This window comes from Chlamydotis macqueenii, chromosome Z, assembly GCF_036417535.1.
Source record: "Chlamydotis macqueenii isolate bChlMac1 chromosome Z, bChlMac1.mat, whole genome shotgun sequence".
In the NCBI taxonomy this organism is placed as follows: domain Eukaryota; kingdom Metazoa; phylum Chordata; class Aves; order Otidiformes; family Otididae; genus Chlamydotis; species Chlamydotis macqueenii.
The window spans coordinates 18,488,864-18,610,759 of NC_141593.1; the positions used below are offsets into that span (position 1 = coordinate 18,488,864).

At 39.7% G+C, this 121,896-nt stretch overlaps 1 protein-coding gene across 2 annotated transcripts; it reads left to right on the plus strand.

The window, feature by feature from the left end:
* Nucleotides 1-60,328: 60,328 nt before the first annotated feature.
* Nucleotides 60,329-121,661, plus strand: MAP3K1 (mitogen-activated protein kinase kinase kinase 1). Of its 2 annotated transcripts, none has more exons than XM_086770651.1 (20): nt 60,329-60,613; nt 96,750-96,900; nt 99,303-99,509; nt 101,276-101,476; nt 102,339-102,455; nt 102,998-103,146; nt 105,520-105,641; nt 106,365-106,446; nt 106,575-106,752; nt 107,536-107,826; nt 108,271-108,392; nt 109,394-109,485; nt 109,732-109,921; nt 110,236-111,514; nt 112,441-112,593; nt 113,929-114,091; nt 116,201-116,332; nt 117,330-117,472; nt 117,930-118,061; nt 118,888-121,661. In XM_086770651.1, exons 2-20 carry the CDS (start codon nt 96,757-96,759, stop codon nt 119,035-119,037), a joined length of 4,047 nt encoding a protein of 1,348 aa, XP_086626777.1. In that variant the 5' UTR covers nt 60,329-60,613; nt 96,750-96,756; the 3' UTR covers nt 119,038-121,661. The 2 variants fall into 2 exon arrangements, with proteins under 2 accessions (XP_086626777.1, XP_086626776.1); XM_086770650.1 differs by lacking the exon at nt 60,329-60,613 and adding an exon at nt 61,341-61,804.
* Nucleotides 121,662-121,896: the final 235 nt, after the last annotated feature.

Sequence of the window (121,896 nt, forward strand, 5' to 3'; positions counted from 1 at the left end):
TTAAACTTTCTCTACCAAACTCAATGCATTCTGTATTTAACTTATCCTCTAAAACAGTTTGTGTTATAGGAATTTGAAAACTGCATATAACCATGGAAAAAGTCTGTACTTAATTAGCTACTGAGTCCAGCTTGATTTGAGCAAAATAACAACCATTTCTTTGTGCTAACTATTTTTAATGATATGCATTACATGCATCAGCCTGTCTTTACGCCAAGGCTATTTGAGCATCAACTCCTGCTTCACTATTCTAGTTTTTGGCAAAGAGAAGTACCAGAAAATGTCTGCATGGAGATGCTTTTTCATATCTACAAGGGCAAGAACATTTCTTTCTCAGGAACACAGCCAATTATCTTAGAATTGCAGTGGCATCAGGTACAATATGTTACAAACTCCCAGGTGCCTCCTGGGAAAGCAGCACAGGGAGCTGGAGGAAAGGCAAGAGCAGGCAGGAAAGGCTGCTGCCTGTATTCTTTTCAGACACTTTTCTAGGGACTTGTGCAGCGAATACCCCTTTTTCCCCACGGTAAAAATAAGCAGCGGAAAAAAAAACGTGTTAGGGACTTGTGTCAGTCATGCAAGAAGGAAAAGAAGAGCGGGCAGGACTTGAACCCCTGTGTGTGACAGCAAAACGTAGAAGGCAGCACTTGTGTGCAGCACCCAGGACGGAGCAAGGCTGGCTCTGGCTGCCGAGCATCTCCAGATGCAATGCTGCACATAGGGCTTTTTGGTGCCTTCCTCTGGGGGTGCTTACACTGATACCCTGGTTTTACAAAGTGTTTGAGCCACCTTGCTGAAGGAGCTTGAACTTTCTCAGGTGTTCAGAAAGAATATTGAAAAAATCATGCCTGCATACGAGTCTTGCTTGTGCACCTGACATTTCTCGTTACACTCAAAAAAATGGCAGCTTCAGATTTGGTGCTGGCCGAAAGAAGACAGAACTGAAGGTTTAGTCAGAGAGTAAGAATAGGAATTAGAGATAAATCAAACAAGTGCAAGACTGCTGCATTTGACAGCCTCTTCCTGTTCCATAAACTTTTCATAGTCTGAAGAGTGTCAGAGGCATACAGTGGAGACAGCTGAAAAGTACAATTCCCAGCACGGCCCTGAGTGATCTGCCTTGTTTTGTTTTCTTAGCTGAGGCCTTCAGAGCCAGTGGGAAAAGAAAAACAACAACAAAACTCTTAGAGTTGCTCACTCTTCTTTACTGGAAGTGAAAAGTGAAGAAGAATAAGCAATGTAGAGGGGGAGGAAGGTAGCAGGAGTAATTTATAGGTTGCCAAAGTGAGAAAAAATTCTCAGAAACAGTGAAACAGGACAGAGGCTTTTGGACAATGCTAAGAATGATGAAAAACTCAATTGAATGAAAAACTGGAGACTTCTTAGATTTTACCTTCTGCTCCTTTGTCTCATTCAGAAAGAGGAAAATTCAGAAAATTAGTGCAAGTTGAACAAAATAGGTTAAACTTGGAGAACAAAGCCATACAGACAAAAATATGGTAACAGATCTTGTTCTTGTTTATCCTGGGGTAAATCTTAAATAGTCTCATTGGGAGAACTTGGGTTTGCCTCAACACAACTGAAAGCAGAGTGTGGCCCTTGCACAATATGTCCAGATGTTCCTTTTTTCCTGTCATGAAAATGTGAGAAATTCAAAGAGATCTCTCAGACTGATGAAATTCACAGCCTCCACCCTCTCCCCATGTAGCTCTACATAATTCAGCTGAGTTACACCAGAGACAACTAGACATTGGCTCATGGAATATTTTTTTTCCCATGTTTTACATTGCAAATGCACAATACAGGTTTGTTGGTGCCTGTGATCTAGCAAATCAAAGGCATCATGGTGCTTTTATAAAGAAGGCTGACCCAAGGGAAACCTTTCTGCTGTCTAGGACAGCAACATTTTTCTTTGCTTCTTACCGTATCTGCAGTCTGCAGAGGCTACCAACAACCTGTAGAAGGAAATACTCCCCTTGTCCCTCTTGGGCATCATACCAGCAGCAGATAATCAGCAGGCAGAGAGGTAATTATTCATTGTTTGCTGCTGAACTGCCTGGTACAGGTGTATATCCTTTACTGCAGCTGTCTCTCACACTGTCTCTGGCTGAATGATCTCATTTTGCACAGATTCCCTGCACTTTGTAAAGAAGCCCAGAGATACAGAAGGGATCCATCATTTTGCACTCCCATGTCAAATTCTAGCACTGTATAAGTAGGTGCTCAGACATCCTAGAGATCCAGAAAATCAAGGTAATTACAAAACAAGATGGATAGTGGGTTTGACTCACTGCACTTCCACAGATGTGCTCATGCAGCAGTCAAACACTGCCCCAATGAAACAGTGCACAGGATCTGGGAAGAGCAAAGGGGGTGACGGAGTGTGGCACCCTATCATTTTCCTTTCCTCAGCTGCACATTGTGAGGCTGAGGGGGTGATGGGTAGGGAACAAAGGTGCCCTGTCCTGCCTGGCAGTGCGGGCAGCTACCTATACCTTCCTTTGCCTTTTCTGCCTTGCAGTTAAATGCCAGGGCCTGCCAGGCTCTGCCTGAGGCCAGCTGAACCTGCCCACAACTCAGAATTTGTCCACCGTGGTGGGGCTGGCTGGGCAGACTGCACAGTTCCAGTGGATCTGTAATATTCACAATCAGCCCTTATCTCCTTTCTCCAACAGCATCCCATTGACTGTCCGCAGCAGGTAAGTCAGATCTGACACACGAGTTGCAGTTTTGCCTGGGCAGCAGAGGATGCTTCATTGTCATCTTCAAAAGAAGATGAGCTATGGGTGCCCTGTCCCTCATGAGTCTAGCTGCAGAAAGAGAGGAGTCACTCAGTCTTGATGGCCAGGGAGCCATCTTCCCTCTGTCTCTACCTTTGCTCAGATTACACAATGGCTGGCATCATGTTGGTAGAGTCCCTTTTGCTCTCTCACCTCTTTTAGTCATGTAAACTTCTCTCTACTTGGTCATCTGCTATTGCAGCTGCAGGGCCTGATCCTGTCATATCTGGGGTCCTTTATGGCCGTCAAAATGCCTTTCCATTCAATAGGCAGCCCCAGGAGTGGTCTTACTACCCCAGGTTTGGGCAAGTGAAGACAAAACGCACAGATGGGTGTGCCATAAGGTTCAACCCAGCTCCCATGGAAATCCATAACAGACTCCTGTCATTCCACTGGGTGCCAGTGCAGGCTGCTTCCAATTCTCACCAAAAAAATGAAAGGGTATCTTCCACAGATAGATACCTTTACAGAGTTTTAACTGTAAGAGCATTTTTTAAACCAATAATAACTGGCAAAAAAATAAAGCATGGTAGTTCATCAGTGAAATTATTTACCTTTTTTTCTGCTGTTGAAACAAGAGTCCTTGCAGGTTGTCTGGTGGCTCCTTTCCTGGAGCAATGCAATGTCCTCTCCTGCAGCTGAGAGAGTGTCCCTTTGGTTTGCCATGGTGGACCTGGGCTGCAGCATGGTTGCTTTGCCATCCACAAGCTGGGCTGCCAAGAGGAGTCGGGCAGGCAGCAAGGCTCCCCTCAAGATTTCTCCCTCCTGCACCAAACTCCGCCAGGAGACAGAGGCATCACCAGCCTGGTAGGAGAAGGGAGCCACATAGAGCCTGAAGAGGGGCTTGGACTAGTGTCACAACTCACCTCTCATATATGTCCCTTGCTCATGGAGAACCTTCTCTCAGCTGATGAACTTGGGCACGGTAAGCTGTACATTAGACTGGACGCCCTGCTGAAAGCAGTATCTCTATATTTGTGGTCTCTGCCTAACCTCCCATCCCATCCTCCCATGGCAGTGGCCTTACAGCAGCCCAACATCACCCAGCAAACCTGATGCCATCTGGGACTGTCTTTCTGACGCTCACCCTTTGGGGTAAATTTGCTTAAATCACTACTCATCTGAGCACGCTTCAGCTCCTGTCTGTTTTGCCTCTGCAGAAGCAAGGATCCTCAGGGCAAGCACTCCTTCTGGTTGTGTGCTTCATAGTGCCCCCCATAATGGGACTGAGTCTACAGAGGTTTTCCTGCAGACTGGCACTGGGGCAGACCGACCAAAAGAGCTCCCTGGCGAGCACTCAGGCAGATTAAATAAATCCTCTGTGCCATTGCTACCCTCCTTTTTAGCTGCCTAATCAGGGCATAGCAGCAGCAAAGTCAGAAATGTTTAATACCTTTTGCCCAGCATGAAAGACACAGAGGAATACCCAGATACCCAGGGAGAAAGAAGTTGGCCTTGGGCACAGACTTCAGATACACAACAATGAGACATAGGAGGGGGGACGACACATGACATTGCCTCTGGCCAAAATCTATTTCTCAGGGAAGTGTTCAGCAAAACAACAGCCATCACCACCGCAGAGCTCTCTGGGTCGTCACAGGAGATGATTACACTGATTAGCCTTGAAGTTAAAATCAGGAAAAAAAATGTTTGGATCGATTCTTGCTAGCAACTGAAAAGAGAAACTCATACTGCCCTATATGGTAAAAGTGCAGCTCACATTCAGTGGGAAGATGTGGATTTTATTTTCTTCAGTTACAGTGTTTAATCCTGTCAGCTCATTTTAATAATGTTTTTTATAAACGCACTCTGATCCAGATGTGGTATGTTATTGTGTTCTTTTCAGGGATGCTGGGCATTTAGTCTTAATTTACAACACATTAATGATGCTCACATAAAAAGAAGGGATCCAAAAGTGATAGTCCAATAATTAAGTGTAACATTTTCCAGTATCTTTTTCAAAATGCCCAAATTTGCTTTATCTCTACAGGATAAGGCTTGCATACCAGGTTTGCAAAAAGATAAAAGATCCTGGCTTGACCTGAGGTTGACCTTTCTGTACACAAGCTCCGCTATTGTAGAGGAACCGAAAGCAGCAGTGCTTAGCAAAACCAAACCAAACAAGCCCTGAGAAGCAGGCGGGGTGGGTGGGGGCTGGAGCCGTCGCCCTGCAGAGGGGTGCAGCGGAGAGCGCCCCACCCGGGTGCCTGGGAGCCAAATCTCCATGCAGACCTCGAGGAGCATCTGCCAGCAGCCAACCCCAACGGGCCACGTTCCTCCCTAGCTTTGGAAAGCCTCGTGTCTAAAAGCAGATCCAAACAACTGTGGCATTTGCTTACATCTACTGTTCTGAAGAAAAGTACTTTTTTTTTTTTTAGTCAAATTTGCTGTAAGCCTCCTTGGTTTCATCATCCTGAGCAAGACACATTCAAAGCAGGCTGCAACTGCTCAGAAATTGCTGAGGAATTTGGACTTGCAGTTACTTGCAGGAATTTGGATTATTACTTATCCTTTAAATCTGAGACATTTTATACCCATGCAACTCCTAATTACAGAAGCCACATCAAATTTGTGATTCCCTGTAGATGTTTTTTAATGGGTCTTGTTATGTGATGTAAGGATTTTTCACACGGACATAGGAATATACTTTTGGCTTCCTGGCCTAGCTCCCACATCTGAACTATGGGTGTTTTGACTTCCCTGCGGGAAGCTGCTGACCATGCTCCTGTTCTGCAGATCTCTGCTGTGCTCTGCACATCTCTGCTGCTTAGCAGAACAAATCAGGAAGTGATATTTCCCTTAAGAGAAAATTTTCTCCAACAGAAAAACAAACCACTTTTAGAATTACATGGTCAAAAATTGGCCAGGTTTTTGCTCGAAAAATCTGGAAAGTGAGTCTCTGCATAAAAGCTTAGGGATGAGGGAATCACACATTAGGTGGGTATGCTGCGGTAAGAGCAGCTTCAGGAGACTTTGAGATGAGATTCATTTCCCTTCTTCTCCAAGCCACTGGTGAGGCTGGATGATGCCCTCTGGGATGCATGGGTACACCAGTGATTTGCAGTCCCCCCCCACCAAGCTACCACCCCACCTGGCTGGTTTGCCCAGGGGGGCTAAGACACCCCCTGCACAGCAGCAAGAAGACCAAGAGGGCATCTTGCTCCAGAGCACCATGGGTACTTCCCAGGACAGTGCAAGTGGCTGGACAGTCTCACTGACTTTAATGCTATCGCTTACATGGGTGACGTGATCAGGATCAGGCCAGATAAGCCTCACTCCTACTGTTGGCTGCTGGTGATCCCTGCACCAAAACCAGTTTTCCTTAAAGTATTCAGTGCTTCCTCTCCCAGCACTGGCCAGCCCCCCGCCTCCCAAGCTACCTACAGATTACACATGAAGAGGCTGAGATGAAAAACCTGAACTTCTCAGGGCTCACAAGAGCTGCAGATCAGCTTGCGCTTTGGAGGAAAGGGGTGGTCTTAGCCTATCAGAAATGGTGCAGCTGCCTCAGCCACTGAAATATTAACATGCTGCATCAATTTATGTACTTCCTGAATGAACTATATTTTACTTTTATCAGCCATCTGTTTTTCAGACTTGACATTGGCGGTTTCAGTTCTGCTGCTAAAAGGCACCTTACACTCAAGAAAATATTTCCTGTTCTCGTTCCTTCCCAGTGGCTTACAGAAACTGTGAGAGACCAAACAGCGATGGAAACTGTGACCACGTCCTCCTGCAGCTGCCTAGCAGCAGAAAAACAGATGCAGCTGGCTACTGTTGCTGAGAGGAGGCACACACAGTGAAACCACCACCTGCCCGGTCAGGGAGCCCATATGAGAGCCTGGCCTGCATGGAGGAAGGAGTGACACCTGTACCTGCGAGACTTTGAGAAAAAACATCTCCCTTACCCTCGAGGTTGCTCCTCTGCACCCTTTCTCTGAGCAGATCCACCATCCCACATCCAGCAGCAGGGCTGGCAGGAGTGCGTCTGCTGGGACCTGGGATGTTCCGGCATGTGCCCTGGCTGTGCCCCGACCTACCAGCACCATCCGTGGGGTCATCCTGCCCCAGGGCCCGGCACACTGCCCTAGCCCCCTGCCCTCCTCTGCTTCCCATCACCCCCTGAGCAAACCCAGCTTCTCCCAAGGCAGGGGCTGCAGCGCTTAGGAAGCGATGGGGTGTCCTGCGGCAGGAAGATGCCTGGATAAATGCAGACAGAAGCCTATTGAAAGCATGGAGACATTTCTCTTCACCTAAATAAATAAATCAAGCTGATTTAAGCAGTGTCAGGCAGATTTACACTTCAAACCAGGCTCTGATAAGACTGTCTCATTGTGATCAGGCTCTATGTAAACCGTGGGTGATTTCACACTTGTATTACAGTTCTTGCTAATATTTAGATCATGTGTGAAATTTCATAAATGAGTACAGAAAACAACAGTGTTGCGCATAAGGCACCAGTTACAAACCAGGAAAGGAGAAGTCTAAGAAGTCAGTGCACTTGGCGACAAGGCCACTAGTGGGTATGTGGTGAATCAAACACGGTCAGAAAAGTGCATCAGTGTGCACATGTGTGCACATGCACTGCTACAGTGCCAGTGGGACCAAAGTTAGTGAGACCAACATGCCAAGTGCTTTATTAAGGCTGAGTGAATAATGCAGAAAGAACCATCAATAATTTAACCAGTGATTTCCTGAAACACTGAGGGATTTAAATTATCAAACAAATGCTTTTTGACTAATTTATAGAGCTGGATCTATAACATGAAAAATTATTACTCAAACAATTTGAGTGATAAATTATTGATACTATTTGACCACAGTTAAACAGTACACAAATGCGTGACTTGTCTCTTACACATATTTATGCCCAGCACTGAAACTCTTCTGCTGTGAGCATGTTCACAGCCGTCAAGCACACATGCCTGCCCTGCACACCGCAGTAGGTGCACATGCCATCCCTACATGGCACGCCATCTCCTGCTGCCATAAGCACACTGAAAGTTGTCAAATCGCTCTAAATGGTGCTAATACTTATGCTTCTCTTTCCCTCCACATTATATTGATGCATGTTTATGCTAATTTCGTTATTAGCTGGTTGACACCAGTAAGAGGTGTGAACACAGCTGTGTGGCCATTCCAGAGTGTGTTTATCCTGAATAAGGCATTGGGGTTTAGTTGTCGCTCTCTGCTCCTACACTTCTGGAAAGGCAGGGTCCCGGGTTCAGACAAGTACTGCCAGATTGGTCAACAGCATACTGGATTGCCATCTTCTGTTACAGACATTTTTCCTAAAGCGTTGGGCATCTAATTGCAACTAGAAGACTGAATAAATTCTTCTTTGAAGTCTCTGCAATTATTTTGTCTGGACTGTAATGTGTGGTATTTTTTAATTTTGTCAAGCACAGTCTGCTTGTAATTGATACAGAGAGAAGGGAAGAGCGAGAAGAAGATAGAAGGAAGGAAAAATGGCATAACTAAGCTTTCAGATATGTGAAGAATATCCAGCAGGATGAAGCATTAATCTCTTCATATGACTTTCAGATATTTTTCCAGTGCAAATGCTGACAGCCACAACAAACTAACAATAATTTATTAAGGTAGTCGAGCTATTTCCTCCTTACTTATTTATAAAGTGCAACATAACTGTTTACACAGCACTCTGTAAACAACACAGATAGCAAGAACACTTTGAAAAGGCAGCACTTTCATGGCATTCACCTGGTTTGCTCTTGAACAGACAGTGTTCTTTACAAAACAGCAAACTGCGCAACACGAGAATCCACAAATTGTAGCAGACTCTTGCAAAAGACTTGATGCTTTATCTTAATGTACATCTGCAATTATAAATGTTGTGAGAAATCTGCAAAATAAACCACAACCCTGGAGAACCTGATTCTGCACACCTAACTGAGGGGAGCTGACAAAAACCTCTTTATATGAAATTCAGAAAGCATTGAAAATTTAAAAACAGATTCGCATGTTCTTTGTGTATCCAAGCCATTTCCCAGAAAGATTTTGAGTTTTACAGCTAGCTTTTGTACTGAAAAGAAAAGAAAGATAGTAACCTTTACAGTGAGTGACAGCCCTGTGAAAACATAATACTGTGAGAAAATATATTACATTACATATTGCATCATGAGGTAGTTTAATTAATTAGAGAATATTAGTTTCTGTTGACATCAAGTATTCTTACTTTACCAAGTCCAATCATAGACAGTTTCACAATCAGAACAACGTGTTTTTCACCAGAGGAGAAAATAGGTAATTATGTTTTAAGATTGTGGCCCCAGTTCTCAGGTTGTATTAATCTGCATTCTGTGAAAGATTCGTGGAATGGATTTTACCTTGAACCTCTACCAGCCAGGACTTCCTCTACATTCATAGAATTATGGTTTCTTCATATTACAAGAAAAAACAAGCTATGTCAGAGCTGCAAATTGGGTACTCCATGTTCATCAGCATAATTTGTTGAATAAATAATGTGGTCTGGCAGCTAGGGAAAGGCTTGGGAGACATGCCTCCTGGGTTATGTGCCCATTTTTGCTACCAGCGTACTTTATGAACACTCAGCAATCCTGTAACGTTCCTGTGCCTCTGCCTCCTGCTTTATGCATAAGGAAAATAATAACAGGCTTTGTAAGGAGTTTGGAGAGCAATGAGTAAAAGATGTTATTTTCATTCTATAGATTATCATTGTTATTACTAAATAAATATGGTTGCAAAAGATGCAGGAAGGGAACTCTAAATGAAAGGTTTAGTGGATCAGGTGTTCTGGATCACATGACAGAGGTTTTGCATAGTAACAGTTCAGCTGACGTAAAATAATTAAAAAGTGGAGCTGGGAAGTGCTTCAGTTACACTCCCATGCATATCAATCATAACCACAGCATCCCAGACAGTATTTGTACAGGGACAGGGACATAGAGATAGGGAAGACAGAGTTGCCACAATGATCCTAAGCAATCTATTCAGACACTAGCTACCTCTGTAGTTAGAAAGTTTTCCTCCTATCTATCTGTATTGACCTTTAATTTGCTTAATTACATCTTATCCCACTCTTGCTGCATTTGGCAAGCAATTTGTTCTTCTCTTTTGTTTTAGGTATAGCTCGTATGTCTGTTCTCAGTCCTCTTTTTTTTTTTTGATTCACAGTAAATACAGCTCCTCACAAGCTGCAATTCTCTCATTATCTCTGAGCTTCTTTGGACTTTCTCTTATTTGTTTACAACTTTAAGTGCTGAGTCCAAGTGTAGAAAATTCACTTCAGCTGAGAGGCTTCATCCAAACAAATACAGTAGAGTTGCCTCCCATGACTTTCACATGATGGTCCTGCTAATATTTAACGGCATGGCGTTCACCATTTATGCAACAGCCTTGCACCATTGGCTCCACTACAACCCTGTAGCAGGACCACTGCCTCTGCATTTTGCATTTTAAACCAACCTCTTCTTCGTAACTATAGTATAGCACATTTGCCTTTATTAAATGTCATTTACTCATTCTTAGTCCTTTTCCCAGTTTAGAAAGGCTTTCCTTTTTTTTATGTCCTATCCTTCAAAATCCAGGCAGTTTTTTCAGCCAATTTTGTAGGTGCACCCTTTATCCCCCGTCATGAAAATTCTAACTGAAAATACTGAACATCATAGAATACAATTTTTCTGGCTAATTGTGAATCAAACATAATGCACTTCATATATCCTTAATTTGTTCATCCTGAGGAAGAAAGTTATATTAGCATGAGAGAGAGAACACAGAATAATACTTTTTTAAATGAAAGCCTATTGCCATGTTGAAAATAAAAACTATTTTCATCATATTTTAAGCATAAAGAAGGACACACATAAACAGAGAATGGCAGAATATGACTCCTGCTTTGCACTGATTTAGCAACCGGTGGAGGCACTGGAGAATCAGAGTTTCCTCCAAAAATGTGCTATCTGACAACAGTACTGATGTTACAACCTTAATGTGGTAGGTACAGAGCAGCTTATAACATGCAAAGTGCAATCATCACGTTTCCATGCTGAGCTGCTAGCACTAGAAAAGCGATATTCAGTTCCCCAGTCCTTCCCTGGTAACAAAGGAGAAAGACACACCTAGAGAAAACAAGGGAGCAAGCTGGTTTTGGATACTACATTAAGGCTAAACGCCACCCTGCCTCTGCTGAAGACCTTCTGAATATTGCAGCTGAGTCAACAATGTCTTTTCAAATCAGCTTACTCTTTTGCAGGCAATTGCCCAAGCCAACGCTCGGAGCAATCAATCCCAGCCCGTGGAACCTGGTTTCTGCAGGCTGCTTGCTCTTAGCCACGAGGTGAACTGCAGCTCGCTCTGTGTCTGTGTAAAAAGTGAGTACCCTGCAGCAGACATGCTAGAGACTCCCCTTGGAAAGATAACTCTGGGATGGAGGACTGGCTGCTTTTCATGGTTGTCGTGTGGAACTGCTGAAATCCTCGTGGGCTGGAGCCTGAGCCTCCCTGCACCACAGGGGTCTCCTACGCTCACGCGGTACCTTGCTGCAAAATCTCTGCAGGTGCCTCACCTGGGATGCTGCTGCAGATCAAAGATCTCACAAGGATCAGGGGAACAGCAAAACAGTGTTTTCAAGTGGTTTCTTAATTGTGGATGCGCAAAACTTGCCTTTAGTACAAACACATCCCACAAGCAAGCCAACCAGCTGGCTGGGGAAGTACCAGTTGGTAGGTGCAAATATTTTGCCCTGTGTGAAACTCATTAGGCTGTTCTAAAATCTCCTCTTGAATGTCTTTTATCCTCTAGCCCTAATGCTGCAAAAAGCATCTTGTGGATTCCAATTGACCTCCATATGGCAGTTAAGCCTACAGTGAACAATTAATTTCACTCACTAAGAGGCACCTACAGGAACTGATGGGTCAATATGCCCCAGACACAGGTCGTGATAAGGATAACAAGCCTTTGGTTTTCCTGCTTGTGCTTCTTGTAAACCTGGTCTCCTCTTCAGATGTTTTTGTTATTATAGATCTTTAATCAAGGTAGAGGAAAATAAAAACACTTTGCCATAAATCACAGCTGGTGTAACACAGCTGTTTTAATCCACTGTTTTGGTCATCGGTGGAGAAGCTTGACCCTTTGAAAATGTTGAGACATCTCTGGCAGACAGAGAGAGCAGATGATTTCCTAGGCTCCTTCCAGGCTCATGGTTCTCCAATTCTGTGAATAATGAAGTACCATCCTAAAGGCAGTTGTGCTGCACGCACTTACAGATATGGTTAATTCATGAGGTTGTCCATTAATAATAAATCAGAACATTGCTATGGAAAGAATATTGTACTTATTACCAACAACTCTCCAGAGATCTGTGGGGTGCAGGATTCTGCGTCTCTTAATAAATAATATATAACTCTGTTATTTCTATAATATTATGTCGCTAAAGAAGATCTCATTTAACCAGCTCTACTCATCATCTTCACCTGCTGTATAGTTGTGGTTTGTTTAGAGAGGATTATTTATCTCCCGTGGCCTCCTCCATTAAACAAGGACAATCTTTTTTCTCTTGACTGCTGTAACACTCATTTTTCCAAGGGAACAACATTTATGTTGCACCTGATATATTATCTACTATCCAAATGAAAGGCTGAGCTTGGGCAAGTGCTTGGGCACTTCTCCACAGATCACTCATCATGCTCCTGAGTGCTTGTACATGTCCCTGCCAAAATGCACAGTTTAAGCTGCTTTGTATTAATACACTGCACTGTTTCACTTCTCCCATAAGAGAATTAGCAATGTTTAAGGAGGCAAATCAGAGCCATTGCCCTTTTCAGCTGCTCAAACTTGAATAGGTAGTAACATACAAAGATGGAATAAGGTAAAAACAAGAAGTTTCAGAAAGCTGAATTCTCTTCTGCTTTAACCCTGCACAGACTTTTTCAAATTGAGGTGAGTAAGGCAGAGGTATATGAGATATGTTCAGAGAATAATTTAGCCTATGCTGTACAGTGCAACCTGAGTCAGATCTGGATAACTGGGAATGCAAGACCACTATGTTTCTTTGCAAAAGTGGCAACTCTCACCTTCCGACACTTCTCTGACGCGAGTAGGACAGACACATCTCTGGAGTAGAAACCTGATAATTTGCTTCCCTGTAAAAGGAGTATTTCTTTAAACCACTGATATGCGCTGACACAGTGTCAGATTATATCAGGACATTTTCCATAAACCAGTTTAGCTTATATGTGAGATGCTGTCCGTGACAGGCTCACAACTGAACTAGATAAATATTTAAATTATTTAAATATTTAATTTATGAGTTGTTCACAAATATCAATTTCAATTCTCTCAGCTTTCCCAGGATAATCCAGTGTGTCTCCTCCTTTTCCCCATGACTAATTGTCTGCAGCCTAAATATATTGAGGTTGGTATTCTGCACGCTTAGCCTCAAGGGCCAGACAAATGAAAAAATATCCTCTGTTTGGTTTTCACCAATGTTGCTCAACACGAAGATAGATTACACTTTAAAATCATAGCCATGCTGTTATTTGCAAAGTGCTGTTAGAAAACCTAAACATAAAAAATGTGTTATCTCTCATCTAGGATCTGACCTCCATTCCCTTTCAGGCAGTGGAAAAAAAAATTCTGTTAGGATAAGTGGGGCAGAGTCAACACTTTTGGGAGAAATGTGGGTTTGTCTCCATCTCTAAGTTCAGTCGGCATGGCAAGGCTCTCCTTTTCTCCTGACTTTTGCTTAAGAGAAGAAGGGTTTCCTCTGAGTTTCAGCCAATGAGATTTTAAACATCCCTTGTAACTGAAACATGACTATTGGCTTCAAATTACCCCAAGAAAACCAGGGGAAAAAAATGATCTGAACAATATCCTCCATGGCATATAATTATGTCTTTAAAACAACTACACATCATGAAGTTAGAAGTAGATGTTGACAATCTCAGATATTTTACGGTGGGCTCCAGGAATCATGATGACTCGATAGATCAAGAATCAACTGTGGTCAAAAAAAGTCTCCATATAGGTAAAATAGCATGTCGTGCTAAAAATTCACAAGGTTTCCGAGATTTATTTAGCTCTGCCCTTGTGAAAAGTGATGAGCCCAACCTGGTCACAGCCAGCAACTGGACGAAGTGGCGTAAACTGTAACAGCAGCAATTGCTTTATGAATCTGCAGGTGGGGATGCGTGGTGAGCTCTTTCCTGCAAACGTGGCCACACTAGTGCAGAGAAGGGATGGACCAGGGACCAGAGGCTCAGTGCTGCTGCAAAACTTGCCATGGACATCTTGGGAAATTTCACTCACTGCCCATTTCTGCAGCATGCAGACCTGCTCTACCAATTCTATCACATCTTGCAAGGGATGAAACAAGAACCAGTTTAATGCTGCCATGGGAGAAAAGCTGCCATCACGGCAGGCCAGTGGGAAACACACTGCAAACAGGATTTCAAGCTAGATCTGAATGTGGACTGGTCAATCTGTTGAACAAAGATACCCCAAACAGACCCAAAATAGCACTGAGGAGTTTCAGTGCTGCATACACTGGGTTTAGGGTGCCTATATGCCAGGAAGCAATTTAAAAAAAAAAACCTGTCTAACCTGCTGAGGCACTTGAAATACCAAAAGCAGTTACAGTTTCTGGGGAAAACATCCCTAGGCAACAGTAGCTGTGCTATCTTGCATACCCAATAGCACTACTCTCTTGGCTGGTGTGGCTATCTAGGTACCTATCTCCTTGCCTATGGCTCTTTAGAAATTAAGTGCCCCTGTGCTTAAATCCCCTGAAGAGCATGATTTTTTTTATGCATACCAGAACACACCTAAGACAAACTGAGAGGCTACATCTATTCTGCTGAAGAAAATGGTTTCTCTAGCCCTCAGGGCAGCTAGCATGGCACAGCATGCACTCATACAGCCTCTCCTCACTTGCTTTCAGAGACAAGTGGCCGTGTTCAAGCTGTTCCCTGGGGAAGTGGCCAGCACTGGTTACCCCTGAGCTGCTCCTGCCCCTGCCCTGCTGCAGCCTGGGCTCTCAAGGGCCAAAACCCTGTCAGGGCTCTGCTGACTGCTCAGTATTATGGACAGTTGCAAGCTGCTGTTCAGGTCTGCGTCTGGCCCTGTTTAGTTTATTAGCACAGAGCCCCTGTCCTGAAGGATGTCCTTGAGGGTGATTCTGGCTTTGCTCCAGACTGTGGGATAGGGTATTTGCCTGGAAGCACCCTATAGGGGTGTGGAGAAATAGAATTTAATTTCAGATCCTGTTTCCCTGATCTCAAATATAAACAGAAAAAATTAATGGTCAGACTTCATATAGAAACTGAAGATTCATATTCTGAGTTTCGCAGTGCAGATGGAAGTGCATGGAGGACAGCACTTACGACAGGGAAACTGTCCATGCAGTTCTCTGACCAGCTGCCCATTGCCTCCTGCCAAGGCTACAACTCCTGCTTTGTGGTAATTTAATTTTGCTTTGGTTTTGGTTTTTCCACTCACAGACAGATTAGAACTACAGGAATATGCTGAAATGGGCTGTGCTCATTCCCCACAGGACAGAGCAAGGGTCCTTCCTCTCAAAGCTATTGCAAGCTACCAGCTCCTGTAGCCTCCAGAAGGCACATCTGTTTCCTAAGCTCAGGAAAGAAAAGTGTAAAATGGGATCCTGTCTAGAAAGGTTTTTGATTTCCTGATCTGCTCTGAAGAGGGAGGGCCTGCCCTGTAAGTCCTTGCCCTTCACATCAAACCTGGGAGGGCCTATGAGCACTGTGAACCCTGCAGAGATCCGCGCTTCTGGGACTGCTTGAATGGCAAACTGCTCACGGGTCCAGCCTGAAGGATGGGGAGGGGTTCATCATAACATCTTGTGGTGCTGCTGTGTTTCATGCTGTCTGTGTAGCACTTATGACAGAGAAAACTTCCCAGAGCTCCTTCAGCAACAGTCTGGATTAATGAATAATCTCAGTCTGGGCAGAGACATGGAAATCCACTCTTGTGAGCTCTGGTTTCAGCAATTTGAGTTGAGGAGCACAACAGCAATATTTTGGTTGGGAAGGGTTAAGGAGGGAGTACAAGAATAAGAAAAGAAGAGGATTGGAACAAGAAGGTGGGAAAGTAACTTCCTCATGAATAGGAATGATCGGTGATGAGATGAGAAGTGGGCTTGAAGACAGCCTCCTTTGTGGGAGTAGGGCATGCAAGACTGAGGAAAGCAGCAGAGCCAAGCAGGCTTGCACATTTGTGAAGAAAAAGCTTCTTTATGCAAATATTACTTTACTGTTTAATGGCATGTTCTGCAGCTAGAGTAGGCCACCCTTTGCCTTTTGCTGATGAAGTCCCATGCCTGGCTTGCAGCAAGAGTAGAGAGGCAACCTAGCCCTAAAGGATTCCTAAAGGATGCACTTGATCACCTGGTCTAAGAAAGAGAGAGCAAAATAAAAGTGTATTCTCAGAAGGACAGAATGAGTAAGGCAAGTCATCAGATGAATGGCAGAAACGAACCAAAGATTACGTGTCTGTGTTTTAAGATCCTGGACAGGAGATAAGGTCTAAAGGCAGATGGAAAAGAAAGGTGTTTGAGGATGCTTGAGGTGAAAAAAATAAAAAATCTGTCAAAGGTGAGAAGCAGAAGAGGTGGAAGTGAAGAGAGAAGCTAGAAATAGGAGAGGGAGCATGAATAATGCCCATGGGAAAGTCATTGCACTCCTGCTAGGCACTCATTAGAGTGATACCATCAGCAAGAGGGGATGGGGCTGAGGGTGAAGGGGGAGAAGCAGTGAGGGGTGAGCACAGCAAAATGGCTGAGCGTAGAGGCCCTGGGTACAAAAGAGAGGCCAGTGACCTCATACAAAGAAGAAAGCTGCATCGATGGGTGCAGAGGTAAAACGCGCTCCTGCATGCATGCCTGTGCATTAGGCTTGAGCTCCGACAGCTGCCTCTCTGTGCCAGCACCAATTATTCCTCATTTCAAGATAAAGCGAGTTGCGCAAGGTCAGTGTGGGCTGATCTCCATATAAGGGCCTGGGAAGGAGCTGGCACCGGCAGCCGGGGCGGTGAGGCTGCCCACAGTGCAGGTGCCGCTGCTGGCGGGCACGGCACAGGGGTGGCTGCCGCCTCTCCCCGGGCTTAGCAGTTAAGCAGGGAAAGACTGCCAAGTCTGAGGCCAAAATTGAAAGGAGGGTAGGTTGCCAAACCTAGCGCCGAAGTTGTTAGGGAAAAAAAAATTGTCAGCAGTTCTTAAATAAATATCTTTCATAAACACGATACCGTTTGAATTGTATACATGTGTGTTGCTGCCATTAGCTCATGTGTTTGCCTCTCAGACATTCAGGGAGATGTGTGCTACATGGGTCTGAACTTGAAAGATGGTAAGCACCAGGGGATCCTGGTTGGCAGCTCCAGTAGGTACAATGTTCTCCGCAGCATCGGGTTGCTGCTAGGGACTGGCCTCACAAGGGCTGGAGCCACACATTTCGGTAAGGATAAACAACACTTTCCCAAAAACCATGTGCCTATATGTCCGGTGAATGATGTGGAATCATTAAGAGTACTCACAAGTCACCATTTTGTTATACAGAGGCCTAAATTACAAAAGAGAACCCCAAAATTTTGGGTGAGTTGGGCCATGGAGTGGTCTGGCATTTCTAGAATATCGTGTCTCCATTCCCTCACATACGGAGTGCCTTACTGCCTCAAGACTTACATACCCTCAAATGAATATATCTAGAGATATATATGTAGATAGCAATATAGCCTTTGCTCTGAGATGGCCTTTGGAGCATGTAGTCACCCAACACACAATCTGCACTACTTTAGAAATTACTCTCCTTTGTCATCTAGCTCTATGCTTTATTGATGTGTCACATTATATATTAAACTGGAATGTAGTTAAGAGGGTTAATGGGTGCAATCTTTTTTCTTCCATCCTTTGGGACATTTCACTGTTAAAAACAGATTATCCCTGTTTGCCAGTCACCAAGTCCTCTGTACTGTGTGCTGCTGAGCCTCATTTCCCCTTGTCTTGGCTACAGCCAGGCACTCTAATTCAGTCTCATCACATCAGTGCTAACACAGGTCAGCTGAGGTACCAGTAGCTCTGCTCAGTGCAGCTCTCCATGCTGCGTTTCAGGGAGGCAGTGCTGCCCCAGAACACCAGGAGCCTCGCAGAGGCGGGAGATCTGAGTGCGTTGCTTAAGAGCTGTAGCTTCTACTGGTGAACTAAGGCTTTTCCTGGAGGTCTCCGTTGCGCAATGCGCAGTGATTAAGTCTTCCATGTTCTCAAAAGGAAATGAATATTTTGCAGGCTATGTAAGGCAGAATTTGGGCAAGAATACACAAACATTTAATTGGGTGAAAGATGAAACACTTCAAAAATTGCTTCGGATTTTGGAGAAAGAGAGGGGTGAAATCATTCCAGTTAATAGCAAATTCACTGAAAGTTGTAGTAGCAGGCAGAAACAATTTGCAAATTTTGGCTGGATTCATAAATCATCTTCATTTAGAAAACAGAAGGTGATTCTATAAAAAGTTGAGGTCTTTTGAAGATTTTGAATTGCCATGATTCATTCTGAGAAAGTCAAGTGCTGCTTTTTCAAGTCATGGAAGGTTTAGTTTTCCATTTTTTATTTGGTAAAGGCCCTTTTAAAGTAGACATAAGCACTAAGGAAAAGACCAAGGAAGAAGGATGTATCTTGAAACAAAATGAAACATTTTGGATTAAAAGAAGCAAATAATTTTGTGGAGATTATTTTTTTCAGAAAAAAAATAAACATTCCATTTCAGGTTGACTTGCCTTACATCTGTTCCTCTATGTTTATCAGTGTGATTTTCAAGGCAAAAATTCATAATACACATAGCTCTAATGAGTTACAGTGAGCTCCAACTCCTCCTCAGGAACAGCCTAAATAAAAGATAGATCTGTTTATTAAACCCTGTTACTACTGTGAAGTGCACTCAGTACCAAGGTATTTAGCATACCTTATTTTCCTTGGCAGCTCTAGTGCACGTTGTTGTGTCAATAGAGTTACTGAAAAGAAAGAGAAGGCAATGTGGCCAATTATTTGATAACCAAAACTAATTGCCAAGATTTGAGTCCAGTAATGTATGGGAAAGCTTCTCATAATTCTAACGCTTTAAAAAATGTTTATCTCATTGTTTGGGGTTTTTTAAACAAACTGTGCTTGAAATATAGCTTAATTTTGTAAGATTTTGAGAACACGTGCAATGCTTACAATTGTTCAACAGGTCATTTCTCACATGCCACCTTAAAAAGTGTCATGGTTTAGCCCAAGTCACCACACAGTTGCTCGCTCTCCCTCTCCCTCCCCAGTGGAATGAGGGAGAGAATACTCTCTTTGGCCAATTTGGGTCAATTATTCTGGCTATGTCCCTCCCAGTTTCCTGCACCTGCACATCAGTGACACTTGGAAAGCCAGACAGTGTCCTTGGTCTCATTAAAAACAACTCATATCACTGGTGTGTTTATCGACATTCTTCACATATGAAATACAAAACACACTGGCTACTGAGAGGAAAATTAACTCTATCCAAGCCAAAACCAGGAAAACCCACAAACTGTAAATCCTCTTCTTCGTGCTTTTATGCCCTTTTTAAAAGGTATACTGGTGTACTCCCAGTGGAATATAGGAATACATCACATTTAATTCAGACTGTGTAATTTCTGACTGTGCTGCAGAGGTTGTTGAGGTGCAGTAACAGCTCCCTTCTTAAAATAGTCCACAATACATTGGCTAGAAAGACCAAGGGGGAGGAGCTCAAGCATTTGCTTCAACTCCTTCATAATAAGTACCATTGTACTGCTCAAAGTTTAATGAGATTTAATAGTATCACTTGAAGGAAGGGTGTTTCCTCCCTCCACAGAAACTGCCTTGTGAATCTTTACAGAAGTGTCCTATTCTTCCTTCAGTGAACTAAGACTTTGGTTAAGATCAGTTTCAGTGGTGAATTTCAAGAAAGAAAAAAAAAAAACACCCACATTTTAATGCATCCTGAACACATTGGGAAAATTTTACTGAAAGATCTCCTTCTGTGATGATACTTCCGTAGCTGCACATTAAAATCTTATTAAAATATGTTCTATTTATTAACTCATGTTTTGAAATAGAGGAGATTTGGGATCAACAAACTCATTTAATAAATGATAGCAGGAGGGAGTACTTCATCTGAGATAAGCTCGTATTGCCTTTAATTTTTGTTATGTGGTAGATAGTGTAATCATGGGGGCAATATGCAAAATACAGTAAAAGGTACACTGAAACTGCATTTAAATAAATATCTAATTCATCAGAAATATTAGAGAGAACAGAGGCAGCATATTGAAAGCAAAAGAAATCTTCAAAAAGAAGTGGGAGTTCATGTGAGACATCTGAAAGATTGCAGATAGTTAATGTAAAGGCGAAAAACTTGAAATGTGTATAAATTGCCTGTTGACATTTCTTACAATAGAAGTCATACCTAAGAAATGGAAGGGCAACCAATTGTAATGTAGGAAAGAGAAATTGTCTTTTTCCTTAGTGTTACCCTGTGAAACTCACTGCTGGAAGATAGTATTGCAGTCAAGAGCTAACAGGAATTCAGTATTTCTTACTTATCTAGGGAAAACATAAGAAGGGAGGCAAACTACCGAGCTTCATGGTACAAATCATCAGCTAAGAACACAAGAGGTGGTTAGTTTGTAGACACATTTTTCATTTGCCAGGTTTCTTGCTCCTTCAGTACTTATCCCTAGCCTCTCTCAGAGGCAGTATACTGGACACGAAAGGACATCCAACTGACTCCCTGTCCTATTGCTCTCCCCCTTGGAAAGAGACAGTGGACACAGAGCACTTTTGAGTGGGAAAAAAGTGCCAAGATAACTTAGAAAATTTTGGCCTGCTGTAGATGTGAGATATAAATATCCCCCAGTCATGGCTGGGGGTTTGTGAGGCCTCAGACTGACTGGAGGCACCATGTTATCACATGCCAGCCTGTTGGAAAACAGCTGGGAAGTCACCACAGAACAAATTACTATTCACGAGGCAAAACCCTAAAACAAAGCCTGTCCTTCAATTCCTGGTGCCCCAGTAGAATGCAGCACGGTTTAGGACACTGGGGCATCAGCCGCACAGCCGGAGGACCTCGATGGCATATTGCCAAGAGCCTGACAGCTGTGTCTCATTTGCACACGCAGGGTCGGATTTTAAGCAGAGTTGGGTGCACACAGTCAGAGTCCTGTCAGTAAACACAGCACTTCTTCAAACCCATAGAAGGGAAGGGTGTGTGCAGTGGTTTGAGAAGCAGTGGAACAAGACCTACCGAACGAGAGACACAGCACCCACTCTCTGAAACCACAGCCAGCTTTATTTCTGACACAATGCATGGCGGTTTCAAAGTGTTTGTTGATTATGTTCCTTGGGCTTGTTCAGACCTGTGATAGGAAATGCCTGCTCACAAACATATCAGTATTTCCAAAGAGCCTTGTACAAATAGTAGGCCTCACATACAACCGTCACCAACCGGGCAGCTATACAAGTTCAACTTGGCAAATACTGGGCTACAGCACTATTATTTAATCAATTCTACTTCAGCTTTCATCTCACCTTCTTCTAGGGTCTTTCCAAGATGTGGATCCCTCTTTCCTTCCCAGGGTAGGAATGCCCTAACCAAGACATGCTCCAAGCTGTCCCACCCGCTCCTCCTGCAACTGGGATTGGACATGCTCAAACAGTCTGCTGAGCCAGGAAACCTTATGACTTCTAGTTGTTGATTTGGAGCCATGAGGGCTTTATTTATGCACAGAGTGCCTGAGCCTTCCTAGCCAGGGGCTAGCATGTCAGCGAAGCAAAATAAAAGGGACACTAGGCCTGCTGTTTCTGCTGGCAGCTCGTGTGCAAGGCTTAGTGAAGATGGCAACAGGCAGAGGAAGGCTAGTAGCGGGAATCTGGCTTACAGAGATAGGAGGGTGAGTCCCTGCTTGAGCATCCCCAGTTCTGCACGTGGACCAACTGAATTAAGGAGGTCCCTCCAGCAGATAGCTGCAAGTGCAGGCTCGGTGTTATTACACAGAGCACAGAGGACCTGTGCAAGGAAATGCGATGGACGCTAGGGAGGAAATTGTCATATGCCCATGGGAGGATTATAAAGACATGATGACAAGGGTCACACAGGGCCTTAAGGATGTTGTCTAGATTACCTTGGAGTCATTGGGTCAGAGATACTCCTAAGTGGGAGAAGAATTGGCAAACTGACTACAGGGGATAGAAGGAGTTAGCATGCACATAGCTGCAAAGGAGGATGCAATGGTTCTCATCAATAAATAAACATGCTAGGAATATTTAGACAAAGACATCTTAGGGTCAGATATAGTAGTGGAGGATCCTGAAGCAGGGATGGCTTTCTTCTGCTGTGCTGGGGAAGACTAGAAATTGAAGACACTGATGCTCTTGCAGTGAATGGGTTAAGGAAAAAAGAATTGGCTCTCTGTCACGCTCAGCTGCTGGAGCAAGGGCCTGAAGTGTGACAGTCCTTGCCTTGAGGTCTCATACAGTGTACACTTTTCTGATCTTATTTCTTATGCACTGTGGAAAAGATGAAGGAGCATGTTGGAATTGAACATCCCTTGCCTACTCACACTCTTGTCTTGCCCTTAGCCCTGGTGAGTCCAGGAGGGTTCATGTTCAGTGTTGTCCCTCAGTGAGATAAATCTACAAACTGTTTGGGAACCAGCAGCTTGTGAGCTAATTGCAGCCTCTGGTATGTCTTCTCCTTGTTTACCTTTACAAATCAGTGGGTCTGCAGAGAATTTGAACAGCTGAAAAATTGTCGTCTTAGAAGCTATTTCACTCTCAATCCTGAGGTTACAGATTGACTTAATGCAGCTATAGAACCAATTAAGCTGGTAGTATCAGAGTTGCTGCCAATATTCAGAATGCCAACGGAATGATTCTTCTCTCATGCATATCAAAATGCTGAGAGATGTAGTGTACTGGCTAAAACCTGATGATTAATGTAACTACATGGTTCTATCAGAAACTCACTTAAGGATCACATTCTCCTTTCTGTGCCTCCAAAGCTCAGTATTATTGTGGGACAGTTATGGGTTTGTTTCTCCAGCTGGGACACTTTCTGGCCTACAGCGACTGATGTTTTATTTCATCCAAACTCCAAACATGAAGCAATATGGTAATTTGCTATTGCTGCTTTTGGGTCTTAAAAAAAAACCAAAAACACGGAAGAGCTATCATTGCCTTGATTCTTATAGTTTCTCATTGCCATTGGTGGTTGATGCTATCTCCACTTAAAAAAAAACACAACAACATATTTTCTTCACTGAATTTAATTTGCGGCTTAGCTATGCTCATTTTAAGCTTGCTCGACCTCCTTCATGGCAGTGTCACCTACCATGACTGTCACATGCAGTTGCTTCTTTCCTGAATGAGCTGACTTGCAAGATTTTATGGAGCTTTTTTTTCCTACATAATTTAGAACTTTTGAAAAGTAAAAAAGATATAGGCTAAAAAAAGAACATGGAAAGCTCAGAGAGCATTCCAGTGCACAGAAAGCACTAGGGGAAGCTCCAAATACTGCAGCAGTACTATGGTTCATGCAGAAGCTTAATAACAGTCAGAGCTGTGTGGGAGTGGAGGAGACTCTGGGTCAGCTGGAAGACAACGGCAGCAGCCTGTGGAAGTGAGGCTGCAGTGCAGAAAGCCCTAAAAAAACAAGGAAACATTCTGAAAGAGCACTTAGGGAGAGCAGCTTCTGAAGGAGGATGGAGAAGGACAGACAGGAGACGCATTCTCCTATTCAGTGACCTGGACAGAAGTAATACCTTGGGTGTCTCCCTGCAGAGCATCCTCTCTAGTCCTTTGTTGCTCTCAGCACTCTTCTCTGAGCTACCCTCACAGCTTCAGCATCTCTTCGGGTGTACAGCAATCGACACACTCCAAGAAGTGATGTGTGTGTACCAAATACAGACACATGCACAGTCTGCCTAGTGACAGCAGATGACAGTTGGCACCTCCTCCCACAACCTCGTCCAACCCTCACAAGTGGCTTGTAGATAAGGTCTTCCTCTCTGCACAGCCAAGAGAGAACCATGTGCTGGAGGAGGACAGGGAGACCTCACTTGCCAGGGAGGTTGCAGATTTTGCTGTATCCCTACAGCCTTCGGCCTTAACTACAGAACTTGTCGGTCCTCTTGCCTTGTACCTGGTTGTCTACCACACTTTCCAGCTGCTTTATCCAGTGTTTGCTTTCCTGTCCTGTAAGCCTGGTTTGCATTTGTGCCCAGGAGCATGATCTTGCTGTTGGCTTTTCTGAAACGCATGTTGCCTCCCCATCGCCAGCCCCACAGAGCCCTCCAGAGCACTGTGTATCAGCAGTCCCTCTTCCACTTCTCAGTCTTTATGTCAATGGTAAATTCGGTTTGCGGTGGTATTACATTTGTTTCAAGCCACTGATCAAATTATAAAATGGCACAGGGCTGCAGAGAAACATTTAACTGCTAAATGCTCACATGAAATTACATTTGTGACATATTATGTAAAGTATTTAATCTATGTAATGCATTGATGTGCTATTGATGCTTAAATAAAAATATCATATAGAACCAAATAAAATGTCTTATTATGTCAACACTTCTACTAAGAGCACTAAAAATACAATCTCAAAAAAGCCAGAAGCTTACCTTGGGAGGATTCATCTGCCACAATTCTATTTATCTTAGCTGAAATTATTTTGCCAGCTCTCTTTTTTTTTTAATTGAAACCTATATCAATGTTATTTTTCTTAAGATCAAGACCAGGATGAGTCCTAGACTTATTTAGTTTTTTTCTCCTTTTAAGTTTTAGTTCAAAAGTAGCTGCCTCCTATTTCTCTGGAAACTCTCTAGGGCTCCAGAAAGTATTAAAAATAAGCAGTGTTGATCCACAGGCTTTTTTTAATGTTCAGCTATAAGATATCCTGATTTATTGATTTATTAATGACTTTTTAATAGCTTCAGTTTTGTATTATCCTTTAACATCTTTGCTATGAAAAGTCTTTCATTGTTATGTATATATATATTTTTTTAAATATGTACTGACCAGCTGTGACATTCCATCCTTGTTATTTACAGTTCCTCTATTTCAATCCACAGTTTTATGAGTTACTTTTGTTCCAGAATATGTGCTGCTACCTGCGTTGGATTCTCTCTTGTGTTCTTTTCCTTCCCCTATTGGTCCTTTACAGCATCTAGCTTCCTCTTCATATAGATTGTTATCAAACTTTCCTCTTTCTTTTTATTTTGCATTTTCTTTTTTCTTTCTTTCTTTTTTTTTTTTTTGGTCTTGCACTTTACTTTTGTAAAGCTGTTTGTAATCAATGTAAGTTTCTGTTCTGAGTATAGTATAAGCTACATATATTTGTAAATAAATCTTAGTTGTTAGTCACAATTTTATATTTATGTCTCCTCTGATTGATTTGACTTACAATTATTTTCAAGTTTGAGAAATAGTTCCTTGAAAAGGTCCTCCACATATAGATATTTATTTACATATGCAAAACATACCAAATACAGGCATATTTGTTTACACATAAAATGACAAAATCATGTGTCCTGATAATTTCTTTCTAAACAATTTTTATAAGCAATTTTTCCTTATCTGCTAATATGAGATGTAGAATTCCCTGTGTTGGATATAATGTGTTTTGGGGCATTCTTAAAATTCCAAGAACACTGAAACACTGACAGCATGAGACCACCAAAAAGTCAACAAGAGTTCACTGATCTCTACAACACAGACTGAATGAAGAATTTATCATTGTTGTTTTCCTTCTTTAGCGGAATTTGATAAATTCTGGGAAAAATCCTGCCTGGTAAAGCTATCAGGTATATATTTAAAGTTTAGCAGATGCTGAAGAACTTTACAGATTGAGACTGAATTTAAGGGCCTTTTAAAATGAGTGCCTGCTACCTCTAGCACCCATCTGAAAAAAAAAAAGTTATAAAAATACAGAAGGAGCAATTGCTGTGAGCAGGTATTATCCAAATGTTTAAAATTAAGGAGATGCCTAACATCACTGCCACACTGCAGCAGGTGTGTTACAGACTGTAACTTGTCATATGCTACCATGTAACATCCGTGGGTAATTAAGAGGTCAAATATAGCCATATCTCATCCAGTTCACATCTGTGAGCTTGCAGGTGGAATGCTTACAGTCTGCTCTTCAGAGCCTTGATCCACCAAAGTATTTGGAGATCTTTAAAAATGAGAGCAAGTAAATGGTCCCACTCTATTGTAGGGTTATTGCTATGTTTAAAGGCCTTACTTGTTTAGGGTGATAAATAACAGAGTAACACGACGAGTACCAGCCATCCAAATTTCCGTCATTAGAACCTGCCATCACTCTTTTTGAAGCAGCTCCTGTCAGAGCTCATCAGTGTCCTGGTCAGCACATCTGCAACTGCTTATCAGTCATGTATTGAAACAGTTATTTGAAGAAAATTCAGTTATTTCCTGAAAGCAAAAAGAGCAGCAGATCTGATCATCAATCAGCTACATCAATCCATGTTCCTCAGCTCCTGGAACAAGTTTCTGGAGAAGGAGCATGGCAGAGAGAGCGCTCGGACAAGCCCTGCAGCAGAATGGCAGTAGGCTGGTGCTCAGAGCTTCACTTCACCGGGAGAGGGAAAAGCCTACCACTGTGAGTGATTTAGTGCCCAGGGCAAAACTTCTCTTCCTAGTCCAATGAATATTTAATTACTTACACAGTCTGGATCAACAGCAGCAGGAAAAAGTGTCTCTTAAACAAATTCCCAGTATGAATCAGATGGAGCAAGGATCCAAACCTGTCTCTAAAACCCTCAAAGGGGGGCTTAACAAGCAAGTGAGATAGTAGGTCGTGTTGGCGGGGATCAGAGATAGATTTTGCCTCCCATTTCTGACTAAGGAAGGGAAAAAATTAAAAGGAGTGTTAAGATTAACATGTCAGAGTTAAAAAAGGTATATGCTGCAGCCCTTCTGTTGCAGCATTATAGGGCAGGAGTGCAAAAAAAAAAAAAAAAAAAAAGGCTCATATCTGTATGTATCTGACGTCTTGAAGAATGTGGAAGTAAAGAGCAGAAAGGAGAAGAGCTGCTTGCAAAGCAGCAGCAGGTATACCCCTGACCAAAGCAATGAAACTGTGAGTTTCAACCATACCAGAAGTGAGAGCAATTGCAGTACTACCTGTGCTTTGAGGGAAAGGGCTGAGGGGCTGAAACCCCGGATCTCCTTCTCCAGGGAAACTGGATCCAGGAGGAAAAAGTCAGGAATATTTTCTCTCTTCTCTTTTGTTCCTTGGCTTGCTTTATCAGTCAAAACCTGTGGAAGGAGTGGTGAAATGCTTCTGTTCCAGCTGGACCTGCTAAGCCTCAGAAAGCAAAATGAAAGCATTGATCATCGAATCCATGAAGCATGAAGTTTAATGGAATGAGGGGCTGGGGCCCGCCTTCCAGCCAGCCGCTGTGCAGCGTTGGTGTCTCCCTTGCAGCTAGATCTGCTATAATAAGCCCTACAAGCCCTGCCTCTTTGGAGGATGCTCTGTATTTTTAAATCACTCAGTATTTCAGTATAATTTGAGGAATGTTCAATGATAACAATTAACTAGCTCCAAAAACGTGTGAGGTACAAACATATGGTGAGCCAAGCTGCTTATGCAGAAAATAGCAAAGCCCTAAATAACATTTAAAAGCAAGCCTGAGTGAAACCATTTTGGAGTTTCTCTCCTTACAAAATGTAGACAGTAAAGACCAGTTATGCAAGAATTAACCAGTATATACTGTTGATTGTGGAACGACAAAGGTAAAAAATTTATTTGCACTGGCCTGTTGAAAACACCTAGCAGTACTGCTGGACACCCTGAGGTAGCACTGCTTTGCTTTTAAGCCAGCTGGCCCCCTTCAAGCAGGGCTACTCTCCCAAACCGTGAGCCAGGGAGCATTCGATGGGCAAGGCACTACCAGCTCAGGAATGCTGCGCTCCTGCCATTCTGTTTTCCCAGTTGTCAGCTGTGTTTATAAATTGTCCACTTATAGCAAATCCAGCACCTGTTATGGACACCTCAAGCTGCCAAGTGCTTGAATGCGTCTCAAAAGGAGCCATTACATGATTTAGCCTGTTATGATCAACTCTTTGGTTAAAGCAGCTTCCCAAGATTTCTGAGGGCAAGTTTAGGCTGTTGTGAACAAACCTCTACAATGTACAGTGTTCCCTTTGAGAATGAAATAGTAGGTTCTCTGGGCTTTGAACATATCACCTTCTGTAAGTGCAGTATATTTACCCTTTACACAGCACTTAAAGATGATTTCAGAATGGTAATTCAGAAAAATCAAAATAATTTTAAAAAAACCTTACTGAATCTTTTATTGTTTAGCTCAACTGCTTTGCTATTTTGATATTACTGGAATATGATGATTATTCATTAATAACTCCCAGGTGGAAAATATCAGATGCCTGGATTTGTTCAGACTTGTTCACCTCTTCCTTTGACCAACCTCCCTCACCCTAAAGGTGCTCAAGCAGCAAGGAGAAAATGTTTAGTTACATGCAACAGAAAAGGCAAAAGGGATATGTCAGCCCCATTGCTTGACTGACCCAAGCACAGCCCAAAACACAGCACAACCCAACTTCTGATGCAAAAGCAAAGCCACCTCCAGGAAAACTCTAGCTGCCAACCCGTGAAGATGGAGATCCTAGAATTACTGATAACCAGCTGAGGGGCAGCTGGGGCTGGTGCGTCTTCAGTTGAAGGAAGACTTTGGGAGGCTGCACAGCACAAGGACTCTTGGGTTTTGGAATTCACTCCCCCTTCCCTGTGGCCAGAAATAGGTCCAAATTCTTGACCTTCAGGCACAGTATAATCAGCCCATTTATTAGTCTGAGTTTCTGAGGAGGCTTCAGATGTACAGAGGGTGATGGGGTGTAGAGATTAATGATTTTTTAAGAGGTGATTGCTTTTCACTGGTGTTAGTGCTTTGCTTCTGCTTTTCTCGCATTTTATGGGGCATGACTGGAGTAACTTGAGTTACCAGAGTATGACATCGGCTTTCCTCGTGTAACCAAGTCAGAATTCATACAGAGGTGAAAGAAATGTGACCTCAAATGCCTTGAATGTTACAGATTTCTGATTCTCTCTGGACTGTTCGTCTTGTTTGCTCCAGAGCAAAGTTGGCCGAAAATGTTACTGAATAAACATTCTCCAACACTAACAGCCATTCACCCAGGTCAGGCTGATTGCACAACTGACTAGTGACTCTGGCCTACAAGCCCAGTGGTGTTGCCTTGCACTTGGACCATGCTCACTGAGGAAGGGTCTTCATACCATGAACAAGGTGGTCCTTGTGATCTGTCATCAGGGAAGCTGGCACCCTGAAGAGCAACAGTCTAGAAATACTTCATTACTCTGTGAAGCTCATTGCCCCAAGATAAAACAAGGTCAAGTGCTCAAGAGGACTCCAAATGGATTAGCTTTTGTACTACTCCTGCAAACTTCTAATTGTGCTTGACATTCACAGACAACAGCAGAGAATCCTTCACATCACAAGGCATTATCGAAGCTTTCCTGGAGTTAAGGAAAAAAAAAGGAAAAAAAAAAAACATTGTCCAAACAATTTCTCAAGAGCATCTGACAAGGTCTAGTAAAAGAGAAACAGTCCACTAGAGAGACACCACTCCCAAATGCCCTCCATGTCCCCCCTGACTTGTCAAGGGGTAAGCACAGGGGCAGCAAGCACCACTGCAGCTAAAGAGCAGGTCCTCATCACTGCTTGGTTGGCCCAGGAGATGATGACTGTGGAAATGATCAGCAAAATGTGGAAGCAGATGTTTGGTGGGATGAGGCTTATTGCTGTAGGGATGTGGTAGGCTGGCATGACAAGCCACCAGTAACTCTGACCGCTTGCACCTCATGGGAGTAGTGGCAGCTTCCCGGGCCCTTTCCAATGGAAGGCAGGGAGCCAGGAGATGCCTCCTGACTCAGTACACACCCACAATCAGATCCCTGCCCACAGTCCCAGGCTCAGACACATACCTCAGAGGGGTCTCTGAATTTCTTCCAGAGAAATGATCTGAAATACATTGGTGTGGACTGTGTTATTACTGGCTTGTTTTTCCTCTCTAAAATCAAATGGACTTGTGTATACTACGAGGACAATATGGAAAGAAAAAAAATATTTGTCAAGTTTCCCATATATTGCTTAAAACTGAAATAATACTGTTTTAAGTATATGACCCAGACCTTAACACACCATTTTAAAATATGCTTCTTTCCTCCAAATTTATTATGCAGAAGAGATATAAAAAGAAATTCAGACACTCAACATATACTTTAGACTTGTGATGCTCTAAGTTGACCAGTGTCTAATTTTGTGCCAGTTAATCTGAAAAACTTTAAGTTGAACACTTTGTCTCCAATTTTAATGTTACTCAATTTTGTGGTTCTGTTTTCAAACCAAGGTACTGTAAGAATAAAATACAAGGTATTGTAAGAATACAAGCTCACTGGCAGACCAGTATTTCACACCACAAATCTGTTTTTCAGACTTCAAAAATCATTTCTAAGCACTTAGAGATGTCTAAAAGTGCGTACTTTTTCTGAATATCAATTTATAGTCAAGAGAGATTGTGCAGAATTAATTTCACCTTCTGCTACCAAACACAGGAAAAGGGAACCTTTGAAGCCTAGGAGCAGCTAAGAGTAATTGTCAGTAAAAAGATGGAGTCACACAGATAGGAAGCAATACTCATGTTGCAGCTTCAGATGGATTAAACCGAAATAGGAAGCCAGAAAGTTTTCACGTCATCAGCAATGCTTAGGTTTACTACCTTACTCACAGCACTGCTATGCCTGTGGATCATTTTAGATTAACTGCTTTCCTTTCTTTTGTTTTAGCACTGAAGATTAAAATTCCTTTCCCAAGAAAATCCTGAAATACTAAATATAGACATACAAAGGTATTAAATCCTAGTGATCAGTGAAGTAGTTCATAAAATGCCCATTGAGGTGTACTGATACAGGTAAAAATGCTTACAAAGCTTAGAAACCACAACTAAACCTATTTTCAAACTAGATTAGCTCTCAAATGCACATTAGCATTTGCTCCCAGATCTTCAGGACAGCTCAGAAAGTTGTGTGTCAGGAATTTTTTGGAATGTGGCCATCAGCTCCACTGTGAGAGTGGTAAGGTGTTGAGTGAGTGCTTCTGGAAGTGCTTTCCAGTCACGTCTGAAGGCTGAGTGTGGAAAAGCATGACCTACTTTAAAAATTTGGCCCACTTCATGGGGAGAAGAGAAAACATGACTTTCAGAGTGCATGTAAACGTCAAGCAATACATCTTTACATAGAGTACTGTAAAAATTCACTGCCCTGGAAGTCATTATATTGGAATGGGTTCTTTACGGAAATACTTTGAGGAAATCATTATATCTACCTGGATGTTGGTGAATCATGTCCAACAGGCATCCCGTGACAGAGAACAAATAACTGTTGCAGACTTGAGGACATTCACATTTTTGAGGGTAAGCTCTTTCAGTGTGTTTAGATATTTGAGAGGACACAGTTCTACTTGTCACATTGTACTGACATGACAAATACCTGTACTCATGCCACACAGCTTGTACAGGCATGTAGTCCTTAAAAGAAGCTGCAGCTTTTGGCTCAAATCAATAGTACGTGCATTTTGACACAATACTTTTGTTTAGAATCTTGGCTAAAAGCCCAGCCTTTGGGTCACTGAGTCAATACTGCACAGAAGATATTTTCCTGTATTTGGCAACACCAATTATTCTTACAAACATGTCCATTGTGCTAAGTGCATATTTCATTTTCATGTTCTGTACTTTCATATGTACATCTCAGTGGATGGTATCATATATTACCTATGTATGCTGACTTGCAATGGCTCCACTGACCTCTAATATTTCTTCACCACCATGTAGAAGGAACTTGCTGATGAAAATCTGGCCCCTCATATGCACCTTCATTCAGCAGAGAAGTTTCTGTGCAATTGGTCATGCTCCGTTGCCGAGCACGTTTGAGATCATGGTTTGGAACAGGTAGTCCCACTCCTCAAATCTCCTCTGGATTTTGCCTGACACATTTTTATCTGTAAGAATTAGTATCCTCATTGCCATAACTTTGGCATCCTTTACTCTTACTACAACCTAGTTCCATGCTGTGTGATATTTCCTCCAGAACTTTCTTAACTTCAACTTTCCCTGAAAGCAATGACGAAAGAATCAGGCCTGTGTTGCCCATACAGAACAGAGATAGCCAAAATGTGAGCAGTGTACTACGAGTGATATGCAACACACCTCAAAACACTGCATAAATGGTTCCCATGCAGCTAAATGCCTCTTTTTAAGAAACAGGAGAATTAACATTGCAATACACATACAAGGCAGAACTCTTCAGCAGCTTCCCTTCATCGCAGTGGTCAGCTTGAAGACTGAAAGAAACATCACAAGAATATCACTAGAACCAGCTCTGGTCCCGCTGTCTGAGATCAGGGATCTCACAGGCTTCTAAGATCAAGTATTTAGTGGCAGGCTAAATCCTGCCATGTTAATTCACCTTTCACACAGTCTGCTGATGAGATGCAACTCAAGAAACCTAAGCTTTCTTCACAGCTAGCTTGGCCAGGAGCTGGCTGGGTCGCCTCACACAAAGCGCTTTACCTCTTCAGACTTCAATATCACTTTCACCATTTGTGAAACAGGGCTAGCAACCTTTCCTTGTGGTGCTTGAAGATCAGCTGCTGAGAAGAGGTATTTTACTATTATTTAGGTAAAAACATGTACGACTTTGTGGGAGCTCTGCACAAATAAAGAGGAGATGAGTACTTTCCCTGAAGTGCCCATCACAGGACACAAATCTCTGAGTTACAGAAATACTACTGTCTCCCTACAATAGGCAGGGAACCAAGCACAGGCTACCACTGCTGCTTTGCATCCCCCTCTACCTCTCACCACCTCCACACAGACACACAGACCCGAACCTCTCTGGGCACCTCACCTCCCACCAGTGCCCTGCTGTGAAGCATGCTGACCTTCACAGGTTTCATTTTGGGTGATGGCTTGTCCCTTGGGAAGAGCCTGGGCCAACTCTGGAGCAGTGAGGGCATTACATTATTCATACACCAAAATCACTTACAACAGCTGAGAGTTGCTTGCAAATCTGGCCTCTGGTTAGCTTGGATACTTTTTACCATGACGTTGCACGGTACTTCCCTGGATTTCCTGGTGCACCTCAGCAACGTATGCACAGGAAGTCTATGAAAATGGAAGATATAAAAAGAATGTGGGGTTTTTTTTCAAATTCTTCAGCTTTCTGGCTATTCACAAGTAGCCAAAGTGCCCTGTCCTAAGGGTGGTAGGACTAGACTGGAACTTAACTATACAGGTACTATAGTTAAGTCTTCCACACAACTATAAAAATGCTATAGCTGTGAAGTGGCTCTTAGTGAGTCCTAGTTACTTGTGGGAAAAGCAAAACAGTGTTATGTCCCACAGCACAGTAAGCAAAACATATTTCATTTTAGAGTAGACTACTATAAAAGCAAATACTAAAAATTGCTGTATGAAAACCTCAAGGTATTCACCAAAACATTTTCAGATCTTTTTTTTTTAGTACAAACAGTTGTGTTTTTCTTCCTTTTATATATATAGAGGACACTTGTTTCCCAGGATGCCTTCCTAGGGGTAAGTTTTTGGGATGGGTGCAGAATTTAAAATTAGACTTATTTATTTATTTATTCAGGCTAGATATATGACTGGCACTTGGTTGCATTGTTTCCTCTCATAGTAAGTAATCAACGTTTTTCTTTCTCATACAGCATTTCAATCTTCATTTGGCAGTAGTTGAAAGGTATCTGTACTAGCAAACTTAAGCATACCCTGAAATAAACATGTTGCAGTGCAAGATGCCTCCTGGCCTGCTTTTAATTCCAAGTAAAGGTTTAGTAGAAACTCTCCTAGAAGGAAACATAACCTCAAGCAAACTATTTTAATGCTATAAGGACAAACAAACTCTCAGGCAAAGCTAAACACAGCTCACTGTAAATTACAGGGCAGCCTTTCCCAGAGTATGAAAGGACATAAGCAGACTAAATTGATATTCTTCACTCTCACAAATGAGGAAAAATACATGGCAGAGAGACAAGTTATTTGTCTAATCCTGAAATAAAGACCCAAGGTAATATTATTATTATTACAGTTGCGGACATTCTTGATAAGTACTGCTGTGCTTCATGCCCATCCTTGCAGACAGATCACAGATGTGCAAGCAAAGGGAACAGAAAGCTCCCTTATAAATAGATCTGCCATAAAAGACTAGAAAATATGAAAAAATGTAGGAGTGGGGAAAAGCCTGCTCGTAACTTGTCTAAGAGTAGGCAGAGATGTGATAGACCTGTAGCCTGATTAAGGTCAAATCTACGAGAGAAAGCAGACCCTGCAGGGCCATTGCTCTGTGTTGTATATAAACTGTTGTATATAAACTCCTGTGTCTTGACCTCCAGGTCCAATAAGATATTCTTGTTCAAGGTCAGAAGCAAAACAGAAGAAGTGAATAGAGTCTAGCAGTTTTTGAAGGAGAAATGGCTTAATTACATGGAGACAGACAGATTGCCTGCCTGTGGAAAGCTAACTCTGCTAGCTAGGCTTCATGTAAACTGGCCACTCCTGATGAGCTTTTCCATTTAGTATTCACGTATAAGATAACTAACCAAAGTGAAATCCCCTAATAGACATTGTTACTAAAACAAAAATGATTTCCTGGATTCTTTTAAATAAAGCTACCAAAAATAGACTCATGCCACTGCCAAAAAGCTAATGCAGTCCAAATTCCCATGGAAAGCATCAGTGTGTGGTATTTTTTGCTGCTCAAATGAAATGCCACATACCTCACCTGGAGTCCAGGAGTCACTGCCATCGTCCGTAAAAAGGAGGCTGTGTAGCATGCTATTCCTTTCTTCATATGGCATTGAAAAGAGAATGCTTATAATAATGTGTTACTTGAGGCAGTGTTGTACTACTAGGGTTATTAAATAGATAAAGTAGAAAATACACTCTGTTCTAAAAAAAAAAAATTATTTGGCAATGGCTATATACTAAGACTAATAAGGTTAACAGGAGTATATATAGAAATCTGGAGTCTGAGGGCCAAATCTTACGAGATGCTGAGTGGTCTCTTCTTGCTCAGAGTATCAAGCATTGTTTAGTCTTTGTAACTAGCCCCAGTGACTCAACAGAATAGCTCACATTACCACATCAGAAAGACTGATATTGATTCTCCTTAGCCCTTCACTAGAAAGGAAAAGAAAAAAAAAATCATCGTTCTTATGTATTTTTAACTGACCCAGGCCCTTAGTTTACAGCTATGGGACACTGCTCCTTTAACTAAGAACATCCCTTCCCATTTGATTTTCAGTATAAGTCATCTTGGGGTGCTCTGTATTAACCCACATGGCTCTTAAGAGCTGTTTTAAAAATCAGCAGTGGTGGCTAAGCTTGTACATTATGACATGTCTGGTAACCACAGCAGTTTGGTAGTGTGATGGGCTGTGCTGTTAGCATTTCATTTCAGTATCATTTATGAGCCTTGTGTGAGGCTCTGATCTGGGCATGCCTTTGAAATAAGACAGGATCAATATTGTCTCAATTGTTATTTGATTCCTTGCCCATGTAAGAAATGTAAGAAATTCTCATCCTTTAAAGTATTTCCTTGCAACACAAGACTGCTCATTGTGACAGGGAACAGGAAACACTATGGAAATTGGGGATGCTTAAAGTCAGAAGAATGTTAATTATGTAGTGGAAAATTAGAATTAGCTGGAGAAATTATTTTCAACCTCTTTCTGTTTGTAAGGCCCTAAAATCTGCAAGTGAGTGCAAAGCACTTTTCAGAAAAAAAAAAAAAATTACTTGCTAATGTACTTGTGTTTGGGTTGTCTTTTACAAAACCTTTAGAAGAGTAACTGCTAAGCTGTGATACTGGTATAGAGGTTCCTTCTTCAGAAGCTGGGAAATGCCACAGGTTCTTTACGATGTCTTGTGGTGAGAACCTCAGTTACTAGGATTTTAACCACTGAAAATATATTTCTTTCAGTAATAGCATGCTCAAGCACCCTACTTGTTTGAGCTGTTACAAATAAAAGCCATATTGGTATCTTCTGACAGTTATTTAGATTTTTCTTGGCTAATTGCTATACAGCTTCCTGTGATCATGGATTGAGATGATGTATTTCTGACAGAGTCATTCTTAATTCTCAGTATTAGCTATCATGAGTTCCAATGTTCAGTGGTTACATAGCTAGGACCTCGCTGAATGGTGTTGTATAATCTGACCATACTTACTGATGAATGTGTATCTTAGAATATATATTTGTTAATTTTTAAAATATAAGGGGAAGTCATGTCAGCTTCTATCTCTTTTTTTTCCCTCCAACTTTATCTTGTAAAGGTCCTATCTACATTTTATCCCTCTGCATATCTGAAAAAAAAGATGTAAGTTCTCTCAGAGATATATGGCATAGATGATTATAAAAGTATCACCTGTTTACAATCATTCCCTACTTAAGTAAGAGCCTTGATCTGTTTGCGTCTCTGCTCCTTTGTATTTAGAGGACTAGACTTCCAGGATCATTATCTCATATTTTGAAAGGATTTTAGACTCCAATGCTATTTCTTATTCAAGCACAGGAAGCATCTACATTGTAGGCATTCTTTCTTTCATAAATATTCAGTAAAAATTTATTTCTTTCACACAAATGTCCTGCTTCTCTGAGCTTTGCAAAGTTGTGATTCCTTCCCAGGGTGAATCATAAAAAAAAATAAGATTCTTGCTAGATTGAATTTCCACAGAAGATCCTCTAGCCTTCAGCATTAGTAATCAAGCTTGGTTACTAAAATGTTTGGTTATTTTTGGTTAATGAGAACTTTTGAAATTATACTGGAAAGTAGTTTTCCCCTTTCCCTGTATCTCCATGTTCTTAGCATTTTTCATTAGCAATTGTGTCAACATTGCTTAGAGAAATTGAAAGGAAACAAGTTTAAAGGCTTTTAGCATACAGTCACTTTGTTGTATAAAGATACTTAAATGGATCATTTAAAAAATTGTAAACCCATGATGTGGCTAAGAGACACATGAATAATTTCTGATGGTCCAAAATCTGCATCTATTAAGCAACAGTTGGGCTCTGCTTGGATAAAGAATTTCATTATTTACTGTCATTTTCAACAGAAAACAGTATTTCCTATTTAGCTTCTTTAGATAGCCTTAAAATTGTGATTTTATTCTTTTTGTGTGTAAGATAGGTAAGGAACTGTCATCCTTAAAAGTATTTCCCTGCAACACAACACTGTTTGTGGAAATTGGATATTTGTGTGAAGAAATGAGAAGAGAGGAAACAAATTGGCATCATAGATTGGCAATTTCAAAAGAAATGTTGCAACATAAAAATGATTTTATGCTCTATAACATAGCCACAGGTTTAAAGGTGACTACACAGACCATCCATCTCTGTGCTGGAACCAAGCTGTTACAGAAACTGTCCCAGAATTTCTCCCTACAGCTTGGGCCCTCATCAGGGCTACAGGAAGAGATCCCCAAGCGTTCTTCTGCTTTTGAGCACACACATAAGCATGTACCTTGGTAGCTTTAAATTTAATCCAGAAAGATGCATTGTTACTTGCAGTCACTGTGCAGTTTGGATTTCTAGCATAATTTTAGTAGGATGATAACGTGCAATAGTGAGCTCCAAGGCAAAAGGGCAGTGGGCTGGGTTATTTAGTGTAAAATAAAGTGTTCTTATGTGAGCCTGGCTTGTGAGAGGACGGGTTTTGTTCTGACAACTGCTAGAAGGCTTCTCTTGATTCATTATGTAGAGACTTCAGTGTCACATGGAAATGATCTGGGATATGTACTGAGTAGATATGTGCAAAGTGTAGTAGGAGGTCTCTTTTCACATGGCAACAACCTCATTTAAACAGGTGGCTTGAGACAAATTAATTTAAAATGTGAACTTCTCTGGAGAAGTAACTAACCGACAAAACAGCTGGTGAGCTCGATGAGTCATCTGGAGATTTAAGATAATGAAAGGTGTGTAATTTCCTAGAGGAAGAGAAGATCAGAGACATTTCATATTTTAGGAAATAAATAGTCTTCAGAAAGTTGGTGAGAAAGAAAGGATCTGAAACTCTTTTATCATAGAGATCCTGATCTCAAAAGTACTGACCCCAAATTTGTGAAAATGTGAAAGAAGTTGTTGTTGGATTTACATATTTCTTGAGCCACTTAATGTGCTGTGTGAGTCAGCTATTGTTTGCCTGGAGAGAGACAGCAGTGAACTGAAGGACTGGCTTGGTCAGACTCCTACAAAGCCTGAGCTGCAGATGTGAAGCAGATGTGGGCAGCCAGGCCGCAGAGTCGTGTTAATCAGCTGGACAGCCAACAACACCTGGGATAACTCAGCTCACCACCTCGTGATGTGAGGAGCCAAGGTTTTAGCAGGAGGAGCACAGACCACCCCAGTCCTTGTACCTTGGCAATTTGAGATTGAAAACTCTATGGGGCAGGGATTGCCTCACTGTTTCTGGTAGTACAGTGGGAGTCACATCTCAGCTGGAGCCCTTGAGCACCACAATAAATCAAATAAGGACCGTCGTCTCCCATAAAGCTACTGAATCCCTGACTCTATTTCAAGGAAGGCACCAGGATTATTAGTTCCTTGCTGGGTAACGAGTATAAACTCTCATCACTTATTTTGCTCTGTAATTTTTTAAGCTTATTTTTTCAGTTAGCACAAATAAAGTGCATTTAATAGATAGCTTTTATGCGGTTAAATACACAGAGTGGAGCTTTTATTAAGAGTGAATTAGCTAATTCTGTCCTTATCTCTCTTTTGAAAGTACTTGGTCAGAAAGGGCAGCTATAAATAATGTAACCTTCCACTTCCTCTCTGTAGGACAGAGAGGAATAACAGTCTAGTTGTACATGCCTGAGCGAGGACTGGAACTGAGCACACTAGCCCATATTAACATTTTAAGGTATTTGAATCAAAGTGGTATTATAGGCTTAAATCTAACTAAAGGTTGTCACAGATTTTAATGTTACACATAATCCCATCTAGCTCTTTAATAACGAGGAAAACACTTGGAAAATAACCTACAGAAACTTTTGTAACAGAGTTACAAGGGCTACTAACTGTGAGTAATACAAAGATGAAATTAATTCATTTCTAAAAATCAGAAGTCGGGCTACTTATTTAATTGCTACATATAGAATTAGGTGCGTTAATATACACACATATTTGAAAATCCTAAGTCATAACAGCCTTTTCAGGTACGGGTCAAGTGGTGATCGGGCAGCCATATGCCTCAATTACCTTCAGGAAAGGCTGCAGCAGCACACTGGACCCTAAATAAGGGCTCAAACGGTCCAATGTATGCATGGGGAGGGAGGACAGATACTGCATTGGCCTTCATGCCTTGCCTTGTAGCCTTGTTCTCTGGCTCTGACCTGGTCATAACGCTACCAGTAGTTCAGTACCTGCATATGCTGTAAAACATCTGTGGAGCCAGTGGTTTGACAGTCAAAAACATTGTAAGAGCTGATAATGTCTGAAAAATATGGCTGAATGTCTCCCACTGAGCACCAGAGAGCCAACAGCAGGTCTCACCTGGAATTTACCTGTGTTTCCATAGGGTACAAAGTCTTCAATCCCATTTTCTGTGCCTTGGAACTATTCCATGTATGTACAAAACCAGGCCCCCTCAAATTGCTTTTGAGGGGACTACAGGGTACTGTTTTTACCTAATTACAAGAATGACTCATAAATCATCATGAGGACTTTTTCACTTCCTAGCAGCTCATTTGTTCAGCTGTACTGATGAAGTACCAGGGCTGGTCCCCTGAGAGGTCCATCTTAATCTCCAATATCAGGTAAAATAAGAGACATTTGAGTTTGTTTTTTTTTTCAGCAAATTACAGATTTGCAGTTTCGTTCTGATTCATTTTCATGCCATCCCTCATTCCCCAGGATATAGCAGCGAATGAGCACTCCGGGAGCCAGTTGTCTGCAATCAGAGAGTTGCAAAAGCAGTTTTTCTCAAATCATAAATCAAAAAGAAACAGACGTCAGGCTGTTGGGTTCCTCTTATTGACAATTTCCAATTGTCAGAACATTTTCTAGCTGTTTTCTGACAAAGAGCTGTTAACTAAAAGGCAAATATGACTCCTTTCTGAACTAATTTAAAAGTTTCAATTTTTTTTTTAATGGGTGGGGAATTGAAAATTATGTTTTGAAAGCTAAACAAATGTCTCTATTTTTCATCCTGTAAAGGCTGGAATGTTGCTTTTTTGAAGTATACAAAATAGTAACACATGGTGATATTATAGCAACATGTCATTTCTATTACTGGTCATGCAGTAATGGTCATATTAATTTATCCTGTTTGCTTTTGAACCACTTGATTTAGGTATTGACACCCAGGATGAGTGTGAACCTTGTTTCATGTTTCATAACACACAAATAATCTCAAAGAGGAGAAACACAAGGCTGTCTCCATTTTCTAGAGCTGGTCAGCTTGCAGATCTTTATAACAGGCTGCAAGTTGTATTTCTGTTAATACAACATTACTACTGTAGGTCTCATAACATCAGTCATCTCTAAGTTAATGTAAAGATGTAGAGGACAGGTCTGAAGAAACCCAAGTGTGTGGCTAATGTTTCCATAGCCAGTCACTCAGATTAGAGGTAATTCCTGCCTGAGATACTCAGACTATAAAATATCCTGCTGTAAGACCTAAGTAGATCATTCTTGTCAAAGAAGCTGGTATTAAGTGAAAAGTTCAAATATATAAGCCTTTCATGTTTCAACATCCTCAGTAGATTATGTGTTTTCTCATATAATAAAACACTTACATACAAATTGTTCACAACATGTTTTGTAGTGCTTATGGCTTTTACTACTGGAGCTCATGTAACAAAAGTTTCTGACAGCACTTATTTACATTTTTTAAAGGCTTTCTGTGTGTTCTTACCACAGTTTTAAAATAATACATGATGATCAATCCTTCTGCTAAATTCTGGAAGAGAAAATATTTAACACTTTTAAGATGTTTAACACTTTTTTGGTCCCTGATCAATCAAAGGAAAGTAGTAAATATACAATAGGTGTGAATAAGATACATTTTTGTATCTTCTTCATCACTTTTTTATTAGTATTCAAATGTGTTTCCCAAAGTGTGGGCAAACAACACCTTGAGTTTTGTAAACATATGTTTAAAAAACACAGCACATGGTTTCAAACCATGCAAAAATAATACATGTTCAATTATAAAATATAAAGACTCAGACCTTTAGTCTGCCTGCTTTTTGTTTCCAGTCATGTATTTTTGCTTTTCTGTCTTGGCATTTTATCACAACAAAGTTGCCTTTATCTGTGTTGCATTTTCTCCTCATTTTCTTCCTCCCTCAAGTACTGATTTGGGCCTGGGTGGCTTAGGGCATTGAAGGCCCTGAGGTAACTTCTTGTTTAAGGACAGAGTAAGACGAACTGCAGAACACAGCATAGGTGCGCGATCCTATAGCTCTGTGTAAACCTTTGGCTTTTAGGGCTAGCCCACCTTCTCTGTGATCAGCAGACAATGTCCTATTAAATGTGTATGATGCCCTTGGTACAGCTTCGCATCTACAGCAGCGCACAAGTGTATAATCGTGCACATCTTGAATCAAATTTTCCAGCGTTTGGGCCCACAAGCCTGCAAGAACACAATCTGAAGTGTAACTTTGTAATGGATATACTCAAATGTGCTTCCAGATATTTTTGTATTTTTGCATATAGTGAAATGCAAATGCATAGGGTTTTACTCCAAGTCAGCTAAAGGATTAATGGTGCTTAATCACACATGTGCATCAGGTAAGTTAAAGTCTAGGAGAGCAGTTCTGTTCCCCTTGGCTCACACCTGCAAGGGTCATGCTATGCCCGGGCGCATCTGATGTCCTCAGCAGTGCTTTCAGAGAGCAGGTTCAACCTGCTGAGAGTGATGAGTTTCCTGAAAGATAAAATAGTCTGTTGCACTAAAATTCCAGCTAACCAGAGAGCCTTCAAATCAGGTTAAAGAAATCCAGATACAACGTGCGCTGTAATCCTTCAGGACCTGAAGTTCTAAGTCCCATAACTGGCTCACAGACAATCCTAAAGGTTTTTCATGGTTATGTTAAACTCTGCATGTGCAGCTTATGCAGTAAATACCTCCTAAGACACCACAATATAAAAACTTTCATGGCCAGTTAGTAGCCTGTACAATGTTCCCCAAACGATGGGACATCAGGAGGCATTCCAGCACAGGTATTACCGTGAGCACCAGCTAATTCAGTTCATTCCAACAACATTAGGCATCAATAGATCTTTTTGTAAGCCATCTTTAGTATTTTGCGAAATACATCTTGGCAAATGGAAGATTCTGAACTTTATATTCTCTTTTTGAGTCCAGGAAAGTATGTTTCACCTTGAACAATCACATTGATACAAAGAAGACTTCTATTTAGATTAAACACTGCTGCCTTCTCCCTTGTCTATATCCATGTGTTACTTTATGTTTTTAAAGGAAACTTAATCTTCTTCTACCTTTAATGCAAGTGCTATAGGAATACATTTTCACATTCATTCCAATGCAAATTTTATTCCACACTGTAATGAAGTCAGATATTCCCTAATCTGTCCCTCTGCCCCTAACAGTATCTGGTATACTATAGAGGAGTAGGGTTGAAGCCAGTATGCTCTAACAACAGAGTTCAGACAAGGCACCACATGCTGTGTAGCAGCAATGTGCTGTAAGAACAGTCTGATCTTATATAAATTGTAAATTCCTTTCCCTGAACATAATGCTTTTTTTTTGTGTATCAAACTGCCTCAAAAAGAAAGTGCTTTCAAGTGTTTTGCTGAAGAGGGAAAAAAATCCCTTGATTATTTTGTCTTTTTTCTAGATGTGAAGATAGTTATTCCCCCAATTTTCCATTGGCATAATTGGTACAATGAGAAACAAGTTTAGAAGAGAGGTGCATCAAGCCTGAAATTTTCCCTGCTATTCCAAAAAACCATATATGGTTTGACAGAAAATAAACAACTTATATTAGGCTCCAAATCTCTTTTTGATACAGTGATTTCATGTATTTCAGTACTTTAATAAAAGTACTATGTTATTGTGACTGGAGCAACTGTGAAGCTCTCTTATTGAAGCAGTACATCACGGGTTATACGACAATACTAGCAATTTCTGAATACAGCGTTACTGCTGCAATCCTTTCCTGCCCTGGAAGTCTCCTGACCTCTCATTTAGAAAGGTGGTCTCTTCTCATGAGCATTCCTTAGCCTCAGACTGTCAGCTAAATAGCAGTAGAGGTGAGGATATGTAGCCCTTAAGGAATGGAAGATTGGCATTTTAGAAATCATACGGTAGTCTTTTTTAGTTACTACTATGATCCACCCCAGAGCTGAACTGGGCATTATTCTAACCGATCTAATTATTCCAACCCAATTTAGTCACAACCTGTGAAATCACCAATACCTTTTACTTTTTATTTTCAGACATGGTCAGCCATCACTGACTTCTGTCTAATGCTTTACTTAATTGACTACCTCTGTATAAAGCTATAAAAGAAGAAAACAAATAGTAATTCAAATCCATGCATGGATTGTTTTATTTTTTTTTCCTCTTCTTCTTATTAGAAGTGTTAGAGGGCATATTTCTATGGACTTTCTGAATATGTCATAAAAATTACAGAGCTTTTAATGATAAAAATAAGTGAAATCGGAAGAAAACTTACCACTCTCTTGTCACTAATCTTCCATTTTCTTTCAGAAGAGTATGATGCTAGAGACATGTTTCAAACTTCATTTTTCTGAGTAGGTAGTCTTGAGTGATTCATGTCAGTAAAGGATATATTGTCAACCCCCTTGTTAATTTCTTAGATACCATGAAGAAAGTACGATATGTAGACACAGCTTCTTTCTTGTGTATTTTTAAAAGCATGTTTTGCCTTCATCATACACTTCTGGAAGAGAGATAGCACCCAGCCGGTGAGTGTTCGTACAGATCATATAGACCTTAGTAGACTTTAAAACTGGCTTAATTTTCAGTAGCGTAGACCCAGAGCCTGCATACCTTTAAACCAGTTTAATCCTTGTTGAAATATTTTCAGCTCGTCTAAACACAGAATGCTTCCTTTGCACATTACTAACAGGATAATGATTGCTCTCAGGGACTCCATAATGCACATTCTCTTTCTGATCTTTGAATTTTGATCTCCAAATGGCCTTGGTAGAACTGTTATTATGTTGCAGGTTGTTAAAATATGTGAATGTGTTGTAACTGAAAGAATAACGAAATAATGAAATTTTGCATGGCTATTCTATATTTACAAAATACCCAGCTTTCAGTGCTAAGTACATGCAGCACTGATCCATATGATCATGATTCATCTTCACTGTCTTTCTCAGCTGCTAATGACCTGCCAAGTTTTACTGCTGGCAGCTTCGTATAGTACAAAGACTTGAAATCAGTATGTGGCTTGCAATAATGGCAGAAATAAGTTAAAAGATCTCAGTTATTTATTTTTAAAGTGTCTGGGCTATTTTCTTTCTCAAGTCAGTAGCACAAATTGCCTCGCTTGTTTGTTGGGCTATGCTCCTTTCAGTTGCTGTTTCACAACATTAGTTTCACAATGCTGAGGCAACAGACAAACTAGTCTGCCTTGGCGACAAGCATTGCTATCAGTTTACATTTCCTTTTAAATATTGCTGGAAATGAGGGAGGAGGGAGGTTGCTGCAATTATACATTTTAATATCATTAGCATAGAGTTAGATTTGAAACTACTGCTTATCTCTGACTATAACTGCAAGAACTCAGTAGGAGGCATAATTGATAAGTCTTGATGCGACTTCAAATGTCTCAAGCTTTTTCTCAGCAACTGCACAAGATTGCTTGTGTTTTGCCATATTGCGGGAGGCAGCTGGGATAGCTCAGGTGATGAGCATGGGCTTAGGTGACTGGGACCACATCACTAAGTCAAAACCCCAAAGAAGGTGAAGTGCTGCTGGAACACAGATATTCTCTGGCTGTTGTTACTGGCCTGCGAAGTGGCTGCATTTGTCTCACAGCTTCCCAGAGCAAAAGACAGTGTGTTGTGCTTTGCTGCTGGTGCCGGTGCAGTGGGTCATGTTTGTAGCTATCAGTACATTGATAACAAGGACCTATTCATCCTCTGCAGTGAGCTGTGCTGGCCCTTAGCATCCTGCCACTGCCATGGGCAGAAGATTTCCTGTCACTCCAAAGCACACAGGTACAGTGATTTCTTTGTCTGCAGACATAAAATGGGATCATTTTCTCATTCTTTTTGTTTACATAAGGGAACATTAGAAGTCACAAATATGAACAGTGCTATGATGACACTTATCTGTTTTGCCTTCTTCAAGGTCTTTGATGTTCCAGTCCCAGATAAATGAATTTATTTTGTGCATCTTGTCTTCAAGTCAGTAAGACTTTGATCTACGTTTAAATGCATGTAGTCATGGCCTTTATTTTCATAGTTCAGAGCTAGGGAAGAAATTATGCTTCCAATTTTGAAAGCTCTGCTATTGGATTACTAAAACTCTGTACATATGGTTCTTATGTGTCTGTCTCATAAAGTGCAGGTAGACTCTCTGTTTCTTACCTCTGTTTACTGGTAACTGTGGTTGAGTTTAGAAGTGGTTTGGACAGAAATGAGGGTGATGTCTCACTCTCCAGCTGCTCTGTTGCAGGGCAGGCTGGGCTGTGTCCAGCCTTTTATTCCAGCCTGTGTTGGCTCATTTCTCTTCAGAGGGAAGGGACCTGGCTACTTAACATGCTCCGTGCCAGCACACCCTGTTCTCTGTTGCTTTCAAACTCTGCCCATCAGAATTTCCCTAGTGTGGTGGCCAGCCATGGTGGACAGAGCTGTGTATCAATGTGCGGGGGGACAGTTCCTCCATGCACAGCATTTCAAGGTAGGGTGGGCAAGCCTATGAAGAGCTTCAGAAAATTCCCAGGTCTCCCAAGCCTCATATCATCACCTTCTCCACTGAACTCTGCTGGGGCATGGTCATGCTAGGATCTCCTGCAGCTGTCACGCTTTGCACAGATGTGCCATGGGCACCAATGAAGTTTGCATTGTGAGGAACTATCGCAGAGGATGAGAATGCTCATAGGGCCCATCTGATGGAAGGTGATATTATCAGGGTGGGGATAGCAGGGCATATCTCCCTGTAGATAAGAACGACTCCAAATGTATATTTGCAATAAGTGGACTGAGTTGTCATATGAGATCAGGGCTGTGGCTGTACATCAGGACTCTGTCACGACAGAACATGTTTTTCAAGGTTATCAGCCACGGCCCCATGCTTCTGCCTCCTGGGATAGAAGCTGCTATCTCCTCTGTTGTGCCAGTAGCTGTTCCTGTGGCTGCTCTTTACATCGGATGTTCTTATGATCTGACTCAAAAAAGAGCAAACAAACAAAAGAGTGGCCTCTAGAAAAGGTTCTAATTCACTAAAGGGGAAAGCATACCTTGACATAGGCCGTTATTGGCAATTTCATTTGCCACACCCCAGTTGCAGGTACGGCTGAGAGGTACACAAACAAGCTGCTGAACTAGCACAGTTTACAGCAAAATCTGAAAGTATTACAAGTTCAGTGTTTCAGCAGCTGATCTATGAGAAGCTCAGCTGTCTGAGCACAGAGATCAGTGTCCTGAGTTGCCAGCCTCACCCATGCTGCATCTGCTCAGGAGCCAGTGCTCTTGGCAGAGGTTGTCAGGTTTTTAAGCAGGGTCATTGCACAACTTTGGTTTAGACAAGCCATATAAGAAACAGAAAAGAGACAACTGTGGGGATAGAAACTTTTGGGATGCTTAGACCAAGCCGCTGGGCTCAGAAGTTTGGTAATGTCTTGAACAGACAACAGATTAGTCATGTGTAATGGGAATCCCATCTGTATGCAGAGATAACCCAGATCAGAGTGCAAGATTTGAGGGTGACACAGCTTGTGATTCAGAAAGCTATAAAAGGGGAATATATGTATTCTCCAGTGCCAACATTTGGAGGTTTATACTCCCAAAACTTTCAGGTTTTATGTGGTAAAAAAAAAAAATCACTGTGTACGGAAAAAAAAAAAGCCAACCTAAACTAAAAAAGACTAATAAAAACCATAAGTTTATTTAATTTAAAATGAAGCAATGAAAGAGCTTTCTTCATACACAAACACTTTAGGAAATCTTACATGTGAACAGTTAGAAAACCATGGCATATTCCTGCAAATTTTTATTTGCACCAAGTTCTTCCACACGTATATCCTGTACTGTATTCTTCTTAAATACACATGGTCACAAAGCTTGCACATCATCTTCCCTTCTGAAAGTCTAAAAGAACTGTATTTCAGAATTTCCAACAAAAATAAGATTATTGAACTTGAAACTTCACTTAATCTATTGTATATCCATTTTTCTTGATGTATCAAGTCATGTCAGATGCATGAGCAGACAGTTTGTCAGCTGTTTTTCATCTCTGAGCTGTTACATAAAAGGATGACATATAATTTTTGTAGCAACAAATGTCATCAGGACCCTTGATTTAACATCTTAAAATCTTAACATCTTAAAAAATGCATTATATCTGTCTGTTGCTGTGTACATAATTTTATTTTTCAGCACAAAAAAAAAAAAAAAGCATTGGGGAAAAAAACCAAGACTTTGAATATATCTTCTTAGCATCTTGCTGCTTTTCTGTATCTGAAGTGATGATTTCTAGAGTTCTAAAATAACCACAATGCTTAACAAGAATTCCAATGTATTCATGTTAACATCTGCTTCTGATTTTGTCTTGATTTATACATATTCTTCTAGTAAGGTACTATTCTGTGAATGAGCTTAGCAGGAGACACTGAACGAATACCATTAACTTTCACCTTAAGCAAAATAACCTTCATAGGTTTAATAAATGTCCATCCTAATTCTGCTTTACTCTTGCTCCAGCAACTGTTCATCATCGACTGCTCTGGGAAAACTCAGCAGTATACAAAGACTGTTCACAGTTATACAGCAATATACAGAAATCATTGAAATTCAATATATTTTAGGTGTCCCCGAAGAAAGGCCTTGAACACAAGCACCTCATGTGTTTAAAAAATTATACTTCTACCCAAAGGTTACCATTGTAGTCAGAGTAAGAACTCCCACTTACTTAAAGGAAGCAAAGATTTCATTTGTCCGTAAGAGCTCTCCAGAATCTTGCAAATGTGACTAGTATCAGACCTGAGCACAGGAATCCTTTGGCAGGAGGATTTCTTCATTTCAAAATCTGACCTTTGAATTCAAAATTAACACTCTAAGTGAAAAATCTGAGCAAAGTAAATCAGCTGAAATCAATGCAAACATTTTGTTCTGGTAAGACATTTCGTTACAGGTCCAACTGCTAGATGACCAATTTATATACTAAAATAAATAACTTAAAATGCACAGGAAAAAATATATAACAGCAGAAATGGACATTTAGGCATTACCAGTATCCTTAATGGGCTTTTTTATCCAAACAATACTTAGCCAAATAACTATAGGCCAAATAATGTTTGAGATATGATTACACTTCTAAGTAGAAAACGGTTCCCTTAACTCTTCCTGCCTGGCTCTAAATAGCAGTAATGCATAGTGTACATGTGAAAATGGTAACTTCAGATTAGCTATGCCCTACATAGCATATAACATGGAAGTTTGCACTTCTCTTGCTTTGGCTGTTTCCCTGCACCAAAAGCAGTGTGTCTTCTCGGTTCTAATAAAGCATTGATAATAAAATGAGACTGTGGTACGTTTCCCATCATCAGATCCTCGTTGTAAGTTAGTAGACTTCAGAAGTACTGGGCAAAAAGTTAAGACAAAGAAAAAGGTTACAGATCACAATGTTTATGCTGATCTGCAATTGTCTCTCTTTTATTGCAAAGGGAAAGACAAATACAGAATCCAGACTCCAGAAAAGAGCTAAGTATCATTCATAACTGGAACTCACCTTCTTATTCATCTGTAAAACTGAGTTAATGACTGTGACCTATTAATCAACTGCTTCAGCATCTCCTTATGCATAATACAAGACTTAGCTAATATAAAACCTGATTAATTCCTCTTCCACCTAACAGACAGCATACCATAGTAAATCAAGTGCTTCCGTTTTTCTGAGATGAAGAATTTTACTAACTCAGCAATTCTGCAAGAGCTCATCCATTCTTGTGCTTTTTTTCTGACACTACAGGCCAATCCAAATGTAAGATCCACTGCATTCACATCAACTTTAAAAGTGTAGAACTGTTGAAATGTTATTTGGAAGGGCTCTCACGAGAGTATCTATCCACTCTCCTGCTCAAAGCAAGACTGTTGCCAGCATTAGATCAGGTCAGCGGTGGTGTTGTCTAACCAAGCCTTGCAAACCTCCAAGGATGGAGACGTCACTACATCCCTCAGGTTCCAGTGACAGGGAAATAACATTTAATACAAAAAATATCCACCAGCATCCCACTACCTGACAGCTCAATGTTAGGACAGCCTTACTGAAAATGTAAGCTAAGCTTATCTCTGCGTCCTGAAGGCTAGATGGAAAATGAGGTGGTGTTTCAATACAATCATTTTTATTGCTTCTTCCTCCTTGTTAAATTAGTTGTATGCTCACACTTTGGCTGATTTATATTCTGCTATAGCACAGTATTTTGGTTGTTAGATGGTTTATTTATCATCTGAACATAAGTTTGGAGTGAATTTTCTGTGGCCTGACTTTGATGGAGGGTGAGAGGCTCTAGATATTTTACAGACGCTTCCAATATTTTTTGCATCACAAAAACTAAGTTCTAAGAGTTGGAGGATCTGTTAGGAGCTAACATTGCATATAAAATACTTTAAAGTACACTAAATAAGACCTATTAATGTGTATTTTTTCAAGCTGCTTATGATTGCCATGAAATAACTGGTATATCATCACAAGGTTAGCAGAAATATGATCCTCAAAGCACATTCAAGGCAGGAAAACCTGGAAATCCCATGTGGCTTTGTGGCTGAAACATTGAATTGGGCAGACACAGATTTTTATTCCCAGCTTTCTACTTGCCCACAGTAGGCAAATCACTTCATCCGTTCCCCATCTGCAAAACAGAGTAAATGGCAGTGACCTACTTTATAAAGTGCTTTGAGATCTATTGATGAAGAAAACTAAATGAGAGAGTTTGCTGATACTAAATAAAAGGTCTGATCTCTGGGAACTACACAGGAGGGCTCCAAGTCTTCATACAGAAAGATTGCTCTGATTTAAATATGTTCCTCTAGAAACTGATTCAGTTAAATCATTGCAACTTCTGTGGTACAGACAAGACGAAAGGAAAAAGCCTGAAGCAGTAAGTACAGTGGAAAGGGAATGTATTTGTAGGTCAAGCAGTGCAGAGCAAAATTCTCTGAAGCAAGCACTTCAGTGACAACCAGTTCTCACTGGCTGTCACCTCCCCCTGTTTTAACCTGGGATCACGCTATACAGATGAATGCAATAGCAAACGAGACCCAGCCCTTCTACCTGAAGTTCAACCACACATTTTGTCCTGCAATATAAACTGTACTTGCAACTTTCAGTAGATCATGCAGCCACAGAGGACAATTAAAAAAAAACTAAGGAACAACCTATGCCAGACAAGGATTTCCTAGTATATTTTAAAGTAGAGATGATTCATTTTGGCAGCAGTCCAAAACCCAGGGAGGTGGGGACTTAGCCTGAAGGATAGATGGTGTTGTCACTGTTGTCCTTCCTCGTAGTTTTGTCTGGAACAGCTTAAGAGCCTTTTCAGCAGAGCATGCTGAATCAACTCATTCTTGGCCAGCTCAGTTTGCTTTTTGCTGAGCCCAGTGCAGGCAAAGAGGAGGGCGTGACCACCACAGCCTCTTTATTCTGCAGACTTCCTAGCCCCTTTGTCATGGTTTCTGCTACCTAGACCTACTGAAAATTGAACAGTGTCCATTGACCAATGTGTCTTGTGATAGCAGTTGTAATTTTTGTGTGTGCTCTTGAATTGCAAAAAAAAAAAGCTGTGTGATTCACAGCTTGAATGTTATCAAAAGTAATAACTCGTGTTATCAAAATATTAGAATGCAATGGCCTAGATGAATTAATTCAATCCTGGATGCCTTTCTATTAATTTGTGGGAGAAGTACATGTGTTTGCAGCAAAGAGAGTTAAACATATCCTGCTTTAGATGAGTCTGTAAGGATTCCGGTACGAGTATTTTGATACTTGAATCCAAGAGAAATAGTATCTAGCCAACCTACTCCTTAACTGCAATCAGCAACATTTAGACTAAGAAGCACTGAACAGAGCACTAGATTTCCCTCTTCAAAACATCCACTGGTGAGGCAAAGAAGAAGCCCAAGCCATGACATGGGAGCCCCATAAGTCCTTTCTCTATTCACAAGGAGATGTGTTTATACCTAGTGACCAGAGCAAATGATCTCATCCAATTTCACTTCCAGCTCAGGCCATGAGTTTTCTGTGTAATGGTAAATCATTCCACTTCTCTGTGCTTTAGGAATTCCTGTTACACAAATAAAGTCTGGATATTAAGAGAATTACGGTATTAAAGGTGTGGGAGAACCTTAACACTTTATCTTGCAAAGAATGTTTTGCTTAAGGAGATCTTCATGTCAATATTAATACAATGTGCCACATACTTTTCATTAGCCACATGGGAGGATGACACACAATATTTTGATTTATCTTTGCCTGATTTGGATAAAAATACTTTTCATTTTTTAAGAGGGTCATCTAAACTTGAACTTTTCACAAGGACAAGATTCAGAACACTTGAAGTTGTGCTTTGGGCAAGAAAGGACTTCATGCAGGTGTTGCCTTTGCTGGGCCCAGGGACAGTAGCAAGAATGGTAGCAGCATCCTTCCCTCATCACTGGAGTTGAACCATCTGGGCAGTGACTGGTGGTCTACAAAAACTTAGCCGAGAATGCAGAAGAGATGTGGACAGATTTTATCTCTTCTCTGTAATTTTGGAGCCTCCTTATATCCTCTTCTAGACCAATTAATGCTCAAATATTCAGAAAACCATATGGTAAGCTTGCGCTTACTAGTAAAATGTTCATTCATACTTTCCCATCTTCTGCAGCAAGACTAGAATGCAAGACATCACTGGAATTCAAACCTACGACCTTCCGAATATTCACAATGAGCCTGCTTTGAAAGCAGCATACACTTAAACCTCAGGACAGCTTTTGTTGTCCTTGGTGTTGTACAATTACTAAAATAAGATGGTTGGAATGCCTTTCTGTGTACCAACACAGACTACAAACACCCTCACATAGTTCTGTAACGTGCATCTGACATCAAATCTACTTTTGCTTATGGTTTTAAACAAATTAATTCACAGGCTTATAAAGCTACTCTAAGTCTCATATACATATCTTTACTATTCTAAATAGTAGCTATTTATCTCATGCTTTGTTGGGGGCAGAGGAAATAGAAATGTTTTCTTTTTATAGCTACAACTTTGGCCTTCATGACATCATCAAAATGCATTGGAATTTAGCTTCTCTTCTTTCAGTACTTTAAAAAAATGAGGGAAAGAGACAGGAGTTTATGTTACATATCTTTCTAATGTGCTGTCATTAGTAGAAGTTTTAGAATGAAAAATAAGAACTAAAGAGAATTTTAAGAGAAAAAAATAGGTACAAAGAATTTTGCATTTACTGACTGATTAACACACATGTTCAGGAGCTAGAGAAATAGTCCTGTTTTATTTCATACGTAAATAAATTGCTTTATACCACTTGTGGATATTTGTCTTTCTGCAAGCATTTGCAATTGGCCACATCCTTCATAATTTTCTCAATACTTTTTCTGCTGTTCAGCTTCCTTCAAATATTGGATAAATTAGAACGGTGAGAAGATGAGCTGTGATGTTCTTTCATGCCTAGACTCTCTTATAGTAGTTTACACACTACCCCAAATCCTTCAAACTCTGAGAGAGAAGCTTCTCTCTTCATGGTGGACATGTATAGTGCTGTGCAGAAGTATATATCTGATCATTGTGTGGAGACTGAAGATTCCCCAGAAGAAAGTTGAGTTTTAAAAGTCTGGAGGGATTTTCGGAAATGTAGAAAAGAACGGTCTCTACTAGTCAGAAAGAGAGCTATGCACTGATTAATGGTGCAGTGAATGTCAATCCACTCTTTTAAAATTTAAGTGGCAGGATAAAAGAGTAAAGGATTAACCTGAACTCTGATGCTGTTTTAGTATATGAAAAGTACCTTTTGTTAGGGTTTAACGAGTTTAATGTCTGCCTGTAGGTTAACTGCTACAGAGAGCTGGGCTTTCCTCATACTTAAAATGAAACATTGCTGCAATTATGTGTAAGCTCTTCTCCTAAACTAAACCCAAGCAGATCTGAGAAGAAGAAAGAATATGTATTGTCACAATTCATACTATATATGGGCAGTTAGAATATACAAAGGAATTTGGGAATAACTCTGAAATTTTGGGCTTAGGGACTTAAAAATAAGAGAAGGTGTTATTTTCTTTATTCAGCTTCTTCACCCCACATTTTTTAAATATTTGATATCCCTCCATACTTAACATATACAGGGGTACAATCCAGAGGGTGAAAGAGTTTATTAGAAAAAGGCCTGCAGTAGTTCTTACTGCAAACTGAAAGGTATGTTACCACTGTGAGAAGGATCCTTTGTTCTGGTTAAACAGAGCAAACAAATAGTTACAATCTCAATACTTCTGTGCCTAATACATAAATGTGTTGATGTACATTCTTATCTTGGATAAAAGCTAAAAGTAAGATTGTTCTTTCCAATATAAAGAATACGGTTCATGCAGTTTTGTGATTAAGATGTTAGAGACTACCTAATGAAGTTAATATAATTAAATTGGTGTTAACATTTGTAAATAAAATCACCTACAAATCTTGTGTCTAGAGGATGGGAAACCAAGAGCAGCAGCTCAGTGGTGTTCATTTCTTAATGACATTAAAAAGAAAATAGTGATATGTATTTTTGAAGTGATCTGACCTGCACTGTTAGTATCATGCACAATAAACTTGATTAAGGTACCATTCTTGAAAAACAGTCACGCAACTCACTGGAAAGTGGTTTATGTGGTTAATATCTTCAACAGTAAGTGGTCAGTTATGCTCTTGAGATTTGCAAGGCTTTGTTCAAAATCTGAAAAGTTTTGGCTTAAACCACAAAGAAAAAGAAGATAGGCAATCTGTCAAAATAAATTATGTATCCTACCTTGGCAAGCATTAAATTAATGCCGTCCCTCAAATTCACACAAACATCATTTGTCAAGGCCATTCTTTGCTTCTCAAGGCCTTTTACAGTGAAAACGCATAGAGTGTGTGAAGTCAGCTCAGTTTTGTACTCTGACAATGTTTTTAGGATACATCAGCAAAATGAAATGAAATCATCAAACTTAAAATTGCAAAATATAAACCCACTCTATTAAAGAAGGAGGATATATATGTTATACATATGTTTATGGTATATTCATGTGTTTATATCACATGCAAATTAACTTTGCAAATGTCAAAGATTATCAACTAACACAATATCTATTTTCTGTGATTTCAGTATCTAAGAGAAGGAAGGTAAGTATGCAGAAAGCAGAGGATTTATCTACTGATTGATAGGTGAGATTCATTAGTCTACAAACATCATTAAAAATGTAAATGAACTGGGTGTGGCAAAGGAAGCTATGACATAGAGCAGCAAGAGCACTATGAATGATAAATAAACCCCAGGAACAGCAACCAAATTCAAGAAGTAGGTTTATACTGTGGAATAGATATTTTTTGAAATATGTTTTTATCAGTAAATCAGATCTCAAGAAAGGTAAGAAATTAGTTTTGTGAAGATATATTTTATTTAACTGTATTTCTTTCGGAGCCAGCTGCTCATGCAATATAAAGGTAAGATGTTTCATTTGAAAACCAACCAAATAGTAAGACTGAAAATTTACTTTCCTCAGAACTCTCCAGTGCAATAGTTCTTTTTCCAGAAACCACCTGGGAAATGTTCTTATGACTCCTGGGCTCTTATTTACTTACGTATGCACAGAAGAGAAGACTGTTGAAGCAACACAAGGTTGAAAACATTTTGTGTCAGGATAGGCAAATGCCTACTACTCATGTCCAGACCATCTGGCTTTGAAGGATGTTTAGTCTAGAAGATAGCTTGGGACACTGTGATTAAGTGGCTTTGGAAACACCATTGTCAGAGACTGTGACCGGCAAACAAGCAATAAAGTAGTGTTGCACCTACTATAATTGCTGGAGGGAATAACTTAAATTTAAGAGCTTGGGAAAAAAAAATTATGCAGCCCTTTTTAAAAAAGGTAAGTGTGGTAAGGATCTGTGTGTTTGGACATAAAAGATCCTATAACTATTTTTGAGATCTGCGGACTCCCTGCCATCATTACAGCAAAAAGCTATTTGATTCACTTCTGCCATGGTGCAAGAAAATTGACAGGCTTGTCATAAAGAGATGACATGATGAACTAGGCATTGATGTAACTGCAGAGTTTTCTTACTCCCTCTGACAGCTGTGAGGGCCTTGGCAGGGTCTGCCTGCTGGATTTGGGAAGAGGAACAGCACTGCCACCACTGCTAGCCATCATGAATGAAAGCATACACACAGTATTACTAGAGAGGCAGGGTAGGATGAACAGAAATAAAAAGGAGAGAGAGAATCTATCAGGCTGGATGCCATTACTGCACCCAGAAATGATTATTCAGATATGCACTGGCTCTGGAGAAAGCAAGTAGGGTGCTCTGTGGAGGGTGTTCTTGCCTATCTGGTGATTACTTAGGGAGGCAGTTATCCAGAGGTAGCTGTCAAACTGCGTTGCTCTTGTCTGCTCCTCTTCTACAGGATCCTCATACAGCCTGTGTGCTATGCGCTGGGTATACTGACCACGCGAGACTATTGGTTTGCAGCCCACAGCCATGCTGAGACACATCAACAAGACTTGGCCTCATTTTTATGTTTGATGATGGTTGAATGTTTATGCTGTTGTCATGTTACTGTCCTCTAGTAACTGCAGTGTATTGTTGGTACTGCATGATTCTGCTGTTGGCAGAAGGATGAGAGAGCAGCAGGCAAAGGAAAAGCATAACTGCTGAGTCCTTTTTCGTGGGAGTATGGAAGTGGTCCTTCTTCCATCCTGACCCTTCACACCCTCTTTCAGCAGGTTGCTATATTGTCCTTAGAGGCAAAAATAAGAGTGAAACTCTTGCATCTATTCCCTTGTAATTTGGAAATCTATAGCATCCAGTGGAGAAAAGCTTCCACAGTTTATTAACTGCTGTGCTTATGCCCTCTGCCTTTGTCTCACAGAATGGAATGAATAATAAGTGCCTCAGCTGAAAGAAATGTAACAGCCAGTGGTAGCAGTAGGGTAAAGGAAAGCTAAGCTATTGCTTCTTTCCTGAGACTGAAATGGCACAGTTGCTTTCCCCTGGAAAGGGAACAGATAGTGGTGCTTACAATGCATGTAACTGCTGATCTGAGTGAGAGCTGTGTCGTTAAATAGTCTGGAAGAATGTAAGAAAAGAGCTGAGGGCTGCAATAATTTTGCTAGTTCTTCACAAGTGATGTATGAGAAGAGGTTTAACAGGTCTTGCTTACTTCATTACTACACTTTCTTTGAGCAAGGGTTCACCTGGAAACTCCATAATACTAAATCCCTCAGTTTTGTGTCAGGCCTGAGGGAGGTAAATAGATTTGATACCCAGTTACGGTAGAGGAAAATTGAGTCATGAAAGGATGGTGACTTATTCAAGGTCAGAGAAACCCTTTGTAGCAGAGCCAGGAAGAGTATCCAAATTAGACATCAAAGTATTGATATTTTGAAGACTACCTGAGGTCACAAATTGAACTGATTTTAGTAGTTCATGCAAGATGTACAACTAGTGACCAAAAAAGCAAGGCAGCAGACAGACTTCCACTGTACAAGAATTGCAATCTAGCTTGCTGATTGCTCCATTCCTTGTTTGTCTTTCATACTTAAGCTGCAATCTCTTTGGGAACAGATCACCTTTTTGCTTTGAATCACATGCTGCATAGACCAAAAGTTTCCCCAGTTCATGAGCAGATGCTACAGGAAGAAAATTGATAAGTGTGATCAATGTAACTAGACAGTACAGGGCTGTTGGAAGAAACATCAGCATTGTTAGTTCTTAAAATGAAACAGAGTGCTGTTATTACATGTCTCGCCATAAAAAGCAGGTTTAAGTATAAGATATCTATATATCTTATATATATATATACTTAAGTATAAGATATATATATATCTTTTCTTATATAATGTATCTGACACCTAGGTGAAGATGTAATCTTAAGTTTTGTGGATGCAAAATACATTTTAAATAGGAATTCAGTTCTGTGTGAACTGAAACGCAAAAGAAGAAATCTTTAAATACATTTTCCATGGAAATCAATGCTGAAATTAATAGATAAACCGGTAAGAAAAATACTTAAATAACAGTGAGACTAGACTTTCCCAGTGTCTGAACTAAACCCATGGAATCCCCTGTAACAGACTCTGATTTTACTTGGCTTTTTCTCTCCTAAAAAGTGACAGTGCATCCTGATTTTCCAAGGTGGAATTGTAAAAGGCACACCTCTTATGCTATGAGCATCAGCAAGATGGCAAAATATTTCTACAGGCAACAGAGACACCAGTAGATTTTCAGCAGGTCCTAGGAAAGAAGAACAAAAAGTGCCTCAGACTCTATGTCCTCATTTAGTTGCTTGACTTCTCCACTACACAGAGGTGTAAACAGGAAAGGATTCTGGCTTAGGAGCAGGCTTATTTTCCCTTTCTTACAACGGAAAGAATGAATAGAAGATCAAGGTGGGGATAAGAAGACAGAAGAACAAGACAGGGAGAATCTAGTTTGTATACAGTATTAAAGCACTTTTTACATGTTTAGTCAAGACCAGAAGCTATGGACTGTGTTATATCTCATATTTATTCTGTTTGTGGATTATGGTGCCTCGGTTATGTATTCAGGGGCATGGCAGATTCCTATCTCTAGCATGTCGAAAACTGTTGGTTATTCATGACACTGTTACAGGTTTTGTGCAACAAGGAAACTCCTTGGCTTGCAAAAACTTCCCAAACAGAAGTTTCTTTGTGTACAACAGCTGATGTTCCAAATGTTGCATGATGCTAATTTGAGGCCAAAGGCTTCTGTTTCATAACAAACCCCGGGTGCCACTACTTATGACTTAGGGGAAAAAGGCCCAGTGAAAGTTGCTAAAAGTCTCATGTTACCCTCCAAAGCTGTATTTTAGATAGACTGAGAAATAATCTGTGCAAGAGGCAACTGAGTATCTTTCTGAGCTCTTCAGTAAGTTTTATGCTTTTTACGATCAGGTCAACTCACTCTGAATAAGTACAAAAGGATTTTTAAAAACGCGTCACAAGAAAACACAGACATCAGTCAGCATGTTCAATTACTGATTTCAGAATTTAGTACTTCTAGTAGAGTAGAGCCTCTATACTGTGCATAAATCTATGTTGCACACAGGCATGGCATTACCTAGAGCTCTCAAGTGAGGCATGGCAGGTGTTTTCTTGTTTCCCTCTATGCTGCCCCGGTCAATGCAGAGGGGAGAAATATCCATTTGAAACAATAAGATGAATATAAGAATCATAGGAAAAACATAATTCATTAGAGTTGGATTTCAGCCAACAACCAGGGGATAAATAGCCCTTATAAGGCATGCCATGTACTCTTTAATGACTAGTGAGGTTTTTCCACTTTCCATCTTATCCAAAAGTAACTCAATACCTTGAAAGCGCTGGCCTTACTCAAAAGGCAAAGTCATGCCTTAACAGAGATGGTGACAGCACTTGTCTGCACTTAATTATTTATTACAGTGGTGCCTCCCACTGTCCCTGGATTTCACGTTTTGCCCCATTCTTAGCTGCTTTCCAGAAAGCATTTCACCTCAGTGCACACGTACACTCCTCAGGACCCCATTGCCACCCTGACATTTTGCCTTGAATTTCCCAACTTTCCTTCTCTTTTAAGCCTTTTTGGAGGCTTGTCATTCTGGGACAGTTGTTCCCTAGGACCCTGTCAGACTGAAAGGATGTATACACACTCTTATCTCCTAGATTTAGCTTTGTTAGAGATTTGCTTTTTCTTCTCTGTATCCTTTTCTAATCAATTGTTATTCAAAGCTGTATTCCTCCTCCACGTCACAAGTGTTTAGTAAATTCCTAAAGCTGGCAGTGGTTTTTTTTTCTGTTTAGAATACTTTAAAAGTATAGGGTTTCTTTCTTTTTTTTTTTTCCTGTGAATGTGATTTTATGGCAGAGAGGAATATTTGAAAAGATATAACAGTGCACTGTTTGTTGGGGGGTTTTTTTGTGTTGAAGACTAGAGGATGTGTACATGCAGGTTACACTGCCAGCAACTGGTAATAATTTGAGTTCATTTCAACCATCTGCTTCAGAATTTGCATGCATAATCTCACGCTGCTTCTACAAAGCACATACTTTTTTTCTGTTCTTCCCTGCATTTAGTAACATACTCACTTTGAAAATAAGGCTTGGTTTAGGAATCTTCCAGAAAATTGTCCGATTTATAGTAGAGGTCATCCCTGAGTTGTACATTACAGGAGGCCATTTAGATGACCTGCTTATTCCAAAAGTACTCTACCTACAAGATGACAACGAACATAACTGACTTTCTCACAGCATCCTTCACTGAAAAACTTTCATAAGCATTGTTACAGTATGGCATCTTGACAGACCACCTAAAAGATTCACTTAGTGTGACCCTGAGGCCATGTGCATACTGATACCACTCTGCAATTATACAAACAGTCTGCTTGGGCTTTTGCTCTTTTAAGTCCAGAGGGAAAGACCTCTTCTAATCTGCTCATCGTATCCTTCAGTAAAGACTCTACATTTAGATCAGCACCTGATCACACATGCAAGACAAGAAAGAATCTGCTTCTGTTAGGAGGTACTTCTCACTCAGCTAGCACTTCAGATCAAAGCAGCAGTCCCAGTCCCATCCAAGCGACCATACTAATACTCATGTCAAGATACTGAGTGTTACATTTGGGGGCATACATAGCAAATTCTGAGAAATAAGCCTAATACACTCAGCAGTGCTTTGAACTGTGTGACTTCTACTGTATCCAAGATCACACCATCCTGAAAACAACCTGGTATGCACAGCAACATTTAATTTTCCTTTCCTCATCTCTGATTAAATCTTTCCTTGTCTCTGATTAAATCAGTATTCAAATACGTAGGCTTGTTCAACAAAACAGCACCTTCCTGACAACAACATTCGCCCTTCTGTTCTTGCAGAATTTTACATCCCGTTGCCGCAGCTCCGGAGGTTGAAAGCGAAACCACCCAATTAGTAGCCGAGAGGAAATCTAGACCGAGAGTAAATTTTACTTGGACCTCCCCAAGGTTCTGGTCATGTGATAACTCCTGCCTTTCTCGTCTCTCCCAGTCTCTTGGGAAGCAGCGGCAGGTAGATGTGGCAGGCTGTCACCGACGCTGGATGCGCGCACATGGAAACGGCTCTGCTCCGAGGAGACATTAACGCCTCTGGGTAGTTGCAGAGATGGAAAATTATCCGAGGACGGGCGAAGCGGCGCCTGCCAAGTGAGGCCAGCCCGGCGAAGGAGGGGGGAAGGCTGCGAGCAGGGATGTGCATTGCATTTCGTACTCATCCCGGAGAGGACTGAGCAGGTAAGCTCGGGCACGGCAGCGAATTCCCGGCGGCTGGCCGCAGCGCGGCAAGGCACCGCCGGCGTCTTACTCCCTCCCCGGCCGGCTCCCGTGGAGGACAGCGCCCGGGGAGGTTTTGGGGGTGCGGGGGAGGGTGCCGCCCGGAGCCGGCCCGAGTTTCGGGAAGGGCTTCCCCGCGCCTCAGCCCCTCGCAGGGCGGCGGCGGCGGCTGACCCGCGCCGCGGCCCCCCAGCCCGTCCCCGGGGCCACCGGAGCCCCCGCCGCTCTCCCACATGTGGGAAGGGCCGCGGGCGGGCGGGCGGGCGGGCGGGGACGCCCTCCCCGCCCGGCGCCTCCGCCGGGTCCCGAGAGCAGCCCAGCCTAGCCCGGCCCGTCGGTTCGCGGGCGGCCGGGCCCAAGCCAGGCCCTGCCCCTGACGAAAAGGCGCGCCGCGCGCCGGCAGCCACCGCTGCCTCCGACCGCCAACACCTGCGCGGGGGCGGGCGGGGAGGGGCAGAGCGCCGTGAGGCACCGCCCCCATGCACCTACCGGCCGCCCCGCCCCACCCCGCGCCGCCCGCCGCCACCAATCCGCATCCGCCTCCCGCCCCCTCCCTACGCCGTTTGCGCAGGCAGCGCCGTTTCCGCAGCGGGTCGCAGCGCTGGCTCTCCCCCCTCCCCTTTCCGCCCCCTCCCCCCCCGCCCCTCCGCCCGGATCCTCGGGAGCCCGATGTGACCCGCCAGAGAAAATGGCGGCGGCGGCGGGGAATCGCACCTCGTCGTCGGGATTATCCTCCTGCAGCGGCGCGGAGGCGGCCGCCGCCGCCGCCGCCTGCGGGAGCCTGAAGGGCGGCGCGGTCGCGGGGAACGTCGCCGGGAGCGACGGGGGGCTCCTGCGGGAGGCGGGCAGCGGCTGCCGGGAGCAGCGCTCTGACTGGAGACGGAAGCAGCTGCGTAAAGTGCGGAGCGTGGAGCTGGACCGGCTGCCCGAGGCGCCCCTCTTCCTCGCCGCCGCCCCGGCCGCCTCCTCCTCCTCTTCCTCCTCCCCGGAGCCCCCCGAGACGCTGCTGCTCCACTACCTGCCCGGGCCGCCGCGCTCCAGCCCCGCCAGCCCAGCTGCCTCCCCCGGCCGCTGCGCCGAGCTCCTGGAGCCGCTGCCGGCGGGGACCGACCCCGCGGCGGAGCGGAGGATGGAGCCGTCCCCCCCCGCGAGGTGAGGGGGGCGCCGGGGGGCGAGGGACGACGGGTGACAGCGGCGGCGACGGGGCTGCTTCCGCGGGGAGGGCTCGGAGTGGACTCCGGCCCCCCATTCCCCCCCCCCACACTCCTCCTCCGCGCCGCCGCCTGGCCGCGGGCCGGCAGCGGATGCGGAGGCGGCGGCGGGAGCTGCCCTGGGGAGCGCAGGGTTGGGGCAGCCCGCGCCCGCCGCCTTCCCCCCAGTCCAGGGCGCGGGGGCACCGGCGCGGGTGGGTGAGTGAGTGAGGGACGGAGGGTGGGGCGGCCGTCGGGCCGGGCTGCCCCGCCGGCCGCCCGCAGCTGTCAGCGTTGCGGGGCTGCGCGGGGCCCGGCTGCCGGAGGAGTGGGGTCGGGCAGGGTGGGCGGTGGGGTGGTGTGTGTGTTTGCGGGGGGTGCCTTTGTGTGTTTTGACTTCTGCCGGCGTGCCGAAGGGCTCTGAAAGTGTTGGGTCCGGGGCGGTGGCGGGGCCGGATGTGCCAGCCGTTGGCTCTCGGGGCGAGCGGAGCCCGCTGGCTCTGCCCGGGCAGGCGGCGGCCGTGCTCCGGCCTCGGCTGCCCCCCGAGCACCTGGCCGTTTCCGAGCAATTTGTTGCGCAGAACGGAGTGGTTTGTTTTTTTTTTTTCTTTTTACGTGGACTTCTCCGAAGTCTTAACTCCAGTTTGCAGCACGGAGATACTGCAGAACTGATTTCTTTAATTCTTACTACGGGGGGCGGAAAGGCTTTCAAACTTAAATGTCCTCTTTCTTTTCCCAAGAGAAAGTAATTTTATGGTGGTTTAGTCTAAGTGATTCATTTCAGTGGCCTCGTGTTTGTAGCCCATATTTGCCTTCCGTATGTCTTATTTGGGAAGTCTGCTTTCTTGAGTTTTTACAGAACTGCCCAAATTCTGCCTGTTTGACATGTACAAGCATTCAGGATGAAAGCAAGCTCACGTCCATGGTGAAGCAGTTTAAGTACTTCAGAAAACGTTTCAGCTTTAGTGTGCACTTGCAAGGTCTAACTGGCGTGTTATGTGGGAAGGCACCGCCGTAGCAATGGTGTAGTTTTGATGTGAAGCTGACAATTTCCTACGGATTTCTTGTAAGGTTTTATATGATGTGAACTGTGTAGGTTTAGGAGATAGTATTAACATCTAAGGACAGGTTTTAATGCAGCCTTACAGTTTATCTGGCTAATTATTTAAACCTCAAAAGAAACCTAGTTCCAGTTTGGACACATGATTTGTGTATTCTTTTCACTTGTGTCTCATGTCAGTTAAACCTCAAGGATATTTTTTAAAGGTTGACTTTTCTTGGGACTACTGTAATAAGAACTGTTTTCTAGGCCAATGTCCTGTTTGTATGAACTCTCAGCAATCAGATGGATTTTGATCTATTTCTAGAGCAGTGTAAAAATACTTGGTACGGTGTGGTCGTAACAGATAAGAAATGCCTCTGTACTTACAGAAGGATTAGTGGGAAATCATAAGTGTTTTGGGGTGGGGAAAAGAATGTATCCATTTTAGCGAGTAACTTGTATTTTTATGACTCTTAGCACTATCTTTGTCTCTGTCAAGTAATGAAATTATAATGTTCTTTATCTCATAATATGATAGTAACCCATTTATTGGTTTTCAATGAAAATAAAGTATAAGTGTCGGAACACGTTTAAAGCAACTCAGTCTCAGGGTGATAGCAAGTGGGGGTTAGGCTTGGTATTGGAGGTTCAGGGTGGTCAATATATGTCGCATCGATGCTGAAACACTGAGTCCATCCTCAGTGTCCCATGGCAGTAAGGACAGAGCAGCTGTGGAATTTTTTCCTTTCACGTGGAAGATTTTGCTTACTTTCAAGTACCTGCATTTGGACAAGTCAGTGTTTTAAGTGTGTGTACAAGTTAAAACCCTTCTCCTAAATGCTTTGATACCTGACTAGAGATGTTAAAAAAAAATAGAAAAAACTAAATGCCAAGTGCTTTTCTCTTTAGTGTTTTGGTGAGATAGTCTGCTTTGAATTTATCACAAGTACAGTTGAACATACAAAGCAACATTAATAGTGATTGCTCTTCAGAAACAGCCTATAAATGCTCGTGTAGAGTATCTCAATAGTTCTGTATGTTGTGTTAGCAGTAAACAGATGTTAGACAAAGTGCTACTTTGTCAGTCCATATCAGGAATTTAAAACATCCTCTCTGCCCTTATTGTAATATTAATTGATTTGTTCTAGCCAAAGGAGGGAGGTTAATTTGTACGTGAGTAACAGTGTATTACACGTTAAATTTGTACATGCAGCTGTGGCCCAGACTTTTATTAAGTGGCAAACTGAAGGACATAATCAAAATAATGGATTATGTGGGGGTTTTCTATTCGGTTTTTAAATATAGTAGTTGTACTTTCCTGGAAGGATCCACTGTTAGTTAAAAGATACTGTGCTTGCTCCAAAGTCCCCCTATCAGTCTTTTTGGTATTACAGTTAGTTACTTTTAAAATAGGTTTTCTGTTCCTGTTTTTGCTGGAAGACCTGCATGAGCCTCATAGTGAAGCCGAGAAGGGAAATAGACTCTTCTGTTAAGTCTTAGATGTAAATATTACCTTTTTTTCTTTAATCTCTCAAGCATTCTGCTTGTCAGGCAGTAGAGCAAAAAACTAAAAGCTGTGAACCTTGTAAACCATCTCTTTATATCACTGTAAGAGGAGGAGGGAGTTGTTTTATTAAGAAATGCGGCTCTAACATAAAGCACTTCAGACCTCTTATCCCAGATCTATACTGACAGCGTATTGATTGAGTTTATATAAAAAGAGCCAAACAGTGAGTTCAGTGATAACTGTAGTATGATTATTTGTAACTTGAGGGAAATCTATAAAGTCAGAATGCACCTCCTTCTCTGCAACCTTAACAATATTCTTTTAAAACATTCAGACCCTTTAAGTGGTGTTTATTTGTGTCTGAAATTGGTGTAGGTGATTTGATACATCCCCGAGTACAGGATTAGTTATACTGCTCTAACTATGTTCTTATAAAAATGAAAAGCAGGAAATGCTGCAATTAATCTCCTCTGCATGCAGTAACCACGTCCTGTGTGACTTCCGTGAAAATGAAGTGTTTGAATTTGAAAGTGTATAGGCTAGGTATGGCAAACTTGTCAGTTTAGCTGCAAGACCTTAGCCTTTGTAGGTATTTGTACTGTATTTTCTGCAGTTGCGGTTTGATGCCTGCTAGAGACATCAAAGACATGCTGTGTAACTGAAGTTTTGACCATATGTGCAAGTGTAGTAGTAAAAACTCATCAGTTTCAGCTCTGCTTACCGATTTGGAGAACCTTTGATGACTTCAAGGGAGGGCATGAATGCTCTAAGAGCACTGGACTGGGCAGTGGGGTGGGAACAGAGGGAGAGCGTGTACAGTGAAAGCACACTATGGACAAGGTTTGCCTTGCTCTTTCTTCTTTCTTTTTTCTTTTTCCTACTGAAATTGTAATAACTTTCTCTATTCATGTTGTCAAAATGTAGCTAAGGTAAAAAATATAGCTTATTATTGACCTTGGCTATTCTTAACGAAGGCAAAATGTAATTTTATGTGTTTTAACCAAGTCCATAATTCTGGATATTTTTAACTGGCTGCTTAAATAAGCCACCAAATTTTATCTTTCCAGCTTGAACTGGATACTACTGTGAGAGAAAATTTACATCCTACCTCTTCTGTTCTCTGTGGCTTGAGAGTACTTTTGGAAGACAGTCATCCTCTACAGTGTTTGATTTTTATCACTCTTAGTTATTGCAAGTGGTAGGGTTCTGCTTAAATGGTCTGATCTGGTATGGCAGTTTCTTTGTTCCTATGCAAAGTAAATAGATTGTAACTAACTAATCTGGAGCTTTCTGTCTCATTGGATTTAGTGATACTAAAGGTTCGGTCTCCGCTGTCACTCAGTGTGCAATACCTGTGTGTAGACCTTGCAGTGCTACCTTACTCAAAGGTCAAACGTGTAGAATACAAGATTTGAAGATCAATTTTTCCTTCTGTATGATGGATTTGAACTTCACAAGATCTTTTCGTGTGCTGATGGATTTGTTGTCATTTGGACTTGGAGTAAAGGTAGCAGTGCGGCTGTGCAGAAGTTTATCCTGGTGCAAGAGAGGAAACAAGCAGCCGGGGCTGGGGTGGCTGTGAGAATGCGTCTGTTGGCTTTCGCTGGCTTCCAGTATTGGTGAAACTTGGCTTCAGCTTGTTTAATATAGAAATTATGCGTTGCCACGTAGCTGTTCTTTAAACAAACTTGTAAAGCTGGTTTTCAGCGGCAGTGGTGATAAGGGAACGATCTGCTTTGAGTTCTGAGTTTCTAATGCTAATCTCCGTGTTCTCGGAGGATTCTCTGCAGAGACCCAAGGGTCATCTTATTTTACCTTTTATCTGCCCTGCTCTCACTTAAAACTCTAGAATTACAGTTCATTCTTTTGCTTGAGGCAAAGTAGACAGAAAGCCTTTAAGAGGGCTTCATTACTTGTCTCTAGGTGACCAGGAGAACATGGTTGAGTGGAAAGTTACTTTCTGTTGCTTCCCTCCCGTTTTATCTTTACCCGGAGGGTGAGTGTGTTGCCTGCAGGACGCTCCCAATTTCCTGTCTCACCATGCTGCACAACTGGAGAATCCTGCTCGGTGGTGAATAGGATTCATTTTTTTTTTTTTCCCCTACGTCTGGGGTTTTGCGGGTTTTTGTGTTTTAGGGGGTTTTTGTTTGTTTCTTGGATTTCTGCAGGGTTTTGGTTTTGGTTTGGGGTTTTTTGTGTGTGTGTTTTGTTGGGCGCAGGTTGTTTGTTTTGATTTTTTTTTTTTTTTTGGAAGCTCAGTTTTGTTGGATCTTGGATTAAAAATGTCCTGAAAAAACCATCAGCTCTATTTAAGTTATATTTAGAAATCATTTGAAATTGGGAATTATTTAACTTCTATCTGGAAACTGATAAAATGTTTTTCAAATTGTCTTAATAAAAGCTGACAGAGCCATCACTCCCTCTCAGTTTTGCTAAGAAACATTGAATTTTTTGATAGTGCTCAGTATCTGATGACTAAAGATTTGAAGGTGTTTGCAAAAAGTGTTTTTTTCTTTTTCTTTAGAGTGTCATTAAGTATTCCTGTTTCTCTACTATGAAATTAAATTGGAATTCAAGTCGGTCTAGCTTTGTTTCAACACTGTTTCCATATGTTCCTTTTGTGTTCTTGAAGCACAAACTATTCACATAATTCATGGAAATATAACATGATACTGTTTGTTCTCATCTCTATTGTCCTAATATTCTAATTTGTAGTGGGATGGCTGTTCATATACTTATTCTTCTTTGTTACTTCAATTCTTCCCTAGTATTTCTCATCAATAGATTTTACACAGCTGTTAATACTCTAGCTCCTTGTAACCTACCCAGGGTCACTGTGGAAGGTGGGAGTAGAGCACTGGAAAAATGAGTTGTGTCTACTAGACCACACTGACACCTGACCACATCTGACATCTTGTTTTCTGTTTTTCTGTTTCCATATTCTTCTTGAGCATCCAGACATCTTGCTTTTGAGCAAACCAAGTCTTTGCTCAGCTGTCAGCAGTGATGATCAGTTCCTTTTGTGAGCTGGTAGTTAACCGTTAAAAGTATGCGACTAGTACTCCTTGTTTTGGCCCATGGATATGCATTTAATTTCACTAGTTATTTCTCTCAAATACCCTCTTACACCCTGAGGATTTTTTTATATATCCTGTATGATCATCATGCTTGTGTCTTCAGGATTGTTCCTTTCAGATGCTGATAGGGCTTGGTGTAAATATTTGGAGTGTTAAAGGAAAAAAAATCTGATTTGTGATAATACCAAGCTGGGAAACAGTTTTGGTTTTTTTAAACAAATCGTCAGTGCTACCTCCTGTTCTACTGCCAGTAATTTTACTTTAGTAATTCTTTGTATTCTTTAAAAGGGAAGCTTCAAAGCTCAGTGGATAATAGGGTCTCCTTAACTTCAGGTAATATTTAACTGTTCAGCATCTGGAGAGGCATACCAACTGCAAATATCTGAAATATGTGGTGAAACTTGCAGTGACCTCTAGTTTGCAGTTCGTGTAGAGTCTCTTGAGCTTGTCAGGTTAATACACTCTAGCAGGCAAGTATTCATTTATTGTCATGATTAAGACAATATTCTAATGGTTTTGGATTATGACACTGCCTTAATTTCTGATTGCTGGTTTGGGTTGGTTGTTGTTTTTTGTTTGTTTTTTTTTTTTTTTTTTTTTACTTCTTACATGTTTTTAGGCTGTGGAGTTGACAGACGTGATACTAATATTCCTTTCATTTTTTTTTCTCTTGTTGCAACTTTTAACTTTACCACCAGATATGTGATCAGTATCTTAAATGTTCCCATAAAATACATCTGAAATGTTTGTGATTTCATTAAAGTAAAAGCCTCCACAGATGCCTAGCCTATCACTAAAGGCTTGTTTGTTTAATGTAGGAAAATATTGCAGTTGTGAGTGGCCTGGAAGCTCACTGAAACAGTGCTAATGTGTTCTTAAAAATTTGGAAAATATCTCCCATATTAAGGATCTGTATTGCTTATTAATTTTGATGGATTATTCATAAAATACAGGTGATGGCTCCAATAGTTGTGTAAAGTTCTTAGGCAGTTCAGACTTGAATTGGAAATGTAAACAGCTGGGTTTTAAGTGGAATGGAGCTGAATGAAGTTTCTCTTAAAACTATATTAATATGCCTAAGTTTATTTTTGTAAAAGTTACTCCAATAATGTTTGCATATAGTTCCAGAAGATTAGCTCTTCTGTAAATACAGAACAGAGGTTAATTTGTTGTGTTTTTTACTGTACATTCTCCACTTATTTCCAACGAACAGCTCGATACAGTTGGTTTCCTATCTCTGCAGGCACATCGGATGCCCCAGCCTGTGGGATGTGCCAGGGCACTGCGGTTTCTGTTAGGTTTTCCATGGTAAGTGTGGAAAACAGTTCTTCTGTACTGTGCGGCAAATGCAGCCAATCTCTTCAGTGCCTGCCTGGCAGCGGGGGCTGCTGGCTTCTGATGAGGCCACTGTAACCAGCAGAATTCAAGGTTAGGGCTGAGATCTCCTGCACTGCTACGTTCTGATCCACATAGGCTTGTTCACACCTTCTTCAAAGATCATCCTAAAATTAACTGAGAGTTCCGGTTTCTTCCCGTGACAGGAATTTACTCTGAGTTGCAACTGCGTGTTTCTTGTCCCTCCTAAAGGCTCTTGGGAGGAAGGGGAAGGGTAGGTGGGGAAGAGGTCTTAAAGACATGCAGATTGTTCTCTGTATTTGTTTTAAGCCAGTATTACAGGAAGAGGGAGGAGGCACTCCCTCCGCCCCCGGCCTCGTGTACAAGGAGACGTGGAATGAAACTCCTTAAGCTGTGCCGATCTCTGCCAGAGAGCAACGCAGATAGTCTGCAGGATTGTCGTTTTAGAAGTGCATTGTGCCAAGCTGATACAGAAAAGATTGGATGGCTGATCTGTGAAGATTGCCACGCAGACTGACACTAAGACTGCCTTTTTTTATGGGAAGAAGGCAGATAATCTCAATCAGGGAACTGAGTAATAAAATATTTTGGATTAGACTAAGATGTCTTCCATCTGTGCAAAGTTCTAAGATGCTTTCAGGTAAGGATGTGTTCAGTATTGTAAACCAACATATCCTGATGCACTCAGCAAGCTGAGTGAGGAGAAATATTGACAATTGACAATGTGTTTTGCTTAGGTGATACAGGGCAGTGTAGAATTGCTGCAGTGGGTTACAGTGGTGTAATACCTGACTGTTGTTTTTGGGCTCTGCTGTAGGTCATCATGCCTCCATTCGAAATGGTTACTGTTGTCACTCATTTCAGCTTTATTGGTGGTAGTGATGAATTTCTTAAAAAGAAAGCTTTTTCCTTGTATAGGTATCTCAAAGCCAGATGGGTCCAAGTAACTCTCTTGGGAATGGAAAACACAGGGGAAAGAGTTGGAAAACACAGGGGAAAGAGTTGGAAAACACAGGGGAAAGAGTTGGAAAACACAGGGGAAAGAGTTAGAAAACAGCAGATAAGTAAAATAAACAAATGTGAAGTGTTTTCGTATGCTCATCATTTCAGCCCAAAATAATTTCTGAAACCAAGCTTTTTGCAACCCCCAGCTTCTCTTCTTTCTTAGGTAGAAGACTGCAGTCTTAAACTCTGCTACAAATTCTATTTCTCTTCTACAGTGGAAGCTGGACTTCCTTTTTTGAAGGAAGGAAAAAAAAAATGTTGTAAGCTTTTGAGCTGAAAGTTGCCCTGTGAGGTGTCCATGAGAAGGGTCTTGATGACATCTCATTCACATGTTTACTCTCTCTACAAAATGCATCAGTGTCAGTAACTTTCCTTGGCTGTTGCTCGTGGGATGCCCTGCATAATGTAAGTTTACTAATAATGAGATAAACCTTTGTGAAAATTCTGACCTTTTCTCAGAAAGGTACTGTTTTTAACCAAATCTTTCCCCTATTTTCTCTAATTAATTATATGAAACTAATGAAACTGTTTAATGTTCATCATTCTAATCTAATTTGGAGTATAATTATACTTGGTCTTGAAATTGTGTTGTTTACATTGACATTTTTGAAGTGTAGATTAACTCTTTAGAAAGTTTTGTGTACGTATGGTAACAGGAGCAGTTCTACTGAATCTTCAGTTTTGTCTTTTAAGCATGTGGTTAAGTTCTAGCATGTTCAGGTATAATGGTGAACCATCTGGTCTTGGTAAATATGCTGAAGTACGTAATTCCCCTTAGTACTTCAGCAGAAAATTCGTATGCTCTACTGTTTGCTTGTTCTGACCTGCTCTGAGCTGCGTGTTTGTGGCAGTATTTTACAGTTCTGCCACTAGTGAGGATACCCAGCGAAGCCAAGGAGGGAAGGACAATTGCTTTGGCATTTTGAAATCAGCTATGTGTGAATTACATTCCTGTATTTTAAAATTGACTGCAAACAGGAATATAGGTCCAGTGCCAGGGCAGGCCACTTGTAGACCTTGGGAATCAAGACAGCAGGGGAGAGCACAGCCAGAACTTTCAGGCTTTTGGCTTCCTTTCAGCCCACAGGGTGGACTGCCGAGGAGCTAGCACTAGTAGGAAATCTGCCAGCTTCTGCCATGTAGACAACATTTCATAGGAGGTTCATCAAAATGGGTCTCTTGACTTTTTCTGAATTGACAGTTAATTTTTTAAGAAGTATTTCTTTATTTTTTTTTTTGCCAGGCAGCAGCCTAGCTGTACGCGTAAGTATTTTCATGGACTTCAAAGTACTTGCATGTGCATAAGTAGTTAGGACCTAAATAACCACAAATAGCTGGGATTTAAACAAAAATATAGGTTTTAATCTTGTGAGTGAGTCTTTATCAAAACCCTTATGCAATGGTGGAGCCTTACAGGCTTTATTGGTAGTCTTTGTGAGCAAGTGTTTACTTCTCGTGTATCTGTCCCATTTGTGGTATTGGTGCCTTAGGCTGAAGTAAAGCAAGGTTTATCACTGAGTAGGTGAAACGTCTGTAATCTGGGTTGCATTCAAAACATGAATCCCAACTCGGAGGAAAATCAGAACCTGAGTTACCACTATAGCACTTTGAAGTTACATGTGACTCAGCAGGGTTCTGAGTGAGGCTTCTCTTCTGCCAGCTCTATCAAGCTGCTGGCAGCAGCGTGATGCTAGCATAAAACCCGTTGTACTCAGGATGACTAGATAAGTGCTGTGCATCTTGTGGTCCTTAGCTGCACAGAACTTGGTGTGGGTCTCGTAGGGTTAACAAGGTGGACCATCTCTGATGCTTCAGGCAGCAGATGCCTGTAGAGCTTGAGAAAAAGAAGGATGCAAGATCTAGTAGTGTAGTATCTTACAAACTGCAACACCTCCTGGTTCTAACAGAATCTCCACATATAAATATGTGTTTCCATTTATGTATGTTTAGTTAGCACTCAAGTTGCTTCTGCCTAGGCCGTGCTGAGAGTGTTTTGGTACATGCAGATTTGTGAAATATCTAAAAATGGTGAGTTTCTGTCATGATTGAAACTCTGGTTCAAAGGATGTAACAGTAAAAGTTGTCAAAAGTAAGAATATGACTGGTTTTCCTTCCCCCTCCCCTCCTTGATGTACCTGGGACCTTTTGACTATAAATAGCTATACTTGAGGAACCATAAGATTTTGAAAAAATACTCAGTTTGCTTCTTCCAGATTATTGTGAAATAATTCAGTTCTGTTCCAATTAATGTTTGTAAGGGAAAGACTACTGAAAAAATTAACCTTCTCGGGTTGCCATTGGTACAAAATGTGCATGAAGTTTCTCTGATCATATAGCCAAAAGGGCTACACATCTCCCCGATTTGGACAACTAGTAAGTAGGTAAACTGGACTGGAACAAAGCCAAAACCAGATGGAGGACTGACTGATGCAATTGCAGTATTTTCAGATCTGTGAAACGTTGTCATCTGTGCAAAAGAGCTCTACTGGTTCTACTAGTTGGGACAAGCTGTGCTCTGTCTCCCCTCTGTGGGGAGAGCCCAGCTTGTGTTGTGGGAGCTGGTAGCTTAAGAAGGATGGGCTCTTTTTTCCGTTATTTTCAGCTAATCTCTGGGGGAGAATATGCTGTTGCCTCTCGATTTCAAAACACTTTATTATGCAACAAACATGATGATAAAAAAAATATTATTTGATTGAGGCACAAAGCAGGGCCTAATTTTGCCCTAAAGAAAAGTTTTGGTTTTTTTTTTTTTCTTGAAATCACAGATAATTAGTGGGTAAGCATAAATGCAGTCAAAGTTTTCATTCTAGTTATAATTGGGCAAGGTTTGGGCATTTGTCAGTAACAGTCAGTCTGTCCAATCGTTCTTCAGGTTTCTGTGCAATCACTTTCAAAAAATAAAAAATATTATGTAGAACTTGCTCTTTTTTCCCCATACTTCACTTTAGAGAATCAGCTTCTCACTTTCTTTCCTGAAGGCCCAATATCTGTTTCACGACATTTCTGAGCCTTATTGCGACAAGGTCTGCATTTTAATACCTGAAAGGAAATGGGAAATGAGGCAATATGAGTCTAGCACTGTTACTCCCTTTCCATGTTCAAATAAATGGCGTGTTTTTGTAACTGGGAGGGGATAAAGCTGGCTCTCACAAGGGAAGCAGTTAGTGTAGCTGGTTCTTACCGTGCTGACTTTTGATAAGGATTTGTTGGGTTACTGTATACTTACTTACACTCACTAAAATAATCTATAATTACAGGATTTAAAATGTTTAACTCTTTCCGTTTAACTACACTAGTCCTTCAGAAGCAGTGAATGGGCAGTGAGGATATTAGAACTGAGAACTGTGCTGTGGCATATTCGTACAGCAGCTTGCTTCTAGCTTGGTGTAGTGTAGATGTGTGGCTGGCTGGCTAATGCTTAACCCAGACATATTAAGCCAGTAGACGGGAAGGCTGTTTTCTGAAAGTGTTGACCTTCCCTACCCGCAGTGTTCAAAGAGATACAGTTTGGGTGCTATATCTGAATGTTCCATAGAATCATAGAATCGTTAGGGTTGGAAGGGACCTTCAAAGGTCATCTACTCCAACCCCCCTGCAAGGAGCAGGGACATCCCTGACTAGGTCAGGTTGCTCAGAGCCTCATCCAGCCTGGCCTTGAACACTTCCAGAGATGGGGCCTCCACCACCTTTCTGGGCAACCTGTTCCAGTGTTCTATAACTCGCATCGTAAAAATTTTTTTCCTAATTTCTAATCTAAATCTACCCCCCTCTATTTTAAAACCATTACCTCTCGTCCTATTGCAACAGGCCCTACTAAACAGCCTCTCCCCATCTTTCTTGTAGGCCCCCTTGAGGTACTGGAAGACCGCTGTCAGGTCTCCCCAGAGCCTCCTCATCTGCAGACTGAACAGCCCCAACTCTCTCAGCCTGTCCTCATAAGAGAGGTGCTCCAGCCCTTTTATCATCTTCGTGGCCCTCCTCTGGACCTTCTCCAACTGGTCCATGTCCTTCTTGTGCTGGGGGCTCCAGAACTGGACACAGTACTCCAGGTGGGGTCTCACCAGGGCAGAGTAGAAGGGGAGAATCACCTCCCTCGACCTGCTGGCCACGCTCCTCTTGATGCAGCCCAGGATGCAGTTGGCCTTCTGAGCCGCAAGGGCGCATTGCTGGCTCATGTTGAGCTTCTCATCCACCAGCACTCCCAAGTCCTTCTCCTCAGGGCTGCTCTCAATCCAATCCCCGCCCAGCCTGTATTTGTGCCTGGGATTGCCCCAACCCATGTGCAGGATCTTGCACTTGGCCTGGTTGAACTTCATGAGGCTGGCACGGGCCCACCTCTCCAGCCTGTCAAGGTCCCTCTGGATGGCATCCCTCCCTTCCAGCATGTCGACGGCACCACACAACTTGGTGTCATCGGCGAACTTGCTGAGGGTGCACTCTATCCCACTGTCCATGTCGCCGACAAAGATGTTGAACAGGGCCGGGCCCAGCACGGACCCCTGAGGGACACCACTCGTGACCGATCTCCACATGGACATCGAGCCGTTGACCACCACTCTCTGAGTGCGGCCATCCAGCCAACTCCTTACCCACCGAGTGATCCATCCATCAAACCCATGTCTCTCTAGTTTAGAGAGAAGGATGTCGTGCGGGACAGTGTCAAAAGCTTTGCACAAGTCCAGGTAGATGATATCAGTTGCTCGTCCCTTGTCCACTGATGCTGTCACCCTGTCATAGAAGGCCACCAAATTGGTCAGGCACGATCTGCCCTTGGTGAAGCCATGTTGGCTGTCACCAACCACCTCCTTGCTCTCCATGTGCCTTAGCATGGTTTCCAGGAGAATCTGCTCCATGACCTTGCCAGGCACAGAGGTGTACATGTACTACATGTTCATGTAGTATTTGTTGTTAGAAATGTGATTGAAGCTGACTGTGCAAATACCTTTAGTTTTCTAGCACAGGATTACATGACAGTGTGTTCTTCACTGGTTCTGTGTGGTCAGGGCTGAAGTCCTTGTTCCAAATCCGTTTTGCAGGCGTGTCTTCCTTCTGACGTCTGCGTGGACTTGGGGCTCCGTCACCCTAGTCACAGATTGCCTATCAGTTTAGTGTAGCAAATAATTCAATGGCTGAGGTCAGTTTTCAGCTTCTAGTTCACAGACAGGCTACTTCCAGTATCTAGTATAAGATTAACTTGTTGAGAAAAGTATTTCCATAAACAGTCCGTTAGTAAGACATTAGGGCACGACTTGTTTCACACACAGACTTTCCCCAAACTATAGTTCCACCAGAGTTTCCTGGAAACTAGTTTTTTTCTGGTCTCGTACGTGTGGTGTAGTTTCATAGTGGTTTGAAAAGCACTTACACACCTGTTTAAAGAAGTGAGACTGCTTTCTCAGTTACTGTCCCATTCCTGAGAGGCTGCTATTGTGATACAAGTCCTCATGGTAAGTAGTAAAATGAGTCTGGCATCTTTAGTGATCACAAAAGTTTGCTTAATCTTTAAATATTTTATTAACATTTGATAAGGAACTTATCTGTGTGTTAAATTCTTTTTACATTCTCTTTTCTTAGACATTTGTAAAGGTCTTTCAGAACAGTATGTTTTTCATTGACCTTAAAATCAGCATATTGCGAATGTGTTGTGTTTCAGTGACAGTAGTTAAACTTGTACGACATCTGATCACGCACTGATTTGACATAAGATTATTTTTATAATCTCTTAATATGTGGCAATGGCATTAAACTAGAGCACCTCCCAGTGTTGTAAGAGGAGTTGATTTTTTTTTTCCAACTTTTTTCATTCTTTCAAAGTAAAACTTACGTTGTCTGGCAAAGTAGAGAAAATGAAGTTGGATTATGTGTGACTTTATGAAAGGCAGGTCCTGCTTGACTAACCTGATCTCATCCTATGACAAGGTGACCCACTTGGTGGATGAGGGAAAGGCTTAGTGAAGCCTTTGACACTTTTTCTCCTGGAGAAACTGGCTGCTCGTGGCTTGGATGCGTGCACGCTGGCTGAGTGGCCGGGCCCAAAGAGTTGTGGTGAATGGAGTTAAGTCCAGTTGGTAGCCAGTGACAAGTGGTGTTCCCCGGGGCTCAGTACTGGGGCCAGCTCTGTTTAATATCTTTATCAATGATCTGGATGAGGGGATTGAGTGCACCCTCAGTGAGACTGCAGATAACACCAAGTTGGGCAGGAATGTTGGTCTCCTTGAGGGTAGGAAGGCTCTGCAGAGGGATCTGGACAGGCTGGATTGATGAGCTCAGGCGATTCAACAAGGCCAAGTGCCGGGTCCTGCACTTGGATCACAACAACTCCGTGCAGCGCTACAGGTTTGGGGAAGACTGGCTGGAAAACTGCCTCTTGGAGGTGATGGTTGGCAGCCAGCTGAATGTATGCCAGCAGTGGCCAAGAAGTCCTGGCTTCTATCAGGAATAGTGTGGCCAGCAGAAGTAGGGAAGCGATTGTTCCCCTGTACTCAGCACTGGTGAGGTCACACCTTGAATATTGGAATACCAGTGAAGCTGGTGAGAGGTCTGGATCGTGAGTCTTAATGAGCAGCAGCTGATGGAACTGGAGTTGGTTAGTCTGGAGAAAAGGAGGGTGAGGGGAAACTTTACTGCTTTCTACAGCTACCTGAAAGGAGGTTGTAGTGAGCTGGGTGTTGGTCTTTTTTCCCAAGTAACAAGTGATGGGATGAGAGGAAATGCCCTCAAGCTGTGCCAGGGAGGTTTAGATTGGGTATTAGGAAAAATTTATTCACTGAAAGGGTTGTCAAGCGTTGGAACAGGCTGCCTGGGGAAGTGGTGGAGTAACCATCCCTGGAGGTATTTAAAAGACATGTAGATGTGGTGCTTAGGGACATGGTTTAGTGGTGGACTTGGCAGTGTTAGGTGTACGATTGGACTCAATGATCTTAAAGGTCTTTTCCAACCTAAATTATTCTATGATGCTGTTTGTAATAATCAGACAAATTCTGGGATAGATTTTGCACTATGTCATGTTAACACAAGTTGGTTTTAACTAAGGTTGAAAGTCCAGTCAGAGGACTGGTGGTCACAAATGGGACTATAAACTAGTACAGCTGCCACACTGGTCAGACTGCTTGGCAATCACCTGGTTTATTTGTTACTGCTGAAGCACAGCTGGTGAGTTAAAGCTTTCTTGGTAGCACCTCAGGGAATGACTTCAGATTCAGTTGTTGTTATTGATTTCCTTTGGGTGAAAGATATTTCCTCTGTAACAAGGGGAATAATTTTCTTAAGTTGGTACAGTGAACCTTACACTCATTTCCCACATTTTAATGACTATTTCATTACTAGAGTAGGTGTTACTGCTTCAAGTCACAGTTTGTGTTTTGTGTTTCTTATCTTTAAATGTGTTGCATTAAAAAACAAACAAACAAAAAAAACAAAAAACCCCAAAAAAACAAAACCCACTCTGCTTTAAGTTGCTACTGATTTTTATATGGCTTCTGGTTTTAAATGCTCAAATAGATTGTGTAAGTCTTGACAACATGCAACTTACTGAGATTTTTACTTATGACTGTTTGTGCAAAAAAAAAACATCTGTGAAACTTTTGGAGGAAAGCTTTATAAGGCAGGTGTGACAATTTGTTCTTTCCAAATAAGAATGAGTGTTTTTGAAGATAATTAGCCCTTCATTTGCATGTCACTTAATTTTGAGTAAGACAATTATGGCTACTTGCAAATAAATGAAGTCAGTTTAAAAACTAGATTGGTCTAATGAGTCAGCACAAAAAGTGAGCAACTAAAAACTTGCTTCAGAAGGAAGAAAAAAAAGTAAAGCCACAAAGTTAGACACGCTTTTGAGCACTGTAAGTTTATATTTTTTTATAATGTGAAGATACTTTAGCCTAATTGAGTGTGCAAAGAATTACAGAAATTGTTTCAAACAGAAATAAGTTGTACTTCATCGCATCCAAAAATAAAAAAATGATTAGGTGAGCTTCACCTGTGCCTTAAGTACATGCTGGTACTTGACTAGGATCACAAGCTGTACCAGAACTTCTAGCTAGCAGCTTCTTCATTGTTTTCATATCCAGTGGGATTCTCATTCATTGTAGTCTTGTTTTCCTCGTGGTTAGGCTTTTTTTCCCGAAGTAACTGTCATATCCCTTATTGACTTTTTCTAAGTATTGGAGTTTTAAAACACATTCATGTCTTCTGTTGCTGCTCTCTAGATTGATATACTTCTGTCTGAATATTCAGACAAAAAAAACCCCTGCTCGAGTTACTAAAATTTCTTTTACACTTCAATTAATAGTTCTAATTTCTCTTGTCAGTATTCGATTTCTGTGTTTTCTGGAGATGAATGCATCTTCTGTTCTTTTTTCTTTACTGTGCCTTCTTTGATTAGGATTGTTTCTGCAGAAAGTGAACGTTGTATTTTAAATAGAGCTGAAATACAGAATTAGCTTCTTAAATTTGAAGCGCAAATTTGCTAACAGCTTTAGGAGGCTTGGCATTTTTTAGAAAATCAAATTGCTTCTATGGATACTTCTATGTGGATTGGGAAGCTTGAACAGCAATCACTCGTAGTCTCTCACCTTCTTCAGACGTGTAATGTCCTCTTTTTTGAAGCTGGTAGTGGGTGCAAATTAACAGAAGACTTGTGTTTATCAGCCAGTTTGCCCAAAGTGATGTGGTTCATTCTGACTTTTTTAGGATTGAGTGCACAATATTAAATGTTAATTACATTATTTATTTGAAGTTAGAAGTGGTTAAGAAACTTCTGAGAATAATGCCAAAATTTTACTTTTCTCAAAATACATAACTTGCTTGAGATGCTTTTTCTTAAATGCTTTGAAGAGAGACTAGCTGGCTTTTTATCCATCAATTTGAACACCAATAAGATTTTTTAAGGCTGTTATTTTAATCGACCTGAATTTGCTGTTGCCTGAAGAAATAAGATGGTTTTGAACAGAAATACAAGATTAAGTCAATGTTAGTTTAACCTTCCCTTAGACCACTGAAATAAAAGGAATTGGAAGACCTCCAGAAACCAGATTAAGACACACTTGAAAGCACAGATTCACTTAGTGCTTTTCTTATTTTAGAGCATCATGGTGTTCAAAACTACAAGACAATCTTCCTGAGAAACTGGTAATAAATAGAAGTAAAAACTTGCTGCAGGAATGTATTCATTAGTTTCAGAAATTCCTGTTAAATCTCTAATACAAAAAGAGTACAAGAATTGGTGAATTTAGTGCTGTGAAGTAAGTGATGAGGGAGCTCTCTTCTCTCTTAGTCCCAAAGTGAAATGGCAACACTTGCGAACAGTAACGCTTTTGGACATTTTGTAGGAAAAGATGGTTTCTCAGACAGCCTCAAAACTTGTAATCTGTGTTGTAGGGATTTGTGTCTGACAGTGGGATGTGGAGAGGAAGAGAGGCAGGTCTTGGCTGTGCTGAAACTCTGGAGTTGGTTCAGCATTGTTGTTTATGGCCATTCTTCTGGGTTTGCCTTTGTTGTACACATTTCAAGTATTTTCCGTTCGTTGTTCTTCACTGCACTGAACAGTAGGTTGAAAGTTAAGGAAAAAAATATTTCTATAATTAAGTTCTGTAGTAGATTTTGGGAGGTGGGTTTCTGATTTTGGCTTTTTTTTCCTGAAAGCACAGACACCCAAGGAATGGTAATTTAAATAATGCTGTCCTCGTAGGTGCAGAATTATATAAATGGCTTTCAAACATAAGATTAAAAAATAAAGCACATGTTCTTCCTTAATTACACCCATGTCTAGGTCTAATACTGCTGTTTAAAACTGCTCAAATTGGTGAAATATTTTTGAATAGTGTCTACTACAAAAGAAGGCTTGCAAAGTACTTATTTGCATTATTTTCTGGGATATTTTATTTAAGTTTTAAGATCAGAGAAATTGTAGAATTATACAGTTTTATTTTGTTGCAGATGCACAAATCTTAATGTATAGGTTGGTATGAATTTTTCCATTAGATAACCATTTGCACTGGGTTAGAAAAATGTCCTAGATATACTGGCATAAAATCACCACACAGGATCTACTGTGAAGTGAGAAATCTGGAAGTGACTTTTGAAGAGTGATGGTTAAGAGAAGAGAGAAACAAATATGGAAGTTAAAATTATAACTTGTTCCACAAATTCAATCTAGTATTTACTCTCTTTTTAAATCTTTGAAATGCTTTATTCTAAATTAAGATGGGTGGGGAGTGGGGTGGGAATTAAAGCAGATCTCTTTTGCTCTCAGAAAACGACATAGTCAATGTCAGTCATGAAAGTTTTGGACCCAGCAGAAGGAAGGATGCAGAACGAAGGTTGGCTTCACAAGGGAAATATTGCCAAGCAGTGCAGTTCCGGCTCGTGAGAATGAGGAATAGTGTAATGGTTATGATAGTATGACATAATTGCCTATATCAGGAATTCACAAAACTGCCTAAATAATGTCAAAGGATTATTGTCATGTCTGATTTCCAGCGCTTTCTGGAAAAACAGTGCTTCAATCTCCTATTTCAATTTATTTCATTTCCTATGAAGGAGTTTTCCTGGCAAGGAGTTTACCAGCAAACTTGGGCACAGACCTCTGTGGCACAAGTGACAATTATGAGATAATTGAATACATGGAATAAAGTGCAAGGAAAGAGTATATAGGTTTGGTTTGGGTGTTTGGGGTTTTTTTGAGGTGAGGGGGGATACAGGTATTGGAATGCTTTCTTTTATCTTTCTCTGATACTGTTTCAAGACTTTGTTTGCATTTTTGTCTTCTAGATTTAATGTTGTTTGCTTAGATAGAATTGCTTGATTGATTTATGGGGCTGCCATTAATACCAGCATAGCTATGATGTCTTTTGATCTGATTGCAAGTTAATGGTATGTTTCAGCATATTTTCCACTAGAAGCCTTAGTTTTAATTATCAAATCAATTTGTGAAGTACTGAAGGGGTATACAGCAGGATATCATCTTGTTTGCTGCTAATTTTACTAACTGATGAATGTATGAAAGCAGAAGAAGATTCAGACAAGGATAGCTGTTCGTCTCCCACACCGTCACTATCCCCCAGACAGTAGTGACACTTGTGCATTGTGTTAAATTAGGCATAAACATTTTTGCTTATTGCTCTTGTACATTTGAATTCTGCCGCTCTTCATAAGGGAGAAAAACTGGATATTTTCATTGAATAAACTGAAGTAAAAACTCCAGATAACTGACTTGCTTCACACATTGATGGTAAATTTTGTTGGCAGCACTTTCATGCAGGAGCTAGACTGCATGCTCTACTTTCTTCTGAGTAAGAACATTGCTTTTAAATTAATGCTGTTGCATAGATGAGAACACTTTTCTTTGCTTATTGGGTCCTGGACTGAGGAGAGAGTATGGTATGCTGCCCTAGGGTAAGGGATATCTGTATCCTATGGATATGTTTGTAGTTTAATGCACTGTGAAACTGGAGCTGGTAAGTTGCAAATGGAATAATCAGCTGCTACTTACATAGTAGCATCTCTCAAGTTAGCTAATGTTTTCTTCACTGTACTACTTCAAATTGGATATATGGTAGGTGAATGGCATAGCATTTCTTTTGCTGTAAATGGCAACATTTAATAAGAGAAATACTTGCATTTTGTGAACTGCAAAAAGGACTCTCCCTAAAAAAAAGAGGCGTATCTGAGTTTGTTGCTCCTAGATGAACTTTTAAAAATACTGCTGTAAAAGTCTTGTGAGACAAATTGCAGGTAACAAGTGCCATGTACTTTTTTTTTAGCTTACCTCGTACAGGTCAGTCTTTAGCAGATGGTGAGTTTGCTGTGGGCTTGACGCAAAGTTACCAAACGCTTACTGCAAAGAAGGGTCCCGGGGAGTACCTTCTGCAGTGCAAGGAAACAGTCCTGATCTCCAGCAAAACGCTTCCTGTTGTGTTCTTAATGGCTCTGTCATAGTAAATTGTTTGTTACTTAAAGAGATCGTCTAAGGAGAAGCTGAATTGTGGCAGATCATGTAGTACAGTAAAATCAGTTCTTTGCTGATCATATTCGTTAAGTTTATTTAACTGTTATATATTTTAAATTGAGTCAACTGTGCTGTTCATAATAATTCCATGTAGAAGTCACATAACACTGTTTGTCACACACACATTTCCTATATTATAATTGTTAAAACAAGCAGCTGTATTTCTATATTGTCCAGCCATTTTGATTTTTTGAATGTAACGATATGCGGAAAAGGAATTGCTTCGTAAAATGTGCTCTAGTGTTGGAACAGCACTTGAACGTAAGTTCTGTTTTCCAGATTTCTGCCTCCCATGAACACAGTTTCACACAGGAAAGAGAAGGGTTTTTTCTTAGCCAGATAAGAGAAACTGAAAGTATGTAATTGACTTCTGCAAAATGTTTTTTTTTTTCCAGTCCCCACTTCTCCAAGGGAAGGAGTCTTTATGAAGCCTACTCTAACTTTCATTAGTAACTATCTTTGTCTTCATGCTGCCTGCGTTATGGCAAATATCACCTTCATGTATGTGTATGGAAATTTCTGTCCTTTTTGTATTTATGTTTTGGAGAGAGCATGAGAATGCATCTTTCTTGACTGAAGTCTAGTCCTGTTGTGTCTAGGCCTTGGGAAGAGATTGCCTTTTTGTTGTTGATGCCTTCAGGAATTTGAGATTGTTTTTTGTTTGCCTTTAATTCTACTATCAACTTTCCTTCATAGCTGTGATACAATTTTCAGCGTGCTAGTGAAACACTGTCAACATCTAGGTAGAGTAATCTGTTCCCATCTGCCTTTTAAATGTTGAAAAAGTGACAGTCATTTTGATAGTTTTGCAAAGCAGGAAGTTACAGTCTTCTTAGAAGCTTCAATGCCTACAGCAGGAAGAACTGCTGAGATCCCTGAGAACATATGCCAGATATACAAACACACAGTGTTCCTGGTTTAGCCTCACTGTGAGGGAACTGATTTAATAGAAGAGTTGGTGGTTTGTTTTTTTTTTTAATAGTTTGTAGTAATTTATAATCATCTTCTGATTTGTTTAGCTGTGACTTACAAGTCACTTTTTAAGAAGCCATGGTGCAATCAGACCTTACTTCTAGAAATTCATTACTAGAGTAGTGGGGAAATGGAAGTTGCCTGCCTTCCTTTCCTCTTCTTGGCTGTACGTGTGTGATAAGACTGACAGAACTGTTTGTTGAATGTCTGCTTGCATAGACAGCTTCTTTTAGAGTTTTAACATAAACCATAGTTTCTTCTTCAGCTCTCCCCAAAAGGTCAAGTAGGTTGTTTGGGATTTTCCATTTGCCAGTTTGGTTTGAGTGAAACTTACTCATTGAATACTTAAAGCATTTAATGGCAGGATCAAATATTCTAATCTTAAATATTGTGTCTGTCTCCTTACCCACCTCTCTTGCTAAAGGGGAAAAAAGTTTTAAGGAAAGCTAAGGTAATACATTACATACATTCCTAGGGAATGCTGTCTGTCTAACTCATGGTAGTGTATATTGGAGTTTATAGTTGTCCATACTGGGAGAATTATTTTGGTTTTGTAGTTTAAATGCAGTTGTATATAATGGCATTTCTGGCATAAGATTTTCTGAACATTGAAAGAGTGGAATTTCTTATATCAGTCTTGTATATTAATGCTGATAATGTGACATATAATCAAGGACATGCAATGGCTTCTACCTAGAGAAATTAAAGACCTTCTTAAGATAAACTCGTAGCAAAAAAAAAAAAAAAAAAAAAAGGAAAGCAAAGCCTATACTTTGTGGACCACTTTGTTCTCTCAATACTCTGGAAGGTACCTGAGTACCCTCCTCCTTTTTAAACTTATCTACAGGAACAGATTTGATGATTACAACTTTTTAAAAATTACCTCAATCTAGATATAAACCAGCAGATGAAAGCTTACAGCAGATCAAAAATTGAATAGACAAATTTATGCAGAGGCATCCTCTTCCAATTCTGCTCTTAAGTTATACGCTGCTGGTGAGCATAGGGAGGAATTCAGGCGGAGGAGTTGCTCTGAGGTTGTTCCTGTAGTTTTACCACAGTGTGCACTGGCAGTTGGTGTTTGACACAGGGTACTGGGCTGGGTGGACTTCTGGTTTGGTCTTATAAAGATGCTCTTTGCGGGAGATCCTGTGGAGTGGCGGACTATGCAGCTGGGAGCTTTGTGAACGGATAGTATCTACAGTTGTGTGTAAACTTTATTCTATGATTTATCTTCAAGTTGTACTACCATGCTTCCTTTCTGTCCTGAAAATGTAGCATTTTTTTCCTACCATAAATAGGAAACAAAGGAAGTTAGTTATGTTGAGGGAGTAACCTCTTGAACAGACGAACAAAAAAAGGTAGGGCTAACTGCTTTCAGAGTGTTAAGCTTTCCAACACATGTAATCTCATGGCTGCACTTCATAACCCCTGCTGTCTTGCTGAGTAAATTCAGGTTGAAGGCGAACAAACTTCAGATTTTAGGGGCTGTGGTTCCTACTTCTGCTGCTTCATTTTAATAATAAAACCTTCTCCATCCTGTGAAACTAATCTTCGGTGTGGTACATTCCATTGCTGCATGTGGGACGTCTTCTCTACTGGAGTAAATCTGTATCACAGTGCGTGTGTATTGTGAAAATGCAAGACCTTACTATTCTGTCTTGAAAGACTGACTGAAGCGTGTTCATCAGAATGCCATTCTGCCTTTTTTTCGTGAGAAATTTTTGTAAGACTATGTTATGAATTGGTTTGGAGATCAAATCTAGTTTAACAGTTTTCCATTTTCTCTTCTCCAAGTTTTGAAATGTGTGACCTTGTTGGTTTTGTTTTTCTTAAGTCAGATCCACATATGGAGGAATATAAATTAATAATTGTGGTGAGGAGTAGGAACTCCTCAAACTGACATTGCTGCTGAGAAGATGGTGTATGGAATTGTTTCAACAGGTTACCTGCCCAAGTTAGGATAGCTTCTGACCCCTTCTTCCTCTGTAGTGGCATACATAGCCGTTTATTCAGAGCCTAGGTATTTAAATTACCTAATGTGTTTCTAGACTTGTTATCACTCTAGTTATAATCTTAGTACTTGATTTAAGAGTATTCTAGCAGCAAAATCAAGATCCTGCTTGCATATAAATATCTTATGGACTCTTTGCTCTTTGATTTAAATACTCACTGTATTTTTCCATGCTTAAAAGTATCTTAATCTATAAAACTTAAATGTTTATGGCTGAGATTTCTATCCATAACCAAACTGAAAAACTACCTGAAATGTATCTACAGCGGCAGTAACTTGACCTTTCTGTAGGGGGAGCGCAGCAGTCTTCATGAGTCTAAATGCCTGTCACACACTGCTGTAACAGCATTTTCTCATTAATACTTGAACTAAATTTAAGGAAGGCATTTTACAGTAGCATGGACTCCTAGTCTAACTGCGTGTTTGCACATTCCATCCAGTGCTGAATTTTGTGTTACATTCGTCGTGCTGGCAGTGTTAGGTGGTAAGTTGAGAACCGATCTGCTCTAGGAAACAATGGCTGCAATTTTGCTGTATCCATCTAGAGCAGGTAAGTGTGACTGTAAGGAACACCACGTTTTGTCATTACAGTGTTGATTGTGAATTAATTGCACTGAAACTATCTGAAATCCAACATTGTTGGGGGGCAGCATGAAAGGTTAATACGTAGGCAGATGTGGGTAATGGGTAAAACACATCTGTGCATTAAAACAGTATTTGTGTTAAAGTTTCCTTCTGGGGAGGGATACATGCAATATGCTTGCAGCAGCATCCAAAGTTATTGGCTATTATTATTTTAGATTTCTTAATGTAAGTATATTGATGGTGTCAGAATTGCAGAGAACTACTCCATTGAATTTCAGATTTGATTTGTAGAGGGGGAACACAATCATGGACCAAAGATAGATGTTGGAGGATTGTATTGATGAGCTTACACAAGCAGTCCACAAAAGCCTAGTGTATAGTATGGCAGAACAAACACAATCTTTGTCTTTTGGAGAGCAATTTAAAAATCTGAAAGGACATTTGTGTGTTAATGTTTTTTGTTGTGGTGTTTTTGTTTTTGTTTTTTTTTTCGTTGAAGCCATGAACTTCACTGGTGTCTCAGCTGAAGTGATGCTTGAGGGTACTGCACAAATGGTTAATAACTGCTTCCTATCTATACCTTTCAGGGTCCTTTAGCATAGAGGAACTGCATAGCAGTTCTTAAACAAATTTTCCTTGGTTGCTGATTTATGGCTTGAAGTCTTTCTTGTGGTTCTGCTTTGACTGTCTTAACTGAAAAGCTTGAGAGGACCACAGGCTGCTTCTATCAGCTACTTGAAAGATGCTCTGAGTAGCTATACGTCATATGCAATTGAAGAAAAATTTATATCACTGGTCTTAAATGGTAACTGGTATCTTAACTGATCAACAACGTACAGGAAATCAGAACCTATGAGCTTCTGATGAAGTAAGAAGTGTAAATGGGCAGATAGTTTAAAAGAAGGATCTGATGTCATGCACTTGTACTAAATACTCTATTTATTCAATCTCTGGTTGTCAGTATTAAATATTTAAAACAAATCCCAAATAAAGCCAGACTTGAATTTAAGTGCATCGTTGTCGTTCCGTTACTTAAGTTCCTCTTTTAAGGGAATCTAATGAGAGAGGGAGAGATCATTGTCATTGAAAACATCTCTCCTTTGCATGAACTATACATGCATCTCTGTATTCCCATGCTCCAGATAATTGTCTTATGGATATACTTGGCACGCATACCACCAAAAATACCTTTGGTGCTTATCTTGTAACCGATGCTGTTGAATATAGTTCTCTCAGCAAGCAAGTAAATGCCTTTTTCGGTAAACATACTTACTTTGTAGCTTCAGCAATGTAAGACTACTTCCTCTTCTAAGACAATGGTTTTCTTTTTTATGTTTGTGGATTAGGATAAATGAAAAAGCTTTCTTACAAGTCACTTCAATGTGATACGTATGCATGGCAATAAAAAAAACTACTTGAGTGCTACTGTTGATGTTTTTGAAACAAGTGTTTTTGAGATTTTTGACAGTTTCATTTGTTTGACTTTTCATAGTTTTTTTAACTCTTATATGTCCACAAAACTTGTGTACCATGATTGTCCATGCTTATTCCTGTTTAAAAATTTCATTATTTTCACAATTTTTTTTTTCCTCCTTCCCTTATTTTTTTGGATCAATAGGAAGATGACATTGGTAAGTTTAGCTACTCTGATTTTGTTTAACAGTAGTGTATGACAGTTTGAACTACTGTTGTAACTCCTTCCCAGACAAAACCCATACGGTTACCCTAGGGTTGAGAGATCTCAGAATGGAGTTACAAACTAGAATTATTCTCTTACTCAGACGTGCTGCTGATTAGAAGGCACAGTGAAGGATTAACTCTCCAGTTCTGAAAAACGTTCCTCTGTTCCACTTCAAAGAGGTTTTTAACAGCAGTAAGGAATTGTTTATAGTTGTGCCAAACATAGATACAATTTGCCTAATGATCTAGAGTTCACTATGTATTTTAAAATATTACTACTTCATTTGTGATCTATTTTGTGGCCTTAAAGTGCCACATGAGGTTAGGGACAGATTTGTTCCAGTTACCATAGAAGTACATATATCAGAATGTTTGAATAATGCAATAGTGGCATATAGGTGAATATCAGTGTATTTGGGGTTGTTCTACAGTGTGGTTTATTTTGTCCCGTTGGTCATGTCTTTTAATCTTTTCATACTTCCTTAGATACAGAATTGCTTTTGGCGTTAGAAGTGGCATGGTGGTATAATCAGTACACCTCCACTCCACTTTGACCACTCTGTCAGGAGTATGGTCAAAGTGGGATGCAGGGAGCTGTCATGTAAAGCTGTACGCACAGAACACTGGTTTTAGTAAGCATAGAGATGACAGAGTACTTGATGGCCCACAAAACCCACTGAAGGTTGGCAGTAGTCCACTGGAAGTCTGTGTTCTAACTGAAATCTGAAGGTAATGAAGGTATCTTGGTTCACTACCAGTGTCTCTTTAAACTAAGACACTGTACTTTATGTCAAATACTGCTACTCTTTCATGAACATGGACTTAGTAGGACCACATATATCTCTCTAGATAAATGAAACAAGCAAAATTAAGTTATTTTTATTAAGATTGTTTCACAGATAGGAAAAATTATATCTATTTGACCCAATAGCTCTTACTGACATCCTCCTTCAGTACTGTATAAATATTTAATACTGCTTCTTGTTGCTATTGCACAGTATGTCTTGATGAAATTATACTATTCCTTTTCATGTATTAGCATGTTTTGCTTTAGTGTAATATCTGTCTGTATAATTTCTTGCTCATGCATCTTTCTAGAATATATGTAATGTTATTTTTATCTTTTATGGTAGGTTGCCCATGGTTTTGAAACTGTTTTTCCCAGGTGCTTGCTTACAGGAGAATGGTTTGTGCCTAGGAGCCTGGGAGGGAATGACTATACTGAAACTTGAATGCAAAGCCTTTCTGATCGAATTCTGTTCACATGGAATATTGTGTCCTTCCTCCAATCACTGCTGACAAGCTGGAGCTCTTGTAAAGTGATTCTTGTCTAGTGTTATGCTTTCACACTGCTATGTGAATGTGTCTGCAATTTTTAAGCAAGTACTGAAGACACTCCCTTTCCTTTATCCAGGCCCATATCAAAGAGATGTGAGCTCACTGAGTTTTCACTCCAACAGTATGTAATTGTAATTAGTATCAAGAATTACATTTCTAAAGAAGTATGCATTACTATAAATTAACTCAAGTACATTGTTATAAGTGAGATATGAATGCAGCAAAGTTTTTAAATAAAATCTCAGTCAGGAATACGTGGAGGATTATAAGAAAAAATGGTATATTTTTGTTAAGGAGTAGTCCATATACTTGCTGTCCTGTAATTGGCTTCCTTGCTTTGTTATTATAGTCCTGTCTGGTTATTATGGAAATTTTGTTCTTGTTTGCTAACTACATTGATTTTTTTTTTTTTAAAGTTACCTCACTAAATATTCCCCTCCTCATCAGATAAGATTCCTGCACTTATTTTCTCTTTATACTATGGATTTTAAAGAAGCTGAAGTAGGAGTTACTGAAACTATTACCATTTTTAGCCATATGCTTGCAGAAGTTTTGAATGCCTTTTCCTGCCCTTTTTTTTTGTCGTGCTAGCTTGTTGTTATCTTGGAAAAATAAACGTTTGTAATAGTAGCTGCCATTGTTAAAGTGGGTGTAGCTGCTGTATGCTTGGCCTGTGGCTAGATTAGTTGACAGATATCTCTGAAAGGTCTCCTTTTTGCCCAGAGAGGTAGTGCTCTCCCCATACAGCACAGAGAGCTGTGTATACATGCAAGGGCATTGTGTGTGAGAGTTAAGGAACTGAAGGTCCTAAGTCTGGGTCTTCATGGTGAGCGCCAGTTCACCTGTGACTTTCTGCTGATAGAAAATATGCTGTCCCCTATGGATCTGCCATACGTGAGTGAAGAGTTCTAATATGTTGCTATAGGGTTGTATGTCTTCACCTAGCACTTACTCAAAATGGGCTCGCAAGGAATTTTTTATTTTATTTCTGCACCCCAGGAGAGCTTTTTATGCCAGAGTCAGAAATATATGTGGAAATGTTTAGTCCTCTTCAGCTTATGGAACAAAATTCAGCATATGCATTAGTCTTCTTAGGACAAGGATGTTTTGAATGGATCTCTTGGTGTCAGTGAGCAGACAGATGTCTCTTTAACAAGGTTTAGGGTTTACTTAGTACAGCTTATTATTCCTGTGTCATAAGAAATCATATTAGTGATATTAATTCCCAATGTAACTCAGATTGTTTCTTCTTCTCTTTTCAGATTTCTTGTCCATATATTTATTAAAGTAAAGCATAAGCTTAAAAAGCATTAGTACCGCGTAGTAGGTTGTAGCTTTTGAACATCAATGGAGCTCATCCTGTCCAAGTTACTTGTTTGTATACTATCTTATTTCCATTGTTCTAATTGGAGGTGGAGAATGTAGTGTGCATGGGTTTATTCACTTGTCCCTATTATCATAAGCTGATTCAAAGTGTGTATATATATATATATATATTATTTTTTTTATAATATAGCTGATGTTCTTCTCTGGGGATAGGGGCATTAAAGTTCCGAGAAACTTTCTTGTGCGTTACGCGTGAAGGTGTCTTACTCTGCTCTGACAGTCATCCAATATGCAAAAAGCAATTTCATCTTTAAAAGTAGGACAGACACTAACTCAAAGCAGTATGAATGCTCTCATATGGCAAATATATGGACATATAAAAGTAATCTGTAATGAGAACTTTGGCTTAAAGAATCTGAATCCAAACTTCAGTTTGATGCCTAAGAGATTAAACTGCATACCAGAAGTGAAGAATTTGATTCTGTTAAACGGGGAGTTGACTTAGGTGATATATGACCAATTAAAAACTTGGTCTTCTACTTCAGCAAGAGATAGAGGAGGGCTCTGGTGGGCTAACCTTGGGGGGGGGGGCGGGGAGAGGAGGAGGAGGGATCCCTTTCTAACATCTATGCTTGAGATCCTTTAACCTGGTGCAGATTAATTAATCACATGGTGACTATTAGTGAACACTCATATTCCAGCCTTTTTAATGGCATTACTGCTGTTCTTGGAGTAAGGCCCAGTAGTATGTTGCACTGGGATGGTGGCAAGACCTCTATAATCTCCTCAGTTGCTCTAATATGGACTGAGCATACTGAATTCTGTTCTCTGTTGAGATACTGAAGTTTATCATACAGTAATAAACTCAATGAATCTTTGTCAGCTGTGTTATCACACTTACAATATATTAGTCCAAACACATAAAATTGTGAAAATAATTAAACTGCACAACTGCTGTAGCTTTGGGACTCATGTATCAGTACAAATTATCTACTTCCAGTAATTTCTAGAAATTCTGCTCAGTAATGGTGTAGACTTTTAGTTTTATAAAATACCAGGTTCCTTCTGCAAGCCTTTTAGCATGAAAGTGAAGAGTCTGAGAGATAATGTAATATAAGTGCTATTCCTACATCTTGAAAATACCTTGGTGCATATGAGTTAGTACTGGGAGACTGAATAACAGCAGGAAGGATTAGAGAACCCTAGGAGCTATTGTAATACTTGTTTCAGCTGTCTGATAGCCTTCTTAGGAAACATGCAGAAGAGAGAAGCCCATTTCATTAGCTTTGTAGCAAGCTTCTGTTGCGGAGGCTGGTATTTCTTGCCTTGTTTTATGAAGAACTAATTTTTGGTGGCTACTGAATAGTGCCAAAATCTAAGTGTGACTATGTGGCTTCAGAGGAAGCAATCTATCCAGTGTTTTACGTATTTCAAATAGGTGGGTTTGATTTCTCAGGAGCTAGAAAATCCAGGCAGGTAAATTACCTCTGTAACTTCAGACATCTGTCTTCAGAGATTTGAGCTTTCTTCGCTGAGGGGATGGTCCTTCTTGATGAGGGCCGCTGAGGTTCCACTGGAGGCGATGGCTCAGCCTGTGGAGTTAGTGCTTTGGTTGTGAATATTGTCCTGTTAGCAGTGAAATGTTCTCTTTGACTAACGCACCTTTGGACATAACAGTCTTCAAAAGAAGTGCTTGATAAAATGACTTTATGGGGACAGAAGACAAGGAGTGTACCAAACTGGGGCTGACTAATGATTCTTGCCACACTAGTAGAGGTGTAGACTCTCAGTAGCTCTCATTTTAAAGTCAAGTAGCAGAAGAGACTTGCTTTCATACTTTCACATTCTATACAGGTTTGTTTCCCTTTTACTGAAAAATGCTTGAAGAAATAAGATATATTTTAGCTTCTACAACTACTTTGATGTAAAGATGCAGAGGCTGTCATGTGATGTTGTTTTCCAACAGGGGCACTCACACTGCAGCCTGGGATCCCCAGGACAGCAGAGGTTCCATGGGAAGTCGCTGGGTGTTACGTTTCTCGGTTTTGTTACATCTGGGCACCATGTATGCTTTTTGTGTATTTTTATAACATATAAATGTATTTGTAGTTTGTAAGTAGGTTTCAAAATATACGTGGAAGATACAAACTTATTTTAGGAAAATAGAACAGTGTTTCTAACGTAGAATGCTTGTTAGTGATTCATCTAAATTAAATAAGAAAGTGGCAGGTTTTTTTTATGTGAGTGAAAGGCGAACAGTGGATATAGAGTACCACTCAATATAGAGTCCTTGTCAGCTTCAGTAGATTATGTTGGTCAAATGAAGAAAGCCTACGTTATTCTCAAGGGAAGATGGTAAGCACTATTGGAGAAGCTGAGGCAGCTAGAAAAAAGAAATATATTTTTTTTTTTTCTCTTTTGTGTTTGTCAGCTACTCTAACAGAAGAATAGAACTTAATTTCCCACTTACATAACATTTGGCTAAAATCCCTGTAACTATTTTAGGAAACCAGATTCATTAGTTACTGTGAAGTAGTGTATTCAGTGCCATCTTTAAGTGGCAATTGCTGCCATTTAGTACCAGGTTGAGAATGTTCCTTGTCAAGTTTTTAATTTTAATGGAATGTGCCATACTTGATCTTTTGCATTGTTAGGATGGACACAAAAGGTTAGAGGATAGGTGCCAGCAGTAGTGGATCAGGAGGAGAAGGAACAGGAGACTGGCAGGAGGACAGATCATGCCTTGCTTGTCTTGATCTGATTTTTTTTTTAATTGATCTTGATATCATTAAAAATACTTAATTGCAGAAGAGAAAACTGTGATCACTACTCGAACTGATAGTGGCGAGAAGTTGTCTAAAACAGTAATGGCTGACCTTCTTAGTTCAGGGAATGGCTGACTTTCTTGTCCCTGCTCCCCACGCTGAGTGCTGCTCCTAGCATGACTCCAGGCCAGCTGACTAGCCCAGCATTCCTAGGACCTGTTGAGGGTTGGGTTGCAGGTAGCTGAGTGCTCGTATTCTTAATTCTTGCTTAAAAGCCCCAAAATGAGCTCCGTACCTCCTAAGTTCTCCCCTAGTATTGATTGTCACCATATATGGCATTTGCACTGAGCAGAATATATGTATTCTCTGCTGTGTTTGTTCCTTCTCATTCAGTGCTTTTCTGTCAAACCCTGGACTCTTCTCCTCACAACTTGTTGTTAAATGCATTGGTTGTTCTGATAGAGCTGCTGTGTGACCACTTGCTCATAAACGTTTTCTGTGGTCACTCATGGTTTGACCCCTGCTAATATGCAAGCTACCTTTGCTGACTTGCTTCAGACAAACTTAAAAAATCGTATGTATTAGTCAGCAGCTAATAACTTTTTTCCCGCCTCCTGTTTGAGTATTTGTGGATATAGCAGACAGAGCTTCCCTTTTCTTGGTGAATTGACTCTTCCCTATTTCACAACTTGCCTTTTTCCTGTTTTCCTGCTGCTAATAAAATCTGGCCCAGCATGGCTATTAGATAAAGCTGTTTGCCCAAATAAGATAGGGAAGCCAGGACATCTGTTTCTAAACATTGAGCACAGGCAAATTAGTTTGAGCTATGATGCCATTATATGCTCTTTGTAAGAAAAACACTGTCAGAGATTTAGTGTTAAATTCACTGAGCTATTAAGAAGTACATCTTGCTTGTGTATTTCACAACAGTTGGCAAAGTAACATGTGTATCGAATGCCTTGTGTTTAAAATACTGAATCACTGATCCATAGAGAAGAAGCTGTTAATAATCTAACTGTTCAATTACTGTTTGCAAGTCTTCAAAATTAAAACACAGAAATAAAGGACAGTGTTTTGCCCTCTCTCTTACTGCAACAAGATGTTGCAATAACTGTTTCCCTGCAGTACATTGATCTTACTGTATTTAGTTTTATAGTTCATGAAGCAAGTAATCCAAAGTGAATGATGCAATTATTAATGTGCACATCACTGAGCTTATTCTTAAAAAAATGGTAGTCATCACACTGTTGAGCTTGCTCAGTACTTTAGAATTATAATTTAGCTACATTTCTTTGGAATTTCTTGACTAATGATATAGGAGCTGATGTCTATTGGGTTAAAAGTAATAATAAAAGCGTTTAAAAGATCCTTAATGCTGCCTCTTTGAGGGGACAAAGTTTAAAAGTTAAAATCTATCTGGAAAAAAAGCCTTGTGTCTTTTATGCTTGATTCATTAAAAGCTGAAACACTTAGGAGGAAAATTCTTACTCCCTAGTGAAGCAGAGGGATGGGCTGTTGAGAAATGTCAGACTCCCTGGTCCAAGCTAGCATGTTCTCCAAGACTTGTTTTTTTGGCCTGCTCCTTAGCTTTGTCACTGCTGTTCAAATAAAGCACCACCTGGCAATCACTTAAGCACATCCTTACCTTTATTCATGAAAAGATCTTGCTGTAAGAAGATCAGAGTACTCTAAACCCTGCAGCATCAAGTCCTCACTGGAATACACTCTGAATTTATTATCATATAGGAAATCTTCATCTTCCCTGGAATAAATGAGGAATTTTGCTTTAGATTTATAAATAAATAAATAAATCAAGCTCTGCAGATTCAGGCCACAAAATGAGGATGTCTTGCAGTGTGCAGGAGCGTTGTCACAGGAAAAATATTTGTTCCACAGACCCAACAGTATAAGACTATTTAATAGATATTTTAGTGAAACTTGAGTTAAAGAACAAAATTTTCTTGAGCACTTAAGAAACTGTGTTCTATAGAAGTACACATAACACTTAAATTCTGCAAAAACACGGGCATGGTTTACTGAGCAAAAGCTTTCAGACTCAGTTGGTCTTTCCCACCTGCGTGGAGGAAAGGCACAAAAGTTCTTTGTCCAGGCGAGGTAGATCAGTTTAGCTGTCAGGTGAGAGGAAGATAGTTGCTTCTGCTTTTTAGAGAACAAGCACAGATTGTGAAGCCTCCCCTGTTGTATTACATTGTTCGTTAATTCAGTCCAAGGGCCTCTAAAAGACTTTTTGTTTGTATCGGTTGGGAAGGTAATCATGGTTATATGAACAAATGAAATACTGTGTCATTCTTTTGCTGCTGGGATAGTGTTTTCTGTCTTGTGCACAAAGTGTTCGTGCAACTGAGATGGCATAACTACTACAAAAACCAGAGTAACTCTGTGGTTTTGACTTGCATGTGTGTTACTTTGGAGCTGTACTATTCTTATGAAAAGATTTTTGTCTTTGAACTGACTTTTTTTTTAACTGAGAAAAAAAAATGTAAAATTGGCCTTTTTGACACAATAGTTTTTCCCCTATTTTAAACTTTCAGGTGCATTCACCATTGGGTATCTACCTACTGCTATAATATCTTTGTGTTTCATGAATTACCACAATTCTTTTTTTTTAATCTCTAGAAAGAAACTGTGGAATTCAATGCTGGGACAAAAATATTTTTTATGTCCCTTGCATTAGTTTTGAAGTTTAGCAAGCATTTGTGCTTAACCTCTGATACAACATTCATTCTTAGGTGGATTGTGTTTCTGTTTATAAACTTGAAAGAAGTCTTTAATTGCTAGACAAGTTCTGAGTGTCTAAAATTGGTTATTAACAATGGGTTTAGATGTTGTTTGAAAGAAAATTTTGGTCTGTTTACAATATCCATCTGCTTATTACACTGCAGCACTGAACAGGAAGAGTTATTTCCTGCCTCAGAATACTTTGTTTCGTTTGTCTCTACAATGAAAGGAAAAAAAAATAATAATAATAACAGGAGTACGTACTCCTTCTGACCAGTGAAAAATTCTCATTTTTCTAAGTAGAGATTTGTGATAAAATTAACCTTAGTAGTACATTGCTGATGAAGATAGGAATTGTAATTTTAACATAATCTTATTGCAGTCAATGTTATAGGGAATAGGTTGTGGGTCACCATACAGTACATAAATTTTAGGTTTAACTGCATAACTAAATGTTTTAGACGCTGAAGACTGCATCCCTGAAAGCAGTGGTTGTAACTAAATTGTTATATAGCCTTATCTTCCACTTTAAGTCATTATTTTATTTTTGAAATAAAATTTCATTCTGAGAGTTGACTTACTCAAGCTTGCTTATTTTTAAAGACAGCTAACTTCAGGAAGATGGATGGAGATCATGTGCTGCTGCTTATGAATGTGGTTTTCTTGGTGATTTAGCAGATAGCTCAACAGAATCAGGAAATCGTCCAGACTGTTCTTATTTGGTTTTCAATGTCTGACAGTTGGGGTTTTTTGGTGTTTTTTTTTGTTGTTGTTGTTGTTGTTGCCAGCAATCACAGTCACCTACTTTGCTGTAGTACAAGCCCAGATGGATTACATTTTACAGATACAAACTTACTGCGAATTCTGCTACAGTTATAGCTGACTTGAAGCACTTCTGAGTCATCAGTCACGCAGAAAGGAACTCTCAAGGCTACTAGCCTTACTTCATGACTGTGTGTAGTTTAAACGTACTTAATGTGTATTAGCTTACAAGTTGTCTTATTTGAGGAGGAGTTTATGTATAGGAAAAAGCACTATGTATAGTTTCATGTTTGCGCATCCTATGAAGATGGAAAATTTTTGCCATTAATTTTGTAAATTGTTTTAAAATAGAGATTGCATGCTTTGAATTGCCAAGGAATGCATAAGCCATCAAAACACTTGTGAAACTTTTGGTAAATGACATGACATATAGGGTAAATTTTGTATCAGTTTCATATTTGCCAAGACCTTTATTCTTACTGGATATCTGGTGTTACATTACACACGTTTCAAAGAAAGAGCCTTCAAAACAGGTATGCAGCAAATGGCAGACTAGCAAATAAGCATTAACTCTTAAAAGGCTTGCTGCAGTCAGTTGGAAGTAATGTCTTAGTAGCTGCGTTTTAAGAAGAGGGAGAATAGGATGGCACAAAGTTCAAGAGTGCTGTGGTATTGTACTTTAACTGAAAATAATTGTATTTATGATTTTGATTTTTTTTTTCTTTGCTGTAGTCGTGACATGGAGAATAAAGAAACCCTCAGGGGGTTGCAGAAGATGGATGACCGCCCAGAAGAGCGCATGATCAGGGAGAAACTCAAAGCAACGTGCATGCCAGCTTGGAAGCATGAATGGCTGGAAAGAAGAAGCAGGAGAGGCCCTGTGGTAAGGGGCACCGATGGAAGGACAGTATCTGTAACAGCTATTATAAATAAAAATCCCTTCAATTTCTTTCTATTAGAAACCTCTTTATATTAACTGTTTGCATACTCTTAATTATGGTCCTCCTGTTCATTTTTTTATGAGGTGTTTAACAAGAAACTGTGGCTGACTTTCTGAAATGTAGACATTTATTAAGTTTTATTTTTGAGAAAAAGGCTTATAGCTGTGCTGCTGATTGTGTAGTATAAAATAATACTGTGACAACACTGCCCTCTAATGTCAACAACAGAAGTAGCTCCTGTTCCTTAGGTAGAAACTTCAGCAGAGTGCAAAACTGCACTACAGTGCTTTGTACTCCCTTGACTTTTAGGGGTTTCTTGGCTTCACTTTTCCTTAGTTTGAAAATGTTAGTTTTCTGCGTATCGTAATGGAAGGTTTTGGAAATTGTTCTAGATTAAAAAAACAAACTGCAATCAGAAGAAAACAAAGCCGAGTAACTCCTTCACACAAGTCTCAACTCTGCTAACTTCCAATGCCAGAGTATTCTATTAGCCTTTTGGGTAATGCTTTTGTATAAATGGCTCCAAAGTGGTTTTAAGAAATTCAGGCAGATCAAACCTGAAACTTACTAAGCATTGTTACAATTCTATTCAGTATTAAATTAGCACATTAGCAATTAGTTACCTGTAAATATAGTTGCATTGGTTGATGTGACATGCATTTACCAATATGACTCCCATGTACCACTTGATGGGAGTACAAATTTAAAGCTAAGATCATGTGATGAAGGAAACAAATGTTTGGAAACAGTTCTTCTAGAGCAGAAATAAAAGAACATTGGAAATACTTACAGGTGCACCGAAAAAACCCAATACCTCAAAGAGTCAAATAACACAAAATAGTTCTTACTTTAAAAAATTTTGAATGCATTGCGGTTACTACATAGTTTGAAATTTTTTCCCTGCTCAGCCCACTTCTGTTGAGGTTTCTGGGTTTTTTAATGCAACTGTTGATGCTCTGGATTCCCAATTGCTACCATTTTAAATTTTAAATGTTTTCAAGCACTAGCAGCTGGTAACTGTAACTTATGTGTAGGCACATGAATTTGCATTCTGACCTTCCAGAGAAGAAAAAACATTACAGTAATCAGGAGGAGGAAAAAGAAAAAGGCCACACTGCTTTTTATACTTTTCCTTTATTATATTCACATTTGTAATCAGATAGCAGTATATTTAAAAATCATCACAACAAAGGTTTCTGAAAAGTTCAGGTTTGCAGTATATTAAATATGGTGATTTCTTAAAGTAAAATGAACAGCACTTGGATCGAGGCTGTAAATGCAGATTTTTCTTCTCTTAGGCAGAGCTTAACTGCTAGACTGCAACCTTCTCAATGTCCTGTTCTCCCTGTAGCCTACAGAAACTGAAATGTATTTCTGGATAGTGGAATACATTCAACTGGATGAGTTAAATGCTTCCGTTTAAAATAGCATTTGACCTTGTGGATGCAGTCCAAATCATCAGGTAGAAAGGCACCGAGTCTGGATGTCTCTTCCTCTCCTTACCCTGAACAGGGAAAGCCCCTTCCATTTTTTGCCTAAATCAGAGATCTCTGGAACTTTCTAGGAGAGGTCTGCTCTGTTAATCTGAAGTGTTACTTGAAGCTTCCTTCCAGCTTTGAGTCAAGCCGCTTAAGACATGAAGAAATGTATAACTTAAACGGACTCTCTCCACTGTGGCTGCTTGTAATTTGATTCTCAGAGGCCTTACTCTGCTCATGCTGGATCTGAGGGGCAGGCAGCTGAAAGCTGTCTTGAAATATTCCATGCTTCGGTGTCAAAATTCAATATTCACACAACAAAGCACTGTATTAGGAGTGAATGTACTCGCTCTTGTGCATGTGCCTGTGTTCACGTAGTGCAGCTCTGTGCACAGTGGTTAGCTCAGGTACTAGATCTGGTATAGCTGTTTTACTTGTATGGCAGACAAAAAACACAAGTGTGGTTCTTACAGGGCGCAGCACACTTAATTTTGCTGCATTGCCTCCAGGTTTAAAGTAATTTTTACTTTGCAACAAGTGTTTTGCTGCAGAAATAGCACCCTACTATTTCTCAGCTGATACTGTGTGTAACAGGTGGATCCAACATTACAGCTCTTAATAAGCAGACAATGCTGGTAGAAAAAAAAATATTTTGGCTCCTGCTATCCAAATGGGGAAATTCCTATCCTTTGAGATATCATGAATGACAATTACGGAAGTACTGTAAGAATCAAATCAGTTGCTGGCAGGACTACTATAAGCAGCACTAATTATATAATGCTAGCAAACCCAATTTTTGATGAATTTGCTTTGCTTTAGTGTAAAATGATTGATTCATAATTCTAACGTGTTTTAATTCCTGCAAGGTGGTGAAACCTATCCCTGGGAAAGGAGATGGATCAGAAATGAGCAAACTGTCTCTAGAACCTCAAGCTGAAGGACAAAGCACTGCTTCTTCGCCTACACAGAAAGGAAGACGTAGTCCTTCTCCAAGTAGCTCCTCTTCGTCATCCTCTAGGACGGTTAAATCTGAATCACCAGGTGTTAGACGAAAAAGGGTATCTCCAGTGCCTGTAAGTTGCAAGCTGTGACGTAATTTTTAATTTGGCTGTATTCTGCAATCTTTTGCTTATAGAGGCAATTAATCCTCCCAGTGTAGGCCAAGATGTGATACAAAGGGGTCATGACTTGAGTGAGAAAAGCAGAGCATATCTCATGTTAGATTTCTTATGTGTGTTCTCTCTTCTTAGATGTGTGTTTTCTTTTGAATTCAGTCCTGCTTTCAATTTTTATTTCTAGGAAATATTAAGAAATATAGATATTCAGTCATGAAGACATTTGTGTTCTCTTAGCTTGATTTGCATTAAGAGGTGCCAGTAGTTTGTGGTGTTTTCCTGTAGTTTTGCATGTCAGTTCTCCAGGCAGGTATACTCTGTCAGGGATAGGATTGTTGACTGGATTAAGATTCCTGTAGAAAAATGTTACTGGTATGCTATTTGTGATTCTCTATTCCAGAACTGATCTTTATATACAGATTAGGAAGATTTGCATGTGTGCATTGTTAGAAGACTAAAATCTCTGTCATTACATTTAAGAATATCTGTAATAAAATGTTTTGAGCAATAGTAATTGGCTTTGTTAAAGAAGATTGAGTGTAATGTTTCGAGCAATAGTATCTAATGGGTTTGCTTGTTATAAAAATGCTTATCCACAATTAAGCTTCAGTTGACCTGTCTACAACTTCACAGTGCAATAAGAGTAAGAATAAGATCTAATTGCTTTTATTGTCCAATTGCTCTAAACAGAGTTTCCGAAATCAGCTAAAATATGTACAGTCATTCATCTGAATTAGACATGAATATCACAAGTTACAGCAGTGCAGCACAGCTCCTTTCCTCTTGACTAGAGAAATGGAAAGTTGTTGTTGTTTTTTTTTTTTTTAAATAAACCCAAACAAGCAAACCAAAACCACAACAGCCCACCAAACTACCTAATTTATACACTTTTACTTGATTGTTTTTCTTTGTTTTATATTAACCTTTCACATGAATAATCTTAGAAGTTTAGTCTGTGTTTTACTTAACTAATGAACAGTGAGTTAACTCTAACCTGCATCATAATATAAAGTTCAAAGTGAGTAAAAATTGAAGCGGAAGATTTGAAATTGGACAGAGCCATTAGTGCGACTCATAATGTTAGAAATGTGAGGAATTTAAATGAAGAAAATTTTTATAAAAGATTTAAGCCATTTAATTTTTTGTCATGGGGAAACAAAACCAAAAAAATCCCAACAACATTGTGAGCTGAAAGTTGCTTTAATTGTGCAAAAGAGAGGAAGCTATATCTTTTTTTTTTCTTTTCTGTGGAATTTCTTAAACATTTGTTGTTCATTGACCATATATTTCCTTTTGTAAACTGATTTCTTCATTTATGAAATATATTAGTATTATAACCTTATTTAATAATTTCCTATATTAAGTCTATTATTATCTTCTGGTTCAATTATATTTGTTAATTGAGTAGTAATATGGTAAAGACGACCAATGAAGACTTCAAAAGAGAAGCAATTTAAAAGACTTAATTTTCTGTCATAACATCAGACAAAATTTCAGTTACAAAATTTCAGGTTTTCCTCTGCCCTGCAGTTCTTGGCATGGAAGAAAAGTAATCCTTTTAAAGTCATACAATCTGAGCAAGTTGTAGCGGTTTCCGGTTTTGGGGACTCTCTTATTCTATGTCCTTTGGAGATTAAAAAAAAACAAAAACAAAACCAAAAACCTAACACTTAATTAAACTTACTGTTATCCTGGAAATGCTTATGATGGAACTGCTTGTGTAGTTTCAGAGTGGACGAACAACACCACCTCGACGAGCCCCATCGCCAGATGGCTTCTCTCCGTACAGCCCTGAGGAAACAAATCGTCGTGTCAACAAAGTTATGCGAGCCAGGCTGTACTTGCTGCAGCAGATAGGGCCCAACTCTTTCTTAATTGGAGGAGATAGCCCTGATAATAAATACAGAGTGTTTATTGGGCCTCAGGTAGAGAACGTTTTTGTGTTGTCTGTAGCTTTTCTTAATTTATAGTTAATCTTGGAAAACTGCTCAAAACCAAATTAGATCGTTAGATGCCAAGCCATGATAAAATTTGTAATCTGTGCTCATGTAATATAATGATCAGCTTGTATTTTGTCAAATGTGTAGGAAGTATATTAGTTTTATCAGATGTTTCGCTTTTTAAAAAAAAAAACCAAACCTCTAGTTTGGAAGTTATTGATAACTGTCCTGTTTATTTCTCATTCCTAGAAGTGGTTCCAAATTGTGTATCTTAAGTATTTTTAGCTAAAATTTGGCCACTTCATTTTCCTAGTCTCTCAGTCTGAAACACTTTGTTTCCTCTGTTCATGGGATATATATAAATGACAAGCATATGACACCATTCCTTTAATGGTGTGATAATTTCATTAATACTCAGTGAGGTCCTTTTCCTAGACTTTCATAGTACTGATGTGATGCTTGCTGCATTGGGGAGCATCTAAGTTTTTTAGTAAATAGAAGATGTGCAATTATTATATGCATAAATTCCTTCTAGTATGAAGTGTAGCAATAGCTTATGTTGATTTTTTTTTAAATTTAAAATGGGGAAAAAAGTTGTTTGAAAACTGGTGTAATCTGCTTTTCCATGCATATTCCTGAATAATATTTTGGGAATTCACATTTTCTCTAAGGCCATGTAAGAAGATATTTATGTCTACATCTGAAATATTTTGCACAAACCACTTTTTGTTTGTTTGTTCGTTTTTTTAGGAGAGGGTAGTATGTCTTCTGTGATGCACTTAAATGTGGAAAAATTACCTAATAATTATCAATTCAGTGGAGCATTAGCATATACTTTTCTTTGCAGACTTGTAGCTGTGGCCGTGGGACATTTTGTATTCATCTGCTGTTTGTTATGCTGCGGGTGTTCCAGCTTGAACCCTCAGACCCAATGCTCTGGAGAAAGACACTGAAGAACTTTGAGGTAATCGATTTCTAATAGATCTAGTGGCAGATCTAAAATACAATCCAGATAAAAGTCTTTCGGACATTATCTTAAAAATGCTGAAAACTGTTGCGTTTCAAAGCAACAAGAATGTATGTTTTTAATTATATCTCTAATTCAGTCTCAAGAGCTCTGTAAGTAGAAAAAAATAGCTGCAAATAAAAGACACAACTAAGAGAACAGTAGAGAGTTTAGGGAGTGATTTAAAATCTTGGGTTTTCTACTCATTTGTGTATCTGTCTCACTGATCAGCTGAAAGGAAAATAGAATTAGGGTGTTTAGTAATTGTGTGTATACTTAAAGCTGTTACTTATTTTTAATAAGCAAATAAGTTTATGTTGAAAGTGTTTCTTGTGATCTATTTTTTTAGTAAGACTTCTGAAATTTCTGCTACTGCTAATGCATTATTGTGAGGGCAACTAGATCTTTTTTTAGCAGTAGTTAAGCTTCAGTAATATTACTTTTAATTACAAGCTATTCAGAGCATAAATACAATTATTGCTGTCTTTTTCTGATATTAGGTTGAAAGTTTGTTCCAGAAATATCACAGTAGGCGTAGCTCAAGGATCAAAGCCCCATCTCGTAACACCATCCAGAAGTTTGTCTCACGCATGTCAAATTCTCATACATTGTCATCATCTAGTACTTCTACATCTAGTTCAGAAAACAGGTTAGTATTTTTCTAAAGAAATTAAAAGCTTTATTCTGTAGTTTTCATCTGATTTTGGAAGTTTAGAATCACCTCCATTCTCTTTGTTCAAAGCTGCTTTCATTTCAAGCCACATTGAGCCTCTGTATTTGCAAACAATCGAGTCAAGCATACATTAGTCACCGTGGTACCGAGCAGGCATATTTGCTTTATAACTTCTGTTTGAAAAATGTTACGTAGAGTTGTGAAAAGAATTTTTTTGACCCTTTATGAATTTGGGAAACAAACTTTTGAAATGTAAATGAAAGACTGAAGCATATATTAACCTTGGAAACTTATTTTTGTGCATTTGTTCAAATACAGTGCTGGTGCAAATGTTGAGAAATGAAGAAACTTTTTTTTTTTTGTCCTACTTTGAAGAAATGCTTGTGCCTTTGACAATATGCAGAAAAGTTTTTTAGTAAATGCACTGTGTTTGTGTAGGCATATATCAATATATAAGTAAGCAAATATTTTAAAAACTTAATGGAAAATGAGTGATTAAATTATTTTAAGGGAGCTATCAAACTATTATGATTTTTATAGTTTATACAATATTAAACAATGCCTTATTTATAAATTTTAAGTGATGTTTGATTCTTCGATATCCTTTTTTTCCCTTCACTTCTACTACTTGAGTGCTTTTGCATGTTCTTTTCCTTGATTTTGAAAAGATGTTAGTTAATTTTTCAAACAAGTGATTAGTGCGTGCATTAGTTAGAGGGTGAACTAGATATCCTCTTGAGAGGTCAAACCACAGAAAACAACCTAAACTGAGGCTTGTGTAAAGTGAAACCTAACTTCAGGAGTACCTTGATATGTTACATTGCAATAATAAGCACATAGATTAATATATTCAGACAGATTTATAATTCTGATGTACAGATTGTGACCTTAATTCTCTGTCATCTATTACCTATTTTTCCAAAACTGTGTTACTGTAAATAAATTGCATAAACAAAGAGCTAAATACATAATCGACTCTGGAACTACTATTCAGGCAAGCCAGTTCCTTTAATATAGATACCTTCTGTAGGAATTGTTTTTCTTTTTTCATAGAATTGGCTTCACTGGGTTGTGAAGTTTACTGCATTAGTTCTCATTTTTGATAGGATGAAGGACTATAGTTATTTGCCAGTACACTTAATGATCGTTTCCTAGCATTACTGATTCAATGAGATAAGTTGCAGTTTTGTGCAAGGCTAATCTTGCATGATATAAGTATTGGAGAACACTGAGCATCACATTTACTTAAGATAAAAGTTTAGTTGGTTTTCATAATTACTATGACTTGCAATTATCTTTTGTTTACTACTAGTTCTTCAAAAATAAGTTTTAAATTAATACGTGTGTTTCTGTAAATGCAGTGGAAGTGAATTTTTCGCTGTAAGCTTATTTTTGTGGATTTTTAAAGGGGAAAAAATAGTGTCAGCCATTTGCAGGGAAACAGAAGTGAATATATGTGTATAGAAACAATGTATATACAAACTGTAATTTTAAAATATACTGTTAGTGAAGAAATACAGGGTTCCTGCAAGCTTCTAGGCACACATGACTGTAACTTCAGTTTTTGCTATGAATAGTAAGAGTTTTGAACATTTGAACAGTATTAGAGAAGATTGGAATCTGGTTTTGACTACATGATGTTTAGAATATTTTTTTCTGGTGAAGTCTCTGGTTATATCCATGTAAAAGTTAAGATGGAGGTAAATAAAATGGAAGCAACATGTAAAACAGGGAAGATGTTTTTTCTAAAAATGTATTTGTGACGTAGGTATGTTAGTGTTCACATTAATCTATTTTCTCTGTTTCTGTTAGTCACAGAAAATTCTTAAATGGCTGTTATCTTCCATTAGTATTTTTTTTTTTTTTGTTTTATCTATGTTCATCAAATAGTATTTACAGCTTTCTGTAATGGGCTAAAGTCTACCTTGTAACTCAATACTCTGAAAGGAGTGTGATGGAAAAAATAATGTGGGTAGCTTTCAAAATATATTAAAAAATTTGTTTTTGAAAACCAAATGATAAGTGAAGTAAAGGTTGATTTCTTTAAAGAAACCTTAGGGGAAAAAATGTAAGTGCCCAAGGCTGGGCCTTTCAATCTCTAATTGGTATCTGACCTAGTTTGAAACTATGTTGTGCATTTTGTGACTTTCCCTTTCATTTCAACAAAGTGTTGTCTGTACTCAGTGCCTCTAAAAATTTGTTTGCTTACTTATTCAGACCAAGGTTTAGGAGAATGATTGTGAATAGCCTATAGTTATTCACAAGTGACTGTTCCAAACCGGAAGTTTGGAAGTTAAAGCCTGAATTCTAATATGCCACTTTTACAATGACAAATACCTATTTTTATAGCATGAAGGATGAAGAAGAACAGATGTGCCCCATTTGTTTGTTAGGCATGCTGGATGAAGAGAGCCTAACTGTATGTGAAGATGGCTGCAGGAACAAATTACACCACCACTGCATGTCAATATGTACGTTGTCATCTTTGTCTTGTTACGTTTTGGTGACTCTGCATATGTAAAAGTGTTACAATTTAGTGTGTTTTTGCTGGGTTTTTTGTTTGTTTTAAAAGTGAAAAACCAGAAACCTGCCCTTAGGTGATGACTGGTAGTTGTTTGTGAGAGTTTGATATCGTTTGGGTACTATTAATATGCCTTATTCTATCAGTTATTCAGAAATCAAGTTTGTAATTTGGTGCTTTCAGGAATAAGTTAACTGCAGGGCTAGGGTCTTAAGGCTCTTTTATCTGAGTAATAATATTATGTTCAATTAGAGCAAGACTTTTAGCCCCCTATGGATTGTTGATAGAATTATGAAAGTCATCTACTATCAACTAGCATTACACAGTGACTTACGGAGTATGCTTACATACTACATTAAATAAAGTATATAAAGAGTTACAGTTTGCTTTCACAAATAAAATTCCATCTCTCATATCTTCATACTTTTGAGGTATAAAAGGAAACTGCATTTCAGTTAATAATTTTTAATATTAATTGTGCTAAACTGAAGCATTTCTGCATGCAAAAAAATGTTTAAATGCCCATATTTATCAGGCTGCTGCAAATTGCTCAGTTCGGAAGCATTTATCCTGAAACTACCATTATTCAGTAAAAATTAAACATAGTAATGCCGTCTTCTGGTTTTATACACTGTATAACTGAAGTATGTATTATCCTGTTGCTGTGTTCTAGGGGCAGAAGAATGCAGAAGAAACAGAGAACCTCTTATATGTCCTCTTTGTAGATCTAAATGGAGATCTCATGATTTCTACAGGTGAGGATTCAGTCTGTGTATAACAGATTTACCTGTTTCTGGATCCTTAGTTGATGTTCCTAAATATACTGAAGTATTTACTTCAGTAAATATTTTATTTGTTAATCCATGTTATTGTTAATCTGTAGTCATGAATTGCCAAGCCCTGTGGATTCTTCTGTTCTCCGTGTGGTTCAGCAACAAACTCAGCAGCAATCTACAGCTGGATCGCAGAGAAGAACCCAAGATAGCAATTTTAACCTTACTCATTATGGGGTCCAGCAGATCCCTTCTGCCTATAAAGATTTAGCTGAGCCATGGATTGAGGTAATTTTACTTTGTAAAAGAAACTTCAAATGTAAAAACTGGTTTTTAACTCTTTTGCTAGATTTGTCAGATCAGCAATTCAAAAATTTATTCTGAATCCCGTCATCTTTATGTCTGATCATTATTGGAAAGAATTATATTTAACTTGCATCAGAAGAGGTTTTCCAGTCTTGTTTTACTTGGCGTTTCAGTTTTGGACTTCATCTCAGGCCTCATATTAAAGGTCCATGTAATAAAATGTAGTCCTCTTAAGTCTAGTGTTAGTTGTGCAAGTGTCATACAAAAACAAAGTTGTCATTTGTTGTTACCCAGGTCGTGCTGCAGGAGCCAAATGACCTAAATAAGCCCTAGAGCTTAGAGGTGGGTTCAGCTGAGCAGGGGATCACACTTCAGAGTGGGAGAACTTGTATTGCCTATATTTCTGCTGTAATTTTTGTCTGGTGTAGCCGAACCTTGGTTTCAGAGTTGCTTATATCAATGTCTAGGAATAAACTCCATACTGAATAATTAAAATTCAGAGTGAATGAAAACATCCATTCAGTCATTCTCCCACTTCTCCTAAAAAGCTTTTATAGAACCAATGACTTATCATTTGTGATGTTTCATTTCTGTCACAGAGTCTTTTTTTTAAGACACTACCTTCTGACAGATTTTTGCTGTCAGACTTCTTAAGGTGATTTTTCACCAGAAACATTTCTTTATTCTTTTTCATTGCTCTTCTTAGGTATTTAAGTTGCAATATTATTCAGTTTGACTCCTGTAACATTGCTTTTTCCTTGGCAGGTATTTGGAATGGAGTTAGTTGGCTGCTTGTTTTCTCGAAACTGGAATATACGAGAGATGGCACTTAGACGTCTTTCCCATGACGTTAGTGGTGCTCTATTACTGGCTAATGGTGAAAGCACTGGAAATTCTGGAAGCGGCAATGGAAACAACACAAGTGCTGGAGCTCTGGGAGCAGCTAGTGGGTCATCTCAGACCAGTATCTCAGGAGATGTGGTGGTGGAATCCTGCTGCAGTGTGCTGTCTATGGTCTGTGCTGACCCTGTCTACAAAGTGTATGTTGCTGCTTTAGTAAGTAGTTGTTTACTTGTTGTATTCTGGTAATTTCAAAGTTATTTAATTTTTGAAGAGGAGGAAGAGGGAGAAGATATATGAAGTCAGAAATGCTAGTAATTGTTGTTGAGGACTACTCATGACTTAACTTTTAACCATCATCAGAAAACAGAGTGAACAAAATCCTTAGCAAGAGTGAAATGTCATGACTCCACTGGCCAAATATAAGGAAATGCTTACTACAGTGCTAAATATTAACAGTATTTGTATGATTTGGTTCTTTGCAATCTCAAAGAATACGTGACTAATTCTAACAGTGAATATGTAGTAAGCTATTTATCCTTTGAACATTTCACTGATATTTTGAATGGAATTTATACAAAACTATTTACAACTCTTTAAAAACAAAAATTATGTAGCTAATTTGATTTCATTTGTATTATTTTTTTTCCTTTTTCGTAGAAAACTTTAAGAGCCATGCTGGTATATACTCCCTGTCATACTTTGGCAGAGAGGACTAAACTACAGCGACTTCTCAAGCCAGTTGTAGAGACGATATTAGTTAAATGTGCAGATGCCAACAGGTATGATGTCTCATGAACTTTGAATTCATTTTGGATTGTTACTGAAATGTCTTGAAGCTTCATTTGTTGCTATTTATCTAGAAACAGCAGACCATTTATAGTTGGTTGTGAACTAAAATGTGTGGATCATAAGTGTAAATATATCATATTCTTGTTAAAGTCTGATTGTTACCAACAATCCTCTGTCTTGAAAGATGTAGGTTTTGAAGGCACCTGATCATATTTTTCCAGCACTTACAGCTCTTAAATGATACTTTGCTTTTGTAAAACCTTTTTTCCCCCTTACAATAAAGGAAGATGTTAGATGCAGTCAGCAAGTACCCTTCAGCAAGTACCAGTCATGTATGTTTCCTACTTCAACAAAATCTGTTGTACATCTGTGTCATGAAGTGCTAACATAACACATCTACTTTTTATTTCACACTCTAATGTTAGGAGATGGCTATTCTGAGTGAATGCCCTTGGCATTTCTGGCTTGAGTAGGCCATGTCTTCCTGTCCTAAGCTACCCAATTTGTTCTGCCAGACCAACCATTTCTTCACCTCTACAGTAAACTAGATGGAGAAGTCCACCAGTTTGATTTTTTTCTCTTTAGTTTTGGTTCCCAAGCAGCATTTCTTCTGAAACTGTGGCTAGAGATGCCTGGGCGATAGTTTAGAAATAGACCTTCCAAAGTTAAGGGAATAAGTGACATAGAACGGTTCCTTGTGCTGCTGAATTCCTGGATTTGGCCTGTTTTTGCAAGAGGATGGCATCCTATTTGGGTTTTTGTTGATTTATTAGTGATAGAAATTATATTTCTGGAAATATCCTTGTAAAAAATGTCACAACTATTGGTAGCTTACAGATAGAGAATTACAGAAATATGTTGGAATAAAGTGATGTGAAATAATTTTCCACGCACAATTTCAAGCTAATTATTATTGAGAGATAATTATTTGAATGTTTTGCATTGGAAGCATCTCCTAAAAGAGTTATTTTTTTGTTTTAATTTCTTATAGTCGAACAAGTCAACTCTCAGTCTCAACGCTTTTGGAAATGTGTAAAGGGCAAGCGGGCGAGCTGGCCGTTGGGAGAGAAATACTTAAATCTGGTAATAATAGCTCTTCATATATAATTGAGTTCTAATTGCAAACAAATATACTGAAGTATTTTTAGTTTAATACGGGATTTATCTAATATCAGCATGGCAAAGAACAGTATTTCTTTCAGCAGTTTGGCAGGAGAGTAATTGGGGCACACAACCTGTATTTCTGTATGATAAACTTTGGATCTTTATTTAAATCAGAATTTAGATTGTGAACATATCTAATTCTTATTTTATCAACTTTTTTTATAGGGTCCATTGGTATTGGTGGTGTTGATTACGTCTTAAATTGTATTCTTGGAACCCAAACCGAATCTAGCAACTGGCAAGCGCTACTGGGGCGTCTTTGTCTAATAGACAGACTTCTGTTGGAATTTCCTGGTGAATTTTATCCCCACATTGTCTGTGGAGATCTTTTACAGGCTGATACTGTAGTAGACAGGTACTTGGTTTCACTGTGTGACTATTACTCTTTGTAATTGAATGTGTTGGTAGTGATTTCTTCAAAAGAAATAGTTGTTCTAGTTCCTGTAAACAAATAGGATATATTTATATGCAAAAGTGTGCTTACTTTATGGAGTAAATGGTTTCCTTAAAAATCTTCTGACCTGTGAATCAATTTTGAAGCACCAGTGCAGCAATAAGTCTCCTTTTTATTGCAGAACTGATAGCTAAATAGAGGTCTTGAAATGGCTTTCTTGGCAATAATTAACTAGAGCCATGTCAGTGTATAAAATACCTCTTTTCTTTTTTTAGGTATAAGAAACTTCTCTCCCTCTTAACTTTCACCTTGCGGTCAATTGACAATTCCCACTCTATGGTTGGTAAACTGTCACGGAGAGTATTTTTGAGTGCAGCAAGAATGGTGGCAAGAGTGCCTCAAGTTTTTGTAAAGCTGTTAGAAATGTTGACTGTGACAAGCTCAACTCATCATGCAAGGATGCGTCGACGTCTGATGGCGATAGCAGATGAAATGGAAATTGCAGAAGCCATCCAGCTAGGCATGGAAGAAGTGCTTTCTGGGGAATGTCGACATGAAGATTTTTTGCAGTTACCTGTACCGGATAACTCTCCAGAAGCTACAGAAAGTAATACTCCTAACAATACTGTCCAGTTATCAGGGAAAAGCGGGAAAGTTTTAAGTGATAAAAAACTGAGTGCCAGTCCAGAGGACATTTCTGAGACGCTGGCTGGCCTTGCTGTGGGACTTCCTATTTCATCAGTAGCCACTGAGCAACCAAAGCCAGCCATTCAAACAAAAGGAAAACCCCACAGTCGGTGTTTGAACTCTTCTCCCTCATCCAGTCATTCCCAGTCACTATTCCCAACACTTTTGTCTCCTTCAAACCCATCTGTATCAGCTGGCACTGTAACAGATGTGTCTAAACTCAGACCTCAGGGATTCGTTCCCTGCAAAATCCCTTCACCGTCTCCTCAAACACAGCGGAAACTTTCTCTCCAGTTTCAGAGAAACTGTTCTGAAAATAAAGAACCAGACAAACTTTCTCCCGTTTTTACCCAAGCCAGACCATTGCCATCTAGTCAGATACACAGGCCAAAGCCGTCACGACCCACCCCAAGTCATGTGAACAAGCAGGGAGAAACCTTAAAAAACAGTATGACGCTTGACCTGAAAGATATTTCACAGTGCGATGGCAATAATAGTAGTAGTAGCAGTGCAGTTATACCGAGTGAAGAGACAGTGTTCACACCAGTAGATGAAAAATGTCGACTGGATGTTAACGCAGAGCTCAATTCCAGTATTGAGGACCTACTTGAGGCCTCTATGCCAACAAGTGATGGCACAGTTACATTCAAGTCTGAAGTTGCAGTTCTTTCTCCTGAACGGGCAGAAAGTGATGATACTTACAAAGATGATGTCAATCATAATCAGAAATGCAAGGAAAAGATGGAAGCTGAAGAGGAGGAAGCTTTAGCTATTGCTATGGCAATGTCAGCATCTCAAGATGCCCTGCCAATAATTCCCCAACTGCAGGTCGAAAATGGTGAAGATGTCATAATCATTCAGCAGGATGTAAGTATACATATGGAAATTTAGCATAAGTCTCAGCTGAGGTTCACTGAATTTATGAAGCAGTGTTGTTATATTTTCAAAGTTATATAAAGCACAAAGGTACTCAATACCCTTTCCTAGGAGCTGGAATATAAACAGTCTGACAGTTGAGGGTGCTAACAGAATCCTTCCATGGTTATTAACAAGTCTAGAGAAGATATTTGGAAGAGAAACATCATGTCATATAACAGCCTTTAAAATGGCAAAGAAGGAAGTGTAAAAGTGGGGAAACTAGGAAATAAAAACAAAGTTTTTCAGCAGGAGTAGAGCTGTACTGAGTCTTAATGCTGATTTACTTTGAAGGCAATTGTACTAAACTGAACTAGTTTCTGAAAGAAAAGGCAGAGTTGGAAGAGATCTTGTCTCAGCACATCTTGAGAGAGAAGATGTGAGATACTTTACAAGTCTGAAAAAATATATTTGTTTGCAAATAGACAAAAGCACAATAAATAAGAATAGGGAAAGGAATATTTTATTTGTGATCCTTTGCAAGAGGTAACCATGTGGGAAGCATAAAATGGGAGAAATAGATTAGGTAGAAAACAACATAATTTGGTTGTGTGCAGGTGCTAGCTAAAACCTTAACTGGATGTGAGATCAGGAATAGAAAAAGGTCTTACTGCTATTGCTGTCCTTAAACCTTGCGTTTCACCTTCTGGTAGTAACATAGAGAAGGCTCTCTGATCTTAGATACAGTAGTAGGAGTATGTGGATTATAGAATACACTGGTATACTGGTCTCAGCTGAAAACCTGTATAACATGCAGTACGAAGAACTGTAAGGGAGAGGAGAGTCATGTAAGCTTGGATATTTCATAGCTTTCCAGAATGTGTACATTTTAGATGCATATTAGTAATCATGGAATTGATTTGGAATTTAATTTGCAGACACCAGAAACCCTCCCTGGGCATACCAAAGCAAAACACCATTACAGAGAAGATGCAGAATGGCTTAAAGGTCAGCAAATTGGCCTTGGAGCTTTCTCTTCCTGTTACCAAGCTCAAGATGTAGGAACGGGGACATTAATGGCTGTAAAACAGGTAAATACTTCAAATACTTCACTTTTTGTAATATATTGTACTTGTTCTTCAATATTTCTTCAGAATATTGAATATAAGAGCTCTCTGCTCTCACAGACTTCTTGTGTTCCTTGCTTCCTCTGTTCCCTATCATGTGTTCTCACCTAATACATCGTAAAAAGTCTTTAGGTGCATGGTATTAACATAATATTTTTAAGTTTTTTCACTTCACATTTAAAATGAAAAAATGTTGTACTTTTTGTATAAGCCCATTTTCTTTCATAGTTCTTCAAATGCATTTTTACTTTTATCAAGAAATCAGTGACAGAGTTAGGAATGGAGCCCAGATCCCTTGATTCCAAATCAATGCCGTTTGCAAGGTAGCTATTAGAAGTAGTTTCCCCTTACTTGTCAGGGATTTTTTTTTCCTAAAGCAGTTTAAGTGGAGGAAATGTAGTTTAAAGCTTTTCCTCTGATCCAACAGCCAACATAGAGGCAAGTATTTTTAATATTTAAATTAATAGATACAGACTGAGAAAGGAGGCCCAAATGCACGTGTTTCACCCAAGATTTTTGGAGGTTCTAGATGTGAGTAAATCTTTCACACTTGAGGTACCTTAGGTCTGAAGCAGTGATACCAATACAGAGGAAATATTAGTCCTAACATTTTCTTATTAATTCTGGAATGAACTTATACAATTGAGCTATTTCCAAACATTTAATCAGGAAAAGAACATCTATCGTCAGCTATTCCTTCTTTGAAACTCTCTTGCTTGTTAAACAGTAGGACTGTCCATGTAGTCCTTGAGGCTCCTTGTGGAGAGAGTATGATGGTTCTGATGCCCAGGGGAAATTCTGTGCAGCATACAGTTATTTCAGATTCACTATGGGTTGGTTCCAGTTCCATTACAGGACTTCTGCTCCCCCTTACCCTTGAATTTCTGCGATAAGAGGTCTGTTTATGAAACAGTATGGTTAAACTGGTAAAAAAATCTTACAAATAACACCACTGTCCGAATCCCATTTCAGGCCTTATTTATCTTCCTTTTCGTCAACATCTGAAAAAAAAAAAATTTCCTCCTTTAAGCAGAGGAAACTGAAGAGTGAAGTTGCCTCATTCCATATTTTAAGAGATTTTTTTCTTGGTGTTTCCCTAGAAGTTCACTCTTAATTTTCTATGACTTTCTCATATGTAGATACATTCTCAGCTGAAGAGGCTTGAGGTAAAAGAGTAATTGCTATTTCCAGATGGTGAAAAAGGATGGAAACCCATCCATTCTTGTTACTGTACTGAATGGGGGGCTTACACAACTGGTAATTAGATAAAGTAAGACTGAATACAATCTTTCAAAACAGGTGACATATGTCAGGAACACATCATCTGAGCAAGAAGAAGTAGTTGAAGCACTGAGAGAAGAAATAAGGATGATGAGTCATCTGAACCATCCTAACATTATTCGAATGTTGGGTGCTACATGTGAGAAGAGCAACTATAACCTCTTCATCGAATGGATGGCAGGTAAGCAACTACTATGCAAAAGAAAATTAAAATATCAGTTGAGTCTTGAACTATGTAGTTTCATACTGCATTTTGCATCATTTCAGCTTGCACATTTGTAATTCCATTCCAATTGGTAACCAGTATAAAGGTCTAGTTACAAAACAATTTAATTGGTCATAGCAGTATTCTTACTGGTGCATCTTTTTTTTGGATTTGGAATTTTTTTATACCTAATCTGTCATACAGTTAAAGCAGCTGGAAGCTGTGAACAAAAATTCTACTACTTTTTTTTCTCAATTTCTGAATTTAAATGAGGAGTTAGAAACTTTGAGAGAAAGGAGCTTCAGTTGGAAATACATCGAGTGTTGCATTTTCAGTGTACCCATGTAACTTGAAGTCATTATTACAAATAACTTCGCTAGAAAGTTTGGAATACCTGTCACTTGTTTTTGTAGCATGCATTTTGATAAAGATTGTGTGAGGTGACATGCAAGGGCATTTAAGAACTTAAAGTAAATTTCTAACAATAGGTAGTAAGCATGGTGCTTCAGGAAAAACATGTTCAAATCTTAAACATATTAAGTGGTAATTTAGTAACAAATAGTGAAATTTTTTTCAGTATTGTGTAAAGCAGGGACAAGAAAGTCTATATCCTGTTTTTAAGAAGGAGCTTTATTAATTTTATTAATGGGATTATATGTTGTTGCAGTCCAGTTAGCAAGACCAGACTTGGTTTTTATACATCCTTATTTCTTAAAAAAGAATGTATTGCACCTTAGAATCATAGAATCATAGAATCACATGGTTGGATGGGACCTATAAGATCATCTAGTCCAACCGTCTTCCCACTACCATTGCTGCCACAGCTACTAAACCATATCCTGTAGCTTCTCATCAAGCCGCCTCTTGAACACTGCCAGGGACGGAGACTCCACCACCTCCCTGGGCAGGCCGTTCCAGTGCCTTACCACTCTTTGGGAGAAAAAGTTTTTCCTCAAGTCCAATCTAAACCTCCTCTGGTACAACTTGTGGCCATTTCCTCGGGTCCTGCTTGTTGCCTGGAAGAAGAGGCCAAACCCCTGTTCATCACAACCTGCCTTCAGGAAGCTATAGAGTGCAATGAGGTCTCCCCTGAGCCTCCTCTTCTTCAGACTAAACAATCCCAACTCTCTCAGCCACTCCTCATAAGACTTGTGCTCCAGACGCCTCACAAGCTTTGTTGCCCTTCTCTGGATACGTTCCAGGGCTTCAATGTCTTTCTTGTAGTGAGGGGCCCAAAACTGAACACAATACTCAAGGTGCGGCCTCACCAGTGCCGAATACAGGGGGATGATTACCTCCCTGCTCCTTCCAAAGAACTTACATTCTTTGGCAGAAACCACTTAGTAATACCAGAGTGCTAACAAGCAAAGCCCAAGTATATGTTACTACAAGCAGTAATGCAGAAAATATTGTCTCAAAACTAAGGGCATTTAACTTTTGAAATTTTTTTATGTAATGTATGTATTTAGATGATGAAATGTGAGGAACTGTCTTTACTTCATTGAAGCCCACGTTACATTAGAATACTCTGAGAAGCACAATGGAAATCCAAAATCTTAGGAATCTACATACCAGTTTTGGAAAACAGAAAAAATTACTGCTTTTCCTTCCTTGCCTACTTGCTTCTATATAGTGGTACTTGGATGGTAACAAAAGTAAATTAAGGTCCTTAGAGGGAATGCATACTTGAGGCTGCATGTATCTATTGCCCCAAAGGCAGCTACTGCTCTGCTGCTTAAATGTTAATGCAAAGTGTGAATAAATAAGTGTAGGGTTTTCTATCAGCAACAGTACTTTGTATATTAAGGGATTTGTACATTCCTTTAAGGAAGTACAAAATTACTAGGAAGCATGAAGACTTATGTCTTTAATGTGTACAGTTGCAGGTAGAAAGTAATTAAGTAACCAAGTCTTTTTGCCTATGAAACTTTTAAATTATTTTACTGGGAGGGGAGAAGTCTAGTTATAAATTAGGAATACCAATACCAAGTTGCAATTCTAGAAGACAGAGCTGCATTCTACTAATACAAAATACAAGTGCTGATAAAATGTGTTGGTTTTTTTTTTTTTTTTTTAATCTTCTAGGGGGTTCGGTTGCTCATTTGTTAAGTAAATATGGAGCCTTCAAAGAATCTGTTATTATTAATTACACAGAGCAACTGTTACGTGGCCTTTCTTACCTCCATGAGAATCAGATAATCCACAGAGATGTTAAAGGTGAGAATTATTTTAAATGCCTTTTTAAAAGGAGTATTCAGAAAGCAGTATCTATTTTGGCTTGAGACCTATTGCTTCTCTCAGATACCATCTGAAGAGTGGTTTTTCTATTGGGGTTGTCTGATCATTCTTAAAAACCTTTAATTACTTAAATTAATCAGAATGTTCATAGCATGCTTGGGGATGTCTGCTATCTATGCTGATAGTTCAGGAAAAACGTGTTTTCTCAATTTGTTTAAATAAAATATGAAGTTGCCATATATCTTTAAAGATTGCTAGTTAAATTAATGTAAATGTTTGCACTGAAATGATAGTAAAATCTGTGAACAAGCCAAGATAAAGAGGTCAGGTTTCTAACGTACAGGAATACTGTGATGAGTTTTCTTCCTTCATCCTAATTGAACATAAATACAGTTGTACTGTGTTTCAGCAAAATGTGGACTTTATTAGGAAATGCCAGTCTTACTGAACTTTTCCCTTTAATGTCACTATAGCTATCCATGAACTCGAGAGATATGCCAATAAGTAGCAACATAGTGATTGCAAATATTTAGCTTTACTATTTCTCCTTAAAATAGGAAAATTTTCAATTGCTCTGTAATTCTCTTCAAGACAACTCAAAGTTCCTTCAGGATTAAATAAATTTAAATTTCACAGGGAGCTGCAGGCTATGAAAGCCTCCAGGGTTTTAGGTCACCATTTTCTTTCATTATTCCGTCTCCAGGCATTGTTCCAGAATCCTGTGTTTGCCCTACTTCGGAAGTTTGATTGCTTCTCTAAATCTTTTGGACAGCGTAAGCTGTGCGCAGTATCATTCAGGCATAACAGAAAAGTGACATTATTAGACTTCGTCTTCATTTTTTAGATTTCCTTGATATTGGGAGTGGGGAACGTCAACCTATTTATAGTTTTTAAATGGAGGGAGGAAGAGTGTCTGTTCATCCTTTTCCCTTTAATAGAAAGCCAACTAGCAGTATTTTTATTATGCTGTTGACAGGTGCCAATTTGCTAATTGACAGCACAGGTCATAGATTAAGAATTGCTGATTTTGGAGCTGCAGCCAGGTTGGCATCAAAAGGAACTGGTGCTGGGGAGTTTCAGGGACAGTTGTTGGGAACTATTGCATTTATGGCCCCGGAGGTAAGAAACCCGTTTTGGAAGTTACTTCAAAAAGTTTATTTGAACTCTTTAAGCTAATTCATACAAATAAATAAAAGAAAATTGCTGTAAATGCTTCAAATATGTTTCAAATGTACTTGTTCTAAAGAATAGGAATTATTTCAGTATGGCAATAATGACATTTCTTGCTCACTGTCAAAGCTGTTTTAAGTAGTTTGTAACAAGACATATCTATTATAAGGATTGTTACCTAGCTAACGATTGCAAGGTACTTTGCTTTGCTCCTTGATCAGGCATTTTATTTACTGTACAGCTCTATAAATCTTCTGGCATTTACATCACTGATCACTCTCTCAACCTGAAATGTTAATCAGAATGCACGTGGTTGATGATTTTATTTATTTTTTTTTTCCATCTAAATTACTTAGGGTTAAGAAACTTTGAAGTGGATAATCTGAGCTTTGGTCTGTCTGTTCAGGTTCTGAGAGGTCAGCAATATGGCAGGAGCTGTGATGTGTGGAGTGTTGGCTGTGTTGTTATAGAAATGGCTTGTGCAAAACCTCCCTGGAATGCAGAGAAACACTCCAATCATCTTGCTCTGATATTTAAGGTGAGGTATTTTGTTGCTACCAATATGCTACAAAAGACACTAAATAATTTAATGTTCAGCAACGTGAATTTTAGAAATGTATACAAGTAGTAGGGGTTGTTGGAGTAGCTTTTATTTCTGTTGAGCTTTTAGTACAAAATTAATACTGCTGCCAATGTAATCATACTTGCTTGTTCAAGAAAAAAAAAAAGGATACCAACACAGTAATATCCAGAAGATGCTGTCCTACAAATATGTAGTGTAACGGGCTAATTTGAACTTGCTTAATTTGATCTAGAGAAGATCAAAATTACTTTGGTTGGGAGTGATCTGCGTCTATCTGAAAGAGATTGTCCTTTGGGGTGGTAGCAGAAATACAGTAAAGAAAATGCAAGAGATCATACCCAGCTTTACATACCATAATGTAACATCGCTTAGCTCAATATGTCTCCATGTTAGCTTATGCCAGTTAACAGTGATGGCAACTAGTAGTCTAAAGAATAACTGTATGTGCAACAGAAGAGCTTTTCTTACGGGTTGCTCAGCAGATGGTCACGGCAGAATCTTGCTGCAAGAGCAAAATTTAGAGAAAAGTGCAAGGAGAGAGGCAGACTATGAAAGACAATGGAACTTATTTTACTCAGGAAAGAGGCATGACGGCAACTTAAGACCCATTTTATAGAATGGAAGCAGTAATGTAATCTTCAAACTGCAGTAGGAAATACACTAAGTGGAGAAAAACTCATAACTCATCAGCTGAACATGATCAGCTTGTGGAAAGTTTTTGAGGTAGGAGAGGGGGCTTTAGAATCACAGATTTCTAAAAAGTTATTTTCCCTTTGCTCAGATTGCTAGTGCAACTACAGCTCCATCAATACCTACACATCTGTCTCCTGGCTTGAAAGATGTGACGCTTCGGTGTTTAGAACTTCAACCTCAGGACAGACCCCCATCAAGGGAGCTGCTGAAACACCCAGTCTTCCGTACTACGTGGTAGCTGATTATGTAGAAGGCTGATATACTGAAGAAGATGCTACTGAATATACAGTAACTGTCTTGTAGTGCAGTTAAGTACAGCAAATTGTATTATTCTGCTGGCCTTAATGGTAGATACATCAAGGACTTAAGGCTAGTGGAGGACCCTAACTAAGTATGTGATTGACAAATCAAGATCTTTACCTAAGCTCAGTATGCAACATTTCACAATTTATGCAGAGATTTGTAAACTGTGCCTTTTCAAATATCTGGCCCTATGTGAACACAAAAGCATTTTTCCTTAAATCTGCATGATTATTTAGCAGATAAGTAACTTTTATTTTATTTGGAGCACTTTTTCAGCAATATTAGCAGCTGAGGGGCTCAGGATCTATTTTAATATAGCAATCACTGTTTCATTTCACATCATGTAGATGTAAGCAGAGGGTTCTGCAATTAGTCAGTTTTCAGCACCGGTGAAAAGGAAGTTCTGTATCTGTCCCTTTTAATTACACAAAGTTCTCTGAATAACAAATCCAACCGTTGATGGATACTTTAAAAAAACATTTTGCCTTCCTTAAAGTAAGAGCAGGCAGTTGTGCTTCCCTGTGCATTTACTGCTGGCTGTGTAATTTCTTTTGAAATTAAAGTTTGTTTTCATTGTATTTTTAACTTTCAGGGAAAGGTGATCTTTTAAAATAGTCTTTAGGAAAAGATGCAAACTGTGTCATGGAATGTCTTGGTGATACAAGAGTTTTTAAAACAGATTTGCTGCAAATCTGGAATAAAATACAATGCCACCTTCAACAAGGCAGTGTTGAAGGCTCTGCTAGTATAGGTTATTTAAAAAACAAAACAGAAGAAACAAGAGTGTTCTGTATAAAACAACTTAGTCTGAATCATGCTAAAAGTTGTTGGGCCTTCTTTTCATATAGCAGTTTCTTCTGGCAAATCATGTAGAGAAGTTTCACATCAAAGGCCGCAAACCCAGCTCCTAGTAAAGTATATGGGAGACTTTGTCCTGTATTTCAGTGGGAGCAGGTGTCAACTATAAGCAAATCTCATTCTTTATGTAACAAAACTGAGGTCACATTATCTACTGATAACAAGTTTTACCTGCTGTTTTCCTTCTGCCATACATCATCTATTTACTGTAGCAATTAGCAATAATTTAGTCTGAAAATGTTAAAAATATTACCATAAGAAAGGTATTTATTTTAACAAGAAACAGGACTTGGACTTGAAAAGCAAGATAAAATAAAATGTGAAGTAAAGCTTCACCTGTAGTGCAAAACTTGTTGTTTTAGCAGGTGTGTTTTTTAAAAACAGGTTTTTAAAATTATTTTAATAAGGCAGGTTTTTAGATTCTGATGCATGTAATTCTGAAGGAAAATGGCAGCTTTTCTTTTGCTTTTTTTTTTTTTTTTTTAAAAAAAAAGGGGATCTTTTTAAATCAAGTACTGATTGTGTTTAATCCTTTTGGAAAAATATACTGTTTATGTTTTAACTCTTCAGAAGCCAGTTGGATTGTTGGACTGAAATAGAATTGGTTATTTTCAAAGACTCAGGAGAAACTAAATAAGCTATAGTACATTAAAAATGTACAATACAAATTGGAAGTAAAACATCTTAAAGATAAGTTTACAGGAATGATAGTGCTCATACTAATGAAAAAAGCAGTGTCATTAGTTGTGAATGTTTCTTTTGGAAATTTTACATTCCTTTGTTTTGGAAGATTGGCAGACTTTGAAGAGTTAAAAAGATAATACCGAAATGTGAAGTTTGGTAGCTCTAACTGTTTTGTACTTGACTTTTTTGACTTTTTTTTTTTTTACCACTTTAGAATTTCTTATTCTAAGATTGTTTCTAAGTCTTTCTTATGTGCAAGCTTTAAAGGATGCACTCTTGCCAATTCTTGTACTGGAAGATCAGTTGTCAGATTAATACTGTTTCTGGCAGAAATGTAAACTGTATAAACTGATGAACCTCAGCTAATCAGTATTACTTTGTAGATCACCATGCCTACCACATTTCAAACTCAAACTGCCTCTTAGGTGTCCAAATGCATTTGTTTGAGTTTGTTTGCATTTCCCTCAGCTTGCTGGTAATTGTGGTGTTTTTAAAATGCAGATGTGATGTAATATTCTTATTTTCTTTGGATCAAAGCTGGACTGAAAATTGTATTCTGTAATTATTTTTTGTGTTCTTAATGTTATTTGGTACTTAAGTTGTAAATAACGTCTACTGCTGTTTATTCCAGTTTCTACTACCTCAGGTGTCCTATAGAGTTTCTTCTACCAAAGTTCACTTTCACAATGAAATTATATTTGCTATGTGACTGATTCCTAAGACTTCCAGGGCTTAAGGGCTAACTTCTATTAGCACCTTACTGTGCAAGCAAATTTTACAGAAATCTCTGGGTTAAGAAATTTGGCTTCATTGTATCCTTTGTTATTTTAAATATATCAAGATATTTTAATTAAAAGTTTTTACCCCATTGAACCAATTTTATATAGTATAATTTGTACCTATTTTGGTGGGTTTTGTCTTTATAGTAAATAAAAGTTTTTGAAAAAAAATTTGTCCTTTGCTTATTGTAATGTAAATACATTCAGTTTACTGATGTGAATAAAATATTTCTGGCACGCTTCACTGTTTATACACGATTTCATATGTAACACTCAATATATGAAGACTTAGTTTCTAACACTAAATGACATATGAATTAGTATTGGCTGATATACATATCTTAGGTGTATCAATAAGGAATGCTTAGATAAAGGGCAGCAACAAACAACTTTTTTATCGATAGTAAAGGCAGGAACTTCTCTTATGACAGCACTGTATCTGTAAATCTCACTTGCCTATGCCCTTAAATCAA

What these genes read in the sequence shown, in the direction of transcription:
- MAP3K1 (XM_086770650.1), top strand. Translation starts at nt 61,341, where the DNA reads ATGGCGGCGGCGGCGGGGAATCGCACCTCGTCGTCGGGATTATCCTCC. An exon ending in GAGCCGTCCCCCCCCGCGAG is followed by an intron (nt 61,805 to 96,749) that starts GTGAGGGGGGCG and finishes TCTTTGCTGTAG; the next exon opens with TCGTGACATGGAGAATAAAG. An exon ending in ACATCTAGTTCAGAAAACAG is followed by an intron (nt 103,147 to 105,519) that starts GTTAGTATTTTT and finishes CTATTTTTATAG; the next exon opens with CATGAAGGATGAAGAAGAAC.